Here is a 144,179-nt window from a genome sequence, read left to right as displayed (position 1 = left end):
CCAAGCTCCATGTAATGGAGAGCATAAAACATAAAGACCCAGCAGAAGAGACCAAGGTCATGTAGGAATAAGATGAGAGTATGTATCATCCCTGTCATCTTGTCTGTGGCTGCAGTTTTCCAAAAGATGTTTTCAGTAAGCCTGACAAAGACAAGCTTTTATCCCAATACTTTCATTCAGTTGCAAAAAAGTATTCCCCCCCCAACCTGATCAATATCTGTAGAATATGAACATAAGAAGAGAAAGATATTGACTTGTCCTAGGTCTTATAGTTTCCTAACTGATTATCAGTTTACCTGTGCCTTCAGAACTAGGAACTACTTGGTCCCTCCTCAGTGTGAATGTTCCCCTCTTTTTAAAAATACATGAGTAATTCTGATCCAGGAGCATCCCAGACCCTAGAACTTCCTGATATGCCCTAAATCATGGACCCAGGAATTCTAGACTACTGTAGGCTTTCACTTTCTTCTATGCTTTAAAGATCTTCATGCCCAAGGCTCCTTGAACATATTCCTTTCCTTCTAATTCCCAGTCTTCCTTTCAGGTATTAATCTCAGTCCCAATTAATTGTCAGATAGGTCAGTGAGCTAACAGTTTGAAAATATTAATAACAGTCCCATTTTGAGTGGGTTCATTGAATGCCATAGTTTGGAGGTATGGTTCCTAATCCCAGTGTAAAGGTCCTAATATTCTTCCCTTGTCTCTTCCTTCTGTTAGGGTGTCTCCAGTTAAGCCATGTGACCTACCTTTTTGAGCTTCCCTTGAACACAACAAATAAGAAGTCCTATTGTTTTCAGCAATGACTAATTTTTCTGATAGTTTTCTGAAGCTCCTTTTAGTCTCAGAAAAACACAACAAGAGTTGTTGGAAAGCATACTAAAAGAATCAAAAAGCATACTAAAAATCAAATCAATATGCAATTAAATTATTATTCAAAAATTGAAAGAAAAATCAATGGCCTCAAATAAAATTTGGAAAAAATAAAATATTTGACACCATGAAAAAGAGAATGAAACAGATTAAATTAAAAAAAAAACAATTATACAGGGGCAGCTAGGTGGCACAGTGGATAAAGCACCAGCCCTGGATTCAGGAGAACCTGAGTTCAAATCCAGACTCAGACACTTGACACTTACTAGCTGTGTGACCCTGGGCAAGTCTCTTAACCCCCATTGCCCCGCAAAAACAAAGCAAAACAAACAAAAACAAAAAACACAAAACAAAAAAAAAACCCAATTATACAACATGACTTATTATAGCAAAGGGGGTAGCAGAAAAATTAGAGGAACACATGAAATATCTATGGTCAAGTAACCTAGATAATATGGTTCAGAGAGAAAAATCTAAGAATCATTGGCCTTACAGAAATACATGAAGAAACAAAAGGCCTAAATGCCCTATTTTGGAAAATTGTTCCTTTTAATTGTAGGAAGTATTAGAACCAGAGGTCAAAATGCACATTTATACAATCCAAAGGAAGTTGGCAAAGAAGAACTCCATGATTAATTGACTCAGAAATATGTTTGCATAGCTCAATAGGCTCCAGATAAAACAAAATATATTACAAGCGGTTTGAGAAAAGTCATATACCAAGGAACTACAATCTGAATTTCCGCTAGCCACTAACCAAACTCACTAACAAGAAAATAAAAAGGAAAGGGGAAATGGTGTATGTAATACCAAAAAGCAAAGGGAAAAAAAAAAAAAACTTGTACCAAAGAATAATTTGATCTTTAAAGTTGAAAATTGTCCTAGAAAGGAAGAAATGAACTTTTTTTTTTTTTTAGTGAGGCAATTGGGGTTAAGTGACTTGCCCAGGGTCACACAGCTAGTAAGTGTTAAGTGTCTGAGGCCGGATTTGAACTCAGGTACTCCTGAATCCAGGGCCGGTGCTTTATCCACTGTGCCACCTAGCTGCCCCTGAAATGAACTTTTAAAAATACATTTTTATTGATATTTTTGATTCTTACATAGAAATAGACTTTTAAACAGAATTGATGACTTCACAATGGGCAGATCTGTTTTATGGAAACAGTGTATAAAATAAAATTAAGGGGGCAGCTAGGTGGCACAGTGGATAGAGCACTGGCCCTGGAGTCAGGAGTACCTGAGTTCAAATCCAACCTCAGACACTTAATACTAACTAGCTGTATGACCCTGGGCAAGTCACTTAACCCCAATTGCCTCACCAAAAAACAAAACAAAACAAAGGAAAATTAATGTGTTTAAATAACTCAGGAGGACTGGAACATAATGCAGTGCTTGCATACCTAAAGCAGGAAACAAAACTATTGAACCTTGGGAGCCCATCTTGTTTAAGGTTCACAAAGGAAGTAAAGAGAGAGAAACTATAGGCTTACTATTCAAAAAATAGAAAGGACAAGAAGGAAAGAAGTTAGGGGAGAAGAAGAAAGAGAATTAGCATTTTTTGGAATTGGGATACCACAGGAAAAGGTCATTTAAATGTAGGAGTAAAAAGAGCAAGGAAATTTAAACCTTGTTGTTGTTGTTTTCTGAACAGATAAGGTAAAATTAAAAATCTAAACTCACACACACAAAAGGAATGAGTCAAGACCAGTGTTTTGGGTTTGAGCTGATAAAGTAGAGGCAAGGGAAGAGCTTAAGATCACATTATTCCAGGTTAGTCTTTCCTTTGACTCTCCCTTCCCTCCCTCTCTACCTCTCTCCCTCCCTCCTTCCTTCCTTTCTTCCTTCCTTTTTTTCTTCTTCCCTCCCTTCCTAATTATTATGTTGATATTTTATGGAAGAAGAATTTAATCCAGTAATCATAAATTTGAATGTTGATAGATTGCAATCACCCATAAAATGGGAGAATGGCTAAATGGATTTGAAAATAAAATCCAACAATTTGTGTTATAGATGAAATATGCTTAAAAATAAAGATTAGTAGAATTAAAATGAGTCATTGAAACAAAATTTATTATACTTCAGATAAATTAACTAAGATAGGGAATGGAAAGCATAACCTCAAAAAAAGCAATAAAAATAGATATAATAAAGACAAACAGGGAAATTACATTATAATTAAACTAGATTTTTAAAAAAACTGACAAATTTAATATATGAACCAAATGACATAGCATCTAAGCATTTAAAGGAAAAGCTAACTGAATTGCAAAAAAACAACATAGAGAATAATTGTAGGTGACTTAACTATAGGCAAATCAAACATTAAAAAAACTCCAACAAGATAGAAATAAAGAATCTTAAGAGAATTTTAAGAAAACTTACTATGATAGACTTTTGGTAATTAATGAATAGGATCTTTGAGGATAACTATTTTGCCACAGTAGCAATAGCACCTTTACAAAAAATAATCACATGGTAGGTTATGAAGATCTTATAAATAAATATAGAATTATTAAACACTTATTTTATAGGAAATGATAGAATTAAAATTATAATAAAAAAGAAAATATGAACTGTGTTGTTTACAATCTAAATTGTGGGTTCTAATCTGCCCCCCCCCAGTCTTGGGGGGAAGCTGGCTAAAATCACTGATAAATTAAGCAAGAGTTTAGGCTTTTAAATATTTATTAAAATATATAAGTTAATGAAGAGAGAGAGATTGAGAACAGATTCCTTATAGCATGGAAATCCTAGCTCAGATCTAATTCAGTATAGCCAGAGAGAAAGAAAGCAATTTCCTTTCCTAGCAGCCCACATGAAATCTCTCACCACCAAGCTGGTGTCAGAACGACTAAGAGGGCCACTCCCCACCCCCCCACACCCCATTTTTCCATCTGCCGCCACACTGGTTCCTCCTCACCAAAAAGAGAATTCTTCTATGAGCAAGCGTCCACTTCCTCGTTCCTCTCTCCCTCCCCCAAAGGAGAGGTCCTTCAAGCTGGTTGGTTGAGAGTGGTCTCTTGCTGATGTCAGTAGTACACCAACATGTCACTCAGGGCTGGCCAGGTGTGGCCTCCATCCAATCATCCTTAAGTAGGTACTTAGTCAGTTTCTCATTCTCACCCAATTCAAACAATACTAAATCAATCAGGTGCCCCCCCCCCGCATCTGCCAAATTCCATTATTTTGTCACAGAACAAAACACATATTTAAATAGAAATTAAATAATGTTATCAATTATGAATCACAAAAACCCAAATAATTATCATAATAAACATATTAAATAAAATACAATGAAAAAACATACTAATCTTTGTGGAATATAGCTAAAGAAACCCTCAAAGAGAGCTGTATATTTCTGAATATTTGTATTAACAAAATAAAAAGAGAAAAAATCCCAATGAACTGAGAATTCAGCTTAAAAAACTAGAAAATCAGTAAATCAAGAGTTGCCAAGTAAGCACAAAAGTAGACATTTTGAAAATAAGGGAAAGATAATGAAAATATTTTTTAAAAATCTAATGAGTTGATAAACAAAACAAAGAAATATGGTTTGTTTTTATAAATAAATAAAATTAATAAAAAAAATTATTTTGACATTTAAAAAGAGGCAAGAAAACCACATTACCAAGATCAAAATGAAAAAGGGGAATTAACATGAATGAATAGACACCAAGTAAAGAAACTTATCAGAAACTACCCAATTATACTCTAATAAAACTGAAAAGTTAAATGAAATATATGCATATTTGCAAAAATATAAAATAAATTAGCATTCAGATCAGGCCTATGAACAGACACTGAATTTCCAGACTGGGTGACAGAGAAAGAGCCCAGTCTCCAACAAACAACAACCAAAAAGAATAATTCCTATACCACACAAACTGTTCACACACACACACACACACACAGAAGGCACCTTACCAGATTCCTTCTATGAGACAAAAATTACTCTGAAGCACAAGTCAAGGAGAGATATTACATAGCTGGACCATACCAATATTGAAATTGACATTAGTATCCAAATTACTCTACCAATTTCACGTTTTACTTTTCCGTTATGAAAAAAGGTACTTTAAAGAATTGAGAAATAAAACATCACTAATGGTAGGAGTTACACCAGTATTCCAAAGGACAAGTGCTCTATTTCTTGGGGTCAGATTATAGAGTATTTTCAATATCAAGTTAAATCATTTGGTCTTTAGTCTCTAAATAACGAGCAGTATTTGAAAGCCATTCTTTACAATGATTGATCTGTCCTTAGATGAGCAACCTATCAAATTAACCCAATAGTACATATGTCTTGGGCAGACAGAACAGATGGACAAAGATCTGGGCTCAGAATTGAATAAGGAGCAGATTGAATTGCATTTGGAAAATGGCAAAGCACTTTAAGTGATCCCAAGATGTTACTTGCCACCAACACACATTTTTGTCACGTTGGTATTCCTCCATTGATGCTATATGACTGCAAATCATGGAACTTCACAATCTCAAAACAATCAAAATTGAACATGTCTCGATTGGCAATGGAAAGATTTTGTTTGTTGTGAGTAGATTTCAATATATTACAAATAATATCTTGCATATAAGAAGGAACATAAAAAATATCTTCAATGACCTGTGAGGTAGGAAAAGTAGATGGACTGGCCAATTAGTGAGTATGAGGGATGACAGATGGACCACCAAAATGTTGCACTGGCTTCCACAAATTACTAAAAGGGTCAGAGGACAAAAAAGCTTTATATACACCAAAATATTTGTATCAACACATTTTGTTGTAGCAAAGTACTGGGTCGGCGGGGGGCGGGGGGGGTGATGTCCATTGATTAGGAAATGGCTAAATAAATTGTGGTACATGAATGCAATGGAATATTACTGTACTTTAAGAAATATTGATCATGATGAATAGAAAAGTATAGAAATACTTATGTGGGCTGATGCAAAAAGAAATAAGCAGATCTAGGAAAACAATAAACATGATAACTACAGTAAATATACACCGAAACAAACTCAAAACTGAATATTCTAAAATTATAATGATCAAGATTGGTCCCAAAGAGGAGACAGGAAAAGATGCAGCCTCAACTCCTTTACATAGATGGATGTCTATGCATGTGGAAAGCTGCAAATAACATCTTAGCTTTTTGATTAACTGTTGAGGGACTTTGCTGATTTTTGTCCTTTTTAAAGAACATTCTTAATTAAATATAACAATAAGGGGTGGTTCTCTGGAAGGGGAGAAGAGTAGGGATATGGAGGAAATGTAAGCAATGTAAAACAAATTTTTTAATAAAAATCTATTTTTAAGGGCTAGAGGAAGGTCTCTAGCTCATCAGTATGGAGAATTTGGGTGGGGGGTGAGGTGGTTGAGAGAGAGCCCTAGACAAGAATCACATAGGATGAGAAGGTTTTGATGGGATCGTGATTTACAACAATGAAAGGGATGCAGAATCTCTTAGATCAAAGTAATAATAATAACTACCATTTATCTAACACTTTAAGGTTTACAAAGCACTTTATATACTTAATCTAATATAATTTTTCTAAAAACCCTGTGAGATAGGTGCTACTTTTGTTCCTGACTACCTTGGCACCCACTGCCTAAAGGCCAGGTGTATTACATTTCACACCTTCCACAGGTCCTCTGGTACCTTAAGGACTTTTTAGGAAGTGTCCAGTCTCTCCTCATTGACATCAAACCCTACCAATTATATTCCCCTAATCTTAGGGGTCCCCTGCACTCTAGTTCCATTAAATCAGTTAACAATCAGATTAGTTGTCAGATTTTATATAGGAATATTTACTTTAAAAGTATATTAAGGGCAGCTAGGTGGCGCAGTGGATAGAGCACTGGCCCTGGAGTCAGGAGAACCTGAGTTCAAATCCGAGCTCAGACACTCAACACTTACTAGCTGTGTGACCCTGGGCAAGTCACTTAACCCCAATTGCCTCACCAAAAAAAAAAAAAAAAAAGTCTGGTTGCTATATAGCCAGGTCCCATCAAGTGCCAAGTTCACCCTGCACGCATGTGCACACACACACGCACACACACATATACACACACACACACTAAGGGCTTGAGTACCAGCACCTGGCTTCTCAGGGCTTCTCTGCTGCACTTTCAGCAATAGCCAACCTGGAATCCTGGGGGACACTGCTTCTATACCTCCAACTGAAAAGGACAAATAAAAAAGAACAAAACAAAGCCTCCAGCTCACTTCTCAGACCCACAAGGACTAAAAGGGGGAAAAGGTGAAGGTTTAGTTCTTGCCCTGCTCAATTCGTGGTATCTATGCTATGAGTGAAGAGGACATCTATTCTCCTGTGATGCAGCTAGAAAAAAAGAGAATGCATCCCTATCTGGTAGTGTTACAGACATAGCCTGTTCAGTTACATAGCCAATAGAAAGAGGTTATTTCCACCTCTGTGGTAGGAAAATCTACTAAAAATATCTTCTTGTAGAAGAAGCAGGCTCCTTGGGCCTCCTATTTGGGTACTTCCGTATTCGATAATCTAGGCATGCTCCAAAAACCCCCTTACAAATGAGAAAGCTGAAGCTCAGAGACCCCAACACTCTGCTAAAACTATTCTCTCTAAGGTTTCCAATTATCCTTGAGCTATTAAATCCCATAATTTTTTTCTGAGTCCTCCAACCACCTTTACTCCTTTGTAGATCTTGACACTGATGCAATCCTCTGAGATACCATCTCCTCCCTGAGTTTTTGTGACGTTGCATCATCCTTCCATGTTCCACACACTAGCTTGGGAACCCATCAAGCTTCTATCCTCATTCCCTCCTCCCTTTGTCTTCTGCGCTGTCTTCCTTGGTGATCTCTATAATTCCAGAGTTTTCGATTATCAGCAGATGACCTCTCCCAAAACTCTTATATCAAACTCCAAACCTCTCTTGAACTTCAGTCTCACATCTCCAACTGCCTACTGGTCACCTGCATCTGCATGTTCTGTATAATGGCCAGTATTTATATAGTGCTTTAAAGTTTGCAAAGCTCTTTACATGTGTTTTCTCATTTGATTTTCACAACAGCTCTCTAAGGTAGATGTCATTATTAAGCCTCTTTTGTAGATGAAAAAGCTGAGGCTGAGAAAAGTTAGGTGACTTGCCCAATGCCACAGTTAGAAAGCATCTTAAACGGGATTTGTATTCAGTTCGTCCTCACTCCAAGTTTAGGGGGCTATACAGTATACCACCGAGGATTCCAGTTTTGACATTTCTAAATAGCCCAGGCATTATGAAGCTAAAAAGCCAGGTTGATGGAGTGTTGACCTGGAAGTCAGGAAGACCTGAGTTAAAATCCTGCCTCAAGGGGGCGGCTAGGTGGCGCAGTGGATAAATCACTGGCCTTGGATTCAGGAGGACCCGAGTTCAAATCCAGCCTCAGACACTTGATACTTACTAGCTGTGTGACCTTGGGCAAGTCACTTAACCCTCATTGCTCTACAAAAAAAAAAAAAATCATGCCTCAAACACTTCCTAGCAGTGTGACACTGGGCAAGCCACTTAGGCTTCATTACAATAATTTCCTCATCTGTAAGATGAGGGGGTTGGACCTAATAGCCCCTAAGGTTTCTTCAAACTCTAATCTGTGATCTTACTTATAATGGCTAACATCTCTAAAATAGCTGTATATATAAGGTTGAATAGCTTTAATTTCATTGTTTTTTTAAGTTTAACATTTAAAAATTAATAATAAAGCTAAATCCAATGGATCTTTATTAGCATATCAGATGTCCAGATTGTTCTTCATCCAGTGAATTGGATTTACTTGAGGCAGAGTTGTGCAAAGTCATCAGCCTCACTCTCTCCTCCAGAGCCATCAGAGTCCAGTGGCAACACATAGGCAGGATGACTGGTGATGGCTCTGGATGCAGTAGGACACCTTGACCAATTCACCTGCAAGACATAACCTTTCTGATGTCATTGGTCCTCATCAAGAACAAAGGATGAGGGGGGCAGCTAGATGGCGCAGTGGATAGAGCACCGGGCCTGGATTCAGGAGTACCTGAGTTCAAATCCGGCCTCAGACACTTAACACTAACTAGCTGTGTGACTCTGGGCAAGTCACTTAACCCCAATTGCCCTGCAAAAAAAAAAAAACAAAAAAACAAAGGATGAGGGCAGCTAGGTGGCACAGTGGATAAAGCACTGGCTTTGGATTCAGGAGGACCTGAGTTCAAATCCAGCCTCAGACACTTGACGCTTACTAGCTGTGTGACCCTGGGCAAGTCACTTAACCCCCATTGCCCCACCAAAAAAAAAAAAAAGAACAAAGGATGAATAATGAGGAGATGCCCACTTTGCATACTTCCTAGTTTTCAGTGAGAGAGTTATAACCATATGTGTGGGGGCATGATGTGACCCCCCACTGGTATTACTAAATCTATGATTATATGCAACATTTATAATGAATATTAGGTATTTCCATTCTAAGAGAATGCACTGATTTCAGTAATTAAAGACAATATTTATTGAGTCTTCACTTTAATGACTGAATCACACTTCCAAGGTATCTATCCAACTGGTCCCTCAGAACAGGAAAGGTCAAAACTAGGCCTTACCATGCTCAAAAAACAAACAGATGCGACCCCTAAAAGAAGTGGAAACTTTTTTAAAATAAAGATTTAAGTTAAAAAGATTTTTTTTAATGTAAAAAAAATTAAGATCTCATTTAAGTGTATTACAATTTTGATGATCAAGATAAAAGTTAAAATTCATTTCCCTTCAGCTCTAAAAAATAAAGTATGCTTTTCATAGTAAATATACTGACTGGTGTATTGGTTGGCTTCATGTTTGTAAATTGCATTCTTTTTTTTTTTTAATTTCACTGTTGTGATGTGAGCCTTATTAGATTTCCAACTTACCATTAACCTGGAGGCCTCCAGGCCTTTCCCCTTTTTTACTCTGTGCCATACTCCTGACCTGATACAATCTGCCCATGGGGGCAATGGAGTGGTGCAGTTATCTCTTTCTAAATTAAAATTGTAACTCGTTTGGTATAGTTTACACAAAGCCTCGGCTTTGACACATGCAATTACTATGAACATAGGGGGAACATGATTGCTAAGCGCCGCCAGAAATAGAGTTTAATCAGAAAACATGGAGTTGTTCCAACCGATTTATAATTTCACTACTTGCCATTCCTTTATGTTCTTGTGTGTTCAGATAATTAGATACACTGGTTCTAGCTTCCCAAGAGGCCAAGAAAGGGCAAGATTCCCATTTTTTACATTAAAAAGATTAAATTATAATATAGACAATCTATAACTTTTGGTAGAAATGACAAATTCACACTACATTAATTTCAGTGCTTACAAAATGTTACAAATAATTTGTTTTGTAGTTGTATGTTCTCCCTTTCTTCTAGACACACATGAATTAATTACCTATCCAATTTTACTGAGTCTTTCAAGCCAGCTTTCCTCAGACAAGTCTGAAATTAACAGAAAATAAGGTTCGATTTCCATTTACTGAATATATTTATTTTGGATACTTAACCATTTAAGCTTTAGAACATGTACATAAATAAATAGATATTAACAGATGCGTTACTTATTCAAACATGATGTAGAACAGGAAAGCATATGAAACATGGTAATTATGAAATTAAAGTGGCAAATTTCAATCCTAGTGTGCTTTGCAATGGGATTCAATGCATCATATCCTATTAGAGAAGGTCTCATGCTATGCGTTGTTTTGAAATCTGAACAAGAAATTTAAGTGTTAATCTTGCAAGTGTCATGAAATGAGAGTTAGATCCCTGTGTAATCTAGGACACATACATTGTGAAAGATGAGTCAGGTCCCTGTCCCATCTTTGACAAATATCTGATCTGTATTTTCCTGGTTCTGCTCAAGAATATGGAAGAGGAGATTTCTCTAATAAAGATCATGCTAGGGATTCTGGCCTTTCCCAGTTTTCTCTTTTTTCTCAAGTGGGTTTTCATTCTTCCACTAGAACTAAGCACACACACACACACACACACACACACACACACACACACACATCAAGTTCACAACTAAATTTTTTCAAGTGCTGGAAAATTTCAGTCTACATCTACATATCACTGAAATATACCAGATATGCATCAAACTAGAAAATGTAGATAATATACATTTAGTCAATGTCCACAAAAGGAAATGTACAGAAATTTTTGTTGTTTGTCATCTCATTGTCATCATCTAACATGACTCTAATATTTTAGCACAGATAAAAAGCACTAAACAGTTCCTTTCTTGTACCCCTGTCACCACTCCCTATATAATCTACAGGCCTTATCTTCCTAGTCAAGTCCTACTTCCATCAGACTGTACCAGGACAAGATCCTGCAATTATCCTTCTTCTGTTTCCTAGAGGAGCATTTATTTTCTGACTTATGAAAGCCAAAATTTCCATCTCTGCAGTCCTGTTCTACACCGATGGGAACACCTTTGGAAGAAATCAGACTTGTGCTCATTGTCCCATGGAACAAGCAGCTCTAGTAGTCTGTTTTGCCAAAGTTATGAATTACAAAATAAAATCAGTGGCTTTCCATCCCATTTCCCAAGTTGGAGAGGGGAAGAAGTAGTAGGAAGGTTCAGAGGGAAGGAAAAGAACAAGCAAAAAGACTTGGGATCTTATCATCAATGTGCTATATTACAAATCATGCAGCCTCAGGCATCATGATCAGTGTATAAGGATAGGAGTTAAATATACACACACAGACACACAGACACACACACACACACACACTTAGTTTCTGATTGTCTCTGAGATCTTGAAAGGCCTCGGATGATATGATGCCTACTGTTGCCAGAGGGAAAACTAGAGGATTAGCCATTTCTTGCTATATTACTTCATTTTTTCCTTCTGTGATATCTTAGTAATTTCATCTAGCCAGTAAATGTCTAAGCAAAGATTTGAATTCAGGTCTTCCTGACTCCAGGTTCATCCCTCTATCCAGTGTGCCACCTAGTTGCCCTCTACATACAGGCATGTGATCTTTATCATGGTCCAAAGAATAAAATATTACATTCTCAGCCTATGAAGAGGACACTTCATGGAGAAAAGGCACCCTCTAAAATATCCAGTAATGTAGTCAGTAGCATAAACATCACTCAATCCATCCTTCATCATTTCCCTCCTGGCTGTTGTTTGCCAGCGGGACTTCCATGGCAAATTGTAGCTTCTTTTGTTCCCTGGTTCCCATTCTTCCTGTATCATCTATGAAAATGAACCACCTGGGTGTTAATGCCTTGTCTCCTTGGTGGAATGCTTTGGCATGAAATGTTCATCTATTCTGACCTTTTCAACATGCTGCTCCACTGACAGCCTGGTCATTTGGCTGTTCCCAAGCAGATTAATGAGGCTATGAGTAGGGAGCCAATCAAGGGAGAAAATATTGAAAAAACCCAAATGTCATATTTCTTTCACTGAATGCATACTTCAAAGCTCCGTGAGGGTTGAATTTTACTCATTTGCCCCAGGCCAGGGTATGGGGGAAGGGACGGGGAAGCATTTTAATGAGAAGGGCATTTGGCCCTTTGCACATCAAGACCTTTGGTGCTGTTAATTGTAATTAAAGTGGCATGAATCTGATCTATCCTATATCAACAGAGAAAAAAATCTTTCCCAGATAGCCCTGTTCAAGGGGTATTAATTGTGGGGAATCTAATAGCAGCTGATGCTCATGGAAACATTTGAGTTCTGGAGGTATACAATCAGAAGAATAATGGCATGAATCCTATGGGGTTGTTGTGAGGAGATGATAATGAGATAATATGTGTAAAATCATTTTGCAAGCCTTAAAGTTCTATTGAAATGATCAGGCCTCAGCTTAACATAATGCCATATATCTCTGGTCTCCTATTCAGAAGTGGTGTTCTCAGGTGACTTCTGCCTTTTTGCTTCCAGTTTTCAAAGTGTTGTTCTATATTCCCTAACCCCCACCCCCACCCCATTAATGTAGGGGAGCGCAGGGATTGTTTAACTCTTTGTACTTTTATCCCTAGTGTTTAGCACAGTGCACTGTACATAGCATGTGCTTAATAAATACCTGTTGATTGATTGGTTGGTTGATTGTACTAGGTCTCCAGCTGTTCATATATCAGGACAACTGGAGATGGCCCTGAATATTGAAGGCAATTGGGGTTAAGTGGCTTACCCAGGGTCACACAGCTAATCTGAAATTAGATTTGAACTCAGGTCCTCCCAACTTCAAGCCCAGTGTTCTATCCACTGTGCCACTGTGCTACCTAGAGAGCAATAGCATCCTTCTTGTCCCTCAGGCTCACAACTTAGGGGTCATCCTGGATTCCTCACTATCTCTCGCCCTTCATATCCAAGCTGCTATCAAGGCTTGTTGATTTCATCTACACAACATCTCTTTAATTCACCCCTTTCTTTGTTCTAACATTACTGTCCCTCTAGGAAATTTTACTTCTTTCAGAAGGTAATCAGTGGATTCTTTCCATTTCTATTTTTCCTTCTTCTAGAATATCAGGGCAATTTTCCCTGACAATCTCTTGGAAGATGATGTCTTAGCTCTTTTTTGAAGACGATGTCTTACCTCTTTTTTGATCGTGGCTGTAAGGTAGTCCAATAATCTTCAAATTATCTCTCCTGGATCTATTTTCCAGGTCAGCTGTTTTTCCAATGTTTTCACATTGCCCTCTATTTTTTTCATTCTTTTGATTTTGCTTTATTGTTCCTTGATTTCTCATAAAGTCACTAGCTTCCATTTGCTCAAGCAATTATTTTCTTCAGAGAGCTTTTGTATCTCCTTTTCCATTTGGCTTTTCAAGCGGTTAACTTTTTTTTCATGACTTTCCTGCATCACTCTCATTTCTCTTTCCATTTTTTCCCTCTACCTCTCTTACTTCATCTTCAAAGTCCTTTTTGAGTGCTTCTATGGCCTGAGACCAATTCATATTTTTCTTGGAAACTTTGGTTGTAGGAATCTTGATGTTGTTATCTTCCTCTGAGGGTGTATTTTGATCTTCCTTGTCACCATAGAAACTTTCTATGGTCTGCATTTTTTTCTGTCTGTTCATATTTATAGCTTATTTCTTGACTTTTAAGTCCTTCTTAAAGTGGAGTACTGTTTCTAGGATGCACTGTCCCAAGCTTCAAGGGGTCCAAGGTGGTACAATTTGAGGAGAGGCACATTCTGCATTTCCCTGGCCTATTCTCTGGTCTGTACGTTACCTCAGGCCTGCTTGCTCTTTAACTAAGAAACAGAAATCTAGTTCACTGTGGTTGCAAGCTTGGATGTGCCTGTGCCCCTCCCCAACCTGGGCCTTTGCCACTCAAGACTGCTTCCTGGTTCCAGGCACAGGGAACACAACAGAGTTTCACTTCAGTGCCAACAGAGACCTCTGATATCTCCCCACCCTGCCCCAACTCCCTCACCATTCTGTGAGCTGAGTTCTAGAAGTAGCCACCACTGCCTCTAACATGGCCTGTCTGGGGCTGGATCTGCCTGGCGCTGCCTCAGGCTGGGCTCTACTCTCACCCCAGTATAACAGACCTTTCCTGCCTACTTTCTAATCCGTCTTTGGCTGGAAAATGATCTCACCCCATCCTTTTGTGGATTCTGCTGCTCTAGGAATTGTCTATGGCATTATTTGGAGCTATTTAGAGGGATCATGTGGGGAGCTCCGTGAAGTTACTGCCTTTCCTCTGCCATCTTGGCTTCACCCCTGCTACCCCTCTAGGGAAGGTCCTCATTACCTCATGCCTGGGCCATTTTGATAGTCTGTTAGTGGGTCTGCCTACCTCAAGTCATTCCCCACTCCAATCCATCCTCCATTCAGCCACCAAAGTGATTTCCATAAAACATTGGTCCAACTGCATTTCCCACCTAAATCAATAAATTCCAGTAGCTCCCTATTGCTTCTGGGATCAAATACAAAATCCTCTGGCATTCAAAGCCCTTTATAACATAACTTCCTCCTACTTTTCCAGCCTTCTGCCACCCTACCCCCTAACACATACTCTTCAATCCAATGACACTGGCCATGAACAAAGCTCCCCAATTCTCAGCTCTGGGCATCTTCTCTGGCTATCCCCCATACTTGAATGTTCTCCCTCCTCTGTTCTGACTACTGATCTCCCTGGTTTCTTTTAAGTTCCAATTAAAATTCTACCTTCTACAGGAAGCCTTCCCCAACCCCTCTTAATTCCAGTGCCTTCTATCTGTTAATTATCTCCCATTTCCTGTATATAGTTTGCTAGTATATATTTATTTCCATGTTGCCTCCTCCATTAGGTTGTAAATTCCTTAGGTGCAGGGATTGTCTTTTTCCTCCTTTTGAATCCCCAACACTTAGCACAGTGCCTGGCGCATAGTAGGTGCTTAATAAATGTTTATCAATTAATTGAATGCAATATTATATGTACACTATATTTATATAACATTAACATTATAAATAATTGGCATTACAGATACACATATATGTGTGTATATATCTATATCTATGGAAAACATTCGTTAACCTTGAACTAATCACCGCTTTCAAATTGGAGCTCAGGTGGTTTGCATGACTGCCCTAAAACTCTGGATTAATCCCCTACTCTCACTCCCTCTCCCCCTTCCACTCATGCTTAAAAAAGGAGATGAGGAGAAGGGTGGGAGTGGTGACTAAGTTTGCTTAGGCCTGAGGAATTTCAGTGGAAGCCATTGGTTGTATTCCTTGAATTGAATGCCTTGTCACTAAAATGATGGACTGTGGTTACACTCAGGGATTGCCTACTCCAGCAATGATTGACTAAAAACCTGCACTTAGCTTTTCCACAGCAGATTTTGAAATTGCCTTTTGTCACCATCCAAACTGGGAAGGCTGTAAAAGATTCAGTATCCTATGTGTACTACAGGCCTTCAACTACTTTCCCAGTGTCCATTCTTGAATATTTAAGGAATTTAAAGGAAAAGCTAACTGTCCTAACCTACAATTTTTTTTAAAAGTTCTAATTGATGTGTTTTTCCCTTCCAATTTTATTTTATTTATTTTTTATCATACTATTATTTTCCAGTTACATGTAAAGATAGTTTTCAACATTTGTTTTCATAAGATTTTTAGTTCCAAATTTTTCTCCCTCCGTCCCTTTCCTCCCCCCTCCCCAAGATAGAAAACAATCTGATATAGATTATATACATACAATCACATGAAACATATTTCTGCCTTAGTCATGTTGTGAAAGAAGAATAAGAACACAAGGGGAAAAATCTCCAAAAAAGAAAAAAAAAACACCAAAAAGTAGAAACAGTACGGTTCAATCTGCATTCAGAATCCACAGTTCTTTTTTTCTGGATGTGGAGAACATTTTCCATATTGGTGCATTTTGTTGTTACATTACAAACATTTTCAGATTACACTCCCCCTCCTCCTATAAGAGGTCTCTTGGAACAAAGTAAAACAATTAAATAAAACTAATATTAAACTTTCCATACCTATAGCATCCTTCAAGTTCTCTCTCTCTCTCTCTCTCTCTCTCTCTCTCTCTCTCTCTCTCTCTCTCTCTCTCAAGGGTTCTATTATATTTCTCTCTCAACTACCCCTACCCCATGGACCCCTTTAGCAGTCCGACCAAACGTATGGACTCCTCAGAATAATGCTTTTAAATGCAGAAAATAAAATACATGAGATTATCAAGGAATCCAATTATACTGCAATAAAGATATAATATTGTTCTCATCCAAGTTCACAGACCCATGGGAATCTATCCATGGACTCCTTAGGGAGGGTAGGGGTCTGTGGATCCCAGGTTAAGAACCCCCGTTGTAGTGAAATCTATATCTATGGATGGTTTGGATGAGACAACCTTTGAGATACTTTCCAACCTTAAGATTTCATACACTACGATCAGCAGGAAAAAAATCTGGAGAGCAACAGATCAGAAATGAGGTAAGCACATAGAAACTAAAAGGAGAATAACTATATAGGACAGAACAAGGCAAGAATTCAAAAGTCTGTCTACACAGCCACTGACTATGAGAAAATCTTTAAGGCCTAGAAAAACAGGACAGGTCAGTGGTCAAAGTGCCAGACCAAACATTCATCAACCAGAAGACCTTTATTCATTCAATAAATATGTATTAAATACATTCTATGTGCAAATTACTAAGCCAAGAGTTGAGGATAGTTCTGACACAATCTCTGCTTTCAAAGACTTTACTTTTCCCTCAGTAATTTAAGGGGCATGAGTGAGGCCAGACAGGATGGGGTAACAGCTCCACGGCACAAAGTCACTGTCCTCATCTCAGTTGCCTTTATTTCTCTCTCACACTAGAAAGAACCAGTCCTAAGTGAACATGACCTATAAATGGTTAGAATACCATGTTAGAACCAAAAGGGACTTTTGTTTATTCATTCATAGGACCACTGACCTAGGACTGAAATGACCTTCGAAATCATCTAATCCTAAATTTCACATTTTACAGTTGAGGCCTGGAAAGGAGAAGTAAGTTGTCTAAGGTCACATAGATATAAGTGGCAGAGCCAAGATTTGAACTCATAGCCTCCAGACTTTATATGCAGTGTTCTTTCCACTGAGCCATGCTGCCTTTTCAAGGTGACATCTGGAGAGAATAAATAGAAGAAAAGGAAGAGAGAAAGAGAGAGAATTGATCATGCACATATATGAGGAGCTCCAAAACAGAGCAAAACAAATAACACACACACACATATATATATCTCTGATCTTGAGGTTCAAGCCCACTCTGATCAAGTTCTACCATCCTTCAGTTGCTCCACTTCTGTCAGCTTTGCCCCCACACCTGTGAAGGGACCTCTGGATCCCCAGGGCACCTTCCTGTCATAGGCAATCAGCAGTAATTGTCAGAATTTGGGATTTCTGGCAGTAGTCAAAAGAACACCTCTCCTTATCATTTAATTATGGGAAGGGAAATATTTCAAATGTTAGACAGAAAACATGATAATAGCAATTGGGGGGGGTGGATGAGGGTTAAGGGACTGGCTCAGGGTCACACACACAGCTAGTAAGTGTCAAGTGTCTGAGGCTGGATTTAAACTCAGGTCCTCATGAATCCAGGGCGGGTGCTTTATCCACTGTACTGCCTTGCTGCTTTGAATAATAGCAATTTTAAGGATATGTCTCTTTTGTCTAGTCAGGTGGGATTCTTGGTGGCTACTCTCTATATCTAAGGTCAGGCCAGGACAAGTACATCAAATATAAGTTATATTTCAGGGAATTCAGAGAAATGACCAAAATGATTCCACTCAGTGCTATTGTTCCGTTATAGTATTAGAATCATAGAAGAGGAAGGAATTTAGTCCAAACTTCTCTCTTTATAAATGAGAAAACTCCAGCATAAAGAAGTTAATTAACTTGTCAAAGGTCATATAGCAAGTTGAGAGCAGAGCCAATACTGGAGATTTGGGCCTGGTCCCCCATTCCCATCTATGGATACTCATTCCTTTCCTACAGTAGGGCCAGACTCCCCATGTACTTGATGGTCTCAAGGAAACCAGAGACTCATCCTATATTAATAAAGCCCCAGGAACTAAGGTCCAATATTATTGTTTGAAATGGGCAGAGGCAACAAAGTAGGGCTGTGGGTATAGTGTCCTTCCTTTCAGTCTGGAAGAGCTGAGGTCAAATCCTGCCTCAGGCATTGACTAGTTATATGACCCTGGACAAGTTTCTCAGCTTCCTCATCTGTAAAAGGAGGTCTTTTGACTCAGTGGTTTTGAAGCTTCTTTCTAGCTCTCAATCTATAATCCTATGAACTATGGCAAGACCAGGTCTCTCTGCTCCTATCTTGTCTAGAGTCCCTTGGCACTGAAGGGGTCTCAGCCAGGATGAAGGTTTGTGTAGAAAAAGATAGCAAGTACCCAACAGGAAAAAAAAAATGGTCCTGTCTAGTCAAGAGAATCCTGTGAAGTAGACAGGTGAGACTTAAGAGAAGGGAAAACTAAGGCAACAGGAAAGCATTCAGGCTGTACTGTGTGGGGATATTATTTGAATGCATGTCTGAACTGTCTAAGCCGGCAGGTTTCCAGCCTAGTTATATCTATCACAGTCAATCTGACAACAGAATTCTCCATAATAATTCATGTTCCTACAACACCAGCCGACAAGCTGCTCCTGATTTAGGAATTGCCATGGATATGTCTCAGACCCAAACTCTCCCTCATCCTCAGTTAACTGACAAGTCAAGTGACTGAGCCTCATATCAACCGGGAGCTGGGAGCTGGGAGCCAGCTGCCTTGGGTATCTTCTAGCAATGTTCTTCCTGTAGTCTGTGTGTAGAAAAATAAAGTGGCACCAGGTGGCACCCTTGCCCTTATTAAAGCTAGAACTGATTTTAAAAGACCATAAAACAGTTAAGGATATTAAGAACAAAGGAGCTGTCAGTGTGCCAGGAAAAAAAAATTATACAAAATCATTTACTAGGTACAATTTTTTTAATTAACTGTAGTATCTTAGACAAGTTATTAAATTACCCCTGAGCTTCAGTTTCCTGATCTGTAATGGGGAGGGAGGGAGAGAATCCTGAGGTTTCTTCCTGTTCTAGACCTCTGATTCTAAGACCTGGTGGCCCCTAGTGGCACTGCTATTCTCCAGGTCACCTAGGCTGGCCACTTCAGAGTCATCCTGAACTGTTTTCCTACTCCATTAATCAGTTGCCCACATCTCTAGTATCTAATCCTTTCTTTATTCCACACCCATTGCCTCACTTATCTGGAATACTGTGATAGTGTCCACACCGGCAAGCCTCCATTTTCTTCTTTCTCCAGTCCATCTTTCAGGACATTGTCAAAACAATCTTCTTAAAGCACAGGTCTAGCCACGCCATTTCTTTGCTTCAGTGGCTTTCCACTGCCCATAAGATAAAATACAACCTCCTCAGCCTCGCATTAAATGCCCCCCTTATTCTGGTTCCACTCTACCTTTTTAGCCTTATTTTATGTTACTCCCCTTTATTGACTCTGTTCCAAGCAGACTAGACCAGCTGTTCACTAGCATTCTCTTGCCATCTCTACATCAGTGCATAGTTCAGTCTTCCATTCCTGGAACTTACTTCCTCAACATCTCTGTTGACTAAAATTATTTTCCTTTGAGGTACAGCTTAGTTGCTCCCACCTTCATGATACCCTTCCTGATTCTCTCCAGTTAGAAATGATCTTTTCTTCCCTTGAATTTCCCTGTTTCACCTTTCTTGTACCCTTATCTCATTCTATCTTGTATAGACTTATCTAGGTGGTGCAGTGGATAGAGAGCCAGGCCTGGAACTGTAGGAATACCTGAGTTCAAATCTGAGCTCAGACATTTGTTAGATGTATGACCCTGGATGAGTCACTTAACCCCCTTTTTCCTCAGTTTCCTCAAATGTGAAATGGGGATAGCAGTAGCACCTACCTCTGAGGGTAATTGTAAAGCATTCAGCACAGTCCGTGGCACATAGTAAGCAATACAAAGGTGTTAGAGATAGTTATTGTTATTGCATATATATAATTTCTCTAATAGATTGCAAGTTCCTCGAAGTCAGGAAGTAGTGCCATTTTCATTTACCTTTGTTCCTACAGTGCCTCACACACACACACAAAAATGCTTTAAAAATATTTGTTTAGTGAACAAATAAATGAATGAAGGAGGCACAGTGGTAGGGGAAACTCTGTTCCATAACAAGCTAGTTTAGCATTTCACAATATGCTGGCATGGCCCAACCCATGTGAAGGAAATGACTGCAGATTTAAGCCAAGGCAAAAGAAGAAACTTGGTGGTACTGGAGTGAAAGTAGATCATTGACATACTGAGTATACTCTCTCTAACACCTTTTTTCTTCTGTGTGAAAAAAGAGAACAAAGAGAGTATAAAAGTAGTATAAAAGGAGAGGAGTAAGTGGATAGAGCACTAGCCCTGGATTCAGGAAGACCTGAGTTCAAATCCGACCTCAGACACTCAACACGTACTAGCTGTGTGACCCTGGGCAAGTCACTTAACCCCAATTGCCTCCAAAAAAAAAAAGAGAGAGAGAGAGAGAAGTAGTATAAAGTAGTATAAAAGGATAGGATACGAGGATATACAAAATCATTATCATGAACATAATTGGGATGAAATAAAAATGGAAAATGATCATAGAATAAATTAAAAAGCAGAATCCAACAATGTTATTTACAATAAACATACTTGAAACACAAAGATTCATGCAGAGTTCATTAAAATCAGGGGGTGGAAGGGAACTTATATTTCAGAGGAGCTAAAAAAAAGTAGAGGTTATCAACAATAATAACAGTCAAGGGGCAGCTAGGTTGCACAGTGGATAGAGCACCGGCTCTGGAGTAAGGAGTACCTGAGTTCAAATCTGGCCTCAGACACTTAACACACACTTACTAGCTGTGTGACCCTGGGCAAATCACTTAACCTCAATTGCCTCACTAAAAAAAAAAAATTAAAAAATAATAATAAAAGGCAAAGAAATAATAGAAGTAGATATGATTAAAGGTCATAAACCAGAAAATTACATTAGGATTAAAGGGACCATACATAATAAATTGATATCAATAATATGTGCATGTGTAATACATATATATATATATATATATGTATACACACACACACACTTAAAGGAAAAGTTTATAGGGAGAAATATTAGACATAGTAAAACTATAATAATTGGAAATCTTCATGTACCTGTGATAAAATAATGGAATTTGGCAGATACCTAGGGGGCCCCACCTGACTGATTTAGTATTGTTTGAATTGGGTGACAATGAGAAATTGACTAAGTACCTACTTGGGGATGATTAGATGAAGGCCACACCTGGCCAGCCCTAAGTGATGTGTTGGTGTACTACTGATGTCAGCAGGGGACCACTCTCAGCCAACCAGCTTGAAGGACCTCCCCTTTGGGGGAGGGAGAGAGAAAGTAGGAAGGGGAACACTTGCTCTGAGGAGCTCTCTCTTTTCCTTTTGGTAAGCTTCAGGAGCGTACAAGAGAGGGACTGCACAGCTGACTCTCATTGAAAAAACTATGGACCTCAGGTGGTGAGTGGAAGTGAGACCAGCTCTTTGAGCTAGCTGAGCTGGAAGGAAGTTTGCGGTTTGAGTCAGTCTTTGCTAGAGCCAGGAACCTTGTTCTTTTTTCTCTTCCCCTATTCCCTCGTCCTTGGCTTTATTAACTTCACGTTTGTTGTAAATTTTGTTCCCATTAATAAAACTTGGTTTGTTTGTGGAAAAGAGGCTGTTAATCTCCTTTCTTATTAACCTGGGAGAAATAACTAAAAAAGGCAGTTTGGAAGGGAGGAAACTTTGGACCTAGAGGTCTCTCATTATTTTCTGAACCCCAATATTATGGCGGGCCACCCAATTAACTCTCCCCATAATAAATTTGGCCCTTACATACCTCTTTCAAACTTAGGCAAACCTAACAAAAAAAGTGAACAATCTGAATAGAATTTTACCAAAATTTCATATATACATAAATATTAAAAAATCATATATTTACAAATGATAAATCTCTGGTGACTACTGAATTAGAATATAAATGAGTGTATATATTTCTTAGCTATGCATGGCACCTTACAAATCTGACCATGTATTAGGGCATAAAAATCCTGCAAATGAAGACAAACAAAAATATTAAATGCATCCTTTACTAAGCATAACATAATTAAAATTATATTTAACAAAGAGTCTGGAGAAAGATGAAAAATTAATCAGACTAAAAAATATAATCTTAAATAATTGTTGGGTATAAGAATGCATCATAGCAACAATAAATTAGTTCATCAAAGAAAATAACAATAAGACAACATACCAGAACTTTGGGGATGTAGCCAAAACAGACCTTAAAGGAAAATTTATATCACTAAATACCTTCATCAAAAAAAGAGAGAAAGAACAGATGGTTGAATTGGGAATGCAAGAACAACAAAAGATACAAAACTAGAAGAGCACCTCATAAAAACTCTAAACACCAAAACAAAAATTTTGAATATCAAACAAGAGATTAACAAAGTTGAATTGATCTATTTGACAAGAAGTTAAATTTCTAAAATAAACAGCAAATGTCATTTTGAAAAGGGAGGAAAACAAAATTGTCAGTGTTAAAAATAGAAAGGGAAATTCACATACACAAAAGATAAAATGAAGGAAATTATTTTCCTAATTGTGTGCAAATGAAACAGATAACATAAGAAATGGAATCTTTGTTATTGTTCAGTTGTTTTTCAGTTCTGTCCAACTCTCCATGACCCCATTTAGGGTTTTCTTGGAAGAGATACTGGAGTGATTTGCCATTTCCTTCTCCAGCTTACTTTATAGATGAAGAAACTGAGGCAAACAGGGTTAGCAAGTCTCTGAGGCCAGGTTTGAACTTAGGGAGATGAGTCTTCCTGACTACAGGTATTCCACCTAGCTGCTTACAAAAGTATAAAGTACCCAGAGAACAAGAAACAGAAAATTTAAATAGCCCTCCTGCAGCAAAAGAAATTGACAAAGTTGTAAATGAATTCCCAAAGAAAAAATTCCTGCTGCCAGATAGTTTTATAAGTGAGTTCTATCATACATTCAAAGATTCCAATGTTATATAAACTGTATGCAAAATCAGAAAAGAATGAATTTTACCAAACTCCTGCTGTGATACAAATAAAGTCTTGATACCAAAACAAGGGACAGCCAAGGCAGAGAACCAAACTATGGATGAGTATCCCTAATGAATATTTACGTCTTAGCTTTTTAGCTAGCATTGATATATTGTTTTAAGTTTTTTCAAAGTACTTTTACATAAATCCTCTTATTTTATGTGTGGTAGGTGCTACAATATTTTCACCTCCCTCCACAATGTTGTGGTGAGCATGACAGGTACATTAATGCACTGGTGATAGAGTTGTAAATTGGTCCATTTGTGGAGAGCAATTTGGTGTTATACCCCAACAGTCATTAAATTATGTACCTTTTTTTGATATTACAATGCCACTACTAAGCATAAAATTAAAATTAAAGAGGTCAAAGATGGAAGGGATCCATTTGTATAAAAATATCTACAGAAGCACTTTTGGGGTTGTAGAAAAGAATTGCAAATGAGAGGCAGTGGGGTGTGAAAGATAGCACTCTGGACTTTTAATCAGGAAGACTTTGATTTATTTCCCAACTTAGACATGATTAGCTATGTGACTCTTGGCAAGTTTCTTAATCTGTACCTCAGTTTCCTCATAAAAAAAAATCAGATGAATGCACTCAATGGTTTCAAAGGTCCCCCAGGTCTAAGTCTATAATACTGTGATCCTAAGTGTGGGCCCTTGAATTGGGAAATAACTGAAAAATTATGATAGATGACTATATGAATACTTTACTGTTGTCGTTCAGTTGTTTCAATCATGTCCCCCTTTGGGGTTTTCTTGGCAAAGATACTGGCATGGCTGGCCATTTCCTTCTCCAGCTCATTTTACAGAGAAGGAACTGAGGTTAAGTGGGGTTAAGTGACTTGCCCAGGTTCGTATGGCTAGTAGGAATCTGAGGCCAGATTTAAACTCATGAAGATGAAGATGAGTCTTCTTAATTCCAAGATCAGTGCTCTATCCACTGTACCACCTGGCTGCCCATATATGAAACACTGTTCCATAAGAAATGATAAAAGGGATGAAATCAGAGAAACTTGGGAAAATATTCACAAATTGATGGAGGCAGCTAGGTGGTGTGGTGGATAAAGCACTGACTTTGGATTCAGGAGGACCTGAGTTCAATTCCAGTCTCACATACTTGACACTTACTAGCTGTGTGATCCTGGGCAAGTCACTTAACCCTCATTGCCCTGCCCCCCCCCCAAAAATTGACACAATATAGTGAGTAAAACCAGGAGGATAATTTATACAATGACTAAAGTAATATAAAGGAAAACAATTTGGAGAAAATCAAGACTCAAGATCAATTCTTTGATGAATTATTAATCCAGAGACCAATGATGAAGCATGCTTGCCACCTGTTGGCAGAAAGGTGTTAGACTAGAGGTATAGAATGAGACAGATATTTTCAGATAAGGCCAATATGTAAATTGATTTTACTTAATTCTTTTTGTTATAAGACAGGGCTTTTCTTGAGGGGGAGAAGAACATATGGATAAGGATATGAAAAAGAATGAAACTTTTATTTATTTGTTTGTTTATTTTAAGGATTAAACTTTTAAAAAGAGAAAACAGAAAAATGCAGGAGGGGACACAATCAAGTAGGTCAGGGGACCATACACTGGAGCCAAAGTGGATTTGATTCTTAAGATCCCAGGTAGGGGTAAAATGAAATGATTTGGAACCTAAATTCCCCTATTGAGAAGTAGGGTAGGGGCAGCTAGGTGGCACAGTGGATAGAGCACCGGCCCTGGAGTCAGGAGTACCTGAGTTCAAATCCGGCCTCAGACACTTAACACTTACTAGCTGTGTGACCCTGGGCAAGTCACTTAACTCCAATTGCCTCACTTTAAAAAAGAGAGAGAGAGAGAGAGAGAGAGAGAGAGAGAGAGAGAGAGAGAGAGAGAGAGAGAGAGAGAGAGAGAAGTAGGGTAAAGTTAGACAAGCTGAAAGAGTAAGTAAAGAACAAGAATTCATTCTGGTTGTTAGCCTCTTGTGGCCTCAACAAAATCTACCTCTCTTGCTAGATAAGGTATTTAAGAGGCTGTCACATAAAATAGGGATTCAACTCCCCCCTACCCTCCTCTTCAAGAACAGAACTAAGAGAGGGCAGCTAGGTGGCACAGTGGATAAAGCACTGGCCCTGGATTCAGGAGGACCTGAGTTCAAATCCAGCCTCAGACACTTGATACTTACTAGCTGTGTGACCCTAGGCAAGTCACTTAACCCTTATTGCCTCACTTAAAAAAAAAAACAGAACTAAGAACAGTGAATGGAAGCCATAGGGACATATTTTAGCCTAACATAACAAAAAACTTTCTAAAAATTAGCCTTGTCCACACTATTTCACTAATAGGCTGCCCAGGAGTGAGGTGAAGTAGAGCAATTGCTAAAAGCCTCAAGCACAAAATTGGTTTGTCAGCTGTGCTATTTAAGGGGTTGTTGATTAGGTACAGGTTGCGCTGGATTGGTCTGAAGTTCCTTCCCTACTCAAACTCTGTAAGTTGGTATCCTTTGAGGAAAGGAGTAACTCAGGTATTCTCCTCTTTTCTGAATCACAAGAGAAAACAGAATTGAACCAGGTCTAATGAGTTGTATTCTTTGAACAACTGTCAAGTAGAAGAAGTTAAATAAAGCCAGTATTCAAGAAGACTTGGGTTTTTACCCAAGTTCTATTGCTAACTCCTTATATGAAGATGAAATAATCTTTAAATTCCCTTCTCTCAATTCAATTGATAAACATTTATTGACAAGAGCCAAGATGGTGCTCAGAACTCCTGACACAATTACTCCAAAAAAAACCCAAAAACCCAAAACAAAACTCCAAACACAGCCATAAGACAACTCCTGGAACAGCAGAACCCACAAAAAGATGGGCTGAGATTATTTTCCATCCAAAGATGGCTTAGAAGTTTTGCAGGAGGGGGCTGACAGGCCAGGGCTGGGAGTCGAGTCCAACCCCGAGATTGCTCCTACACAAATCCAGCCCCAGGCAGGCTGTGCCAGAGAAATTTACCCTCAAGGCTTTGAATCAGCTGTAATGTCTATGGTCTGGTGAGGAGGGTGAATGGCTAGCCGGGGGGTGGGGCGGTGGGAGAATACAGAGGTGTCTAGGAGGAATTCAGCTGTCCTACCCCAGCAGAGAACCAGGAAGAAACCTTGAGCTGTGGCCCAGGTAGGGAAGGGGCACAGGTTCCTCAGAACTAACAGCCACAGGAAACAAAATTTTGTTGCCTAGTTAATTAGCAAGTTGGCCTGGGGTTATTTACAGACCAGATCATAGGTCAAGTGAATGAAGAATCTGCCCCTCCTTAAATTGTACCACCTGGGACCCCCTGAAGCTTGGGACAGCATAACCTGGAAGCAGGGCCCCACTTTAAGAAGGAGTTAAAAAGTGTCCTGCCTTCAAAGAGCTTATCAACTGGGGAAAGGGGGCCCATGACAGAGTAAGTACACATTCTCTCCTGATCCCCATGGTATTTTTATCAAGATAAAATGAACTGAAAGATCGACTGGATATAAAAGTGACAAGAAATTATAAAGTTTTCAAAAGCAGTTTGGATATAGAACAAAAAAAAATCTATATTAAAGTCACTGAAATGGCATATATGCCTCTATATTTTCATTATTCTGAAGAGAATACAGCTGGTTCAAGGCCAAACAAAAAGTTTTGGACAGAACAGTGGCCACTAACTAACTCTATGACTTTTGTAGTCATTTAGCTACAATAAACTTCATGTTCAATCATCTTTATTACTATGCTATATTACAGAAATGGTTGTTTTATTCCATAAATGAATTTTTTAATTAAAAAATAAACTTCATTTCTTATTCAAAAATATAAAGAGGTTAGATTCGTTGTTCTCAAGTTTCCTTCTAGTCACAGAAATAAAATAAATGCAATTTCCAATATTATCCACCAGAGGGAGGCATTGGCTTTGCTAACTGGAGTAAAGAAATGGCTAAGTGGCCAATGGTTTTTACAGTATTTTAGTGGTCTCTCCATAGACAAACCTGTATATTCATTCCCCAAACCCTCCTAACTTTAAAAGTCACTCTGCCAAAAAAATACATTGCAGGCTTCAGACCTTCTCTAGGTTTAATAATCTCTTTCTTGTGTTAGGTTACATGCTTTTTCACTTTAAATATGTTTATTTCTCTCTTTTATTGTGTTAGAGTACAAGCTTCTAGAAAGTAGGTATTATTTAATTCTTTGTTTCTGTATCCCTAGTTTCAAATAAAGTGCATGTAACACAGTAGGTGATTAATAAATGCTTGCTGATTGAGGTATTATCATCAAAGAGACTCAATATGACTGCATTAATTCACATCAATGTGCAAGGACCTGTGGATGTCTAGAGCTTTATTTACACACTTTCTTATATTTCTGGAGAGGCAGCATGTCAAAGCAGTGGATAGAACTGGCCTTAAAGCCAGGTAGATCAGAGTTCAAATTCAGCTTCTAACAGGACTATCTATGTGACCATGGGTAACTCAACCTCTGACTGCTGTTTGAAACTCAAAGTTTTGGTAAAAGTGGGACATTTATGGTCAGGGGAGTTTGTCTGCCTAGGAATTCATTCCCCAAACCGGTGAAATCATGTATCTAGTTAGCTTTCTTATGCTTTCTATTTCTGATGGTTGTCAAGGATAGGACTTGGGAAACATGATTGTTTTCATACTCTTACATAGATTCTTTAAAAAGAAGCATAGTTAGATGTGTTTCTACCTGAAAGCAAGACAATGGATTAAATGGTCCCTCAAGGTCCTTTCCAACACTATATACAAGTTGTCTCTGCCCTTGTGGTCAAATGGGTGTCCCTGAATTTGGTTTCTCTTTCACACTTTCACATTAAGGATAATAAGGGAAAACGAACTCCTGATACTGCTACATAAGAAAGAAGGGGATTGGGGGCAGCTAGGTGGCACAGTAGATAAAGCACTGGCCCTGGATTCAGGAGGACCTGAGTTCAAATCCAGCCTCAGATACTTGACACTTACTAGCTGTGTGACCCTGGGCAAGTCACTTAACCCTCATGTCCTCCACCCCCCCAATAAATAAATAAACAAATAAACAAACAAATAAATAAATAAATAAATAAATAAATGAATGAATGAATGAATGAATAAATAAATAAGCAAATAAATAAATAAACAAACAAATAAACAAATGAATGAATGAATGAATAAATAAATAAATAAATGAATAAATGAATAAATAAATAAAAAGAAAAACAAGTTACCCAGAAAGAAGGGGATTAGCTTTATAATAAAAGTGTCACCTACCTATGTGGTGTGAGGGAAGGGGTTGGAATAGGCAAGCAAACAAAAGTATCTTCCCTACAATTGCCTGAAATACTTCTCAGATTCATCCCTTTGGGCTAATTACAGACCTCCCTAGATTTCTCTTCCTTTAAAATGCAAATATGTCTTGGATGAAGTGATCCAGTAAACCCCTAATCCCTTGGTAAAAATGAGTATATTTGAGGGATTTCATCCTAGAGATTAGAAATCTCAGCTCCTTGTCTGCTTCATCATTAGTCCTTTGGGTTTGTCTTAGATCGTTGTATTGCTGAGAATAGTTAATTCATTCACAGTTCTTCAGATCCTTGTCTGGAGAAGGAAGAAAGAGGACATGAAGAAGAATGCCAAAAGAACCTCTCTTCTTTCACAACTTTGAGGAAAGCCCAGGACATTGGGAAGACCATGTACTACAGAACCCTGGACAAGAAATTTCCAGAAAGGAACTGAAGTCATATGTAATATTCTCTTAATTTTTTTTAAAGTTGTGAGTTGATTGTCATGTCTTTAGACTATGAAGACTAAGCATATGTGGATCAAGCTCTGGGTTATAATCAAATAAAATCTGTAATACAGTTCATTCAATTCATTGAATGAGATGCAAAAAAAGTGTTATTAATATAAATAATCACTAGACATAAATTCAGGCCCTCAGTACCTCTTGCCTGAACTATTACAACAACCTCTGAATTGGTCTCCCTGCCTCCAACCTCTCCCCTCCCCAATCTGTCCTTCACACAGCCACAAAACTGATATTCCTAAAGCATAGTTCTGACCATGGCATTCCTTTACTCAAGCAATTCCAGTGTCTGATTCCTGTTCCCAGAATAAAATATCAATGTCTATTACACATTTAAAACCCTTTATAATCTGGCTGGATCCAGGTCATCTTTCTGGACTTGTACTCAGTATTACTGTGCCTCAGCACTCTGCTATTCATAGCAACAATAATGATAATCATACTCATAATATGAGGCATATTAAGGTTTACAAGGCACTTTTCCACTTGGATCCTCACAACAAGCCTGGGAGGTAGAAGCAATTATTTTAGTCAACCTGGACTACTTCCTGGTTCTATAGTTGCCATTCAATTTCCTGACTCTTGTGCCTTTGCCCAGCTCCTCCCCCATGGCTACAATTATCTCCCTCCTCTCCTTCAGCTCAAATACAATCTCCTACAAAGAGCTTTCCTGAGTCCCATAGTTGTTAGAGGTTTTGCGCTACTCATCCCTCCCCCCCATTATTTATATCTACTTTGTGTGTATATCTTTGTACTTATCTCTGCATGTGCTATCCCCCCACTGAACCCACACACACACCCAGTAGAATATTAGCTCTATTAGGACAGGAACTGTTTTACTTCTCTCTTTATATAACCACAATCTAGCACAGTCAGTTTCTGTCGTGTAGGAAGAAGACATAGCACATAGAGGCTCAAACCAATATTAGTAGGGAAGAGACACCCCCAATTCCCTCAGGGTACTCTAGAACTCTGAGGAGGCTACGTAGAAGTCTTTTTCTGGGAGAGTGAGCTAGAATATAATCTCTGTGCAATAAACTTTTATTAAATACCTACTATGTGCAAAGTTCTAAGTTAGATGCTAAAAAGCTAAATGACACAGAACCTGTTCTCAAAGAGCTTGCCATCTAATGAGGAGGGTGGGGGCGGGGTGCGGGTAGGGGTGGAGATGATAAATTCACAAATAACTGGAATACATTTTCATTTGATGTCCCCCATGCCTGGAATTCTCTCCCTCTTCATTTCCTGACTTTTCTGGTTTCCTCCAAGTCCCGGCTAAAATGCTCTGTTCTACAGGAAGCCTTTCCCAGTCCTCCTTAATGCTAGTGTCTGTCCTCTGTTGATTACCTCAAATTTATCATACACACAGAGTACATGTGTGCACGCATATGTGTACACACATAGACACACACATATATATACATACATATGTGTGTATGTGTATGTGTGTGAAGTAGTAATATGGATGGCAAAGTAATATTGAGGCTTCTCAAAAGAATTACAAGACTTAGTGACTCAGTTTCCTAAGTTTTCTTAAAATACTGTGTGGCCACAAGGAGACATGAAGGAGATAAGTATCTCAATTTGGGAGATGGAAATGGTTATATTTATGGTGAGAAAAAGTAGGTTACCTCCTCATTATCTTAATCTCCTACTTAAGGAGGTACAAGGGAGGTCTGTCTCATCCTAAGACAAACCCTGAGGCAGGTACCTCTTTCCTTGGAGGTGTGTTTTTGGAGTTTACACATCATAAGGTGAACCTAAGGACACATTTGGTCTTTCTGCACATCTTCATAAAGACATGCTTAAACTTGTCTCTGTGGTCTCTGCATTTTTGGTATCTCTTTCCTTAAGATCTAGTTTCTAAGGGGGCAGCTAGGTGGCACAGTGGATAAAGCATCAGCCCTGGATTCAGGAGTACCTGAGTTCAAAAGTGGCCTCAGACACTTACTAGCTGTGTGACCCTGGGCAAGTCACTTAACCCCGATTGCCCTGCTAAAATAAAAAAAAATATATATCTAGTTTCTAGGTGTCCTGTCATCTAGGAATATTAATGGCTATATTAATGGTTAATGGTCCCCGGTTTCTGTTGATAGTGAGGGTTGATAGGAACTCAGACCCTCCTGGTTACTGTACTAAGAACACAAACCTTAGTTTCTCTGTTAACCCTTTTAGGTGCTATTAATAAGGACTCAAGCCTCAGTTGATGTGTTAACCCCTTTTTGCCTCCTCGATCATGTTTATGTGTGTGTGTGTGTGTGTGTGTGTGTGTGTGGCACACACACACACATAGTTTGTACATAGTTGTTTATATACTGTCTCCCTTATTAGACTTTGAGCTTCTTGAGGACAGGGAGAGTCTTGCATTTCTTTGTAGCCCAGTGTTTAACAGTGCCTGACATATCATTGTTGTTCAGGTATATACAACTCTTGGCAAAGATACCAGAGTGCTTTGCCATTTCCTTCTCCAACATATTCCCACTTTACAGATGAGGGACTGAGGCAAATAGGAGTTAAGTGCCTTGCCCAGGGTCACATAGCTGCGAGTAAGTGTCTGAGACTGGATGTGAACTCACGTCCTCCTGGTGTCATCCTCCTGACACCAGGGCTGGTGCTCTACCCAATGGACCACCCAGATGCTTCCCTTTTTGCTTTCTTGATGAAAAGTCAACAGATGAGCCAATAAGTACTTATTAAGCACTTCCAGTGTATCTATCAGGCACTGTGCTACACTGTCCCTAATCCCACAGTGACTTTGGCTATAAAACAACCCCTGCTCACAGTGGCAGGCGCTTCTGGGAAGAGAAGTTTGGGGGAAACCTGTTGGTTGACTAACCCCAACTCAGTGTCTGCTTCCTTAACTTCTGCCAGAGAAGAGCCCTTTGATATTGCAGGCAAGGAGGCAGCTTTGACAGTGTCTTGAAGAGATACTGGAGCATGCACAGACATTTTGCAAATGGTCCCAATTAGCTAATCAAGGGTGAACAGGAGGGGAACATAAGGCTTTTAAGGTTATCCTCAAGCTTCCAGAGTCCAGGGTTACTGCAGAGGAGCAGGTCAGGCAGGGTGAGGGAAGGCCCAGATGAATAAATAATCCCTTCATGCAACTAGCAGATTCCAAATTTTACTTCTAATCAGCTCCTTTCCAGCTCTTAGGCCTCGCTCACTCGCTTGCATATGTCCAATAATTCTACTGTAGGAATGTCAACATTTCACTCCACCAACAATCAAATCCTTTTATAGCCTCGGAAACTTTCCTATTCCCCCACCCTATGATCACACCCCACTCCACCCCACCCCCCACTCTCCACCCCCGACTGCTTTAATTTTGGCTTTGGCATTCAGTATACTCTGAATCTTTGATGCATGTGAACACCCAACATTAACCAGAGCATTCACTGTTCCTACACTTGGCCCTTTGATGTGTGATCCAGCTGCTGTCTCTGGTGTTCCTATAAAGACTTCAATTCACTGTTTGCCCTGAAGACTCTAGGCTTCTGTTTAGACCAGTAAGCCCCCTTCCAACTCAGAGAATCAAAGATTATTTTTGTTACCTTTGCTTGGAAACTTTGCCGGGTATACTTTCTGAGGTCTTTGTCTCTGCCCCATATTCTTCCCAGGAGTGTGTTCTTTGGGGAGAAATGATAGCTGGACATAAATGCCATATTAGGTTAGACCCTACATGTCATCCAAAGTTTTGTCTGACAGTACCACCAAGAGATGTCGTGGAAGATTAAAACGGGGGATCAATTAAGTAAGCAGCAGAATATTTATAAAATGCCCACTGCCAGCTTCCCTGTTGCATAGAATGTCTGAGGTGGAAGAGAGTTCAGAGGTCATATAGTCCAACCTCTACCAACCAACATGAACAGATGAGGAATAAAGTCAAACAACCAATGATCTGTAAGTAGCTCCAAGAGAGCTTAGTTTCTCTTTTTGGAACTAAGTGAGCTGCAGATATTGTGTGTATGAGCTTTAAAAAAAGAAAAAGAAAAAAATTAAGATTCAGATTTTATGTAATGGAGAATGACCAAATGATCAAAATAATTCCTACCTTGATTCACACTCATTCCAACAAATTCCATTAGAAGTATATCCCACCTAGAGGTGACATTCATATTAGAGTTTATATGCTTTTACGAATAATCATACCACCTCCACTTGAAGAATTCCATTGATGGAGGATTCCTGGCCTGCTTCAGGCCATGCTTTCTGTACTTAGACCTCCTCTTTCCCTCCACCCCCCAAACCCAGAAACTAGGACTTTGCCTCCTGACTCTTCCAGGTCTGAGAGGGGAGCTTTTGCCTTACCTTACTAGGATTCAGGTTGTAATTGTATCTACTTCCCCTGAGCTGCCACTGCCTCAACTAATCTCTCTCTCTCTCTCTCTCTCTCTCTCTCTCTCTCTCTCCCTCTCTCCCTCTCCCTCCCTCTCTCTGTCTCTCTCATGTTTTCAAATTCTCCCTTATGTCTTTCCCCATTAGAACATATTTTTATAACATATTTTCCTTGAGGGCAGGGATTGTATTGCTTGCTTGTATTCCCAAAGTTTAGAACAGTGCCTAGCAATGCATAGTAAACACTTAATAAATATGCTTTATCTATCTATCTATCATCTATCTCATTCATTATCCATCATCTTACTTGAACCTCATCATGGTCATATACAAATACTGTTATTATCATATCTTAGAAATGAGTAAACTTAGGCAGAAAGAGGTTGAACAACTGGGCCAGGGTCACTTAGCCAATAAAGTTACAGAACTAGAATTTCCACCCAGATCTTCTGTTTCCACAGTCAATGTTCTTTCCATTACATCATGGCTACCTCCAAGCATAGTCTATTCTATTTTGCCAAACTCTATACCATTTTTCTTTACACCGAGTTAAAATCTACTTTTCTGCAATATTTATCGGTGGTTCCAGTTTTTGGGCCAAGAATTCCCCTTGGGCAATCCTTCAGGTACTCTTGAGCACCTCGCATTATCTTGACCAGATATTTTTACCATTCCCTAAGTCTGTTTCTCCTCTTCTTCAGGTTAAATACCCCCTATTCTTTTATCTGATCTTTGTATGTCATGGTTTCCAGCTCCCTGACCATCCCCATCATTTTTTTCTGGACATATTCTGGTTTATCTATGTCCTTCCTATAATGTGGTGCTCTTTCTTCTCTCCTTATCTGGTATCTCCAATATACCTTCTCCCACTATCTCCTCCTTCACCTCTGTCTCAAATGAAGAAGAGATGGTCCTTCTCTATGTCAAGGTAAATCCCTCTACATGCACAAGTGGCCCCATTCTCTCCCTTTGTCTCCAGTGGATTGCTTCCTCTATTATTCCTTCTTTCACTAACCTTCCATCTCTCCTATTCTATTGGCTGCTTCCCTCCTTCCTACAAACACAACTCTCTCTCCTCCATCCTCAAAAACTTCTCACTTGATCTGTCCATCTCCACCAGTTATCATACCATAGCTCTCCTTCATTTTATGGCTCTTTGAAAAGGCCATCCACAATCAGTGCCTCCACTGCTTTTCCTCTCACCCTCTTCTTAACTGCCTACAAACTCTTTTTGACCTCATCATTTGGAAACAGCTCTTATCATTGTTTCCTTAAATACTGAATTTAATGACTTTTTTTCCCTTCAATCCCCATTCTTCCCAACTTCTCTGCATTCTTTGATAAGGTCAATTTTTTTTTTAAAGCCATTGTTTATTTTCATTATCACAGCTCTTCCTGAAGGAGACAGGGAATGTAGAATGGGAAGAGGTGATTGAGGGTGAGTGTTCTGCCTACACTCCCAAGGAAAATCAGGTAGGGGGACAGAACTCAACCCCAAGTGAGCCCCATAACCTTAGCAGCAGCAGCCAAAGGGATTTCAAAGGGAGATTGGAGGATGGAGGATCAGGACAGGGGAGCTATTCTGGGGGATGAGATAGCATCCCCTCTACTTAATGCTGGACACAACTCTCTTCCCAGCTATATGGGATTCCCCCCAGAGGTCATGGAGGAGGAGAGGTATGGGTCCCAGACTGGGACAACAAGGATGTGAGAGTTCATAAGAGGGTCTAGATTAGGGTTGCTGTCAGCTGCTGCCCAGCCCAAGTCAGGTGTGAGAACCAAGAGAGCCAAGAAACCCAGGAGTCCAAGAAAGAGCCATAGTCCTGCCCTCTGCAGCAAGGACAAGAACCATTTTGGGGATCTTGTCCAGCTGTTAGATCACTGGGCTAACTGGCCCAGTGTGGGCCTCCAGTGGTACTTGTCAACATCAATCACTGTGGAGTCCCAGGGGCTGAGGGCCACCCATGTGGATTTTCCTTGACTTTCTTTTCCCTCCAGGTTTTCATGACACTGTTCTCTATTGGTTTTTGTCCTACCTGTCTGACAATCCCTTCTCAGTCTCCTTTGCTAACTCTTCATCCAGATTGTGCTCATTAAGTATGGGTATCCCCCAAGGCTCTGTTCTGCCTCTTCTTCTTCCTCTGTACTATTTTGGTTGGTGGTCTCATCAGCTCCCATGGATTCAATTATCATCTTTGCTAGTGATTCACAGATCTATTTACCTAAATCTAACATCTCTCTTAACCACCAATCTTGTATCTCTACCTATTAGACATCCTAAAGTGGATGTATTATAGATATCTTAAAATGGATACATTCAAAAGTGAAGTCCTTATACTTTCCCCCACGTCCTCCATTATTCTTAATATTCCTTTTATTGACAAGGGCATGACCATCAACCCAGTCACCTAAACTAACAACTTTGGTATCATCCTTGACTTCTCATTCTCTTTGACTGCCACCCCTCCATGGCCATCATTTGCCAAGTCCTGTTGTTTCTACCTTTGAAACATATCTTCACATACCTATCCCTCCCTTCTCTTTTTTTTTATGGGGGGGGGGCAATGAGGGTTAAGTGACTTGCCCAGGGTCACACAGCTAGTAAGTGTCAAGTGTCTGAGGCCAGATTTGAACTCAGGTCCTCCTGGATCCAGGGTCAGTGCGTTATCCAATGCGCCACCTAGCTGCCCCCTCCCTCCCTTCCTTTTATGACATTGCCACCAACCAGGTGGAGGTCCTTACCACGTCATGCTTGACCTGTTGCAATTGCCTCAAATCTCTCCACACTCTATTTCATCTTCCATTGATCTGTCAAATTAATCTGCCTTAAAGTACAGGTCTGACCATGTCACCCCTCCTCCCATTCAAGAAACTCCAGTGTCTCCCTAATACCTCTATGAATTAAGTATAAATATAAAACCCTTTGTCTGTTTTTTAAATCCTTTCATTGTTATTGTTTGTCCTTCATTCTCAAAGAGGACCATGACATCAGAGTGATGTCATAATTTGCAGTGAATTGGATTTAAGGGAGACAGGGCTGTGCAAAGTCACCAACCTTACTCTCTCCTCCAGAGCCATGTGCGTCCAGTGGCAAGATACATATCAGGATGACTGAAGATGGCCCTAGTGCTTTTAAGGCAACTGGGGTTAAGGTACTCATCTAGGGTCACACAACTAGTAAGTGTCTGAGGTGAAATTTGAATTTAGGTCCTCCCAACTTCAGAGCCAGTACTCTATCCACTGCACCGCCTAACTGTCCCAAAACCCTTTGTAATATGGCCTTTTCCTACCTTTCTAGTCTTGTCGTTGTTGTTTTGGGGGGGATTTTTGAAGGGCAATGAGAGTTAAGTGATTTGCCCAGGGTCACAGTTAGTAAGTGTCAAATGTCTGAGGTCGGATTTGAACACAGGTCCTCCTGGATCCATGGCCAGTGTTTTATCCACTGCACCACTTAGCTGCCCCCTTTCTAGTGTTCTAACACCTTATTCCCCTTCATATATTCTTTGGTCCAGTGACACTGATGTCCTTTCTGTTTTTTGCACATGAAAATCCACCTTCCAATTCTATAAACTTTCAATGGCTATCCTCCATGACTGGCATTCTCTCCCACTTCATTTCTACCTCCTTCCTTCTCTGACTTCTTTCATATCCCAGCTAATGTTCCCCCTTCTATGATACTTCTAACTCATAAGAACTTTCTCAGTATTAGGGTAGCTGAAAGGAATAATTTTTTTTTAAGTGAGGCAATTGGGGTCAAGTGACTTGCCCAGGGTCACACATCTAGTTAAGTGTTAAGTGTCTGAGGCCGGATTTGAACTCAGGTACTCCTGAATGCAGGGCCAGTGCTCTATCCACTGTGCCACCTAGCTGCCCAAAAGGAATAATTTTTGATAGAAGGCACAGGTGGGAATTGAATATGAAGAGATGGTATCTTTAAAGCATTTGTTATTTATTTATCATTTTTTGTGGGGCTGTCAGGGTTGGGGGGCATGCTTAAGGTCACACAGTTGGGGAGTGTCCTGTGTCTGAGGCCAGATTTGGGATCAGATCCTCCTGGGTCCAGGGCAGGTGCTTTGCCCACTGTGTCACCTAGCTGCCCTATGATGACATCTTTAAAAGAAAATTAAGGGGTGAGAGGATTGCACTAGGAAAAGGGAGAGGTAGAATGGGGCAAAGTATCTCACATGAAAGAAGCAAGAAAAAGCTTATGGAGTAGAGGGAAAGAAGGGGGAGGAGCAGGGGAGTGAATGAGCCTCACTCTCCTCAAAGAAGGAGTAACATACACAGTCAAATGTGTATAGTAATATACCTTGCCCTAAGGGGAAGTGAAAGAGGAAGGGGATAAGGGGGGAGGGGTGAAGGAAGGGAGGACAGATTGGGAGAGGGGCAGTCAGAAGCAAAACACTTTTGGGGGTGGATAGGGTAAAAGAAGATAAAAGATAGAGTAAATATAGGGAGCAAATAGGATGGAGGGAAACACAGCAATAGAAACTGGGAAAAAATTTGTAGAGGCAAGAACAATATAAGATGAGGATGAGGATGATGGTAAGAAGGAGGATGATAGTGATGATGATGGTACTTACTTTGGTAGGCAATTTTGAAGAAAATTCTTTGTATAAGGTACTATATAAATGTTAGCTATTATTGTTGTTGCAATGATCAACCTCATGTAGTTGACTAAAAAATAATGAGCAGAATGCTATCAGAAAAACCTGGAAAGACTTACATGAACTGATGATGCAAAGTGAAATGTACTGTATACAAAATAACAGCAATATTGTAAGATGATCTGCTGCGAATGACTTAGTTATTTTCAGCAATGCAATGATCCAAGACAACTCTGAAGAACTTATGAAAAATGCAATCCATCTACAGAGAAAGAACTGATGGTACGTGAATATAGACAGAAGTATATTTTGTTGTTTTTGTTGTTATTTCCTTTTTCTAAAGTTTTTTTCTCTGCTATGCTTTCCACGACCACACATGTATAATATATTGAATTGCTGGAATTCTTAAGGGGGGAATAGGGAGGAAGGATGAGAATTTGGAACACAAAGTTTTAAAAATTGATGTTATAATTTGTTTTTACATGTAAGGTGGGGAAAAATTCTAAATAAATAAATAAAATCCCCCCCTTCTGCAAGAAGTTTTCCTCAATCCCCCTTGATACTAATGCCTTCCCTCTAAGATTATCTCCAGTCTATCCTTTCTATATCATTTGTACATAGCTGTTTGTATGTCGTCTCTCTCATTGGACTGAAAGCTCCTTGAGAGTAGGGTCTGTCTTTTGCCTTTCCTTATATTTCAAAGACTTAACATAGTATCTGGTATATAGTAGGTATTTAATAAATGCTTGTTGACTTGATTCCATGCCCAAAATTTAACATGATGTTATACATGGCACACAGCATTATGATTCTCTACTGTGCTAAAACCCATTTTTTATATCTTTTGCTGTCATTCTTAAATTTTGTTTATAGGTTGCTCTCCAAATGCTTTGTTCAGGGTATAACAGGTTTTCTCTCTTTGGGGGCCTTTAAGCAATACTTGAGTGACCACTTCTAGGTATATTGTAGTGGGGGGTGTGTGTTAAATATGGGTTGGATTAAATGACCTCTGTGGTCTCTTCTACCAGTAGAGGGGTGTATCCAAAATGATGAAAAGTAGATACCGTAGAAATTACCCAATCCAGTCCTTAACCTTACAAATTAATGAACTGAAACTCAAAGAGGTTAAATAAATTGCCTCATATGATCAAAATTGTGAATGGAAGAGCCAAGTGTTGAAGCTGAGTATCCTGGTGTCAAGCCTGATTATCATTCTATTGCAGATATGCTACCACCTAATGTCATTAAATTATGTTGCTGTTGTTCAGTTGTTTCAGTGGTCTTTGATTCTCCATGATCCCATTTGCAGGTTTTCTTGGCAAGGATACTAGAGTAGTTTGCCATTTCCTTCTCTAGTTCATTTTTTTTTTTTTTTAGTGAGGCAATTGGGGTTAAGTGACTTGCCCAGGGTCACACAGCTAGTAAGTGTCAAGTGTCTAAGGCTGGATTTGAACTCAGGTACTCCTGAATCCAGGGCCGGTACTTTATCCACTGCGCCACCTAGCCGCCCCCCTTCTCTAGTTCATTTTACAGATGAGGAACTGAGGCAAACAGTATAGGGTCACACAGCCAGACTATTCCTGACATATATTCTGGGGGATCCCTGAGAGTCTCCAGGACTTATTAAGGGGACCCATAAAGTCAAGAATATTTTATACTACAAAGATGTTTCCATTTCTAATACAGCAACTATCAATAGCTAGAAGTACACAAATAAAAGCTCTTTGGGATTCTCAGTAATTTTTAAGAATGTGAAAGGGTTCAATGACCAAAAAGCCATTGCTACCCTAGAATGCAAACTAGAGTGTATCATCTACTTAGTTTACAATTTGATGCATTTCCATAGCAGATTCCCCTCCCCCAAGCCCCCTGCTAATGAAAATATATTTGGATAATTTTTTTAAGTAATAAACATTTTTATTTATACTTTTGAGTTCTAATTTTTATCTGTCCTTCCCTTCCTCCCCTCCCCCGCTCTGAGGCAGTAAGCAATCACATATGGGTTATAAACAAGCTGAGTAAATTATTTTTAAAATTTTACTCCTTTGGGAAAAATAGATGAGGAAATTGAGGCCCAGAAAGGCTAGGAAAAGGAAAGAGAGAAAAGAAGAAAAGAAAAAAGAAAAAAAGCAAAGATGCCCAGATTTAGTCAGAAGACTCTGCTACCAACTACCTATGTGACCTTGGGCAAGTGACTTAACCTCTCTAGGTCTCATTTTCCTTATTTACAAAAAGAGGGGCTTTTAAGTTCCTTCCAACAACATTCTAATATTCAATGATTGTGTTTGGATTACCAATGAGTCAGTGCTGAGGCAAAATTCTCCCTATAGGATGGCATCAATCCTTCTTGTGACCAGCAGCTAACTAGCCATTTACTCTCTTTGTAACATGTTCTGGCCCAAAGTGCATGCAATAGGAAGTGACCATGACTAACCACCATACAGGAACATGTGGTTTTGCTAATGGATGATGGCAAGGGGCTTTGAAAAGCATGATGCACAAAAATTGATTATTATTATTATAGTCTGTCTGGAGGTTGCCTGAGTGAATTGGATTTGCTGAGCAGGTAATTGCTGTTTGGGTTGCATTTCCCACCCTCTTTGGCATTCCTGCCGAGAAGTCTTAAAATGCTGATTGACTTTCCCCTTTCCTTATTCCCAGACTGGCTTATTCTCTCACTCTACTTCCTCTAGCATTTGGAAAAGCACTTTCAAGTGTTCCATTAAATTCTCCCTAGGATTTTCCTCCATTGTATCTGATTTTCAAAGAAGACTAATCTGACTGTTGCTTGTTTATATTTGGAACCACAAAGCATGGTGTTAACCTTCTAATTAAAACATTCTGTCCAGCCTGTTACCTTTCTCATGCCCCAATTAATTTTTATTTTTATTTTCTGAATGGTTCTCTAAATGTTAAGGAGTAGAGTTAATGCAATTTCTTTTGTAGGAATGTAGATGAATAGACAATTGATGCATTTAGCAATCAAGTGAATGCTAGGTGGAATTATTCTGAGGGTTTGTCCCATGGACACCTTGTAAAAGGAAAGCAAATTAATTGGCATGGGGGTTATTATTAACTTATACTTTGAGTTCATATGATTTCATTGATCTATGTGTTCCCACCATGGAAGCAGATTAGAACCTTTATGTCTAAGATAGGATGGTCCATAAATGGAAAGCAGCATGACACAATGGAAGGAGTAAGAGATCTGACATCAGTGGACCTGGGTTCAAATCCTATTTCTGTTGCTCTTTTGCTATATGATCTTGAGAAAATCATTTAGCCTCCCTCCATTTATCCTCGATTTCTTCACATGTAAAATGAGGGGGTTGGATTAGATGATCTTTGAAGTCCCTTCCTTCTCTAGATCTGTAATTGTATAATAAGTTGTTATGGATAAAAAGTAATAATCATCATCTCCAGATAGCCATGTCTGAGGACTGTGCTATAGTAAAAGACTTAGGTGAAGTAAAGATAGTGAAGTGAGCAGAACCAGGAGAACATTGTGCACAGTGACAGCAATATTGTTTGATGAAGAATTGTGAGTGACTTGACTATTCTCAGCAATACATTGATCCAAGACAATCCCAAAGGACTAATGATGAAACATACTATCCACCTCCAAAGAAAGAACTGATATTGATTGAACACAGACTGAATCAACATGCTATTTTTCACTTTTTTTTTCTTTTTTCTTTTGAGTTTTCTTATACAAAATAACTAATGGTAATGTTTTACATAATTGCATATGAATAATCTATATCAGACTGCTTACTGCCTCAGGGAGGGGGGAGGGAGGAAAAGAAAGAGGGATAGAATCTGGAACTCAAAGCTTTAAATTAAAGTGTTTATTAAAAAAAGATTGGGGCAGCTAGATAGCGCAGTGGTTAAAGCACTGGCCCTGGATTCAGGAGTACCTGAGTTCAAATCCGACTTCAGACACTTGACACTTGCTGGCTGTGTGACCATGGACAAGTCACTTAACCCCCATTGCCTGCAAAAAAAAAAAAAAAAAAAGATTGAGGGGGCAGCTAGGTGGCACAGTGGATAAAGCACCAGCCCTAGATTCAGGAGGACCTGAGTTCAAATCCAGTCTCAGACACCTGACACGAGCTGTGTGACCCTGGGCAAGTCACTTAACCCTCATTGCCCTGCAAAAAAAAAAAAAAGATTGAATCTGACCAATAAGCACATCTCATCAGTATCCTCTGTCCCTTTGATTGGCCCCTTGAACTAGAGGAAAGGGCTATGGAATCCAGGCCCTTTACTTAAAGAAGGAGATCCGCATAGTCTTCTCCCTATTTCCCATTACCTACACTGCTTTTGGATTTCATCACGTCCCCAAGCTAGTCACCTTCCCCTCTGCCTTCCCCTCACCCTTTCAGTTTTGGGTTCTTTCTTTTTATTGGCATGTTCTCTCCTGCCCCCCCCCATTGGAATGTAAGCTCCTTGAGAGCAGGAATTGCCTTTGTTTTCATTCATATTTGTCCATCAGCACTTAACACAGTGCCTGGCACATAGTAAGCACTTAATAGATGTTTATTGAACTACAGACTATAATTTTAGAGCAAAAGAATTGCTACTTCACAGACGAGATGGATGTCCCATCCCATGTTAGCTCCTTCAGCTCCTGTCCTTGATTCCTCTCGCTTTTCTTTCTTTTATTGGCAGGGCAATGGGGGTTAAGTGACTTGCCCAAGGTCACACAGCTAGTAAGTGTTAAGTATCTGAGGACAGATTTGAATTCAGATCCTCCTGAATCCAGGGACGGTGCTTTATCCACTTCGCCACCTAGCTGTCCCTCCTTGCACTTTTCAGCCATCACAACCTCCCTCTTCTCTTTTCCTCTATTCAAAGAGTCATCTTGACTATGCACTAAAGCTAATTCCTCTACCTTTGTCTGATCACATTATCTCCCTTCTTCACAGCCTTGCACCAAGTAGTCAACTCCTATTTCTCATCTTTAATCTTTGTCTTGGCAATGATAACTTTCTATCCACCTAAAATTTATTTAGGTCTCCCTAAACCTTAAAACCCAAACATCATAGTGGAGCAGTATATCCTCTGTGCCAGGTCTGGAGTCAAGAAGACTCATCTTCCTGAGTTCAAATCTGACCTCAAACATTTACTAGGTATGTGACCCTGGGCAAGTTACTTAACCCTGTTTGCCTCAGTTCCTCATCTGTAAAATAAGCCAGAAAAGGAAATGGCAAAACATTCCAGTATGCCTGCCCAAAAAAACCCAAATGGGGTCATGAAGAGTTGGATATGACTGAAATGATTGAGCAACAAAAAAACACTAAAAAATGAAAGTTTTCCATTAAACAAAGTCAGGTTAAGTGATTTGTCTAAGATCATTTAACCAGTAAGGGTCAGAGGAGGCAGAATCTAAACCTAGGACTGCCATGCTAAGGCCCATTGATTAAGAATCACAATAAATTAGAATAGTTATTGCACATAACACCAATATGAAGAACTCAGAGAACCATGGCAAAGTTTGCATGAACTGATGCAAAGTAAAGAAAGTAGAAACAGAAGACCAATGCATACACATACAACATATACATCATTGCAATAATGTGAATGAAGACTACAAGCACCAGGTGGCACTATTGGATCAGGCAGAACTGTCAATCATACCTTAAATTGAAGGGCATGACTTCACTCTGCCAGGGGAAAAGGTTAGGGAGACTTATTCCTTCCACCCTTCATGTAGGCATAGCTTTCATTTCCCAAAACTCACTCTTCCTTTCTGATGGGTATGAATTTTTTTTAAGCTCTGCAAGACCCATGCCTGCCAATAAGATGGGAAATGCCTACCCATTTCTACCCAGTCTAGAGTTTTTACCAGCTGACATCTAAGGGGAATTCTTGGGAGAGTTGTTTTCTCACCTGAGAAAAATTATTAAAATGAATACACTCTAGCTTTCTTAATGCCCATCTTCCTGAACCTCTGGTATCTTTCTTTGGAAATACATAAGAATGGTTTTACAAAGTTTTAATCTCCCAGGCTTTGCAAGGGTTAGGCAGAAAATTATGCCCTGTCCTCTTTCTAGGATATTTCCCTCTGCTCCCTTTCTCAATTCTACATTCAGAGATTGTGACTCAAAGCTTAGTGAATAACCATGGTTTAATGGCTTAGAAATGAAAGCACAATACTGTTGGGAACACAGTTTTGAAAATGGGGCTTAGCCTCCCAGAGAGGTGAAAACAAATCTCTTTTCTCCCAAGGAGTTGAGAAACAGGAAGTCACCGAGCAGGCAGGTTAACAGAAAGGGGTTTCCTCCCCTCTCCAGGTGGAAAAGGGAAGAATAGCACAGAGGGCTAGGGACTTAGCCCCTCCCCAGCAGACCTTCCTGATGCTTCAGCACAATTGAATCTAGCCTTCTTTGCTCACACTTGCTTCTTGTTTTTCACCACTCTAATCATGGCCCAACCACAGCCAGTCAATAAGCATTTATTAAGTACTTATCAAGCATAAGACACTTCGTCCTGGAAATAAAAATGGAAAGGAAAGATAGTCCCTAACCTCAATCTATGATAGAGAGTCCTGCCCCATATCCTATTCCCTGTCAGGTCGGCAAAAGAAGTCAGACCCAGGTGCTGATTCCCCCTTTTCCAGAAGAAGTCTTTCTCCTAAGTTCAGTCTCTCTCTCTCTCTCTCTCTCTCTCTCTCTCTCTCTCTCTCTCTCTCTCTCTCTCTCTCTCTCTGAGGGTGACTCTGTTACTCCTAAATCACAGAGAACTGGAAGAAGCTGGATGACAGTCCCTATGCTCTATTTCTCTCAGATGTAATTCTAACTAGTTTCTTGGACACTAAAAACAAAAACCTTCAATCCACATTAAATGCAGTAACCAATTCCGGTTCTAGAAGACAGTTGACAAAACCCAATTACCTTCCTCTCAGAGCCTCCAATTAAGGAGGATGCCCAGGGCAGTCACCTCTCATTTTCCAAGCAGCTCTCCAGAGTTCCTCTAGCACGACCACATACCTTTGTCTCTCCCCTTCCCACCTCAATAACTTCCTTTGGTGTATTTTCTTCTCCTGTTAAAATGTAAGCTCATTGAAGTTAGGGACTATCTTTTATTTGTATTTGCATTTCTAGGACTTAGTGTCTGACACTTAATAAGTACTTAATAAATTCTTATTGACTGACTGACATTGTGCTACCATCTGCCTCTCAGTCAGATATTTTTCAGATAAACTGCTTTATTTCCCTCATATTTGCAAAGCTGATTGATTCTTTTAACCCAAATGTAAAACTTTACATTTTGAGTTTTACTTTATTAAGTTTAGCCCAATGTACTAATGCATCAAGATGATGAAGCTAGAGCCTAGTGTGTAAGCTATCCCTCTCATTTTGGTGTCATCTACAAATTTGATGAGCTTGTTATCAATGTCATTATCCAAGTGATTGGTAGAAATGTTAAGTAGCACAGGGCCAAACATGGATCCCTAGGCCGTTCCACTGGGGACCTCCTGACAAGCAACTGACAGTGAATCATGAGTGACTGCCCTTTGAGGCTGGCCAATTACTCAACTCTGGGTCCAGCAGATTCATTTATCATCTAGGCCACAGCTCTCCATCTGATACTTCATCAAATGCTTTGCTAAATGCTAGGTAAACTCTCTCTATAGATAGATGATAGATAGGGATAGAGGGAGAGAGGGAGAGAGGGAGAGAGGGAAAGAGAGAGAGAGAGAGGGAGAGAGAGAGAGAGAGAGAGAGAGAGAGAGAGAGAGAGAGAGAGAGAGAGAGAGCATTTCCCAATCTACTAATCAAGTCCACTAATGTATCACAGGGGCACTTAGTGGTAGCACAGTGGATAGAGAACCAGGGCAAGTCACTTAACCATCTTTGCCTCTGTTTTCTCTTCTGTAAAATGAGCTGGAGAAGGAAATGGCAAACCACTCCACTATCTTTGCGAAGAAAACCTCAAATGGGGTCAGATGACTGAAGAACAACAATGTATCATAAGCTATCTGTTTTCCTTCTCTATCTGAAATTTAGTATGATTGTTCCTCTGCATTGGTGAATTCTTTTAGCACCTGATAATGTAGTTCATTTAGGCCAGGGAAACTTGAATTCATGAGCAACTAAATGCATCTCCTTACTTATCTAGGTATAAACTTCCTCTTAGCCATTTTTATTCCATTGCCTGGGTAGAAATCATTCTCCTTCTCACAGAAAACAAAATTATTTTTTCCTTTTATTTCCAACTTTTGTGTTATCTTGAACTCTTTCCTCTTCCTCTTCCTGTCCTGTTCATCATTAAACATGCCCCATGGATTCTATTTTTGTCATATCTCTCTCATGTATTCTTATTGCTATCTTGCCTGTATAGACCCTCTCTACCACCTGAATGGACTACAGTGTATGTGGGGTTGAGGTGGGGGGGGAAGGGGAGTAAGTGGAAGAACACAGAGGCGGCATGCAGCTGCTTCTCCAACGTCAGACTTTAATAGTTGAGATTGTGCCCAGGGATTGGAGCAGGCTCAGAGATGAATGGTGGATAGAGAATAGTTTACCCACTGGGCTTTACCCCACAGGTCTCTCTCTCTCCTGAGTTCAGGGAGTACGGAGGAAGGATCAATGTATAACCACTGGGTTGAGCATGTGATTGACAGTACTTGATCCTTATTACTGAATCAGGTCAAGCATTGGGTCAGCAGCATCCTTTGATGTCATACTGCTACTCCAATCATCTTCCTTATACATAGATCCATTCATACCCAGTAAAAAATCTTTACTGGCCCTCTGTTGACTAAGGAATTAAGTTCTAACTCCATTTTATGACATTCTAGGTCTTCTCTACCATCAGACATTATCCTACCATTACAAGCATATCTTGTATGGATCTCCTCCTTGAACTTTATACTGAATCTAAACTCATGTTCTCTGCCTCCTGAATTCCAACTGTGTTTTCATGCTTTTGATGACACTATTTGTCCCTATAGCTTCCCTCTCCTCCTTTACATGTTAAACTCCTACCTATCCTTTAATTTGTTGCTGTTGTTTAGTTGTTTCAGTTGCATCCAACTTTTCAGGATCCCATTTGGGGTTTTCTTGGTAAAGATACCGAAGTAGTTTTCCATTTCCTTTTCCAGCTCATTTTACAGATGAGGAAACTGAGGCAAACGGGGTTGAGTGACTTCTCCATGGTCACACAGTTAGTAAGTGTTTGAGGCCAGATTTCAACTCGGACCTTCCTGACTCCAGGCCTGGTGCTCTATCCACTGAGCCATTTAGCTGCCTTCATCCTTTAAGGCCCAACTTAAATATAACTCCTTCTAAGAAGTCTTCCCTGACACTCCAAATCAGCAATTACCTTTCCCTTCAGCCCTCACACAGTATTTTGGTTTTTTACTCTAATGCACTCACCATGTAATATTATATGATTAGGTCTCAGTGTTGACATTTTAGGTCCTTCCCTGTGCCCCACTTCCTCTAAACTTTAAGCTCTTCAAAGGCAAGGGCCTTTCTCATCTAAATTTTCTATCTCCCTCAGTACCTAGTCCAGTGCTCTGTGAACAGAAAGTGCTAATAAATGCTGTTTGTTGTCTTGCACACTGCCTCTTTGGTATTATGAAATCTGTTGTTGTCATTTGTGCTTAACCATTTAGGGATGGATGTCATGTAGATAGGAATTCCACCTCTGGGTAGCTGCCTGCTGGCCCATCTCCTCATCACAAATACCTCAATATATGAATTGCTGAATAAAGACCTTGAGCAAATGGGAAATTGGATTCAGTTAACTATAGAGAATATCCTTTATTAACTCACACTTGGACCTGTAAGTCTTGGTTCTTTTCCTTCTCTTTTTCTTAGTGTATCCTTTTGGACTTGTCAAAATGGATTTCCCACAGTCATCTCAAACTCAACAAGATAATTCATCCAAACCCTCTTAATAACTTCCTTTTTTTAACTTTCAAACATACTACTATCCTCCCAGTCACCCAGGCCTGCAACCTCAGAGTCATCCTCAACTCCTCTGTTGCACCCACACCACAATCCATCAAATCTTGTTATTTCTACCTTAACATTCTTTGGATGTGTTCCCTTCTCTCCTCTCCCAGAGCCACCACTCTAGTTCAAGCCATCACTTCTCACCTTGACTACTGCAATAATCTTCTTACAAGTATCCTTGCCCCAAGTCTGTCTGTTTGTCTGTCTGTCTGTCTCTCTCTCTCTCCTCTAACCCATCCTCCACTCATCTGCCAAGATAGTTTATTAAAGAGTACGTCTGACCATGGGGAGCTAGGTAGCATAGTGCATAGAGTACAGGGCCTAGAGTTAGCAATATTCATCCTCATTAGTTCAAATCTGTACTCAGACATTTACTAGCTATGTGACCCTAGACATGTCACTTAACCCTATTTTTCTCAGTTTCCTCATCTATAAAATGAGCTAGAGAAGGAAATGGAAAACCATTTTACTATCTTTGCTGAGAAAACCCCAGTGGGGTTACAAAGAGTCAGACAAGACTGAAAAATGACTAAACAACAACAAAGATCTGACCAGGTCATTCTCCCAATAAACTCCCTATTGTTTCCCTATCATGACTCTCTACTATCTCTAGGATCAAATAATAAAGCCTTCTGTTTGGCATTTCAAATTGTTTGTAACTTAATCTCTTACTCCCTTTTTAGTCTTATTATACTTCTTAAACCCTTCAGCCTCCTCTACAATCTAGCCACACTGGCTCCCTCCATATTCCTGATACCTAACATTCCATCTCCTGTGTCTCTGCTCTAGTTGTCTCCCATGCCTAGAAAGTGCTCCCTTCTTACCTCTGCTCCTTGGTTTCCCTCATTTTCTTCAAGACAGCTCAAATTTTGCCTTCTGCAAGTGAACTTTCTCAGTCCCCATCAATGCTGGTGCCTTCCATCTGGGATTATCTATAATTCATCCTATATATGTCTTATTTTTTACATAGTTGTTTGCATGTCTGTATCCCCATTAACCAGGAATTCCTTGAGGGTAGAAGTTGTCTTTTGCCTTTCTTGGATCCTCAATGCTTAACAAAGTGTCTGGCACACACTTAGTCACCAAATGTAGAAGTTTAAATAAGTTGGAGAAATTGATTCCATTTCCCCTTCATTTTAAAAATCCTATAATTCACACTGAAAGTTCTCATTCCAATTCAGGTATTGTGTGACCCTAATTCTAAGGGTCAAAAATCAAAGTGTCTTAGAACTTCTAAAGCTGGAAGGAACTTTAAAGATCATATAGGCCAACCCCTTCAATTCAGGGAAGAATAATAATAAACCAAGGCCCAGAAAAGTTTTGTGAGTTAAAGTCATGCAGCCAATCAGAAGCAGAACCAAGAGAAAGATACAGTTTGACCTTGCTCTTTTTTTTTTTTACTGCGCCCTAGTATCTTTAAAAACAAAGCAAAATAAAAACCATCACACCACCAACCTAGTGGCTTTTGATTCTCAAAGTCAAGTTGGTTACAAGTAGTCTTAAAACTATGGCATTTTACCTGTAATCATACTGCCCTGATATTGACAGTATCCTCATGAGACAGATGCCTTTAAAGAGAAGAGCTGCCTAACCCAACTGTGGCTTTTGCGACAATGACATCAGATTGTTCCTGCAGCACCCATCTACATGTTACATCGCTTTCCTTCTGTTCAACCACTGAGCAGAGGGTGGCATCTGGGAGTACTCCCCCAGCCCCAAGACACAGAGGGAAGTTGACCCCATGTAGCTATCAGAAATTGACATGAACTCAGAGTAACAGCAGGAAAGGAAGTAGTTTGGTACAAACCCAGCCGCTGTTCTATACAGAGGACACAGCCAGGAAAAGATGCCAGCTTCCGCTGTCTGAAATACTGCCAGGTCCAGGAAACAGGCAAAGAGCCAGGCCCACTGTCTGGGATTCTGCTGCCATTGGAACAATGGCTGACTACCACAAGATGGCACCATCAGCTGCTCACAGGAGGTCCAAAAAGAAGTGCACATTTTAGAGTTCTTTTATACAGAGATCATTGCTGAAAGATAGAAAATTGGGAGTGGTGGGGAAGAAATAAAGAAAAGATGTAGTAACAAAGGAACAATAAAAAGGGAAATTAATCAGTATATTATAAAGGATGGTTTAGACTCCTTTTTATCTTGAAGAAATAATTATTGCCAAATAAAAGGGCTGGATCTAGAGGCAAAGAACTTGGTGGAATCCCAGATTTTTCCTATGTGGTCTGTATGATCTTGGGGAAATCATTCACCCTTTCTGGGCTTCCTTTATTTCATCTGTGAAATGCAGAGATTGGACTAGATGACTTCTAAGGAAATGGAGGCCTGGAGGTCAAAGTGACCTGCACAATGGCACACTAGTTTGACAAGGCAACTTTCTCAGTCCATCTAAAACCAACTTCTCCCTATAACCATGGGTGTAGAAGCCTGAGGACAGCTATAGGCACTTTCTTCTGGTTCTGACTCCCTGACAGCCACAGCTGAGAAACAAATGGACAGCAGATCTGGGCCTTGGACAAGTGACTTACCCTATCTGCCTCTGGATCACTGAATCTTGACTTAGCCCACTCCAAACTTGGGGTGGGGGGTTACTAGAGCTCAAATTTAGTTAGAAAAAAAAGAATACCTTAAGAATACAACATACCAATTAATTCTCATTACCAATATGGAGTGAAAAAGGAATGGATTATGGTCCAGGGGGAGGTAAGAGAGCAGTGACATCTTCAAAGCTTCTACCACTAGGAAGAAAATTCAGCCTCTGAAGATAAGTTTCTCAACCTCTGAGGTGCAAGGTCTATATTGTTTAGGGAATAAAAAACTGAGTTTCCCTTTCTTCACTACAGATTATCCCAATAAGGAAAGTTGGGATAAAGACACAGTGAGTAGCTGAATGACAAATTGGATTAATTTCTAACTCAAGAACACTCTGTACTTACTTTTAAAGTGCTGACCAGTGAAAAGCCTCACTCAAAGGATTGTTATGCTTTGTCCTCTTAAGGTCATTCTGGGTTATTTATCATATCTTTTTGTTCTCCTAATCTAAAGAATTGTGGAATTTAAAAATCAGAAAACGAAAGGCTACATTCCAAACTGTCAAGCCTTTTTCATGGCCTAGGAGAGCAAAGGATGACCATGTATACAGTTCAAACAGGATGGTTAATAACTTTGACAGAGATTTTCTACCATCTGATTTCATTTCTTAGTCACTTTTAGTCATGTAAGACTCTTCATGACCCCTTTTGGGTTTTTCTTGGCAAAGATACTGAAGTAATTTGCCATTTACTTCTCCAGCTTATTTTACAGATGAGGAAACTGAGGCAAATAGAGTTAAGCGATGTGCCCATGGTCACACAGCTAGTGAGTGATTGAGACCAGATTAGAACTGAGGTCCTCCTGACTCTATGCCAATGTGCTACCTAGCTACCAACCCATCTGATTATAGAAGGGGTAATTTAGAATTACTGACATACTTTAAATTCCATTATTACTTACACTCTCTAGCTTATCACTATCATGGAAGGAACTCGTTTGTATCAAGGAAGATAAGTAGAAAGATTAACTAGAATCACTCCATGGATCAAGTACCTCCAGTTTTACTCATTGATTTTTATAGCAATAATCCTCTAAGAAAATCTGCTCTGATGCCATCTTGATGGCTTGGAGGTGCCCCAGGCTTCTCTAAGGCTGTTCCAGAGTAGCACAAGATATGACAGGTTGAACCATGTCAAGGAAGGCTTCAAATTCAGTTTCCAAATAGAATGGATCAGCCTGATTTCTGAGGACCAGCCTAGCTGAGCTCAGAGATGCAGGCTACTTGGTGATGAAGTCATTGGCAATGATATGATAAAGGAAAGGGGATTACAAAATGGCCACCATATCCATAAAACCCCCTTCTTCTTGGGCAGTAACAGCTACAGAGAAGTAGGAAATAGTAGAGAGGATGTAAAGAATCACACACTTTTTAGATTATCAGTAATCCTTAATTCATCTATTGGTACTCCAAATGTGAAATATTTGTTGAATTACCAATGAATGTCAATATGCTGGGTGAACCAAATTATATTGATCTTAGTATTCTCCCTTGCAACGAAACTAAAAAAAGAAGAAACGTATAGCTAAAGAGGAGGATAGCTCGGAGTTTCTCTTTGGTGGGGCAAACAAAGGAGTTGTGGAATGGGTTTCATCTAGAATCCAAAGACAAAAAAATCCCCCTAGAGAACATTTGGTCATTATCTATGACAGAACTCATGAAAAGCATTTGCAAAGAGATCATAATGAATATAATTGCAGCTTCTTATGTGCCAACATCTGTTGCAGAGGATAAAGTGGTTTAAAAAATTCTCTTATAGACAATCCAAATTAAATAAAAATAAACTTTGATTTTCAGTGACATCTATGCAAAGGTGGGCAAAGGCAAGGATGGAAAAATACATATTGGAAAATATGGATCAAAGGTAAGGAAGTTGACAGGCCCAATGCTTGTAGACTACAAAGAAGCTTCATGCCTATACATCATTGGTACTTTCTTCAAGAAAAGAAATGGAAGACATTGGATATGGTGAGAATTGAATGACATCTCCTAGCTGGAAGGACATTGGGGATTAATTTTTAAAGTATCTGAAGAAGAGGAAAGTATATAAGGTTTGGGAGGAAAAAACCTTGTTATTACCCAAAGAAGTCTACCATATATGCCTACTTCTCCTTCTACATAAATATTTATGAGATAATTTACATATTCATTAAAGTCATCCTTGAAAAGTAGATTAGGAGGGATCAGGAATCCTTTTACAGTAAGCCACATCTTCACTGTCATATAATTTGCTGAAAGATGTAGAGAAAACATGATCTCACTATTTTTATTATTTAACTACAAAAAAGCATTTGATTCAGTCAGCATAATACCACTTCAATTATTCTCTTCCAATAAAGTATCTCCCATGCTTTTGTTAAAGTGAAACAAGATTCATAGTTTTGTCTTTGGCAGCTTTATTTCTCCATTTATCTTTCAAGATTTCTTGAAAGATATAATAAAGATAACCTCGTTCAATGACCCTTTGATATCAGAAAGGCATGAAGGCATGAAGTAGAAAAATATATGTTCATTCAACTAAAAGTATTTGTCACAATTATAGAGATATAGCACAGTCCAAATTGAAAAGAGATTTCACGTAGATGATGGTATCCTCCAGTTGTTGGGTTGTTTTGCAGATGACGTGCTTATTTAATTGAGCTCCAGAAGTCTGAAGAACCTCCTAGATGAGACCCATAACCACCTAAAAGAGTTTGGCCTAACTATCCCTCCAAAGAAACCAAAGTGGATTTTTTCTGACAATGATATACAATTACTTACAGATTTCTAGAAGTTGCAAATACATACATATATCTTGTACAATCACTGAAAATGGACAGTGAATTGGACCCAGAATTGAGAGAGACAATAAGAAGAGGCTGGCTGGCTTTGGGGGAATGGCAAAGCTCTTTGAATGATCCCAAACTTCTCCTTGAAATAATGGCCTATCTTTTTAATACCAGCATATTCCCTATATCATTGAATGGCTGTGAGTCATGGAACACTATAACCTGTGAAGAATCAAAAATGTATGGAGGGGGCAGCTAGGTGGCACAGTGGATAAAGCACTGGCCCTGGATTCAGGAGGATCTGAGTTCAAATCTGGCCTCAGACACTTGACACTTACTAGCTGTGTGACCCTGGGCAAGTCACTTAACCCCCATTACCCTGCAAAAAAAAAATGTATGGAACTGGATGGGGAAGCATGATGGGGAGTACAGGTTAATGGAGGGAAAAAGAGAAGAAAATTTTTGCATTGGAGTATACTACAAACTGATCAGATGGAAAGAGAAAATGGATGAGGAGTTTAGGAAGATCACAAACTTGCTTCAGAACAATAAACCGAGAGGAATGGAAGACTTCAATTATCTAGTTATCTTCTCTATTTTTCTGTCAAAAGCAGAGCAGCTAATAACGTCTCTTTTTTTCCAGTCACAACAGTGGATATTTTATTTTTATTTTACTACAGTTCATAAACAAAGAAGTCCTGCAGTATTTTTGGTGGATCCTCTGTAGGAAATTTACTTGAGGATGTGGAAAAAACTCAAAGAGGATGAATCAGTCTGCATTGTTGGTGGGAGTATGAACATTACCTTACAGATACATTTTCACATTGAATAAAGTAATAAAAATGCAAGCTTTTCATTCAGTAAGGTTTTGTTCAAGCATTTTTCAGTCACATCCAACTATTTGTGACCCCATTTGTAGTTTTCTTGGCAAAGATACTGAAATGGTTTGCCATTTTCTTCTCCAGCTCATTTTGCAGATAAGGAAACTGAGGCAAATGTTGGTTAAGTGACTTGCCCAGGGTCTCACAGCTAGTAAGTATTTGAGGCCAAATTTGAACTCGGGAAGTTGATTCTTCCTGACTCCAGACCTTGTGCCTTATCCACTGCAACAACTAGAAGCCCCTTGGTATGTTGTAGTGAGGGAAAACACTGGATGAAGAGTGTAAAGACCTGTGTTCTTGTCCTGGCTTCGCTAATAGTTGGCTATGTGACTACAGACAGAGACCCTGCTCTAGGCTCCAGTTTTCTCACATTTAAAATAAAGTGCTCTCAAAAAATAAAATAAAGTGCTCTCTCCAGTTGATCCCTAAGGTCCTTCTTGTTCAGATCCCCGAATTCCATAAAACACCAGATTTTAGTCAGAAGTCCCAGAGGCAGGTGGTGATGCTGCCACTTGTTAACTCTGTGCTGGATCTCTTGATGGAATACAACAACAAACAAACAAAACTAGAAGATTTGAAGTCAGAGAACCTAGATTCAAAATCTAGCTCTACCACTTAGGACTTGTGTGACCTCAAGCCAATCATTTTTCTTCTCCAACCTGTTTCATCGTCTGTAAAATGAGGGGATCAGATGAAATCTTAAAGGTTCTAGCTCTGAGTACTCAGATCCTGGGCATGTCTCCAAACTGTTCTGAGCCTCATTTTTCTTCTATATGAAGTAGGGATAATAATTCTTACACTAACCACTTTACAGTGTTCTTGGGAAGAAATTGCTTTATAGTTCTTAAGGCACTATGGGTTTGGGAGTTATTTTGAAAGTGTCTAATATCTCTATCAGTACTAATATTCTTCATATCTTTGTGAGGTCAACACAAACACTCTGCTAGTATCAACCAGGAGAAATGAAAGCAGTTGCACAACTGTTCTTATTGTAATGTGTTTTTTTTTTATTGAACTCTTAGCTATTTGATATCCATTAGCACATCAAAAACATTTTTATAAATTTTTACAAATAAGCAAAGAGCAGAAGCAGCATAGTTTATCTTGTTACTAAGGGACACAAATGCCCTTTTTCACACAAACAGCTCCTAATAAAAATAGTAGTGATTCTTGAAATATGCCCTTTCAGTAAACACAAGAAAATCTACCAATACTTTTGTAAATGTTTAGGGACATTAGCTACAAGTCATTACAAGTTATTACATTAACTCAGAAATATGTATCATGTATCTACTTTAAAAGTTGTTTATTTTTCCCTGGGGAGAGGAGAATCCTGGAATCAAGATACATAAGAGAGTGAACCCACGAACCCAGTGTCTTCTCCATCTGCCCTTCTCAAACATTACTACATGGTGAGGAAATTTTTAAGAACGCTGAGGGAATATCTATACTGGCATTCATATGGAAGGGATAAACAAGCATTTATGAAGCGCCTATAAGGTGTCAGGCATTATGCTAAGCATTTCACAAATATTATCTTATTTGTTCCTCAAAACAACCCTGAGAGGTGGGAGCTATAATTATCACCATTTTACACTTGAGGAAACTGTATGATTACACTGAAGCAAACAGGGGTGAAGTGACTTGCCCAAGGTCACACAGCTAGTAGGTATATAAGGTTAGATTTGAACTAAGTCTTCCTGACTCCAAGCTCAGCACTCTATCCCTGTCTGTGTCTGGTTTAATGTTTTTATTAGACAAAGATGATTACTTTTATCTTTCACTCTGAAGCAGTATTGGTGAGTGAGAAGGAACTATAAAGGGAAGAGTAGATGAAAGGAAGGCTAGAATAATAACACCTTTGTATGTCTAGAAGGGCATCTAAAAGTTTGTTGCTGTTTCCTCTATGATGTTAATCAATCAATCATTAAGTCTAATGGTGTGGGCCAGGAGTGTCCCTTGAAATGACCACCCCCACAATATCACACAGTGTCTATGTCTATGTCTGTGTCTGTGTCTGTGTCTGTGTCTGTGTCTGTGTCTGTGTCTGTGTCTGTGTCTGTGTCTGTGTCTGTGTCTATGTCTATGTCTATGTCTGTCTATGTAGGTATCGGTATGGGTATAAACATACATGTATGTGTATATATACACATATATGCACACATACACTTATATGTGTGTGTGTGTGTATATATATATTGTGTGTGTATCCTCCTCTCAGGATGAATTGTCCACATACTTTCTGGGTTGGCTTACTCTCCAGTCATCTTCTTGGCAGGTATAAGTCCCCAGAGATATATAATATCAACACATACTTACACTCAAATTCTCTCATTGGACCCAGGCAAAATTCTGTTGAAAGGAACTAAACTAGTCTTCACCATTCTAGCACTTGAGCCCCATTTAATGTGTTCTCTTTTTCTTTTTTACTTAATAATATTTTTTTTACATTTTAAGTTCTGAAATGTCTTCCCACCCCATGCTAGAGAAGGCCACCATTACACACACATGCGCACACACACACACACACACACACACGCACATACATTTGTGTGTGTGTGTGTGTGTGTGTGTGTGTGTGTGTGTAAAACCATATTATGCATACTCCTATTTATCAGTCCTTTATCTGGAGGTGGATAGCACCCTCCTTCATAGTTCCTTTGTAGTTGATTTGAATATTTGTTTTTGTTTTTTTAATTAATAAAGTATTTTTTCCCGTTACATGTAAAGATAGTTCTCAACTTTTGTTTATACAAGCTTTCCAATTTCAGATTTTCTCCCTCCCTCCCCTCCCTCCCCCCTCCCCTAGACATAAAAACATTAAGATTTGAATATTTGTAAAAATCAGAATAGCTTACTCATTCAAAAGTAACTCTTTGAACAATATTGCTGTTACCATATCTAATATCCTCTTGGTTCTGCTCATATGACTCTTCATGTTTTCTCTCAGATCAATATGTTCATCATTTCTTACAGCACAGAAGTATTACATCACAATTTTGTATCACAACTTATTCAGCCTTTCTACAATTGATGGTTATCCCTCAATTTCTAGTTCTTTGTTGCCACAATGAGAGCTTCTACAGGGTGGCCCAAAAGTCACAAAGTCACAAAGGGGTTTCAGTTTTTAATAACTCCCTTATTTTTTGTTTTTAATTTATAATACCATAACATTGTATGCAGTGTATATGGGAAATAAATATGTATATATGTATATATATAGGAAATGAAGAAAAAATAATTTTCAAAAACATATCAAAACATCAGACCCCTTTGTGACTTTTAGCCCATCCTATATAAATATTTTAGAAAATAGAGGTTCTTTTCCTTTTTCCCTGGTCACTTTAGGAAATAGTAGTAATAATGATAGTGCTGGGCCAAAATGTATACACAGGTTTATAATTATCTGGGCATAATTTCAGATTATAAATCAACAGTGTATTAGTGTCCTAATTTTTCCACATCCTTTCCAACATCATAAGTCACTTACAAGGTAATATAACTACACAGGGTGTGATATTTATACAACCAGCTACTCATGACAATAAGGATATTAGATCTTAATAACAGGCATACTTAAGAAAATATAAAAGATCATGATGAAATATATATTAATATATCAAAATCAATGAAGAAATAATCAAATACATTGCAGCACACATATAAGTCTAGATCTCACTTTCCCATCAATTCACTCAATAACTATTTTGAAGAGTGGGCACTTACGCATAGGAGTGAGTGCTTCCTGGCAGGAAAGCCCTTGAGGAAGGAAGATAACTGTGCTTAAGGCAATTCGAAACTCTGAATTTCAGGATTTGATGTCATTAGTCAATTCAGAAATGTCTGCACCACACAAAACTGATCCTTTGCTCACCACTTGACTGTTGGTCCTCAACATCCTTCAGCTGGACAAATTCTGTATTGGAACAGAATTTACAAACTCTTTGAATTTTTCATCATCACTATTAAAAGGGCATTTGGACAGTGTTACCTTGTAATACGAACAACAGTTTTCTTAAATCCAAGGAACTGAAAAACTCATTAGACTGCTTATCTCTGGACTGTATGGATCATTCACCTAGATGCTGCATTTTCCAATCAGAATGGAGCTTGAAGTTGAATTTGGTTCATTAAGCTAGAAAGAAAATCTAGGGGCAGATAGGTGGCACAGTGGATAAAGCGCCAGCCCTGGATTCAGGAGTACCTGAGTTCAAATCCAGCCTTGGACACTTGACACTTACTAGCTGTGTGACCCTGGGCAAGTCACTTAACCCTCATTGCACCACCCAAAAAAAACCCAAAACAATCTAGCCAACTCACTAGGGTAGAAAACCACTGTTTTTTCCTCCTCAAGCCAGAGGTGGCAACAGAGAGAAACAAGTCTTTTTGAAAGCTTACTTTGCTCTAAGTCTAGTTGGCACCAAGAGAGACAGCAATAAGTGTTCCTGAAGCCCTTGACCAGTGAAGCCAACTCCTTCTCCCTCCAACCAGGAGTCATTCAGTGGAAGCCTTCTTGTCAGCTACTTCTATATGAAGCTGTTCTGATAGAGCAGCTTTTCAACCCTCTTGTTGCATTAGTTCTCATTAGTTCTCTCTACATTTGGTTCTTTTCTCAGTTACTATATCTAACTCCTATGGAATTCAGTAGCTCAAATGCTAACCTCATTCTTCAGTCATTTTTCACTTAAAAAGTCACAGTCTTCTGGGGGCACCTAAGTGGTACCCTGTATTCAGGAGGACCTGAGTTCAAATCCAGTCTCAGACACTTGACACTTACTAGCTGCATGACCCTGGGCAAGTCACTTAACCCTCATTGCCCTGCCCCCCAAAAGAAAACAAATAAAAGAGCTTTCTCTGTCTATTATTAAATTGTTTCCACACACATAAGCTATCATTCTACCTTGTCCACAGTAGGATTTGTCTTTATATTTATAGAATAGTTCATGTGTGTCCAAAATACCATGGTAAATCTTTATTTTGTTTTTTCATATATATTAGAAAGTTGGGTGGGGTTTTTTATGATTTTTTTCAACTAACAATCATTTATTTTCTCTCCCTCACACTTCTCCAGCTGCTGCTGAAAAAGAAAAATAATACCCTTGTAACAAATGTTCATAGTCAAGCAAAACAAATTCCCACATTGACCATTTTTGAAAATCTGTCTCATTGTGCATCATGAGTCCATAACTCTTTGTCAGCAGATGGATAGCATGGTTCTTTATGGGGTCCTTTGGAATTGTGACTGCTCAAGGCATTGATCAATTCTTAAGCCTTTCAAAGTTATTTGCCTATTAACAGTGTTGTAACTATTGCACAAATTGTTCTGGTTCTGCTCACTTCTCTTTTCATCGTTTCATACACATCTTCCCAGGTTTCTCTGAAATTATCCCTTCCATCATTTCTTATGGCACAATAGTAGTCCAGTACCTGAATATATCATAATTTGTTTAATCAATCCCTAATTGATGGTCATTCCCCCTCCCCCATCCCCAAGCTTAGTTTCTTTTTCTTTGCAACTACAAAATTTGCTGCTATAAATATTTTGTATTTTCTCTTTCTTTGATCTTTCTGGGAAAGGACTGCTATACCAGTTGTGTCAGGGCTGGATCAAAGGGTATCTATAATTTAGTAACATTTGGGGCTTAATTCTAAATTACCTTTCAGAATTCCTGAACCAGTTGTCAACTCCATCCACGGTATATAATGTGCCTGTTTTCCATAACCTTCTCAACATTTGTCATTTTTATTTATTTTTTGTTTGTCAATTTGATAAGTATTATGTGGAGTCTGGTATTAGCATTTTAATTAAAACATGATTATATTTCTACTCTTTCATGGATCAAAATGTTCATCTGTAACAGTGGCAATACTTTGTATTTTAATTAAAACATGGTTACATTTCTACTTTTTATTTATTAAAATATTCATCTATAACAGTGGCAATTCCTTACATTATTTGACAGCTGATATAAATCGTTCCAGTTACACAAAAAATACTTTGCCTGCCTTTTTCAACATTAACTGTACTAGGAGCTGGGATACAAATATAAACAATCATATAACCCCTGCTTTTGAGGATATTGTTTTAGAATTGGATGTTTCCCCTGGTTAAAAAAAAAAAGTAGATGACTCATAGGTGAATCCTTCAATTTCAAAAGGATGCCATTAGTGGCCCTGGGCCATGCAGCTGACTGGTTGGAACAGTTGAAAGAGTACTGGCTTTAGAGGCAGATGATGTGAGTTCAAATCCTACTTCTAAAACTTACTAGCCCTTGTTAGCTTGGGTAAATCATTTATGGGCCTTTCCGACATCATCTGCAAAATGAAGAGGCTTTGAGATGTCTTCCTGCTCAAGATGTATGATCCTATAAAGATTACCTAGACTTCAGCGCCACATGGCAACTCTGAAGCCTTCAGAATTATTAGAGCTATGTCCATGAGTATATGTCAAAAACAGCTTAGGTCCTATATTGGAAAGCATGTGTCTTTCTAAAAATCCACTGGAAGAGGTCTGATGTTCTATTTGAGTACCATTTTGAATTTGGCAGGGATTCGAGGGAGACGATGTGATCTAGGGCTAGTTTAATGATTCCTAATCTTTCTTTTTAAATATAGGGGGCAGCTAGGTGGTACAGTGCATAAAGTACCAGCCCTGGATTCAGGAGAACCTGAGTTCAAATCCGACCTCAGACACTTGACACTTACTACTAGCTGTGTGACCCTGGGCTTAACCCTCATTGCCCCACAAAATGAATAAATAAAATAAAAATATAAAGACCTTTAACATAAAAAGATCTCCAACTCCCCATTGACAGTAATTGTACAATTAATACACTTTGTTTCATAAAATATAAAGGCTACCATGAATTCCATGATTTATATTTATATTTTGAATTTGTATTATTTTATTCTGGAGCTAAAAATCCTTTGTAATTTAATATTTTATTTTTCCTCAATTATAAGTAAAAACAATTTTAACATTTGTTTCTTCAAATTTTGAGTTCTAAATTCTCTCCTTGTCTCTTCTCCACCCCCCACCCCCCGCCCATTGAGAAGGCAAGCAATTTGACTTAGGTTATTTATTATACATCATAAATTTTTAAAATCAAGATATTGCTTCAGCCTACAGAAAGCATGATTGCTTCCTTATTATACTGAGTTATTTCAATATTTTTTGGAGTGAAATAAAGACCAAAATGACAGTGCTTGGTACACATATATTTGTTTACAGTTGCAGGACTTCCTGCAATAAGTCTAAATGTTTTTGTCCCTGCCCTCTCTATATAACACCCATGGTTGGAAATTACTGATCTAGACCTTTGGGAAATCTTACAGAGGGAAGGAGAATGAGCTGGTATCAATCTCCAAACCTAAAACATATGCTGCCGTGGTTTGTGAAGTTGTCCAGAACTTTGAGATTAGTCCAGGCTGAAGAAAAACTCCCCAGGAAAGCTATCATCTAGATTGGTTCAGCTGGGCCTATGTTAACTTTTGCCTATACTTACAAGGAAGTTCAGAATCCTTCCACCTACCCTGGGCTACTTCAGAGCTCAGGACAGAACCATCTCCTGCTATCTCAGCCCTTGAGTCATGGGTCTTCCTTGAACACAGACTTAAAATTCATTTCAGTCCACTGTCACCTCTAACCAGAGATTTAGGTCCCTCTGAAGAACACCAAACATGTAATAGTCCAAATGGATGGTATAATATTGTCATCATTTGGTTTGGGGTGGGGTGTGGTAGGGAGGCATATCTTTTTTCCCCCTTCAAGGTAGTCAGCATAATTTTAGGACAAATGGGCAAAAAAAATGGTTTGGCAACTTTGACTGAATCTGGCATTTTGTCTATATTTTTCACTCAACTCTTATTGCCAAATGATTGTACTTTTTAAAAATCTCCAAAAAAAAATTTTGCAAAATAATTTTCTATTAATACTACTACTACTAATAATAATAGCAAACACATAGTATGTGCCATGTACTGTACTAAACACTTTATAGTAATTATTATTTTTGATTCTTACAACAACCCTGGAAAGTAGGCACTCTTATTATCCTTATTTTTCAGATGAGGAAACTGAGGCAGAGGTTAAATGATTTGCCCAGTGTCATAAAGCAAATAGGTGCCTGAGGCCAAATTTGAACTCAAGTCTTCCTGACTCCATGTGCATTGTACCACCTCGTTGTTCCTTAAATAGAGTTAGGAATTCTATTTCTAGTCTAACCTGATTCCTTTCAGAAATTCCAAGAAATAAAAATTCACCAAAGGAAATAGAGCAGGAAGGGTCCATAGGAGCAAAATTTGGCTCTCCAGTCAGAGGACCTGGGTTCAAATTTCACTTCTAGTGTTTACTGTCTGTGTGAACTTGGGCAAGTCATTGAATATCTCTGGGCCTCAGTTTTCTAAACATAAATAAAATGAGTTGGACAAAATGGCTTCTAAAGTTCTATCTCTCCCAGTCTAGAGTTCATCTCTTACATGGTAGTCATTAGGAAAGTATTTTTAAAGCTTTAAGTAAATATCTAAATGTGAGCTTTTAACAACCAGTCTTCCCCATCTCCCCTGCCATTGTAAGAAAAGTGAAGCCACTCACCTAAAGTCACATAGGTGACACATAGTAAGGAGCACAACAAAGATGTGAAGACAAGATCTCTGCCAAATCCAGTTTCTTTCCCACTGTACTACCTGTGCCTTAACCAGGGGTGCGCTGGATGGCAGTCAGAATGTTAGATCTGGAGCACTTAGATTTCAGAAGGTCTGAGTTCCAGTCCATATTCCTGGACTTTTTAACTCTGTGACCTTGGGTAAGTCACTTTACCTAGTGAGCCCTGTTTAATCAGCTGCAAAATAGGATTGTTGTGCCAAAGGTGCTTTGTAAACTATTAAGTGCTATTGAAATGTTAGTTTAGACTGAGATTCCTAGTAGGCCATCCCAGCATTCCATAGGTAAGCAGCAAAGATCTCTTTAGTGTAAAGCACTGAGACATGTGACTTTTTTCATTAATAATTTTTTTCATAACCATCATCATTAACCATGAACCATTCTTTCATCAATAACCAAAAAAGGACTAGCAACTAGAGTCCTGTGACCTGTTTTTTTTTAAATTGAATAATTCCAAGAGAATTTGGAACAGTTTTTAAAAACTGATGTCAAAATTTGTATTTTACATGTAATTTAGGAAAAAATAAAATTCCAAATAAATAAATATTTAAAATTTGAATAATTATAACCAGTAGCTGGAATCGGAATTCCAACCCCAGCTCCCTAGCAACATTTTGCAAAAGAAGTCCCCCATCCCCCCAGCCCAATTGCCATCTCTCACAGAAATATCTTCACTGTATATCCAAAGGACCCTTCCCTCTCTGGACTCTCAAGCAGAGCAGATTCTGTTGCTCAGGTTGTCATCTGAGGCCTGAAATGCATAATCAATATAATGGGTATTTGTAGCAAGCACAAACACATTACACCCTTGCTCAGCTGTATTTTTCCAGGTGCAGAAGCAGCTAAACCTCTCCTGTACGTATGGCATATTTTTTAATATATTTACCAGGGCCCTTCCTACCTTTACAAACTCTATACCCTGCTAAACAGGAAAGTAATCAGTGAGAGTGATCTAAATATAAGCTAGAAGCACAAAGGTTTCAATAAACCACTTCTCTACAGGACACCAGACTGAAATCCATAACTCCTCATGGCCGCCTCTCCAGTGGCCCAGTCAGAAGAGAAATGGGAAAAAGAGAGAATACAGAGGCGGGCCCATTTCTGCCTTACTCTTTCCACCCACCCCACACTATTCAATCTGCCTAATGTTGGACCAAGAATTCTCTAAGGCCTTGGCATAGCTCCTTAGCCTCCAATTCAGTCCACTGAAAAAGGATGCAAAAGGCCCAGGTAAACAATTTCCAGCCAAACCAGGGACTCTGTCCCATACTCTACAGTGCCTCATGCATAGCACATACTTAATCAATACTAAAACATCTTAACAGTAAAAAGTTGACTGAGGTCCTGGCTTCTTCCAGGATTTTTGTCATCGGTTTTATAGTCCTCACTTGTGCCTTACCAGGCAGCACTCTACCTGATTAATTGTTGCCAGGGGAGTATATTTGCAGGAAACAGAAGCTGTATCCATGCACATATGTGACATGTTGATAGAAAATAGTCTGTTCTATTGAGATTTCACCAAGCCATCAATCAAATCCACCGAGGCCTTTGGAATCAGCTTAGGCCACTTCACAGCTGACAAATTTTCTGCAACCATTTGGAGTTTCCTTCACATTCCTACACACAGAGGTCTCTTTTCAGGACTTAAGTTCCTGCTTTGGGCTTTATCAGGGAATACAACTTCCAGAATTCCCAGGATAGCACTACAGGCAAGATTGATGCATGAAAGTGAAGAGTAAGGACCATCTCATCATCTTTCCCCCTCCCCCGCACCATGGCTTTTCCATCCAGCCTCTGCATTCTTTTCTCTCTGCGAATCCTCAGGAATACCTTGGCAATTATATACTGCTCTCTACCAATTCCTCCTCTGCACCCTCTCAGGAGAGCCTCACAAAACACAGTGAAACTGTCACTACCCCAAGTGTCTCCACAGAAGGATTATGGAGTTGAGAGGATGAGGAGGAAGAAAGGGCCTGCACTGTGGCTATTCAGAAGAAATGACACAGTTCAACAATTAATAAAGACCAATTCTCTCTTATGTGAAAAAAGCCAGTGGACTTTTTCCTATGTTTAGAATCAGCTGTCCCACTAATGGGCATTTACACCAAGGAGGTCAAAAGACAGAAGATTTCCCATCTGTATTTTTTATAAACTGCAGCAGCACTTTCTGTGCTAGCATAAAAACAAAACAAAACCAGGAAAGAAAGTGTGTTCTCATTGCTTGGGAAATGTCTGAAACAATTATTGAACATGAATTTAAGGAACTATTATTGTGTCATAGGAAAGGAATAATATGAGGAATTTAGGGTGAAAAGGCTTCAATGACCTGATGCAAAACCTTGAAATACCCATTATGACCACAATAACGCGACTGAAAACAACACCAAAAAGCAGCTAGAGTCAGACTATATGCAATGCCCCAGACTGGTTTCCAGAAGACGGATGATAAAACCAACTCTTCTCTCAACAGAAGGGATGAGAAATTACAGTTGCCAAATGTTGCATATATACTGACAGAGGAGCTCATTTGTATCCATTTGCTTAATTGTTTTTCTTTGTTACAAGGGAGGATTCTCTGAGTGAAGGAGGTGGGAGGGGACAGTGTGAAAAACAAAAAGCATCAATAAAACTTTGAAAAAATCTTTTCTGTTTCAGCACTGGGTGGGGGGGAGGAGAATTGTCTAACTGGTACTGCACTAATAAAGGTAGCAGGGGAGCAAATTCCTTTAAACTCTGAATGCCTAATAAATGTTAAATAATAATCACCATTCCCATGGAGATCACACCATGAATTGTTACCATGGAGAGTATTATTTTTTTAATCACACTCTACTTGAAATGTGGTCCATGCACATTCAACTAATCTTGTGGTCTTGAGAAAGATGGAAGTTGGAAGAGGCAGTTAACAGTCGTTGCTCTTTGTATGTTATAATCCAATGTAAATAAACAAGGCAGGGAAAATTACATCTTAGATGTAAGCTTGGTTAAGTTAAACATTTACTGCTTATTGCTTTCTGCCATTTAGTTAAGCATTTATTGAGCATTTATAATCCTCTCAGTATTACGGGGACACAAAGGAAGGAAAAGACAGGCTTTCAGCTCTTGGAGAATGCTCATTCTAGAAATAACATATACAGATACAGGATGATCTGAGAACACTTAAAAAACAACCTAATAGCAAGTACAAAATGACCTGGTACAAAGTAAATACTGTGCCCAAAGCTCATGATGGGAAGCTTCACGGAGAGTGTGGTTTTGGGTCTTAAAGGTAAAGATGCCCTGCATTCTTAATTCATTCATATCCATCTTTAAGTTATTAAAACTACCCCCTTGGGGTGGCTAGGTGGCACAGTGGATAAAGCACTAGCCCTGGATTCAGGAGGATCTGAGTTCAAATCCAGCCTCAGACACTTGACACTTAAATAGCTGAATGACCCTGGGCAAGTCACTTAACCATCATTGCCCCCTCCCCCAAAATCATTAAGATTGTAGGGCAAGCTGTTTCACGTGGTAGTGGCAGGGTTATAGGTATGGAGGTGTAGTAGTGGAGTGAATGGCATGCACAACGGAAGAGAGGTGGCATAAGATGATAGATTTTCAAAGATAAATGCTAGTGATAAAAAGCAGATTGGCTAGACTAAAGCAAAGGGCCAAAATTGCAAAGTAATGAGAGATGAAGTCAGAGATCTGGGCGAGTGACTAGAGCTGGGGCTCATCTCATGACTGAGAATGAAGGCCTTGAATTCAAGGCTAAGGAGCCAAATCATAAAAACCTTGGCATAGCGATTAATCAAACACTCATCTATTAAGCATCTACCACATGCAGGTACTGTGCCAGGTAATGAGGATATGAAGATAAAAATTAAACAGTCCCTGGTCCCATGGAGCTTATAATCTATTGTGAGAAGACAACAGGCACCCATTAATAGGTGTGTGTGTGTGTGTGTGTGTGTGTGTGTGTGTGTGTGTGTGAGAGAGAGAGAGAGAGAGAGAGAGAGAGAGAGAGAGAGAGAGAGAGAGAGAGAGAGAGAGAGAGAGAATTGACAGGGCCACAGGACTTGGTCCATCCATTTGTCAATCACTGAAAGCTGCCATTCTGGTTCCTTCCAGATCACCAGTAGTCCTCCAAAGCCTTTGATGCCTTACATGTCTATTCTGGCCTCTTACTAGTACAAACACATAAATCAGGTCATTTCAGCTCCTTTCCTGTACAAATGCTAATGTGCAGTGTTATTTGTCCTTAATTTTCAAAGAGGACCAATGAGATCACAGGGTAATATCTTGACTCCTGCATGAATTGGATTCAAGTGAGGCAGAGTTTGACAAAGTCATCTGCCTCATTATTTCTTCCAGAGTAACCAAAGCCTAAGCAGTCTATAAAGTGCATGTTTCAGCTGCATTCATGGCCATTGGAACAAATTTTCTTATCCACCCATTACACTAGGAGAAATCTTAACATGCTTGAGGAACACATCCCCCTAACTCACTGGTGGGTTTGAGGTCTGTCAGTTACCCTCAAACTGCTTTAGCCCGTCTGCTGAGATGGTTTGCCAGAATGTGGACATTGTGTATATGCTACACCTTCTTGGAGCCACAAGTGAGAGTTGGGTGTAGATGGTGAATGAGCAGTCCTAAAAAGGGTTTGGCAAGCCCTCACACAAGCACCAACAATAAACTCAATTACTTTTGTTTTGTCTCTCCTTACAAGGGAGGATTCCCTCCCTCCCCTTCCTTCTCCCTGAGGCAGTAGGCAATCAGATAAGGGTTATATCAGTTACTTTTTTGGGGGGGGGGTGAGGCAATTGGGGTTAAGTGACTTGCCCAGGGTCACACAGCTAGTAAGTGTTAAGTGTCTGAGGCCGGATTTGAACTCAGGTCCTCCTGACTGCAGGGCTGGTGCTCTATCCACTGCACCACCTAGCTGCCCCCTCAGTTACTTTTTAATGATAATGAGACCCATAGTCCATAGACACTTGTTTCAAAAAATATACCAGACAGCATACAATTTGATCCAATAACACTACTTCTAGGTCTATATCCCAAAGAGATTTAAAAGTAGAGGTTGGGAGAGAACCTATTTGTACAAAAATATTTATAACGGCTTTTTGTGGTGGCAAAGAATTAGAAACTGAGGGCATGCCCATCAATTGGGCAATGGCTGAACAGGTTGTGGTATATGATTGTGATAGAATATTATTGTATTATAAGAAATGACAAGCAGGGTGATTTCAGAAAAACCTGGAGAGACTTACATGAATTGATGCAAAGTGAAGTGAGAAGAACCAGGAGAGTGTTGAACATCCTAATAGCAATATTGTATAATGAAGAACCAAGAATGACTTAGTTATTCTCAGCAGCAGATCAAAGACAATTCCAAAGGACTCATGATGAAATATGCTATCTGCCTCCAGAGAAAGAACTGATATTATCTGAATGTAGACTGAAGCATGCTATTTTTCACTTTCTTTCATTCTTTTTTGGGGGGGGGATTGGATCAAGTCTTCTTGTACAAAATGACTAATATGGAAATGTTTTACATGATTGAATACGTATAATCTATATCAAATTACTCTCTGGGGTGGGTGGGAAAGGAGGAATAGAATTTGGAACTAAAAACTTAAAAAGAAGCCCAAATGTTAAAAAATTTTTTAACATGTAAGTAAGGGAAAATAAAATATTATTTAAAAAAAAATAAGGGGGCAGCTAGGTAGTGCAGTGGATAGAGCACCGGCCCTGGAGTCAGGAGGACCTGAGTTCAAATCCGGCCTCAGACACTTAACACTTACTAGCTGTGTGACCCTGGGCAAGTCATTTAACCCCAATTGCCTCACCAAAAAAAAAAGAAATAGAAATAGAAATAAAACAAGGGGAAACTCCTCCAGCACTCAGGGAACATTGTGTTTAAGAAAACTTTCCATGCTTTGTTTTCAAATTCTTTGGATTCCCATTCTCTGTACAGCAGATCCTGAAATTTTCTTTGAAGTAAATAGAATCGAGATGACTGTTGTTTTTTTGTTGTTGTTAATGTTGTTGTTTGTCCTTCTTTCTCAAAGAGGACCATGTTATTGGCATGATATGACTTGGACTGAATTGAATTTAAGCGAGGGAGGGCTTTGCAATGACACCAACCTCACTCTCTCCTCCAGAGCCATTTTGGGTCCTGTGGTAAGATATACATCAGGATAATTAGAGATGGCCCCAGATATCTACATAGTTAAAGAAGGCAGAGGAGGACATGAAACTTATTTTTCCTAGTTGTTCCTTATTTTCTTCCAAATACCATTTAACAAATTGCTTCCTTGCTGAGGCAGAAACAACAATAGTGATTCCCACTTATAAAGCACTTTAGTGGAGTAGGCAGCATAAATATCATCAGCCCTACTTTCACCTGTTAGTAAACTGAAGCTCAGAGAAAGGCAGAGATTTGTGCAGTTGCACAGCTGGTTAAGGACCGATGATGGGACTAGGACCCCAGCTATCATTATTACAAGACTAATTCTCTTTACATAGCCCTACCCAAAGGACATGAAGTCATTTGTGCTTCTGCTCATTACCCCTAGAGAAAAGATGATTCATGTCCTTTTCTATTGCCCTTCTTTTTCCTCTTCCTACCCTTCCATACCCCAACCCCCATAACAATTTAGAATCCTTTAAGAAATCTAAAAGCTAAGGAGTAAGCATTAAACTCCCCTTCCTAATATTAAATTGTCACTAAAGCCCATACACCTCAGTGTCACATGTGAACTGCTTAATTTTTCAAGATATGTTCTCCACGTAATGGCTAAATTTTCCAAACCAAAAAGCCAACGTTAAGTTACTATAGTAACCTGCAGCACCAGGCTTGGCTGCAGCAGCTGGAATAGCTCAGAACATCCATCACCCAGTTAAATGAGGCCAAAATGTGTTTTCTTTCACTATTGAAAACTCATCCTATTAGTTGAATCATCTACTCATTGTTAAAGATTCTTCTTTAAAGAAGCTTGTGTTTTCCTGTTTTGATTTTTCATAGGCCAGCACTTTCATGCATTTTGGTTGCTACAGACAACTGATTTATTTTGCTGGATTTTCATGAAATGTCTCTTGATAGAAACTCAAAGTCACATTTTCTTATCTTAGATATGGACATATACATATGCACATATCTATATGCATGTATATCATATATGTGTGCATATATATCAATAAATAAAAATACATCAAAATAAATATCAATCAATAAGCTGGAAAGATCACTTCTAATTTTGGTAAAAAAATTACTTTCGAAATGTATTAGCATACAGTGCTTTTCCCCAAAGAGATCATAAAAAAGGGAAAAGGACCCACATGTACAAAAATATTTATAGCTGCTCTTTTTGTGGTGTCAAGGGATTGGAAATTGAGGGGCTGTCCATCAATTGGGGAATGGCTGAACAAGATGTGGTATATGAATGTAATGGAATACTATTGTGCTTAAGAAATGATGAGCAGGCAGATTTCAGAGAAACCTGGAAGGACTTGCATGAACTGAAGATGAGTGAGATGAGCAGAACCAGGAGGACATTGTACACAATATCAACAACATTGTGTGTTGATGAACTGTGATAGACTCAATTCTTCTCAGCAATACAATGGTCCAAGATAGTTGCAAAGGACTCATGATGAAAAATGCTCTCCAAATCCAGGAAAAAAAAGAACTGTTGAATCTGGATTCAGATCGAACCATACTATTTCTATTGTTATTGTTTTTGTTGTTGTTTTTCTTTTTGAGGTTTTCCCTTTTTGCTCTGATTCTTATCTCATTACATGACTAATGCAGAAATATGTTTAATGTGATTGTACATACATAACCTATATGAGATTACTTGCTGTCTTGGGGAGGGGGGGAGGGAGAGGAGGGAGGGAGAAAAAATTGAAACAAGAAATCTTATAAAAACAAATGTTGAAAACTATTTCTACATGTAACTGGAAAATAATAAAATATTTATATGGGAAACAAAAAATAACTCTGAGTGAACAAGTCATTTTGACTATAATAAATACCTAAATTAACCACCAAAGACACGTGAAGGAAGATACTATCCGCATTCAGAGAAAGAAGTGATAAATAAAAGTATGTATAGAGTGCTTTTACATATATATATATATATATATATATATGCATATATACACACACATTTGGTGCCTAATGGTAGTGAAAAAAGGGAGAAAAAAAGAAAGTTACATAACTTTAGTATTTATTTAAAAGGAACAGCAAGCTGTACATAATAGATTTGCAGTTTCATGTACAATCATCTTTTTTCCTATTCTATTATGTTATGGAAAAGCTTGTTTTATTTCTTAAGTTCAAGATAAAATAAATAATTTTTTAAAGTTGAGCTAAATGTGTGGAACACCGTGCTAGACTCTTGGAGAGAAACAACATTTGAGATGTGATTCCCTGCCCTCAAGACACTTTTTCCCTATTCAATGCTCTTTTTCTCCACCGTACTGACCTCTCCACGGGCCTTGTACCTAAAAGAAGGTTGTAATAGATCTATGTCTCATGAACTACCATGACTGAAAAATCTACCACCTGGAGGCCAAATTTCTGGTGGTAAATCTTTGCACTCCTAACTCTACTGGTCTTCAGAATACAAACATCTAATTCATCAGTGGGCCCATACTCAAAGCCTTTCCAACTTGGTAGGACTGGATGCAGCTTGTATTCTGTTGCCATAGCCCTCAGGTACATAGAATTTGAAAACTCTGTTCTATAATGGGTAAAACTTTAGTTACAGAAAGGCAAACTTAATGATATATCTAATCATGACAATGCAGGCATGGTAACTAGGCACAAATAACAAATCATTCATACAAATTACTATAATTCAATAATTATTTTTACATAACTAAACCACAGTTTTTCTCTTCTCATTTTGTCGGTTCTCTGGGATCTAAAATTGGAGTAAATGTGGGGTTTTTCCTGATAATATGACATCATTTATTCATAAATGTCATTGTCACATAAATAACTTTGTCACACATTTCATGTATATACACCCTTAAAAATTAAAAAAAAAACCCACAAAGGTATTTTATCTTATTTTCCAACAACTAGGGTTCTTTTTGCCTTCAGGAATCAATCAATTAATCAATCAATAAGCATTTTAAATGCAAATCTGTGTCAAACACCGTACTAGGTTCTAGATATAGAATTTTTTTGAAAAACTGACAGTTTTTGCCATTCATAAGCTTGCTTTCTGCTCAGGGAAAAAATGAATAACGAATAGCTAAAACAGTGTTGGAGATGGGAAGGGAAACAACAGCTAAGGAATCAGGAAAGGCTTCTTGAAGGAGGTGGGACTTGAGCTGAACTTTGAAGGGAGGTATGGGCCATAAAACGTCTAGTTGTAGATAGAGTTCTAGGCATGGGGAACAGGCTGTTCAATAGCGTGGAGATGGGAAATAGATATTGTGTCTGCAGAACAGGAAGGCACCAGTTGGACTGGAAAGTCAAATCAGTGGAGCAGCTAGGTGGCACAATGGATTAGAGCGCCAGCCCTGGATTCAGGAGAACCTGAATTCAAATCCAGCCTCAGACATTTGACACTTACTAGCTGTGTGGAGAACCTGAATTCAAATCCAGCCTCAGACATTTGACACTTACTAGCTGTGTGACCTTGGGCAAGTCACTTAACCCCAACTGCCTCATCAAAAACAAAAAAGAAAATAAAATCAGTAAAGGGGAATCATAGGCAAGCAGCCTGGGAAGACAGGCTGGAGCCAGATTATGAAGGATTTGTTTTTAATGCCAAAACAAAGGAGTTTGTGTTTTAACCCTTATTTTTAAAATAAATAAATAAACGAAGGTAGTCACTGAAACTTCTTGAACAGAAGAGTGATATGATCACATCTGCACTTCAGGAAGCTCAAAGGCATAACAGAATTACTTCAAATAGATTTTATAATAAACTATTTTTGATACTCATTTTCAAGACTTTAAAATAGTACAGAGTGTCTCAAAGGTCTTAGTTCAGGTTTAAGCTTTAATAACTTCTGAAATATAAAGCCACAAACATTTTTTAATTGAAAGATTGTTTTTAAATTTAAAATATGGCTACATTACTTATTAAAATTCAATGTAGCTTTTCTTTTCCTGATCTTCCTGCGAGCGGTTGTAGGTGATGCTGAGCTGCTTCTGCCAAAAAACTCGGAATTTGCTGCTGCTAGAACCTCGGTTGTTCTATTTTCCAGCTGCCCTGCTGAGATTTCACCATGTCTTCCCACAAGACCTTCAGAATCAAGAGATTTCTTGCAAAGAAGCAGAAGCAAAATCGCCCAATTCCTCAGTGGATTCGCATGAATCCACTGGCAATAAGATCAGGTACAACTCCAAGAGGAGACACTGGAGAAGAACCAAGCTGGGCTTATGAAGAACTGCCACCATGGTAGGTTAGATTTAATCTTTACCAAGTCCAAAACACCTTACGATGCCAGCCTGATTTTGGAAATTCCAAAAGTGCAGATATAAAAAATCTTATTCAGAGAAAAAAAATTCAATGTAACTGCTACCTGGTGCTATATACATTTTACTTATCTGTTTTTGAACATTGTAAAATTTTTATCAGCTCTCATTCAGTGACCAAAAGGATTTCATATATAATCTAAAGAATGAGCTTTTAATGCATACATGATACTCTTGAGGTGACCCCACCAGAAAAAGTTTACTAGAGAGAGATTAAGAGATCAAAGTGTCCAAGCAAGAGAAACACCAATACTGATTCATAGGTGTGAAAAAGTATCAAGAAACTCTCGGGGCAGCTAGGTGGTGCAGTGGATAAAGCACCAGCCCTGGATTCAGGAGTACCTGAGTTCAAATCCGGCCTCAGACACTTGACACTTACCAGCTGTGTGACCCTGGGCAAGTCACTTAACCCCCATTGCCCCGCCAAAAAAAAAAAAGAAAGAAAGAAAAGAAACTCTCATATACACAATGCATAAAGACAAAATACCATATATTGCTAAAATTAAAATTAAAATTTTATTATTAAAAATTCTCCAAACCAAATAAGGGTAGAAGACATTTAAATAATTCAGCTTTCAATTTTTTTTGTGTGTGTTAATAGCATTCATACTTCTGAAGTTACTAAAGCTTAAAGCCACATTAAGACCTTTGGTATACCTTCTTATATTAATAGCCATCAAATTTGCATAAGATATATTTTACAGGTATTGTCAACCCCCATTCATAGATAAAATCCAAAAATTAAATTGTGAAATCTAGGCATTTACTTTTTTTAAAAAAAAGCTTCCAAACTCTTCAATATACCAGGTGGTACACAGAAAAAATAACATCATTTTTTACTATTTAAAAAATATATCCCTGTGATTCTCTCAGTGAAGGCAACTCCCTCAGACATGTAGCAACTGATCTGTCATTTAGAATCTTATAGAATTGTCTGGAGGCAATAAGAGCTTCGTTTGTATGTGTGAGAGGTAGAGCTTGATCTAAGGTCTTTCTGACTCCAAGGCTTTCCCCTCTCCCTGGTCCCATAGGTCAATCTGCCTATTGCTCTTGACTCTTAATTTGCATAAATCATTAGGTATTTACTCTGGTTTGTGGTTCTATCTGAGGATGGATTAAGTAGATTTACCTTAAACTATCTGAAATAATGGTAAAACTGAACCATTCAGATCAATGATTCATTCTTATTTGAAATACAAAGGATGACAGTGCTCATTTAATATGCTGTTCCTTTTTATATTCACTAATAAACCATAACATAAAATGACTCAAACTGGCAGGGCTGATAGCTAACATCATTTGTGTAGCAAGTCACATTGTATGCTATTGCCACTTCCTAAATTTCTGCCAAAAAAAAGAGAAAAAATTAGGTCACAGTTTTAAGGCTTCAATCCTAAGCTTACAAACAGGAAAGAAAAGAGGAGAGGCAAGGGGGAAAGAGGTCAGGAAGTGGTGAGATAATACCTTGGAGAGTACCCCTCACCATCAAAAGATTATTGAGATATACTCATCTAATGTCTAGGAGACATTTCCCATAATTTCATAATTTCCCATAATACAGCTTTAGAACTCCATATTTATACCTTGGATTTGCATTTTTATTTCTGCCAACACATCTATGATAAGCACTAAAAGCTTTCTTTTTAAAAATTTAATATTTTTTTCCTCAATTACATGTAAAAACAATTTTAACTTTCTTTTTTCACATTTTGAGTTCCAAATTCTCTCCTTCCCTCCCTTCATTTAGAGGGCAAGCAATTTCACATGGATTACACATTTGTAGTGATGCAAAACACATTTCCATGTAAGTTATTCTTTGAAGGAAAATAGATGGGGCAGCTAAGTGGTGCAGTGGATAAAGCACTGGCCCTGGATTCAGGAGGACCTGAGTTCAAATTCAGCCAAAGATACTAGACACTTACTAGCTGTGTGACCTTGAGCAAGTTAATTAACCCTCATTGCCCGAAGAAGGAGGAGAGGGAGAGGGAGAGGGAGAGGGAGAGGGAGAGGGAGAGGGAGAGGGAGAGGGAGAGGGAGAGGGAGAGGGAGAGGGAGAAGGAGAAAGAGAAGGAGAGGGAGAAGGAGAAGGAGGAGGAGAAGGAGAAGAAGACAGAACCAAAAAAACTCCAAGAAAAGTAAAGAAAATAAAGAAAAAAATTATCTTTGATCTACATTCAGTTTCCACCAGTTATTTCTCTGGAGGTGGACAACATATTTCATCATAAGTTCTTCCAAATTACCGTATTTATGAGAATAGCTAAGTTATTCATTGTTGATCATCACACAATATTGCTGTTACTGTGTACAATGTTTTCCTGGTTCTGCTCATTTCACTTTGCATCAGTTCATGTAAGTCTTTTCCGGTTTTTCTGAGAGCATTCTGCTCATTATTTGTTATAGCCCAATAGTATTCTGTCACAATCATATACAACAACTTGCTCCACCATACTTCAATTGATATATATCCCCCTCAATTTCTAATTCTTTGTCACCACTAAGAGGGCTGCTATAAATATTGTTCCTTTTGACTTTTTATCTCTTTCTGATATAAACCTAGTAGTGGTATTGCTTGGTCAAAGGATATGCATGGTTTTATAGTCTTTTGGGTATAGTTCCAAATTGTTCTCCAGAATGGTTGAATCAGTATACAAAATAGTGCATCAGTGTTTTGATTTTCCCACATTTTCTTCAACATTTGTCATTTTCCTTTTCTGTCATATTAGTCAATCTACATGTGGTGGTAAATCAGAGGTGTTTTAATTTTCATTTCTCTATAATCAATAATGATTTAGAGCATTTTTTCATATGACTATAGATAGCTTTGATTACTTTGTATAAATATTGTCTATACATATCCTTTGATCATTTATCAATTAAGGAATAACTCTTCTATAAATGCTACTCAATTTTCTATATATTTGAGAAATGAATCCTTTATCAAAGAAACTTGCTATAAACTTTTTTCACAATGATTACAACTATGTATTTCCTTCCATCCTATTTTCTCCCTGTTTATCTGACTCTCTCCTTTTACCCTCCCATTCTCAAAAGTTTGCTACTGACTTTTGCCTGCCCTAATCTGCCCTCCCTTCTGTCAGCCCCAACCCCACTTCTCTTATCTTCTTCCCCTCCTACTTTCCTATATAGTAAAATAGATTTCTCTTTTTTTCAGTTTATGTTTATTTTTACATACACACATACATGACATATATAATGTAAATTTTCTACAGTATTACATTTAGATATACCTAGATATATTCTAATATATCTAAATTAGTATTTTAGATCTTTAAATAACTGTTTTATAAATAACATATATATATATATCAATTTATATAAATAATATATATGACAAATTTGTTCAAATATAATTACTATAATAAGACCTAAATAACTCATATGTGTAACATACATATTTATGTGTGTATATAAATACATGTGTACTACCTGAACCCTTCCCAATACACCCCTTCCCATCCTATTAAATTTTTTTTCCAGATTAAACATTTTTATTTAGATTTTTCTGTTTTAATCTCTATTCCTCTTTCCCTCCCTGCCCTCCCCCTCCCCAAGGTGGAAAACAGTCCAATATGGGTTATACATACATGATCATGCAAAACATCATATTTGTCACTTAATGAAAGAATGTGAAAAATAGCATGTTTCAATCTGATCCATTAATATCAGTTCTTTCTTTGGAGGTGGATAATATGTTTCATCAATATTCTTTTGGGATTGTCTTGGATTGATGTATTGTTAAGAATAGTAAAGTCATTCACAGTTCTTCATCTAACAATATTGTTGTCTCTGTGTACAGTGTTCTCTTGGTTCTGCTCACTTCCCAATACATAATTTCATACATGTCTTTCCAGGTTTTTTTGAAGTCATCCTGTTTGCCATTTCTTACTGCATAGTAATATTCCATCATCATCATATGCCACAGCTTGTTTAGCCATTCCCCAATTGATGGGCATTCCTGTGATTTCCAATTTTTAGCCACCACAAAAAGAGCTGCTATAAAGATTTTTGTACAAATAGGTCTTTGTCTCTTTGGGGGGATGTCTTTGGGATATAAACCAAGTAATGGTATTGCTGGATCAAAGGTATGCACAATTCTATAACCCTTTGGGCATAGTTCCAAATTGCTTTCCAGAATGGTTGGATCTTTTCACAACTCCACCAACAGTAAGATAGCTTTCTACACCCAACTGAGTGTGTATGTTATTCTTTCTTTGAGTCAATTCTGATGAGAATAAGGTTCATGTGCCCCCACCCCATCCATCTTCCCTTCCACTGTAAAATCTTCTGGACCTCTTTTATGTCAGATAATTTATCTCATTCTATCTCTCCCTTTCCCCTTCTCTCAGTGCATTCTTCTTTCTCACCTCTTCATTTTATTTTTTTAGATAATCATCCCATCATATTCAACTCACATCTGTGTTCTCTGTCTTTGTATACTCCTTCTAACTGTTCTAAAAATGAGAAAATTTTTAGGAGTTACAAGTATCATTTTCCCATGTAGGAGTGTAAACAATTGAATCTTTTAATCCCTTATTATTTATCTTTCCTCTTTACCTTTTTATGTTTCTTTTGAGTCTTGTATTTGAAAGTCAAATTTTCTATTCCGCTCTGGTGTCTTTTCATGAGAAATGTTTGAAAGTTCTCTATTTCATTGAATGTCTGTTTTTTCCCCTGAAGTATACTCAGCTTTGCTGAATAGATGAGCCTTGGTTGTAATCCTAGCTCCTTTTCCCTCCAGAATACTATATTTCAAGTCCTTTGATTCTTTAATGTAGAAACTACTAAATCTTGTGTTATCTTGACTGTGGCTCCATGATAATTTATTTTTTTCTTTTTGGCTGCTTGCAATATTTTCTCATTGACCCAAGAGCTCTGGAATTTGGCTATAATATTCCTGGGAGTTTTAATTTTAGATAAGAACTTTTTTTAAGCCATCTAGAAAAAGGAACTAATTTCCTAAGGTAGAAAAACTTAGGTACAAAGAGGATTAATATCTACCTCACTGTAGAGCAGAGATGAGGAACCTGGTCTTCAGTAAACCATCATAGACCTTATTAGAGTACAGTCTGTGTATTGAAGGCTAATGACAGAGGGAAAGTTAGTTAATGCTTTAAGGGTCTACTTCAGTATTTCAAGGACCCATGGTTTCCTTAATGTGGCCACTCCCTCCTCCCTCCACAAAAATGGATAGCAGGTTCTTTCACATCTTTGTAGGTGATCTGCATGAATTTATATGGCTAAAACCAGTTTCCCCTGAGGACCCTCCTGTATCTTGATCCTGTGGAATTCTGGGTTAGTCACTTAAAGAATGAATGAAATGAGGAAAAAAATTAAGCATTCTGTGTTGGGAATTCTGTTAAATGTTAGGAACAGAAATGAAAAAAACTAGACAGTATCTGACTTCATAGAGCTTACATTTTTTTCATTTATTTAGAATTTTATTTTTCCCAAATTACATGTAAAAGCAATTTTAATGTCCATTTTAAAAACTTTGTGCTCCAAATTCTTTCTCCCTCCCCACCCCTTAAGAATGCAAGAAATTCAATATAATTTATATATGTGTAGTCATGCAAAACATTTCCATATTAGTCAGGGTGGAAAGAAAACAGACAAAAACCCTGAAGAAAAATAAATTAAAAAATAATATGCTTCAATCTGTATTCAGACACCATCAATTCTTTTTCTGGTGATGGATCAGATTTTTTGTCATAGGTCCCTCAGAGTTGTCTTGGATCACTGTATTGCTGAAAATAGCTAGAGCTTACATTTTTTAAAGGGTAGAGAGAATAGACATAAGGGACTGGTGGCCAGGCAAGGGATTCTTTACTTGGGAAGTTCCAAGATTGGTGAGTTTACCCACAGGGCAGCTGATTGGTGTTCACTTTCCCAAAGCAATGGCAATATTGATTTGAGTAGTGAGCCCAGAACAGTAGTGGGGAGGGGATGGATACACATATGCTTAGTGAGGGCAGCTGGAAAAATACCCAGAGGGAAAATCTTATGGGATATTAGGTGCCATATTATCTAGGGTCACTTAGATGTATTGGGCTAGGTAATATTACCCTTATTCACCAATCAAGAAAATTCAGTCCCAAGTCAGGAGTGTCAAAACTGAGTAGAATAACCCCCTCAGGTACTGGAAGAATGATTTCTGGATGTCTATTCTGAAAGGGGCAGGTACAGATAGAATTTAAACCACTTGGGTCTCAATTTCCTCATCTATAAAATGGCAGATTGCCTGAGAGGTCTATCTCAGCTCTACATTGTATCAATGGTCCTATATCATCCTATGTATCTCAGTTTTTGACACTATCGATTACTCTTTCCTCTTTGATATAGGTGTTCAGGACACCAGACGCTCCTGGATTTTTCCTCCTACCTATCTGACCATTTTTTCTCTCTCTTTCCTTTTCTGGATCCTTCTCCAGATTCTATCCTCTAACCATAAGTACCTATCAGGGTCCTGTCCTGGGCCCTCTTCTCTTCTCACTTTATATTACTTTCCTTGGTGATCTCATCAGTTTCCATGGGTTTAATGACCATCTCTAGGCTGATGATTCTCAAATCTACCTATCTTGCCCCAGCATCTCTGCTGACCTCTAGTAGTTTCACATCTGCAACTGCCTTTCAGACATCTTGAACTAACCACCTCCTGAAAGAGATCCCAAAAGGCAAACTCCCAGGAATATTATAGCCAAATTCCAAAGCTCCCAGGTCAAGAAGAAAATATTGCAAACTGCCAAAAAGAAAAAAATCATGTACTGTGGAGCCACAGTCAGGATAGCACAAGATATAGCAGCTTCTACATTAAAGGATTGGAGGGCATGGAATATGATATTTCAGAGGGCAAAGGAATTAGGATTACAAACAAGAATCACCTATCCAACAAAGCTGAGTTTCAGGGGGGAAAATGGGACTTCAATAAAAAAGAGGACTTTCAGGTATTTGTGATGAAAAGACCTGAACTGAATGGAAAATTTGATTTTCAAATACAAGACCCTAGAGAAGCATAAAAAGGTAAACAGAAAAAAGAAATTAAGAGGGATGTTAAAAGGTTAAACTGTTTATATTCCTACATGGGAAGATGATACGTCTAACTCATAAGAACATTGTCAGACATCTTGAACTAGATGTCCAGTAGACATCTTAAAATCAAAATGTCTGAAACAGAAATCATTACCTTCTCCCTAAACCTTCGACCTCTCCCACTTTCTGTATTACTATAGAGGCTATCACCATTCTTCTAGTCCCTCAGTTTTACAATCTGGGAGAGTTCCTGGATTTCTCACTATCTTTCACCTCCCATAACCAAGGCCTGTGAATTTCACCTTTACAACATCTTTCTAATATGCCCCCTTCTCTCCTCCAACACTGCCCCCACTCTAGTGCAGGCCCTCATCACTGCACACCCTTAACTATTACAATAACCTGCTGGTGGGTAAGCCTGCCTCAATTGTCTCCCCACTCCAGTCCATTCTCTATTAAGCCACTAATGTGATTTTCCTTAAATACAAATGCAGGGGAAGCTAGGTGGCACAGTGCATAGAGCACTGGTCCTGGAGTCAGGAGGACCTGAGTTCAAATATGACCTCAGACACTTAACACTTACCAGCTGGGTGACCCTGGGCAAGTCACTTAACTCCAATTGCCTTAATAATAATCATAATCATAATAATACAAATGCAAACATGTCTCCACTCTTCCAGCTCCTCCTCTCAATAAATTCCAGTGACTTCCTATTGCCTCCAGGAGCAAATAAGAAAATTCTTTGTCATTCAAAATCTTTCCCAACCTAGCCCCATCCTATTTTATCAGTCTTCTTACATCTTACTCTTCACACCTATTTTTCAATCCAGCTTGCCTCCTGCCTGATGAAAGAACAAGAAATTCCATGTCTTAGCTCTGGACATTTTCTCTGATTGTCCCCATTCCTGGATTGATCTCCCTCCTTAACTCCAACTGCTCACCTCCCTGGCATCCTTAAGTCCCAACTAAAATTCCACCTTCTTAATTATAGTATCTTTCCTCTGTTAATAGTTTCCTATTTCTCCTGCGTATAGCTTACTTTGTATAGTTTTATTTACATGTTTTCTTTCCCATTAGACTGTAAGCTCCTTCAGGGCAGGGACTGTCTTTTTGACTCTTTTTGAATCCCCAGTGTTTAGCACTGGGCCTGGTACAGAACAGGTGTTTAATAAATATTGATTGATTAATTGATTGATATCTATAAATGATGTTTTATTTGAAACCATTTTAAAAAAATAGTATAGAGGATCTCTGCAGATCCTGGCCATCTGCATTGCAAAGTTATCTATCCCATTTAGAAGACTGTAAAGAGGTAAAGTAAGAGCTATAAGACAGAGATGGAAAAAAAAAAAACCTGGCAAAGGAATGTCACTGGAAAGGTAGAAGATAAATATTCACAGGGAAAAGATGGATGGGAGGAACCTCCATGGATCCTTTAGTGAGTCATTGTGTGTGTCAAGGGGTCGCAGGTGGGGGAAGGAGGACAGTCAGGGAAAACTAAGAAAGCTGTGAAATGCCAGGAAGAAATCAGGGCAAGTACAGGAAACTGAAGATGTCATCAGGCAGGGTAGATGCCTTCCTTGATAGGAGCTGTGCCTCCTCTTCTGACAGTATGCTTCCTAACTTGTGACTTTTATACTACTTATGTGTAAATTATCACTGACAAAATGCTGCAGCCTGCTTTTACATACCATAAATCTCTATTGGCTTTGGGGTAATTCCCTTTGCTTCTTCAGAGGCGATAGGAACCTATGACTCAGTTAGGAGCCTAGCTCGACCTCTGACTCTACTAATCATACTAACAGGGAAGATGCAACTCAGACCCAAGACTAACAAAGAAGCAGCATTTGAAATGATGTTTACTTTTGTGATTAAAATCTATGCCCATTTATTAATAACCAAAGTTTTACACAGCTCAATTAAGCATTTTTGCTAATTCCCTTAAGAAACTGTAAGCTAATTTGTCATCTGTTGTCTGTCAGCACACAGCTGCTTCTCTGATTTACCTTTAATCTCCCAAATTCCTCATAGACTCTGGGCAGGGCAGAGAAATTATACCCAATGCAAATACTGAGAACTCTGGAAGGGCAGCTGCATGGACTGGACACCTTGATGAGGATCAAATGAGATGATTCTAAAGCACTTAGCATGGTAACTGGCACAGAATAATAAGCTCTGTATAAATGTTAGCTTTCTTTCTTGGTGGGGCATTGAGGGTTAAGTGATTTGCCCAGGGTCACACAGCTAGTAATTGTCAAGTGTCTGAGGCTGGATTTGAACTCAGGTCTTCCTGAATCCAGGGCCAGTGCTTTATCCACTGAGCCACCTAGCTGCCCCAATGTTAGCTTATTATTATTAATTCCCCTTAAAGCTCTTAGCACAGAGGAAGTGCTATATAAATGTTAGCTGCTATTATTACTACAATAGTAGTAATAATTATTAATTAATTATTAATCAATTCCCCTAACCATCTTTACCTCCTCTTTCACCCAAAAGGTAAAGAATTCTCTCTCCTAGGATTTTCCGACCTTCTTTTTCCTCCTCCCCCCATACACACACTCACATGTAAACTTTACATGGAAGAAGAATCCACATTCTAGTTGGTCGGAGTCAAATACCATTGCCATCATAACCTGAGACATCAAGATCAAACATTTCATCCCAATTAAAATATGTGGCCACACAGTCCAAATTATAATACACAAAAAATAGCATGCATACTCTACAGATGATTTTCATTAACAAAGCAAATACTTAAAATTCAAACTTGAGAAATCTGAATCTCAACTCTGCCTATAAAACAGCAACAACATAGTAACCATAATTAGCACTTTGTATTTACAAACAGGAGTGTTTGGCCTTGGAGGAAATCAGTTTTATAATACTATAACTAACAAGAAACAAAACATCAAAAAGACTACTTTGTATCATTCTGTTCTATCTGACTTTTCAGTAAACAACCAATAAATGGATTCATGCAGTTCTCACATTAAAACAATTATTTTTCTAGAACTAAGCAATTAAGAGGGGGGTAAATATGGTAAAGTACTCTAGGAATAATCAAGAGGAAAAAAAAACAAAAGAGAGAAAAGTAACTCAGAACTGAGAATCCACAACAGAACTTCTCTAAAATAGAAAAAAAAAAGCTTCTCTAAAATGAAATTACCTAAAGTTGGACTGAATTCACCATCATGTCTTTTTTTTATTTAAAAAATAATTAAATGAGAATTTCCATATACAATTTAGAGCAAGTAATGAGTACTACAGATGAAATCATGAACATTATTACATACCGCTCACCTTTTTACTTTTCAAAATGCAAGCTGTATCAAAAGCCTTTTTAAAAAAATCAATATTAATTATATTGTGAAAGAAAACACAGACTAAAAAGAAAAAACATGAAAAAAACCCACAATATGCTTTGATCTACATTCAGACTCCAGCGCTTTCTCTGGAGGTGAATAGAATTTTTTATTATAAGTCCTTTGATGTCTTTGACCATTGTATTGCCAAAAATAGCTAAGTCATTTACAATTGATCATCATACAATATTGCTATTACTATGTACAATGTTCTGGTTCTGCTCACTTCACTTTGCATCAGTCCATGTAAGTTTTCCCAGGTTTTTCTAAAAACATCTCACTCATCATTTTTGTTTTTGTTTTTTGTGGGACAATGAGGGTTAAGTGACTTGCCCAGGGTCATATAGCTAGTAAGTGTCAAGTGTCTGAGGCTAGATTTGAAATCAGATATTCCTGAATCCAGGGCCAGTGTTTTATCCACTGTACCACCTAGCTGCCCCTCACTCATCATTTTAATAGCACCATAGTATTCCATTACAATCATACACCACAACTTGTTCAGCCATTCCCCAATTGATGGACATCCCCTCAATTTCCAATTCTTTGTCATCACAAAAAGAGCTTTTATAAACATTCTTGTACAAATAGATACTTTAAAAAAAATCTCTTTGGGATATAAACCCAGTAGTGGGATTTCTGGTTCATCGTTCCAAATTTCTCTCTAGAATGGTTGAATCAGTTCACAACTCCACCAGCAGTGTATTAGAGTCCCAATTTTCCCATGTCCCCTATGTAGTAAAAGTTATTGGAGTTTAACTGACTCATTTGGGAGGGGCCACACCTGGCCCACCCTGAAGTTACATATGCTATTGAGGTCAGAAGGAGAAACCTCTCCATAGGCAGTTTTTGAAGGACCTCCTCTTTTGGGGGAGGAAGATTGAACACTCACTGAGGGGAGGCTGAGGCGCTTCCTGAATGCTAGCTGTCTCTCCTCTGCCTTTCCGGGGGCCAAGCAACTGCAGATATCCCAGGTGTGGTGAGTGAACACAAATTCCTTTGAATTAGCTTAATTGGAAATGAGCTGGGGATTGTATAGACTTAGGTTAGAGAGAGAATTTATCTGTATTTCTTTTTCCCTACTTCCTTAACTTTGATTTTTATTAATTTCATCTTTGTTGTTTAATTAATTCCCAAGTAATAAAATCTGATCCTTTTGTAGGAAAGAAGCTGTAAGGCTCCTTTCTTATTGGCCTGGGAGAAATATCTAAAGGGGCAGTTTGGAGGGGAGGGAGCTTTGAAGCTAGAGGTCCATCATTATTTCTGGGACCCCAATATTTTGGTGAGTCACCCAATTAACTTTCCATATATTAGATTTGGCCCTCACACCTCCAACCTTTATCATTTTCCCTTTCTGTCATATTATATAATCTGATAGGTGTGAAGTGCCACTTCAGAGTTGTTTCAATTTGCATTTCTCTAATCAATAGTGATTTAGAGCATTTTTTCATGTGACTATAGCTTTGATTTCTTCATCTGAAAACTGTTCATATCTTTTGACCATTTATCAATTTAGACATGACTTGTATTCTAATAATTTTGACTCAATTCTCTATATATTTGAGAAATGAGACCTTTATCAGAAACACTGTAACTTTTTTTTTCTTTCTGCTTTCCCTCTAATCTTGGTTGCATTGGTTTTGTTTATTTAAATCCCTTTTAATTTTTAAAAACCCTTTTAATTAATACTCAAAATTATCCATTTTACATCTTGTGATGTTCTCTACCTCTTGTTTCTTCATAAATTTTTCCCTTATCCATAAATATTACAGATAAGCTATTCCATGCTCCCTTAATTTGCCCATGGTATCACCCTTTATGTTTAAATCATGTACCCATTTTGACCTTATTATAATAAATGGTATGAGATATTGGTCTATAATCTAGTTTCTGCCAAAAAGCTTTTCAATTTGTCCCAAAAGTCTTAGTGCTTTAATAGCTTAAAACTGCATTAAGACTTTTTAGACATCTTGTATAATAAATTCAATATGTTACTTTCAAAGTTTCCCTGCTCATTTGTGTTTCCTTATGATCATCTTTGCTTGGGAACAATTTTGAAATAATTCAGTGACCCACTTTTCTTTCTTCTTTTCCTTCTTCCATCTTCTCCTTCTCCTTTGCAAATCATGTACCGAGGTGGAATTTATCCATTTGGATGTTGGTCTATGCAAACTTTTCCAGGGTGCTTTCCAGTTTTCCAAGCAGTTTCTCTAAGAGAGTCCTTACCCCAGTTAGAGTCTTGGGACTTACTGAATGCTTTGTGGCAATATTCATTTGCTTCTGTATGTTCCATACCTAATCTGTTCCATTAATTTATTTTTCTATTTTTTAAACCAGTAATAAAGAGTTTTAATGCTTATCGCTTTGTATTATATTTTGAGATGTGATATTTTAGATCTTCCTTCATACCTTTAAAAATTATTTCCCTTGATATTATTTTGTACTTCTAGGTGAAATATGTTATTGTTCCTTCTAGATCTATAAAGTAATCCTTTGGTAGTTTAGTATAACACAGAATATGTAAATTAACTTAGGTAGTATTATCATTTTTATTATATTAGCATGACCTAACTATGAATACTTAATACTTTTCTAATGATTTAGGTTTCTCTTTATTTCTATACACAGTGTTGTATAGTTTATACAAAGCATGAATTCACATAGTCCCTGTATGTGTCTCGGTAGGTGAACTCTCAGATATTTTATACATTTTATAGGTGTTTTGAATTTTCCTTCTGATTTTTGTTGGTAGTATCCAGGGGGAAAATGATAATTTATATGGGTTTGTTTTATATTCTTCTACTTTTCTACTGTTATTAGATGTTGCAATCAATTTTTGTTGAATTTTTAGGATATTATCTGCAAAAGCAGTGAATTTGTATTTTCTTTAACTGCTTTCTTTGTCTTGTTGCTATAGCTAACATTTCTAGCACTAGATCAAATAATAGCAATGATAATGGATATCTTTGTTTTATGCTTTGTGGGGACCAATTTTTAATTGGGGAATGTTAGCTAAGTGGCTCGCTGCAATATTGGAACAAGGAAGGAGACTGGCAGCCTCCCTCAAAACAGAATAGGATTTATTTTAACAAGAACGAACTTAAAAAAACACACACACACAAACAGGATCAGTAGGATCAAGGGAAAGGAAGTAAAATGGATAAAGGGAAATTATACAACCTGAAGAAATACCACCGCCCAGGAGTCAGCTGAGAATACACAGCAGAGCTCCTGTTGCCTTCCAGCATCCAGCTAGAATGGCAAATTCTCCTCCCCCAATCCCAGGAACCCCACATCCCCCAGCCAATTGGATGGCTGCTCTGACAGTCACAGGACTGCCCTCACTAGGCTTCCAATCATTATAATTTTGCCAGGCCCATGTAGGCGTTGGCAAGTGGTGATGATGTGAGGTGCCAGCGCCGTGGCAATGGCTACAACCAGTGGGAGGAGCTCCATGCGATTTGCGGAGCCTCAGGCCAGTGGGCACTGAGGCATAAAAACCTCAAATAACAATTAATTCTTTACAGCTTGATCTTATTAGTAAGACCTCTATTATTTCTCCCTTAGGTATAATGTTGGCCCTTAGAGTCTTCTATCATTTCCTATCACTTCCACTCTCCCTTTACAAAGAAGATGGCAATGGAAGAGAAGGAGCGTAGTCAATACAATTAAACAATTTATTTCTACTCTGCTACACCAAGTCATTTCTTGCATCTTAGCTTAAACTTGCAGAGTCTTTTCCCCACTCATGAATTGGGCCATACTAACATGATGTGAAATGCTAATTGGTGACACGGAAGAATGGGTTTTCCCTACCACTGTGTTTCCTCATTCATTCATTTATTCATTCATCAAATACTTGTTAGTCATTGCTTTTTTGCAAGGCACTAGGTGACAAAGATGAAAAGTTACACAGTCCCTACTCTCAAAATGCTTAAAAGCTACTAGGGAGATGACATGTCCACATATAAGTCCATAAAATAGAATAAGATGAGCTCACAGGTCAAAGAGAAAAATGTGGGAAATTGAAGAAGGAAAAGATCATTTCTACCTGGGAGAATCAGAGAAAGCATCATATATAAGGAGGCAGCCGAATTGGACCTAGAAGAAAAAGAAGCATTTCAGTTGGCAGAGATACCGGGGAAATAAGTTCAAGGAATGGTAGACTGCAAAAATGCATAGAGGTAGAAAGGACAAGACAAGATGAAAGAATAGATGGCCCAGTTTGGCTGGAATATAAAATAAAGAGAAGTAGCATGAAATAAATCTAGAAAGATAAATTGGAGACAGAATATGGAGAACATTTTAATGCCAGACTAAGGTGCTGGTATTTTATCTTATGGGCAACAGGAAACTATTGAAAGTTTTTGAGCAGATGAGTGACATAGGAAGATTGTTTTGGGAACATTTGGAAAGATGGACTGAAAAGGGAAGAGAATGGAGACATGATAAGCAGTGAGGAGGTTATTATACTTTGCCAGATAAATGATAATGAGGTCATGTACTAGGGCGGAAGCAATGGAAATGGAATAAAGAGGGAAATAAGTATTACAAATATCATCAACTGATTAATGGAGTGAAAAAAATGGTCAAAGATGACTCTGAGGTTGTCATCCTGGGTGATTGAGAGAATGCTGGTACCATGACAGATCACAAGATCTTAGGGTCAGAGGTAGAGAGCTGGAAAAGACCTCAGAATCCATCTTGGCCACCCCACCTCCTTTATTTTACAAAAAAGGAAAGCAAAGCCCAGAGAGGTTAAATGACTTACTCTAGTTATCTGAAGCAGTGACCATCAGATGTGGGATTTGATCTCCTGCTAAGGAAGGAGGCAAAGGTCTTGGAGATGGTGTTGAAGTTGACTGGTTCAGTTTTAGACTTATAAAGTTTAGGATATGAGCAAGACATCCTCATAGAGGTGCCCAGATGTCAGGTGAAACTAGAGTTAAGAGAAGATGGACTTGTATAATAGATTAGTAGGTAGTAGATAGTGATTAATAAGCCAATTTTTAGGTTATCAATAAGCTTTCTTAATAGCAAGAAGAATTTTAAGAATTCAGAATAAAAGGGAAAAATAAAGCACTGTTGTTATTACTTTGTTAAATATCATCATTTGTAAGCGCAACTAATGGTGTCCTTCCATTTGTCTCTTTGAGAGGTATCTTTTTCCATATTTTATGGCCATTGGTACCAAATATCAAAATAAACTGAATGTAGAATCAAATCAATGAATCACTATACCACAAAGAATTAAATCAAGATTTTTTAAAATGGAAATATTTTTAAATAACTTAAAAATTAAAGTTTTTAAAAAATAAATTCAATCACATTGTTCTCACTTAAAATTATCAGTTAATTATTAGTAGTAGTTATTATTGAGATATTTTTTAAATGTCATTTATTGGGGCAGCTAGGTGGCGCAGTGGATAGAGCACCGGCCCTGGAGTCAGGAGGACCTGAGTTCAAATCCGGCCTCAGACACTTAACACTTACTAGCTGTGTGACCCTGGGCAAGTCACTTAACCCCAATTGCCTCACTAAAAAAAAAATGTCATTTATTTCATTATAGGTCATCATTTTAAAAGTCCATTTTATATGTTTTATGATATATCTTTATTTTAATTTAAATTTATGGAATAAAACAAGTATTTCCATAACAGTACAATAAAAAGATGATTGCACATGAAACTGCAAATCTACTATACACAACTTTTTATTGCTTTCAAAAATACAACACAATTATTATGGAAATTTCTTTTTTTTTCCTCCCCTCCTCACTCCCCCACCTTAGAGATGGCTACTAGACACCAATAGGTAGGATCTCAAACCTATAAATAAAAATGTTTATTATTCAAAAAATAAGTGTTTGGTGAATGAAGTAATAATTAGCCATGGGGGTGGGGGGAAACAACCCATGAAGAATTGCTAGTGGTTGGCTTTTTTTTTTTTTTTGCCATAATTAAAATCTCTCCTAGGAGGGGTCCTGCTGTAACCATAAAGCCAACTTCCTGCAATATTAGCCATTCCAGGCAGATTTTGTTGATGTAGCAGGTAGAAGGACACTGGTCATGTTTGTATTGCTATAGTCTTTCTACAGCAAGATGGCACAGTGGACAAAACACCAGATCTGGAGTCAGAAGGACCTGAGTTCAAATCTTGCCTCATCTACTTTCTAGCTGTGTGACCCTGGACAAGTCACTTAACCCTATTTACCTCAGTTTCCTCATCTGTAAAATGAGCCGGAGAAGGAAATGGCAAACCACTCTGGTATCCTTGCCAAGAAAAGCCCAAACACAGTCATAAAGAGTAAGAAATGATTGAAACAATTTAACAAGTCTTACAACATATCTAGTGAATATCTTTGTACTATAGAGTTCAATTCCTACCTAGTCTCTGAATTCAAATATTTCATCTGTGATTTCAATGAACAACATGATTTGGTCCTGACACAGCAAAAGCCAAATGGGAGTAGCCTCCTTCATTGTTAATAGCTGTTAATTTGGTACTGGCCTGTTCTTTTTTTTTTTTTTTTTCTATATGGAACCTTAAAGGAGGAATTTCCTTCTACAAATGCAGATCAGCAAGCCTTAGAGAGTTGTCTGGGGCATAGAAGTTAGGTGACTTGCCCAGTATAACATGGCCTAAAGTGCATTAACTTGGTCTTCTCAATTCTATGGATATTTCTCTATCCATTATGCCACATTTCCTAAGTGTAGTTGATAAGTCAGCAAAATTGCTCTTCTGTAGCATCTATGTTTTTGAACATTTTCCCACTTGTTGTTCTGTGATAAAATAATGGAATTTGGAAGATGCCCAGGGACCCCACCTGATTGATTTAGTATTGTTTGAATTGGGTGAGAATGAGAAACTAAGTACATATTTAAGGATGATTGGATGGATGCCACACCTGGCCAGCCCTGAGGGACATGTTGGTGTACTACTGATGTCAGCAAGAGACCACTCTCAACCAACCAGCATAAAGAACCTCCCCTTTGGGGGAGGGAGAGAGGAACTAGGAAGTGGACAATCACTCATAGAAGAACTTTCGTTTTGATGAGGAGGAACCAGTGTGGCAGCAGATGGAGAACAGGAGGGGCCCCTCTTAGTCATTCAGACACTGGCTTGGTGGTGAGAGATTTCACGTGGGCTGCTAGGAAAGGAAATTGCTTTCTTTCTCTCTGGCTATACCGAATTAGATCTGAGCTAGTATTTCCCATGCTGTAAGGAATCTATTCTCAATCTCTCTCTCTTCACTAACTTATAATATATATTTTAATATTTTTGTTTTTTTACAGGGCAATGAGGGTTAAGTGACTTGCCCAAGGTCACACAGCTAGTAAGTGTCTAGTGTCTGAGACTGGATTTGAACTCAGGTCCTCCTGAATCCAGTGCCAGTCCTTTATCCATTGCACCACCTAGCTGCCTCTTAATAAATCTTTAAAAGCCTAAACTCTTGCTGAATTTATCAGTGATTTTAGCCAGCTTCCCCCCAAGACTGGTGGGGTACAGATTAGAACCCATAATTTATATTTTAAACAACACAGTTCCAAGGCAATACTTTTTACTTGTGGCATTTCTTTTGTAAAATCCTTTAGAAAACATAGTTGTGAGAGTTCACTAAACCTGAAATGTTTATTAAGACACAAGCAGAGTTCATACAGGTGTTTTCTGATAACAGTGGAAGTAAGTTGTTTATGATAAAGCCTAAGCTAATCATTCCCTTGGCAACAAGAGGCATGATCTATTTTTATCATGTTCTATGGTTTGCTTTTTTTTTTCTCTGTCCCTAACCTATGATTTCATTAGTATAAGGAATTTTCTGGCTAGGAAACTGTCCACTAGTACAAATGGACAACCACTCTGTAATTTCTCATCTTAGTTCCTTGGAGCCCTGAAAGGTTATCTATCACTTGCCCAAAGGGACAAAGTATGTTAAAAGCACAATTTGAACCCAACTCTTCCTGATTCCAACACTGATCCTCTAACCATGTACATCTCCTTTGCAATATTAAACCCCAAATTCCTTTTTAATGATAATACTTTATAGCACATGCACCTCTATCATTTCACATCTAAACCATAATCACAGAATGTGACATCTGGAAGAGATTATAAAGGCCATCTAATCCATCCCTACTCCCAACCCCAACTCTATTCTACAGCCAAGGAATGAGACCCACAGAGAAGTGACTTATACAAGATGGAACTTTCCTATACCACTAAAATTTAGATTTATTTTAAAGTTTATTCATTTGAGTGTTAGTAAAGACAATCCTAAAAATTGAGCTTCTAGACTTAACTCTCTTACCATTTCTTACTATGGAACAGATCTCTTTTCTCATTGTTTAATTCATTTCAAGGGCCAATATCAAAGACTGGAGACACATACCAACACATTCTAAACTCTCAATTTCTGTACACTCTCCATGAGGCAAACATTTGAGCCAGGATGTCATTTTCTTGCTTTATTCCATTTGTTTGCACACCATCCAAACGAATGGAGTGAGGACGGGAGTGCTTGGTTACTCTGGGGAGAGAAGGAGGAAATGTTTGAGTCAGCGGCAATCTGTAGCTTTGCCCAATTCCATATGGCCTCCTGACTGTTAGCAGCTGCTGCGTAGACAGGCTTCTCACACTCAATTGACCAATGAGGAAACAGGGTAAAGACACACTACAATGATGTAGTTCAGCTGTCTTTATTAGATACCAGTCAGCTTTGTGACTGGAAACCTCCCTCTACCAGCAGATTACACACCAGTTCAAACAGCACACTTTGCTTAAAAAGTTCAAAAGTTCAGCCTGGAGGGGAATTAGTCTATTCTTCTCCAAAATAAGGTGTGTTTCTCTATTGTGAAGACAAAACAAATATTGGGAATATTTAAGATATACACATATGTGTATAGATACATACATAGATATATACATATATATATATACACATATATACTTATACATCCACATACATGCATATGTGTATTTTTTTTTCAAAGATTATTTGGAAAATTTCCAATATGGAAACTCCCTCCTTGCTAATGCAGTTCAGTAACTCATCTCTAACTAAAGAGACTTGGGTAGTTGCCCAGGGGCATTTAGAGTTTTTGAGACTTGCTTATGGTCACACAGCCATTATGTGTCACAGATAGGGATTGTACCCAGGTCCTCATGACTCCAAAGCTTGTATTCTATCCAGTAGGTCATGCTAAATGAGAGAATGTATAAATTATCAACTTAAATCCTATCTTCCTCATGACATGATTATTAAGCATTTCACCGAGACATTCTTCCAAGTTGCACCTCACAGCAAATCTCAGGCCTAATTGGGTGACCACACCCCAGAACACCTCATTTCTTACAAGAAGTCCGGTTTAGAACAGTAGTGACTCAGCACAAGGTGTCCATTCAGATTTTCCCGGCATTTGTTCTTTGCTGTCAATTATTTAGCAACATAAGCTTCCGACATACAATACATATTCAAGTGACAGAAAATCCCTCCTTATTTTTTCTCTCCCCATATGATCTGAGATTTAAAAATATTTTTCTTTCTATTCTTCACCTTATCTTGTTTTCCTCTATCATCTTTTTCTTTTGCCATCCCCAAGAGCAAAAAACATGTGTATATATGGGAAAATAACAGCTAGGTAAAAAGACCCTTTCTTGCTGTTGGTCTACATTTCTGCCTTTCTTCCCAACCCCTTCCCCTCAAGCTACACTTGGTTTCAGTGGAGAGACTACTTAAGAAAATACAATGATCTGGTGCAGTAGGGAGAATGTTATCAGAATGGGCTCAAATCCCAGCTCTCTTATGGCCTACCTTTATGGCCTAGAACAATTCACTTGACCTCTGTGGGACTCAGTTTCCTCATTTCTGAATCTTGTTTTTGTGTAGACCAGTGATATCTAACTCAATTAGAAAAAGAAGTCTGCTGACTGCATACTGACTTTTAAAAAAGCACAAATTCCAACACAAATGTTGTTGTTTTTTATTCTGTTAAACATTTTCCAATTGCATTTTAATCTGATTCAGGCCTACATTCAGGAGTTTTGCTGTGGCATGACCCAAGAATTTGACACCTCAGATATAGAGAACTTTTTGATCTTATTGATCTTTGTCATTATTTAATACATGAAAAAGCAGAATTCTCTGAGGGGTTCCTGGTTGACAGCTATTGCTATCTCTGGATTGAGAGAGAGAAACAGAGGGGAAAAGACAAATGTGACATCTGTTTTGTCATAATAAGGAACTTGGCTTTGAGCCAGTTGGACAAAGCAGAATCCCTTTCTATTTTCAGATCTGAGAAGTTTCACTATTCTTTGGCTTAAGTGAATTGCTTATCCCCAAACAAGTGCAATATTGATATACTTTTTGCTAAAATAGCATCATATTTTCTCAACATCCTATTTTGGGAACTGTGAGCTAAAAGAGCTTGTTTTGCTTCATCAACTGAAGAACAAAAGAAGAGCAGTTTTGCCCAATAGGAGAGCTGTAGGACCAAAAGGGGAACAGCTAACAGAGAAATGATACATTGGTAGGAGAATGTGACCCAGGTTTATGGGTGGACTGTGGTATTTTGATTATTTCTACTTTTGCCCTTTAATGTATAAATATTATGATCATTCTTTCTTTTGTGTGTGTGTGTGTGAGGCAATTGGGGTTAAGTGACTTGCCCAGGGTCACAGCGCTAGTAAGTGTTAAGTGTCTGAGGGTGGATTTGAACTCAGGTACTCCTGACTCCAGGGCTGGGCTCTATCCACTGCGCCACCTAGCTGCCCCAAATGAAAGGCATTTTTTTGTTGTTTTTGTTGTTGTTGTTTTTTTAGTGAGGCAATTGGGGTTAAGTGACTTGCCCAGGGTCACACAGCTAGTAAGTGTTAAGTGTCTGAGGCCAGATTTGAACTCAGGTACTCCTGACTCCAGGGCCAGTGCTTTATCCACTGCACCACCTAGCTGCCATGATCATTCTTTCTTTTGAATTTTTTGCTAAGTAAATGTATTGCTTAAGAGTCAAGGTTGTGATGGTTTCTGGTTATGTATAAATAGGAGGCCCACTGATGGGAGTTCAGTAGCTACAATGGCAGACTGTAGAAAGGTGGCCCACTAACACCAGGCTTACTTATAGGATTCTGAGAGTAGAAAGAGTTTTGAGTTGTAGTCATGTCATATTTTCTGATTCTTGGGAATTCCAAAACTATCCACTCGAGTTCAGGTTGGGATGAATGATTCAGCACAAAAAGCAAGATTGGGGTTTCATGCCATGCTATAGCTATTTCATTTTCTGATTGTTACCTCTCATTGAAACTGAAATGAGGATAAATGTTATGCTGACATCCTGCAACAATTCAACAACATAGAAGGAATTATAGGTCCTAGTTCTTGCATTCACTGAACCATTTGACAGCCCTCTGGGTAAAGGCATATATGGTATATGGAAATAGGACAATAAAATAAATTTAAATTAAACAGCTAATAACTATAACTCCCTAGAGAAGAATACAAGGAATGCTAAATTAAAGTTGTAAGTGGTAAGGTCCAACACCAAGGCCCCAAGGGTTGAAGATTTATCTCAACACTCAAGATAATCTAACAAATTCAAAAGGAAATATATTAAGTTCTTCTTAAAAAGTTCAAGTACCCTTGTACAATATTATAATTATAAATACATGCAGATTGAATGTAGATTATAATATTCTGTTAGTCAGCGTGAGCATAAATTAATTTTTGACTGCACTGCCAGGTTTTTCGTTTGCCCTGATCTGTCATCATGGGTCTCTTGGGGCTCATTGTCAAGCTCAGTCCCTCCCTATACCAGGTCAACTCATAGCACTGTACTGTTATAGTAAATGCTGACAGAGGTGGATTGGTTGGCTACAGGTCCATGAGTACTCAAGACCCAAGGTCTTGAGTACTTCACCATTCAAGAAGTACTAATCTTGTGTCAAGTTTCTGCCTAAAGGAAAAAGGAGGTCTAAAGTCAGTGCTTATGACAGAGATTCCCCAGTTCCCAGTTCATGAAAACCCCAACTATAATTGTTCTTTCAAAATGTCTGTTTATTATTTAATGGAACTAAGATATGATCTGCAGAAAAAAAGCTACAGAAATCTGCACAAAACATTTAGTATTCATGTACAGCAGGAAATTTTTAATTAGAAAATACCTTAGACTGCACTTTTTGCTTCACTTTTAAATGCTGAGAGATAATATAATTATAGACTAAATGTAGAGCTAAGGTATTCTCAGATTTCACCTTGAAAAATAATGTATTTTTGCAAGTAACTAATTTTTGTTTTTAACAAATCAACAAGATTATTGGTCCCCATATTTTTATGGTACGGACTTCCCTATTTCTTCTTTTAAATGTGTAAAAAGAAAGGATTTTAGATTATTCATAAATGTTAATATTTTCTATCATTATCACAATGAATTTTTAAAGTAGCAATCTTCATCCATATCTCTCAAGATCAAATATTAGCCAGTGAATTCTTCACATAAACTCTAGCATGTCGATAAAACAGACCCCCTACCCCCACCCACGAACATCCAAGATGGTAACTTCCAGGTTCCCTGCTGTTCATATCTGTGGCTGGTTCGCCCAGGTGGTTAGAAGAGCAAAATATTAATGAAGCCTAGGCCAAAGGTTCCATCTGTGCATCTGTTCCACAGTCACAGGGTGCTCCCTTCTCCCCAAGCCTAGTCAGACATCAAGCAGATGTGTCCCTTGGGTCACCAATGGTTAGATCAGAGCAAATGCATGATGGCAACAGAAAAAGCTTCTCACTGTTCCCATCTCTTTCTTTATGCACTTTCTAATTAAGAAGCTTTTCTAATCAAGATTTTTTTCACAATGGTCTTTGACAAGGGGGCAGCTAGGTGGTACAGTGGATAAAGCACTGGCCCTGTATTCAGAAGGACCTGAGTTCAAATCCAGCCTCAGACACTTGAAACTTACTAGCTGTGTGACCCTGGGCAAGTCATTTAACCCTCATTGCCCTTCCAAAAACAAAACAAAACAATGGTCTTTGAAATGAAATCTTCTACCTCAACCTATTAATGTCACTGATCCTTTATATGTTTCTTATTGGGGAAGCATTGCCTATCCTTATCATTTACCTTTGGAACTGTCTTCTGAGTCACTGGTGACCTACTGTCCAACTTTGATCACTTCTGCTGATTCCTTTAGCTTTTCAAGATGAGGATAATCAGTGGATAAAGCACCAGCCCTGGATTCAGTAACACCTGAGTTCAATCCAGCCTTAGACATTTACTAGCTGTTGGACTTTGGGCAAGTCACTTAACCCTGATTATCTCAAACAACAAAAAAACATAAGGATACTCATTTTTAGTTCATAGAATGAAAGGCTCATGCTTTGTTAACTTCTCTGGGTTTTGACGATAGTGCTCTCACGTAATTCTTTTCTTATTAGCCCTCATTCTCCTTTGCTTAATCACTTAATTGTAGGTCTACCCCAAGGTTGATGATTCTTCCTCCTCCTCCTCCTTTCTCTGTCTCTTATCTTGATGTTAGCAGCTCACTTTAGTATAATTATTGTCACCATGCAGATTTTGATATCAAGCCATTGCATCTCTGTCAATTTCCGGTTCTAAAGCACAAACTTCTGCTTGAACCTTTGAAACTGAATGTCCCTTTGTTATCTCAAACCTGTCCAATATAGAACTCATCATCTCTTCCTCAAAACCAACCCTTCTTTCAAACTTCCCTGTTTCTATTAGCAGTACCCCTATATTCCCAGTCATCCAGGTTCATGAGCTCAGTCACCCACATCAGTCCATATATACAATCAGTCACCAAATTTTGCTGATTTTCCCTCCACATCTCTCACATCCACCTCCTCTACTCACATAGTTGCTACTCTAATTCAGACCTTCATAACCTCTTATTTTCTCCTTCCTTCTTGAAGAGGACCATGACACCAGGGTGATATCATGACTTGCACTGAATTAGATTTTTAATTGAGGAAGGGTTGTGCAAGGTCACCAACCTCATTCTCCTCCATAGCCATCTGGGTCCAGTGGCAAAATATATATCAGGAGAACTGGGGATGGTCCTAGATGTTTAAGGCAATTGGGGTTAAGTGACTTGCCCAAGGTTACACAGCTAGTAAGTGTCTGAGGTAAAATTTTAACTCTTGACTCTAGGGACAGTGCTGTAACCACTGTGCCACCTAGTTGCCCTGCTTCCTCTTACCTAGATTATTACCATAACTTCCTAATTAGCCTCTCTACCTCAAGTTTCTCCTCTATCCCAATACAGCCTCTCTACAGTTGCCAGAGTAGTTTTCCGAAAACACATCTGACCATATCAATTCCCTGCTCAGTAAACTCCAATAGCTTCCTCTTATCTCTAAGATCAAATTTATTTTTCTCTGTTTTATATTTAAAGGTGTTAAATTGAACTCCAACCTACTTTTCAGCATTATTATTTACTGCCCCCTTTCATGAACTCTATGGTCCAGCCAAATTGGCCTTTTATTTTTGACAGGATAGTCCATTTCCCTTCTCCATACCTTTCCACCTCTACTTCATGGAATCCCTAGTGTTTTCAAAGCTCAGTAAAAGATCACTACAAGAGGTCTTTTTTGATCACTCAAATTATTAGTTCCTTCACCCTAAAAATGATCTCATATTTATTTTATATGTATTCTGCATAACCTTATATAAATGGCTATTGTTATATATATGATGTATATGTATATGTATGTGCATGTGCATTGTGTGTGCATGTGTGTATATATATGTATATGTAATATATATACACTTCTATGTATATACATGTATATGTGTTTGCACATATTTGTGTGTGCATGTGTATATACACATATATGTATATAGGTGTGTTTGCATATATATGTGGTATATGCATATTGGGGGGGGTCAGCTAGATGGCACAATGGGTAGAGTACTGGGCCAGGAGTCATAAAGACTCATCTTCCTGAATTCAAATCTACCTCAGATACTTACCAACTTTGTGACCCTGGGCAAGTCACTTAACTTCTGTTTGGAATGGGAAACCATTCCAGTATCTTTGCCAAGAAAACCCCAAGTGATGTCATGACTAAACAACAACACATATATTTTATATTTTTATTAGCTTATGTAGGTACCTGTTTTCTCTTCTGACAGAATGTCATTTCCTTGAGAGAAGGGAGTTTCATTTAAAATGTGAATCCCCTGTCCTAACACAGTGCCTGGCATCTAGTCATGCTTAACAAATGCTTGTCTTCAGTGTCACTATGTGATTTTGCCTAATGAACAACTGTCCTTTTGGAGGTACTCATATTCAAACTGAAATATGCTCTATAATGTACTGTGGAAAATACTTTTAAAAGTATTTTCAGCATTATATGACAATCTTTTCTCTAATTATATTTTTCACACAACTATTGGTGACAAAAATATGACCTGAAATAGTCATGATACCTTCCTGTTGTCCTGACAGAATTGTTCATTGCTTTCATCCATTTTCCCTTTGTATTTATACTTGACCCAACTCATGAAACAGTCCTCAGAAAAATAAAGCCAGAAAAAGCAACACAGAAATATATTGACAAAGCTAATACTTTTAAAATCTAATTTTTCTTCCCTGGCATTGTTTGCTTATTTGTTTCTCATAATAAAATCTTCTTTATACTCTATTTCCTGCCATACTCCTTTGTCCAACAACAGTATCATTCATCACCTTCCCCATGATGGCCTTTCCCAGGCTGAGATGTTAACCTTTCCTCTGCTAGAAAGTGAGATCACAAAAATGTTGGAATTGGACATTCAGGCGCAAGGTCAGAGATATAGTCACAGGGTGGCCCACAAAGGCCTCGCCTAAAACCTATTTACCAGATTTGAAGCAAGAGTGAAAAAAACTTTATTTCCAATGCTGCTATAAATAAGAACCTCAGAAACCACTATTATATGGGCCTCTTTAAAGAAGCATCTCGCTTTCAGAAAAACATTGAATTTTCCATCACAAAAGCTCATGTCTTCTCACGCCTAAGAAATTAGTTAAATACTTTAGTCATTATTTTTCAGGCATGTCCAACTCTTTGTGATCCCTTTTGGAGTTTTCTAGGCAAAGATGCTGGAATGGTTTGGCATTTCTTTTTCCAGCCCCTTTTACAGATGAAAAAACTGATGCAGAGGAGTGGCTTGCCTGGGGTCACACAGCTAGTATGTGTCTGAGGTCATATTTGAAATCAGGTTTTCCTCCAGGCCCAGCACTCTATCCACTGCACCACCTAGCTGTCCTGTAGAATACTTGGTGAAACCCATTTTCCACTTTATGAATTATTTGAACATAAAGTAGGCTTTTCATGACTTAACATTATCCAGGACCAGGGGTTCTCAAACTCATTCATCTTTTACCCCATGAAGACTCTTTTATTTTATATTTTCCCTTCCTACCTTTTTCTCCCTTGCCTGCCCCCTTGCAAAAGACAGGTTGAAAAATGTTTATCAGGTTTCCTCCTCTTTTGAGGATGAAAGAGACAGGATTCTTTTTGTCCTTTTTAAAGAGGTAGCTTAGTAGGATGGAATGGAAGAAAGCACTTGGCCCCAGAGTCAGGAGACCTAAGCTTTACTGCTCACTCCAAGTGACTTTGAGTAAATTGCCTCATTTTGTTGGGCCTCATTTGGATCCTTCCAGCTCTAAAATTCATATTTCCTTGGAGAGGAAATATTAACATTTAGAAAAGTCTCAGGAAAGTGATTTTATGTATTTAATATTTTGTCTTTTCCCCAATTATATGTAAAAACATTTTGACACCCATTTTTAACATTTTGAATTCCAAATTCTCTTCTTTGCTTCCCCCCCACCCCATTGAGAAGGCAAGTAATTGGATATAGGTTATATGTATGCAATCATGCAAAACATATTTCCACATTATGATGTGAAAGTAAACACAGACACCCACCCCCCCCAAAAAAAACCCAGAAAAATAAAGTTTAAAAAAAAGTATGCTTCAATCTACATTCAGACTCCATCAGTTCTTTCTCTGGAAATGGATAAAATCATCATCTTAAGTCCTTCCAAATTGTCTTAGATCCAATCCCAAGGGACTAATGATGAAGGATACTATCCACTCCCATAGAAAGAACTGATAAAAAAAAGAGCACTTGTGAGTTGTACATATATAACCTTTAGCAGATTGGTTGTTGTCTTGTGGACTGGGGAGGAAAGGGATGGAGGGAGAAAAATTTGGAACTCTAAATCTTAGGAAAATCAATGTTGAAAACTACCCTTACATGTAACTGTAAAAAATAAAATTTAAAAAATTTTCTTAGATCATCATATTGCTGAGAATAGCCAAGTCATTCACAGTTGATCATCATACAATATTGCTGTTATTATGTACAATGGTCTGGTTCTGCTCGTTTCACTTTGCATCAGTTCATATCAGTAGCTTTTAAGTCTTTCCAGGTTCTTCTGAAAACATCATTTCTTATAGCACAAAAGTATTGCATCCCAATCATATACCACAACTTGTTCAGCCATTCTCCAAGAAGGTGATTTTAAACCAATAATAAAGGATCAATAAATATGGGTCATGTACTATTGGAGGAAGCAATGAAGGAGGAAGGAAATTTTCTCAAGATTTTCTAAAGAGCTATTGTTACTAAATAGCTAATACTAATACTCTTCTTAGTTTTTCTTTTGGTCTCAAATTCTGAGGAACTCTAATTCATACATTTCTTAAGTCTTGAATGCACATTTACAAATTCACTTATGAAGTTAACTTATTTGGAGAAAGTCATTTTTAACACTAAAAATGGCATCCACTACTCATAGGGTTATATTTGGAATCTCAAACCACCCCTGATATTGATGAGACTGTCTCATACAGTGTGGGCATCAAAGATATAATCCTCTGTGGTCTCAGGAAGGCTTTATAATTATAGTCTCAACTAAGACCAGGAAGCTGACCATAAACCTAAAGGATGAATCAAACCTAGCCAAAGCATATGAGATGGGAGAAGGAACACAAGTAAACAGTGTTCTCCTAGACTAGTAATCAAATGAATCAATAAGCATTTATTAAGCTTTTACTAAATACAAATACCATCTGGTTTGTCAAACCACTTTGAGATATATAAGGTTTATTTACAATCAGCTGTTCCTTCTCTAGATTTGTCCTCTAACTGTTCCTGCCTATCTTACCCTTTGGTGGGAACTTCCAGCTCCATGCTGTAATAAACTAGCCTACCTATCAAATCCCTTGCATACCCCTGCTTGTGACATCATAGATGGGAAACCAACCTGAGGTGTATAATTAAGATCCTGCCCTTCCTCTATAAAAAGCTCCTTTGCCTGCATCAGCGAGCACCCCTGTTGAGAAGGAACGAATGAATCCCCATACCCAATTAGGAGGAATAACATCAAGCTGGATATGTGAAGTCCAAAGGGCAGCTCCTCCTTGGATCAGCAATCTACTTCTCTTGCTATGGCCTAAAAAAGAATCCACTGGAAACCCCACTATATGGACTGAGACCCAGTTGGATTCCCCAGTCTCTCTCTTTCTCTGAGAACCAGATGTACTCTTTGCCCAGAATTCCTCTTCCCTTGTCCCTTCCTTATGTAAATCAAAACACATCCCAAATAAAGGATGATTGCATCATCATCCATTCGACATTATTTAGGAAATCCTCCTGAAATCAGGTATATTGGACTGGGAAACCTTGCCACCTTCCCAAAGAACAGCATACAGGAAAAATATAAAGAAGAAAGTCCATTTCAGGGAAAACTCCTGGGAATTTTGATAATGCCAACACATCCTTATCAACTACATCCTCCTTGAACTCTACAGACTCACTGAAATTGAAACAAAGCTCCACATGCTTGCTACTTGTACGACATGTAGAAAATCATTTATCGTCCCTGACCTCAGTTTCTTTATTTGTCAAACGAGGGAGTTGGAACTAGATGTTCTATAAAGACCCTTCCAGCTCTAGGTCTATGAGCTATACAATAGTACTCAGTCTTTTGCTACCAGAGTTAAGATCTATTTTTCTTCCACTCTAAATGCCTCCCATTAATCCTCCCCCAACCCACCCCAAACCATTTCCATAATGGTAATCCAAGGAAACTCAGTGGCTAGCCCTAATGGCTAGGTAACATAATGAATCCCCTGAACTGTATCCCCCAACAAATGGTTATTTTCCCTTTTCTTGAAAGCATTTAGCAAGAGAGAATTCACTGTCAGGTCTTTCCACAAAATCACAGGATAAGAGGGGCAGCTGGGTGGCACAGTGGATAGAGCACTGACCCTGGAGTCAGAAGGACCCGAGTTCAAATCTGACCTCAGACACTTTACACTTTCTAGCTATGTGACCCTGGGTAAATCACTCAACCCCAATCGCCTCACCAAAACAATAAAATTAAAAAAATTTTTAAATCACAGGATAAGAGTAGAAAGGGACCTCAATGACCACTACAATCTATATAGCAAGTAGCCATCCATCTCTGCTTGAAGACCCCCAAGAAGGGAGAACCCCAAACTTTTCAAGACAGCCCATTCCATTTTTGGACATTTTAATCATTACGAAGGTTTTCTGTTTGTTTGGTTTTTGGTTTGGGTGGTTTTTTTTGGGGGGGTGGCAATGAGAGTTAAATAACTTGCCCAGGGTCACACAGCTAGTAAGTGTCAAGTGTCTGAGGCCAGATTTGAACTCAGGTCCTCCTGAATCCAGGGCTGGTACTTTATCCACTGTGCCACCTAGCTGCCCCCTAGGAAGTTTTTTCTTGATGTCAAACCTAAATTTTCTCTTTGGAACTTCCAACCACTGTTCCTGGATCTGCACAGTGTTAGATATTTCCTCCTTTTTTCTGGACACTATGCTGCTATTCATGAAGCCTAAGATTTCAATAGGATTGGGGGGGTGGGGTGAGGTGGGGATGGAACAGCCCTCATTACATGGTTAGCTTAGCTTGCAGTCAGATCCATCCTTTCTTTCTTCTTCCCCCAAGCTTCTATTTCAAGACAATTCTAATCAACCAACTACAGGCAAATCCTTATGGATAGTTAGCATCAGATCAGAGTACAGAGCCTATTCTTTGAGAAAATCTTTATTCTTTGTCACTGAAAAATACTGTAATCGTTTTGGAAAAGTACATTCGGGGTCTAATCAGCTTCATCACTTACCAGCCTGGAAAAGGTTATTAGAGAGGTAATGCAAAAAGCACCTTGTGTGCAATTAAGTTCTTCTGGTATCTGTAACCTCTTTCAGTCTGTCTTCCAGCATTCAGCAGTGTCTTATTATTGAAATTTTATTCCCAGTGTGTCTTGGGAATAAAATTTTCATTGGTGATTCTGTCCCTTTTAAAAAATAATATTTTCAACAGGATACCAGCCAATCCTATTTAATTGTGTTTGTTTGGAAAATTCTGAAATAAACACTAGATGACCCCCTAATTGCTCTCAGCTCTTAAGTAGCCTTGAAAAGGAAGAAACAATGGATCTAAAGCACCCCTTAAAAGCCAAAGGGTACATACCAGTTTTCTTGCTGAAAAAAATGGAAAAAATTATTCTACTTTTTAAAAAACCTAAATGTTTTTCTGCCTCTCAGTGTCTTGAATAATTTAATCACTTCTAGAGGAAAAAAAAAAGATTATTATTCTCCAACATGCAGATTTAGGTGATACCGATCAAGTTTACTACTCTTCAAAAACTTAAAAGGCATCAAACCTTCCAAGAAGGAAGGGAATATAAAGATTTTTCTGCACTTACTGTCAGTGTGTTTCCCACTGCCATTTTCCAGTAATGTTCTGCCCAGAGAGGTAAGTTCTTCTAAATATATTTCTATAGAAGCCAAGAAACACTTCTCTCTACAAGGACAACTTAACTTTAGATGTCTACCAGATTCAAACATTTATTGACCATCCATTAGGCTAAATTACTTTTTCTGTATCAGCATTTCAGAGAAAGGGTTCTCATGCAGGGTGTTCTATTGAATGGAAAGAATAAAGACTATAAAAATCTGAAAAGATGTTATTCCATGTTTGTTTGTGGTTTGGTTTGGTTCTGGAAACAGAGGTCAACTTATATTTATAAAATTAAAAATAATTTAGTAAATAATATCATTTCAAACAACATATTCTTATGTGGCATTTTAATATACTACTGTCTCTGAACTATGTTCCCCCCATTCCCTCACCACCTCAACACTCACAGGTTTGCAGTTTGGGTCTCCAGTTATGTGATTATTACCTACAGTTCAAAGTTATTCTATCCACCATGGGTCTAGTGACCGACTATTTTCCTAAATTCACTGGTAGGGGCTTATCAGCTATATTTTTAGGAAAATAGTAAGCCAGTGGACATAATTAGCTCAAAAATATATTTATTAACATGTCCTAGTAAGAGCAATAGCTACAAATTTCACCCAGACCCCCACGTCTAGGGCATATTCTCCTGAAAATAGACACAGTGTCAGTGAGGAGTATGAAGTATACTAGTAGTGAGGTATATGTGAAAGAAATGCATGTGGTTATAAATGGCCCTGATAGAGTTTTTCTTCTCTTGGAGTTTCCATGCTGCTTTCTCCTCTGGCTCCCCATCCTGCCAGTCCCATTACAAAGATTATAATTTTTTCTCAACTGCTACTTTATGCAAAGCCTAGCTCTCTCTCTCTCTCTCTCTCTCTCTCTCACACACACACACACACACACACACACACACACACACACACACACACACATTTCCTACAAAGATTCCAGTTCCCAGGATATCTATTTCTGAAGTAGAGTTCAACAGAAATCCAGATCACACTTTAATCATGGAGTGAACGTGGCTAAAGAACTATTAGCTTAACTTATACTTCTTTCAAAAGAGCTTGAGGAATGGGGTATCATGGGCTGATGATGAAAATGACTATTAAAATGGCTTCATTCTTTTCCTGGTCCAGGGTTTACACCATCACACCCATTGTTTGGCTTCTTAGCAGGATCACCTGGAGCAAGAGTTCCAGGGCCATCTCTGAGAGTTTTAGGCTTTGAACCAAATTACATCATGAAATCCTCTCACTCCTCTTTTGCCAAGAACTCAAGAAAGGACCAGCATTGGATCTGTCTCACAAGTAGGGACTAGAAAAGAGAGGCAGAGATTTCTATGTCTCTTAATTAGGCATACTGACAGCAAGCATTTCCTGGCTTAGTCTCCAATAATCTTTGAAACAATCTCTAATTCACAAGGACCAAGACACCAAGTCCATTAGATTGTGAGCTCCTTGAGAAGAAAGAATGTTTTTTGCTTTCTTTGTAGCCCCAGCACCTAACATAATGCCTGGTAAATATGGTATGCCTAATCAATTGTTGTTGACTGACAGTAGCAGTTGTTCATGCATGCCCTTTAGCACTAGGCCAGAGCACCTGTCCATGCGGAATGCTCCAATTCAACCCTGGCCACAAATGCATAACTAGATCAGTAGGTAACATAATATAACATAATATCAAAGAGCATTTGCTAAATGCCATATGAATGAGCTAGACAATGAGTGATACAAGCTTTCAGAGAAAAAAGCAAACACTACACAATGGGACATTTAGAGAAATATTTGTAAGAAATGGGATTCGAGTTGATTCTTGAAGGAAAAATAAAACTTAAATTAGTGGAAAGGGAACAGCACTTTAGGTTAAGGAATTAAGTGAATAAAGGCTCTGAGTACAAATCAAGTATACATCATGCTGTAAGAAGATCTGATTGCAAAGGGTCAGATATAAATAAAAGACTAATGAGAAATAAGGTTAAATAGATTAATGTGTAACAAGAATGTGGAAGACTCTGACTGCCAAGATGAGAAGTTTTCAGTTAAACCAATAATAGTCAGGAATGACTGTAGGTACTGGTTTAGGGAAGAGACATAACAAAATAGATGTTTTAGGAAGATTTATCCAGCAGAATTATTCAGATAGAGTGGAGGAGAGAGAGCATAGAATCAGGGAGACATGCTAAGACGATAATACAAAGATGTAAGGGGATGCCATAATTTAGAGAATAAGTGAATCAGAGAAATATACTGAAGCAAAAATACCTAAAAAGTCTTGGTAACTGATTACTTCAAATGATAAATAATCTAAGAATTGTAGGTAGACATAAAAAGTGATACAAAGTAAGGAAAACAGAACAATTTAAAAATAACTCTAGTTATCTAACAGTAACAAAATCCAGAAAAATACAGATAAGAAAGAATTTAGGAGGAGGCAATCAGGAATAAGTAGCTCTCCCAGGGTCATACAGCTGAGTGTCTGAGGCCAAATTTGAACTCAGTTCTTCCTTACTCCAGAGCCAGTATGTTCTCCACTATGATACCAAATTGCCCTTCAAAAGATTCTTTCAAAGTCACAGCTATCCTCCCAGTGACTCAGGCTCATAAGTTCGCTATCAACTTTGATTCCTCACTCACACACATCCATTCCGTTGCTGTCATTATTTATACCTTCAAAATGTTTCTCCTCTATGTCCCTTTCTCTCCACTTGACACAGCTGACACTTTTTCTGATCCTTGTCATTTGTTGCCTGTATTATAGCAATAGTCTTCAAAGTGGTCTTCCTGCTTGAGTTCTCTTTGCAATTGAACCCATCCTCCACTCAGCTAATAAGGTGATTTTTCTGAATAGTGAGTTTCACTCACTATTTGTGAGTGTAAGCTCCTGCTCACTAAATGTCATTGGCTCCCTATTACTCCCAGGATTAAATAACTAAGTACTGTGTTTGCTAATCTAGTCTTTTTACACTTTACTCCCCTTTAAAAACTACAACCCAGCTATACCAGCCTACTTTGTATCCCTCACGTGGTATTCCATCTCATGTCTCTATGTCTTTGAATTGGCTATCCCTCATACCTGGAATGCTTTCCCTTCTTACCTTTGCCATGTAGTTTCTCTGCTTCTTCAAGACTAAGTTCAAGGGGGCAGCTAGGTAGCGTGCACTGGCCCTGGATTCAGGAGGACCTGAGTTCAAATCTGGCCTCAGACACTTTACACTTACTAGTTGTATGACCCTGAGCAAGTCACTTAACCCTCATTGCCCCACAAAACAAAAACAAAAAACAAAACAAAAAGACTAAGATACAATTCCACCTTCCACAATAAGCTTTTCCCTGTTCCCCTCACTGGTAGTGCTTCCCTCTGAGCTTACCTCCTAGATACACTGTATATGTCATATATAGACATTCTAGCATTTAACTTTTACAACTTCAAGCACTTGCATGATTTTACTAATAACCTCATTTTCACTTTTGCATTGGCAACTTCATGCCTTCATGGCAATGCAAAATAGAAAAAAAAAATAAAAGGCATGTGTGGAGTGGCTGGCATCCTTTGAGGTACTTCACTGGTCTTGTTCATCCTACCTTTGTAAAGAGGTCTCCATGCATTCAGAATATTGGAGGTGATGGTGAAATCTCTCCAGTCTGGATGTCTTTTGACAGCAATGACTAAAGTCCCAGCAATCTTTCTCTTGGATTTTAGAGATCAGCCAAGGTAAAGAGGTTAATAGCAGAACAGCATTGTCTGAAACCAGTGTTTTGTTTTATTCTTCATTGAAATATTAGCACAAAGAGTCATAGAATTCTAGGGAATGACTAGCAAGAAAAATGTTTTTCATGTTACCAATTTTATTTTGTGTACTGCAATTTATGGGTTCATGGTTACTGTGTTAGAAAACACACATATCAGAAATAATGTTTTGTTATAAAGAATTGTATGCAGAAAAGGATATTTTCAGCAATCTCTAGCAAATGACTAGTTTTTGATGATCATGGAAACCTAACTCCTTATTTCCTATAGGTTCAATGTGATGTGGGCTGAATTTAGGGTGATCAAATTGATCATGAGGTGTCCCAAAAGAATTACAAGGCTCAGTGACTCAGTTTCCCAAGTTTTATTGAAAGACTATTGACCACAGTGAGAGAACCAAAAGAAATATAGAAAGGTATCTCTTCAATAAGGAAAGATAGAAAGTTATATTTGTAGTATGGATAAATTGATTATCAGTCCCATTATAATAATCTCCACCTTAGGGAGGAACAGGGGAGGACCTATCCTAATTTGGAGTTCCTGGGATCCTAAGGCAACCCACAAGGCAGGTATCTTTTGCCATGGAGGTGTGCTTTTGGGGTTTATGAATCATAACATGAATCTGGGGACAATTTGGCCTTCTCTGCACATCTCTTTCTGGTTCCCATGCTTAGTTTCAAAACATCTTCATTTTTCTTTTATTTCTAGTCTAAATTTCTATAGCCTGTCATTTTTTCATTGTTACAGTCTCAGGTCTCCATGGCCTGGCTCCCTCTGTTCCTGTTATGGGTACTGATTACTGTGGGTAAGAGAACTTTAGCATCCTGACTTGTAAGTTATCCATTAACTGGGATCTGAATCCCTCTTAGAGCTCATCTGAATTAGAGCTTGGGTCTTAGGTTTTTCTTTTAACCCTTTTTTTGCCTCCTACATCAAATGTATCAACATTGATGGGTTGTTTTTTTCACTTTTGTACCATTTTCTAGTAATGTTACCTCTACAAAAGTATAGGATTGACTGTACCTAGTTTTTTGTATGTTCTCCTCTAAGACAAGGTGTCTTTGCCTTTTTTGTACCCCTACTGCTTAGCACAGTGCCTAGAACATTTAAGTGCTTAATAGACATTTGCTGACTGACAGACTACTTACAGATCAAGAAATTCAGGTTTCAAGAGGTTAAGTGACTTTTGGTCCAGTGTGTTTCCTACTACAGACTGCCTTAGTGTGGTTGTTGGGGGTTTGGTTTGGTTTGGTTTTGGGGGTGTGGGGATGGACTGGACCTGTGATTTCACTGGTATAGGGACACCTCATGAGAAAACTTTAAGGAATTCAGATAGAATAAGATCTATAAAGCATTGTACCGACCTGAAAGCACTATATAAATTCTAGCCATCAGGTTAGCATCTACTCTCCAATTTATAATCTTCAGAGGTTCTAGGGACAGTGAGAGATTAAATGACTTGGACCAGATCACTCAGCTAGTATGTGTCAAAGGTGAGACTCAAACCCAAGTCTTCCTGGATCCAAGGCCAACTTGCCATCTACAATGCCAGGCTACTTTTATGCATCTAGGGAATGAAACAGATGGAATAGTTACAGATAGCTTTTAGATCCTGTATCTGGGTGAATATAAAAATGTTCATATCACTGACATAAAAGGGGAAATTGGAAAGGAAAATTACATGAGAGAAAGATGTTGAAGTTTACTGTGAACATATTGAGTTTGAAGTAACAATATAGTATTCAAGTGGTAATGTTTTGAAGATAGTTAGAAACACAGAACTGGAATCTACATTATAGGTCAAACCTTGAGACTGTCAGTATAAGGGTGATCTTTAAAATCATGAAAGTGGATTAGCTCATCAAACAAAATAATAGTGAGAATTTAAGAGTGAGCTATGAGGAAGTCTAGAGTTCTATGGTAAGGAGGTTAGTATCCAGTGAAGGAGACAAAAAGTGGGAGATGATTGGAAAGGGAGGAAGAGGTGTGGAAATTTATTTTGATTTGGGGACCCTACCTTTAGGCTGAGATTAGAAAGCCTTAGGCCCTCAGGGTCTCTTCTGTGTGGGAGGTACTGGTGCCCCTCCCCCTCAGCTTCAGCTAAGCCAAAAAGCCCCGTGGGCTGTACAAGACGCCAGGTCAGACAGTTGGGGGAAAAAAGCCCCCAACTCCCTCCGACCTGAGCAGAGCTATCTGAAAGATCCTGGACAGCCTGTGCTGAGGCACAGGATGCTCAAGTACCCCACCCCCAGCCCTAGCCGCAGCCCTGGCTGGCGGATTAGCTTGGTCTGTGGGGGCGCAGGAAGCCCCGAGATTTGAGTGGAGAGAAGAAAAGGTATATATAGAACTGGGAGTTAGATTAGAAGGTGGTGGGGCGGGGGGGATGAGACGAACAGTAACGCAGGACTAGGAACAAGGAGGAAAGGCCAGCGGACAAGATTAAGAGAGGCAGACAAGATTAGAGGGGCGGTGGCAAAGGCAGCAGAGGGCAGACTGACAGAGCAGACAGACAGACTGACCAGGAGGCATCAGAGAGCACAGAAGTGGTCAGCACAGGGTACAGGTTGGAGAAAGTGAAGATTAAGAGGAGTTAGAAGAAAGTAGCTGAGTAGGGAAAGTGTAAAATACCCTGAGGTGAGAGGTGGCTAAGGCCCTTATTGTATTAAAAAAAAGTTCCAGGCCCAGCAGGTGGGAAAGAGATGCAGTGGAAAGAGACCTACCGCAATGCAGTCAGGTTGTACATTTTATTTCCCTGTATTATTAATTTTAAATAGTATCTCATAAATAAACTCTTCTTTGATTATTTAATTAAGAGGCTTCTTAATCTTTTGCTTATCAATTTTGGGAGTGGAGCAGTGTGGTGGAACTTTATAAATGGCCCGTATTAAATTAACAGCAGTCAGATAGCCAAATAGTCTAAAGTCCCCAGATTAGTCCTCCAGTCAACTTTAGCCCCACAAATTAGCCCTAGTCATTAAAAATATTCTTTCAGAGGGAACCTACATTACAGTAGTTTCACAAAAGGTAAAGAAAGCTTCAAAAAGGGAAGGAAGGGAGAGTACAAATGTTGGAGTAGAGGTACAATGAACCCACGTCCCCCCACCTCAAAAAAATTCTCCAAATAGACCCAGAAAACACACTAGATGGAATCTTGATAGGGACATCTAAGAAAAAGAAAAAGTGACTCATTTATCCTCCTAGGCAGGCACAGAGAGACAGATTGTATGGTTTGCAGATACCGAGTCTGTCTAGGAATGGCCATGGGAAGCACTTCAGGCTAAGGGAGAGGTTGTGTATCAGGACAAGAAGAGAGCTAAGATCCATAGTGGTGGACCAATAAAGGAATAGTTAGCATCTGGCAGTTTTGTAACTCACTGCCCAGTTCCAGGTCACAGATCCAGGGTAGATAAGACCTACACCTGGAGTTGGATTCTTGCTCAGGGATAAGGTCTAGTCACAGGTCCTGGGTAGCATATGGAGAGAAGAACAGCTTCAGAAGCACTGTATGGTTTGGACTCCCAGGAACAGAGAAGAATATCAGTTCCAGCTTCTGGAAGAGTCTGAAGTCTTCAAAGGAATAACCAGGGCAGTAATACTAGATCAAAACATTTCTGTCACTGAACCCAAAGAGCTTTCCAGCCAGATGAGAGAGGCTGAGTCCTGACCCAGGTCAGGAACTAGCAGTACTCAGACTGGGATGGGTGGGTGGAATTAATCAGATTTGTCCCAGATTTTGCATTTTTAGAGCATTGAAAGCTTGCAGGTCCCCAGCCTGAGCTACCTCTGGGATCTTGGAATAACATAACAATCAATAGCCCTAAGAAATCAGCAAAAGGACCAGCTCAGGCTTTTTCTCCAAAGGTGCACAAAGGCACTAACTTCAAATCCAAAGTCAGGAAATTGGCCAGAAGAGTGAGCAAACAAAATAAGAATGCCATAATAAAAAAGCTATTTTGTGAAAGGGATGCACATTTTACAAACCTAGAAGAAGAAAATTATTCAAAAATATCAACAAGCAAAGTCTAAAGACAAAACAAAATACAATTGGGCACAAACTCAATTTAAATTCTTGGAAGAGAAGAAGCAAGAGCTTATTTTTAAAAGTTTAAAATATTTTTGTCAAGGAAATGAGAACACTAGAAAGAAAAAATGGAGAAGAAATAATGAGTTATGGAAGAAAGACAGGAAATCCATTAGAATGGACCAAATAGAAACCAATAACCCCATGAGAAAACAAGAAATGTTGAAATAGAGTCAAAAGGCTGAAAAAAATGAAAGAAAATGAAAGGCATCCCTTAGCAAAAATAGTTAATCTAAAAAAACAGATCAAGGAGGAAAAAATTTAATCATTGAACTACCTGAATTCTAGGACAAAAAAAGAAAATATTATAGCTTTAATATTGCAAGAAATCTTAAAAGAAAACTGCCCTGATCTCTTGGAACCTGAGGGCAAAGTGAAAACAGAAAGAATTGGCTGGTCACTTTCTTAAAGAAATTCTAAAATGAAAACTCCTAGAAATACTATAGTCAAAATCCAGAAGTTCCAGGTTAAGGAAAAAAACAAACTACAATCAAAAAGAAAGAATTCAAATACCAAAGAGCCAACTCAGAATAACAAACAATAAAAAGAAGCAGAGACCTTAGAATATGATATTCCAGAAAGTAAAAAAAAAAATCTAGGCTTACAGATTTTAAAAAATTACCCAGAAAAAAAAATAGTATAATCCTACAGGGGAAAATTTGCTCTTTAATGAAATAGAGGATTTCCAAGAATTCCTGATGAAAAGACCAGAGGAATTGAAGTTCAAAGACAGGAGTTGAGAGAAACATAAAAAGGTAAGCACAAATGAATAATCATAAGGGACCAAACAAGGATAAACTGCTTATATTCAATATGGAAAGGTGATACATGTCCCCTTTGAACTTAATTACAATCAGAGGTTATAATAAACAAGGTCTGGGAGTGTTCTGTTATGTCTTGATGTTCTTAAAAGAAGAATGGAGATGGGAAGAGGAGCTTGCTGAGGGAGAAGGGAAAGGGAGGTTAGAGGAAAATGTCACATGATCAGGGTATGTAGATATCTCTACAAACAAGGAGGAGGGAGTCCAAAGGAGTATCTGATACTTGAATCTTATTCTCATTTAGACTGATCAAAGGAGAGAAGAATACATACACAAACATACCCAGATTGGGTACAGAAATACAGTTTATTCAACCAGGAAAAAGGAGGGAAGGGAGGGGAGGGAAATTAGAAGGGAAAAGGGGAATTAGAGGGGAAATAGATTAAGGCATAAATCAATCCTAAGTAAGGTAAATTCTAAGGTTGTAGAAAATACTGATTTCTCTTTTTAAGGGGGCAAATAATAAGAACATGAGGGGGTGTCCGTATTTGGAAAGTGATTAAACAAATTATGGTACATAAATGTAATTGAATATTATTTTGCTATAAAAATAAGGGCATGGTTTTAGAGAAATTTGGGGAAACTTATATGAACTGATGCAGAATGAAGTAAACAGAATCAGGAAAATAATTTGTATAATGACAAATATATGGTAAACACAAACAGCTTCGACAGAATTGGAAACTTTGATCAGCATAATGATGAACCAAGATTCAAGAGGACTAATGACAAAACATGCTGCCTGCCTCCTGATGGACAAGTACTTAGAGTGCAGAATATGACATATATGTATCTGTATATCTGTATATGTATGTATGCATGCATATTTGGATAGGGCCAATTTGGACACTTATTTTGTTTGATGATACATGTTTGTAACAGGTGTTTTTTTTCTTTAATTCTTAGTGAAAGGGATGGTGGGGAGTGGGAGGGAGAGGGAAGAAGATTTTTGTTGGTATATATATATATATGTATATATACACATACATATATACATATATGCACACACACAAATGTACACACATATCTATATCAGCAAAGATATATGTGTGTATATATACATATGTATGTAATTTTTAAGAGGAAAAAAAGCAACAAATGGCCAATATTGCCAAATGAGGCAGAGAAGTTGAAGAGTGATATAGAAAAAAATTTCCATAGGTTTTAGGGGAAATAAGTTATTAATATCCTTGGATTGAGCTGTTTCTATAAAGGAGTATGAGTGGAAATATGGCAAAAGTTTAAGAAATGAATGTGGTAAAAAAAAATGGAGGAAATGAAAGCGACTTACTAAGTAGTTTCAAAAGATTATCATCTAATGTTAAATAGATAAATAAGATTATAACCAAAAGAAACAACCGTTAGTGAAGTGTTTTGGTTTTGCCTATAAGACAGGTAAACATGCTTATTTGAAACCTAAAGATATTCAACTGGGCATATGTGTGTTACTAAGAATTGGAAATGGATAGGATATATAGTAGAAGAGTACCTTGGACAGGAATAGGGACAAAATAGACTATCAAAATCTCATGATACAGGGGCAGGTAGGTGGAACAGTGGATAAAGCACTGGCCCTGGATTCAGGAGGAGTTCAAATCTAGCCTCAGACACTTGACACTTACTAGCTGTGTGACCCTGGACAAGTCACTTAACCCTCATTGTCCCGCAAACAAACAAATAAAATCTCATGATACTATACCATTTGGCAAAATTTCTAGGGAATCAGTTTGACAAACATTTATTAAGCATGTATTATAAGCATGACGCCATGGTAGTCTAGAGATACAAAAGCAAAAATGTGACACTGCCTACCCTCCAGGAGTATACACTTCTACTAAGCAATAAAATATGTAATCTAGTGCTCAACCTGACATTTGCATGGTTCTTGTTTGTGCAAAAAAACTATGACTTGTGAATAGCAAATACAGCCATATATCTAAGAAAATGGAAAATAGAAATTGAGCTTATATAGAATAGAATATATCAGATCATACACCAAGTGAATGAGATCTCCCATATGGTGAGAAATATCACAATTGAGAGAAAACGAGTCACTGATCTTACCCAAGGGGAAATTCCCTGAGTTCTTTGGTATATCAAGCTGGGAAGAGGGACAGACCATGGCTCCTCTACAGGTTGACTTCTTCCTGGAGTCTTTCTATCCCTCTAGAAGTCTATCTCTGAAGGGACCTTGGAACTCTAGACATCCTCTATTGAAAAGGGACTTCAGAAGAAAAGAATGCCTCATCTCCTAAGCTTTCAAAAACTCTATCCATTGCCAAAGGACAGAACTTCAAGTAAATAATTTTTCTTTTCACCAATGAGGATAATATTTTCTAAATACCAGGCTTGAGCCTCTGTTACAAATATATACATTGTTAAAACACACAAGCACACACAAAACAAACAAAAAGGCAATTTGTAAAGGAAAACCCAGCTAACATCAAGGAAGGCTTCCCAGAGGAAGTGGCACTTGAACTTCCAGTCTCTCTTCTCTGGGGAAGTAAGCCTAAAATAGAATGGGGAGGGAACTGTGAGCAGACTGATGACCAAATTGCTCAATCAGAATGAGACCCAAGAGGGATAGAGAAGTCTGGGATGGGTGAGGACAGGATCTTAATGGGACTTACAATGGTGAAATGTCTTCACTATTCCCTGTCTCTTAAGTCCTGGTTTTACCCATGTTCCCATGTTCTACTCTAGTGACCTGTGCTTTTTGAAGAAATCCAGAAATGGTAGCTGCCACAGACACTAAGTACCCTCAAAAATATGGGGTGGTAGTCATAAAGAGCCATAAGTTTTGGACTTCTGAGTACCAGTTTTAATTTTGCCCTAAAATAATGAACACAAAATGATATTATATATAATTTGTTTTCAAATCCGATTATCTTAAGGCTATGTCATGAAAACCACTTGAAATCATTTCCCAAGGGATGGGTTCTCTAGGAAAACTTTAAGATGGAATTATCTACTGTACCCCCACCTCAACAATCTTCAGAGGAAGCTAAAAATGAGTTATCAATCCATATATTGATTTAATCAAATGTAAATATTTCATTCAAGCATCAAAAAATCTGTGTTCAGGTATGTTTAATAGGGCATTTTTGTCATGAAGTGGTTTATTAACATCAGAAAATAAGTGCTATTTTATTAGTTCATCTTTAAAAGTCATGGCAAAGAAAGAGATTTTTGCTTTATAGGTTTAAAGTTTAATCAAAAGGACCAAAGAGCACTATTTAATTAAATGGCCTAGTTTGGCCCAAGAGAAAACATCAGAAAATGTATCTTTCTCTCTTCTTTGCAGAGGTAAGTAAAACATTGCATATACTCTCAGACTTCTTTAAGATTTAGTTTTGTTCAATATTTTTTCTTTTTCTTTTTTTATTCTTTCTTAGAAGTGATAGTTTACTGCAAGGAGAGTGGGGAAGGATATATTTAGAAATGATGATGATGTAAAAACAAAAGAAAGCAATAAAAATGTATAATGGCCAAAATAAAGTTTCCTTAGAAAAAGATTTAAGAGACATAGCATGATTAAAATTTTAAGACAAAGCTAAATGAATTCTTATAATTATTGTGCATGCTTATTTCATACACTAATAAAGCGGCAGCTATGTGGCACAGTGGATAGAGTATTGGGCCTGGAGTCAGAAAGACTTTTGTTCAAATCTGGCCTCAGACACTTACTAGCAGAGTAACTCTGGGCAAGTCACTAACCCTGTTTACCTCAGTTTCCTCATCTATAAAATGAACTGGAGGAGGAAATGGCAAATCATTACAGTATCTTTGCCAAGAAAAATGGGGTCATGAAAAGTCAGACACAACTGAACAACAATAAAAATATAGTTAAGGGGTAGTTTAACACAGGGAAAAAATACTTCAGGGAGTAATACTATGTCCTTCTTTCAATGCCTTGCACATATTAGTAAATGTTTGCTAAATTGATTTGAATTTTTTTTTTGCAAAATGGTTAATATGTTTTGCACCATTTCAAATGCATAGTTGATATTACACTTCTGGTTTTCTCAATGGATAGGGGAGGGACAATAGGAAGTGAGAAAATCTGGGACTCATTTTTTAATGAATTAAAAATAAATAATAAAATTTTAAAACTGATTAAATCAAATAAAATTATAATATCTTCAGTACTCCACCAATACATACATATATATATACATATATATACATATACATATATACATATATACATATATATATATATATATATATATATATATATATATATATATTCCCTCAGACAAGGCTACCTCAGGCATTCTTTGGGTCCACATTCACTCAAAGCCTTAGCTCCAGAGTCTCTACCTCTTCTAGTTACTTAGAGAACATAATCATTTGAATTAAAAAAAAAACATTTAATGAAATAGTAAAGCAAGAAAATCAATAATGAAACGTGTCCCTATAAATCCAGAGTACTCTATCTCACGAAAACACATACCATCAGTGTGAAGAGTGGACTAGGGAATAAGATAGAGTCACATATATAGGTGGGGTGGGTAGGAGGGGAAAGGGGAAAGAAGAAAAATAATAAATTTACATGATAACTTTGTTGTATGTTTGAAAGGAATAGAAAGTTGTGCATAGGAGATCTGCAGTTTCATGTGCAATCATCTTTTTTATTGTACTTTGATGGAAATGATTGTTTTATTCCATAAATTAAAAATAAAATTGAAAAAAGTCACAAATGCAAGGAATACATTCCATAAGGGCACGCACAAAAGGAACATATATGAGTAAGTCAATTCCTGTCGACAGTGCTACACGGCTACCAATATCCTCCAGTGATGCGACCGTGCTGCCTCCCTTGCACCTGTTTCTCATCCGGTTCATATTGAGTGTAGTTTCTGCCAGTCTTGATCCTGCTAGTCTCCCGAGATTACTTCTCAGTTGCTCCACTGATCCTTGGGTCACTGCCAGCTGCTGCCAAACACAGTAACTGGATATTTGGTAATATAATACCTCTCTACTTTTCTTGTTTTCCTTTTGATATTGGGTACCCCTTTGGGTTTCCCTTTGATATTGGGCTGAAAATGCAGTGGACATGGTCCCACTACTGGAGCCCAGTGTAGAAGTTCATTTGCTCTGTTTTTCTCATCTGGGATGGTTTGCACCTCTTTAGGCAGCCTCGTGGTTCTCTACTCCTGGACTTAGTACTTGTGAGGGCTCACTACATTGGTAACAGCCTTAGTGTGGACACTCAGTCCTCTTTAACCTTACAGCAGCTCAGAACTCCCAGACTCAATGGTCCACCAGATTCAGTCACCTGAACAGCAGATGTGAACCACCAGGCCTGGATAGTTCCTCTATTTATAGCCATTAGCTTCAGTTAAGTGCCTAATTGGGGCATCCGGAAAAATAATCACTTATCACTGATGTGGAAATTTCCTATTCAAATCTTGATCCAAGAGCAATATCTAACACCTCTATTTCCAAGAGATGCTGATCTTGGGTCATATCACCCTCTGCCTCCTTCTTCCTGGGAGTACATGTAGCCTACTGAGAAGCAAGCCTCAATTAGTCAGATTAGGAGGGAAATTCAGAGAATGATAAGGCTCAGACTCAGGCTAGGTTGGTTTGCCTACTATTTGAAACTGGCTGCCTAAACTGAGCAGCTGCCTAAGTTAATGACCTCATATGGAGAAGTCTAGAGTCCATAATAGCACTGTGTCAGATGTCATCTGCAGGGTGTACCAGTTGTGCCCAGTCATACCCTACTGTCTCAAAAAGAAAAGTGACTTTATATTTTAATTTAATTATATGACATGCTCATTTGGTTTGCATTATTGTGTTACACCTAAGCTTACCACCCCTCATAAAGCCAGAAACAAGGGGAAAGCAAAAATGGAAAGACATGCCAGGAAACTTACATCCAAACTGCCAGTCCTGTTATAAAGGGAATATATTTCTGAAAAAAAAAAATGATGCATCTTGAAACCATGTAATGAAGAGATTAAATCTATAGAAACCCATTACTGGATTTGATAACCTTGTTTCATATAATAATGACACCTGAATACAAAATTCCATAATGGCATTACCTTTATTTAAAAAAAAAACTTTGCTAACAAATTGGAGCATGAAAATTATAAATTAATAAATCCTCTTATACCTACAAGCCACAAAACTAATCATTCCTCTAATGGAAGGGACCTCGAAGGCCATTGAGTTCAACTCATACATGCAAATGAATTTCTTTTACAATGTATCTGAAAAAATTATTTTCTAGCCTTTGTTTGAAGACTTCCAGTGAATCCTGAAGCAATCCATTACCCTTTGTGCAGTTCCATTTACCAGGATGTCTAAGCTGGCTTTTTCTACCCACTGCACCTAGCTCTATCCTTTGTGGCCAAGCAGTCCAAATCCAGTGCCCCCTCCCTTCCAGGCCCCTACTTCTGCCCAAAGGAGGTATCCCTGCCAGAGAATACCGACAGGGAGAAAGCTGTCAGGGATCATCCCAGGTACAAGGGACTGGCTAGACAGGCAGGGCTGGGAAGTTAGAAAAGGAATGTTATAACTTTCAGAGCAGTAGAAACCCCCTGGCAACTGAAACAACCAGCTCTCTCCCATAGACTTCTCTCCAATTATATTACTACAAGTTTCAAAAAGCTCTGCTGCATAAAGCCTTCAGTCTCTGATGCTGCCTTGGAAACCCCTGCAGGTCCCACCTCTTGGCCTTCTGGGGATAAGAACTAGATGTGGAATAGATAAAGTTCAGAAGCACAGCCTTATGTTATTCAATAAGTTTGACCCAGCTCCTGACATTTCTCAGGCTTTTCAAGGTTTTTCTGTAAACTGATCCTTTGGGTCATTGTCCTTTCTTGTTGTCTTAATTTTTCCTCCTTTAGGATCGAGCTACCATATTTTTTCTTTCCTTTGTTAACCAGAGAATCGGGAGCCTTTTCTATGTAGCCTCCAGGTGAAACCCTCTACTCCAGGTCAAAACTGTGCTCTGCTGGTCCCTGAAGAGAACTCAGTGGTGTTTCCTTGACTTTATAAACAGAAATACTCTGCCTTTCCGGTCTTTAGTCCTGGGGACATTGATTTGGGGCTTTTGTTCAATGAATCTATCTGATTATCCTTATCTTTCCTTGTGGTTTTGCTTTGTTTTATTTTTTGCTTTCCAAGAGGATAGGGATGCTATTTACTACTGTTGGACATCACTTAATAACTCTGGGCCTGTTTCCTCACCTGTAAATTTAGCTAGAATCTAAATTCTATTATCTTCATGGTCTGAGTGCCCCAACTGCTCTAATGTCCCTCTTGTATCCTAAAATTTCTCCAGAATGGAATGGAATTCTCTGGTCTCTTATTCTCTAAAAGCCCCAAGTAACCATTTTTACTTCCTGGAGTCACCAGGATGGCCAAAGCGTACACACTCCTTTTTGGAACATTTGCCTAACCAGGCCTTCATAGCCCAGCCAATATCTCTTCTCAAACAACCTTAGCCTAGGACAACAGCAAACTTACAATTTAATTATACTTAATTTACCCAGGTTCCACCTAGCTCGAATGCTGTTAATCTCTAATTATTTAGCTCTACAGAATGGAGCAAGACATGAGCAGAGGACATGGATGGACCCTGCCAAGTATTTGCTAGTCAAGGAGGTTGTGGTAGGGAGAGGGAGTGGGATTGGTTCTGTAATTTCAATGGCATAGGGAACTCTTAGATGAGGAAACACCCTCTGCCAGTGCAGATTGGCATCTTCTCTGCAACTTAAGAGTCTTAGAGAGTTGGTTGGCTAGGGTGCAGAGGATTGAAGGTACTGGCCCAGGGTCACACAGTAGTGTGTCAGAGGTGAAGCTATGATTCCCTGGCTTCTAAACTGGCTCTCTATTCAGTATTCTAGGCGACCTCTCTTGTAAGAGATAGTGACAAATAAGACCAAATAGTAGGAGTGGGGGGTCAGTTTTTGGAAAAATTTGAATACTAGGTACAGTACTTGAGGGACCAATTAAATAGTGGTCATATGATATCATATATCCTGTGGGGCAGATTCTGTTCTTATGGGGAAAAAAAGGAAGGAAGTTATGAAGGAAGAAAGGAAGTTAGGGAGGTAGGAAGGAAGGAAGGAAGGAAGGAAGGAAGGAAGGAAGGAAGGAAGGAAGGAAGGAAGGAAGGAAGGAAGGAAGGAAGGAAGGAAAGAAGGAAGGAAGGAAGGAAGGAAGGAAGAAAGGAAGGAAGGAAGGAAGGAAGGAAGGAAGGAAGGAAGGAATGCCTGGTGCTCTACCCATTGCATCACCTCTGTGAGAATATTATCTACAGGGCCTCCTGCTGAGAAAGCATGAGGTAACCTTTCTGAGGCCAAATTGGCATCCCGGAAGTTACCTCACAATTCATGGACCAACTTTAAGTCATGTCAATCAATGGACTTGAATGGTCGAACTGAGTCAGGCTCTTTCTTTTTGGAAGCGTGATCTGCTAGGTGGAGGCGTTTTTGCTTTTGTTTTTCTCTCTCTCTTTTCCATGGAGATCTTAGCAAGGTTTTTTCTATTCTTTCAGAGACACCTGTTCTCTCTTTATTAACCTCTTTACTCTTTAATAAATGCTTAATGCCTAAACTGTTGCTGAAGCTCCTAATTTATAAGTAAATTCTAGCTAGTTTCCACACACACACACTGGGAGGCAGGTAAGGTGATTTAGTTTTGATGTAGGCTGAAATTAAGGGTCAAACTGATCATGAGTCGTCCCAAAAGAATTACAAGACTCAGTGACTCAGTTTCCCAAGTTTTATTGCAATACTGTGAGTGACCACAGGGAGAGAACCAGAATAGTGGAAAGGTATCTCTCAAATAGTGAAAGAAAAGACAGTTATATTTATAGTATGGATAAATTGATTATCAGTCTCATTATAATAATCTCCACTTTAGGGAGGTACAGGGGAGGGCCTATCCTAATTTAGAGTTCATGGGGTCCTAAACTAACCCCCCGAGGCAGGTACCTTTTTCTGTGGAGGTGTGTTTTTAGGGTTTACATGTCATAAGGTGAATCTGGGGACAAATTTGGCCTTTTCTGTGTGTCTCTTTCTGATTCCTATGCTTAGTTTCAAAACATCTTCATTTATCATTTATTTCTAGTCTAAATTTCTATAGCCTGTCTTTATCATTGTTATATGACCTGCCCCTTTTATGTTCCCATTATGGACACTGATTACTGTGGGTAAGAGAATTTAGCATCCTGACTTGTAAGTTATCCATTAACTAGGGTCTAAATCCCTCTTAGAGCTCATATCTGAATTAGAGCTTGGGCCTTAGGTTTTTCTATTAACCCCTTTTTTCCTCCTACATCAGTTTTACTCATCATACCTCTTTGGGAATGATAGAAAATACACTGATCTTCCTAGCCATCAAATGATAGGTATCTTAATTTTTTTAATTAAATTCTATTTCTACCTTTTGATTTTACATCACCCGTATTCCCCCAATAGGTCCTTCTCTCCTCCATCTACATTTATACACTATCCCTTATAACAAAGACTAAAAAAGAAACAGGAAAAAATTAGTTCAGCTAAACTAATGAACACAGCTGACAATATATGCAGTGCTTCACATTCATAGGTCCTCCCATGAGTACCTAGCCCCACTTCTACTTCAAAGAAAGGAGGGAGGTGGCACTGTGGGTAGAGTATTGGCCCTCATCAGGAGGACCTAAGTTCATATCTAACCTCAGACACTTATTAGCTGTATTACCCTGGGCAAGTCACTTAACCCTGATTGACAGGAGGAAGGTACATTTTCATATCCCTTTTGGAGAAGAGTCAAGCTTGGCCTTTAGAATTGTAGTGTTCACAGTATCATCAACATTGAGTGTTGATCTACTGTGATGGACTATATTCTTCTCACCAATGCAATGGTACAGAAGAGTTCCAGGGAACTCATGATAGAAGAGGATCTCCAAATCCAAGAAAAAAAAAGAACTATGCAGTACAGATGCTGAATGAACCATACTATTTCTTTTGTTTTTGGTACTGATGTTTTTCTATTTTGAGGTTTTTCGTCATTGCTCTGATTTTTCTCTTATAACATGACTAATGCAGAAATATGTTTAATGTTATTGTGTGTATATATGTGTGTGTGTATATATATATATATATAACCTATATCAGATTACCTGCTGTTTAGGGGAGGGGGGAGGGAGAGGAGGGAGGGAGAAAAATCTGAAATTGGAAAGCTTGTATAAACAAAAGTTGAGAACTATCTTTACATGTAATGGGAAAAAAATACTTTATTAATTAAAAAAAAGAATTGTAGTGTTCAGTTTTGTGTTGTTTTAGTCATTGTATATATAGACATATAGATATAATGTTCTCCTGGTTCAGCCTACTACAGTTTGCATCTTCCCATGTTTCCCTTTATTTTTTGTATTCATTTCTTACAGATCAATAATGATCCATCAATTTGAAGTTCCACAATGTGTTTAGCCTTTCCTCAATCAACGGACATTTACCTTGTTTCTAATTCTTTGCAATTATAAAGTATGCTGCTATAAATATTTTCATGTATACCCCTTTTTTTCTATCTTTCACTTCCTTGGAGTATATGACTAGCAGTAAGTTACTTAATTTCTTTAAGCCTCAGTTTCCTTGATTACAAAATGGGGAGACTACTTAGTGCCTACAATGCTCACAGGGCTGTTTTAAGGAAAGCGTACCGTAAATGTAACTACATTACTACTAGAACAAATTGAAGGAAAAAAAAGAGACACTTCTAAAACCATATTCTAAATTATTGTCTGGGGCCTAAAACAGCATTTTACTGACCTGAGTTGTTCAGATTAATCTTATAGGAAATCCACAGACTTTGCAAATGAGTGAAAGGCTAGGAAAGAAAGAGCTTTAGTGTCAGAGTGACCAGTCCTAACCTAGAAAGAATGGTCATCATGATGAAACAGACAAACCATGTGTAAAGACCAGGGAGTTGAATATCTATGGCCGACATGCGTGACTTACTCATTAGCAGTTCGACAGAGGCACTTTTCAACCTGTCTGTTCTGTTCTGATTGAGTGGCCCTGCAGGTTCAGAGAAAAGCAGAATGTGGCTTTCTTAATAGGTTTCTCTGGGAAAACAGATTTACCCATCCATGCCTGTGAGATAAGGAATAGAAATTTCTTCCTTCCTGAGCCAGGGATATTGAGCTTCCATTTCTTCACGGGGTTAAACCTGAACACCTGAGCCTTAAGCATCAAGCCACCTCCCCCTGCACCTTCCCGTTAATGAAGAGTGACAAACAGCTGAAAGGGGGTGTTGGGAGAGCTGATACAGATGGCTTCCAGGAAAGGAAAACTAAGGGAAGCGATTCTGTTGTTTATAAGAAAATACATGAGCCTAGACGCCAGCACAACTCAAGCCAACGTGTTTATAGTAATCAGTCACTAGAACTCAAATCAGACAGTCAGTTTCTTCCCTATAAAGTAAACATGCTCTTCCCTACTCCAAATCTAAAGAAAGAAATGAAATTTTTTATGGGAAGGTAAGAGGAGTAGCTGCTTTGGGGGACTGGCAGGTTCTTTGAAATTTTAATAACAATAATAGCTAACATTTATACAGTGCTTTAGGGTCCTTTCAGCAACCCTGGGAGGTAGGTGTTGCTATGACTCCCATTTTACAGATGAGAGAGAACTAAGGAAGACAAAGGGTAACTAACTTATCCAGGGTCTAATGCCAGGTTTGAACTAAGATCTTTTTAATTCAAGGCCTAGCACTCTACCTACTGAGCCACCTAGCCAGATTATCAGTACCTAACAGATAGCCTATGTGTGTTATACAATGTAAAGAGAACCTGAGGGATGAGACCTGTAGGGAAGGGGTGGGGGGATCCCTGAATTTATAGGGAAGATAGGAACATAAACCATAATGTAGGCAAGCAAGGATGGGTAGCAACCTACATTACTGAAAGATTTCTCCCCTTCCAAGAGGTTACTGATCCCTTCAATTATTATCTAGGAAAAGTGAAGCAAGATGGTTAAGTAGACCCTCTAAATAATTGTATCAATGAGAAGAGAGGAATTCTTTTCTTTAAAAATATCAGAGTGATAAAGCAGTACTCATAAAAACTATTTGAGGGGGCAGCTAGATGGTACAGTGGATAAAGCACTGACCCTGGATTCAGGAGGACCTGAGTTCAAATTTGACCTCAAAAACTTGACACTTACTAGCTGTGTGACCCTGGGCAAGTCACTTAACCCTCATTGCCCCACAAAAAAAAACAAAAACAAAAACAAAACTATTTGAAACTGGATAAAAAAATAAGTTGGTCAGTGGAGCATAACAGGTAAACAATAACAATCAAATCTGAGAGGTTAGTGAGAATGAAGATGTCATTGTTTTCCCATTCAGGTTCATAAACCCTCTGAAATCTACCTAGAATTAAGAACCTATGATCTAGACCAACTGCTTTATTTAAAAGATTAAGAAACTGAAGCCTAGGGGGCAGCTAGGTGGCAGTAGATAAAGCACCAGCCCTAGATTCAAGAGGACCTGAGTTCAAATGTGACCTCAGACACTTGACACATACTAGCTGTGTGACCTTGGGCAAGTCATTTAACCCTCATTACCCCAAAGAAAGAAAGAAAGAAAGAGAAAAAGAAGAGAAACTGAAGCCTAGAAAGGTTAAGTAACTGACCCAAAGTTATATGGATAGTAGTAGGCCAAGGTTCAATTTGAAACCAGTTTTTCTAACTCTATGTTAGAGAACTGAGAGAATTGGATTTTTCAGATTTCAGTCTTTCCAGTGGACTATATTGCCTCTAAAAGAGAAACCTTTAAATACTAGACAGCTATCATGTCCCACCCATAAGCTCTCTATTCTAGGCTAATCATCCCCAATTTCTTCAAAACAAAACTTGCATGGCATCATGACCTCATAACACTTCTCTTTCCTCTAGATCAAAAGTTCTTAATCTCAGGTCTGTGAACTTTTTTTATTTAAATATTTTGATAACTATTTCAGTATCATTAATTTCCTTTGCAATCTCTGTATTTTATGCATTTAAAAACATTATTAAAAACAAATTGTGGTATATGATTGTGATGGAATACTACTATGCTATAAGAAATGAGGAGCTCAATGATCTTAGAAAAACATGGAAAGATTTAAATGAAATAATGAAGAGCAAAATGAGCAGAACCAAGAGAATGTTGTACATAGTAACAGCAATATTGTGTTAAGAACAACTCTGAGGGGGCAGCTAGGTGGTGCAGTGGATAAAGCACCAGCCCTGGATTCAGGAGGACCCGAGTTCAAATACGGTCTCAGACACTTGACACTTACTAGCTGTGTGACCCTGGACAAGTTTAACCCTCATTGTCCTGCCCCCCCCCCAAAAAAAGAACAATGGTGAGCAAATAAGTCATTTTGACTTATAAATATGCAAATTAAGTACAAAGCATTTATGAAAGAAGATGCTATCTGCATGTAGTGAAAAACTGATAAAGGTAGATATGGAAGGATTTTACATATAAACACATATTTGTGTCTAATGGTGTCCATCTGGGGACTGAGGAGGGAAAAAAGAAAAAAAAAGAAATTTACATAATTTTTATTATGTGAAAAAATAATTATTAACTGTGAATTTCTTAGGGGGACCCAGAGATCAATTTCAATCCCTTCTTCCACAAAGTCCAATTCTTGAGGAACTTCAGCAAATCTTGTCTGGGACAGCCCAAGAAAACAATAGAAATGGAGATTAATTCTTTTGTTTAGCTAAGTGAAGAATCATACCTAGGTACTGGAATTTGCTCTTCTTTAGCTTACTCTTTGAGTTCATTTTTAATTTAGACCACCCTCATGTCATGTCAATCAATGGAACTGAACATGAATTAGCTTAGATCAATGTGCAATGACCCACCTCTATAGATAGAGGATAAAACCCTTGTCCACACTATGGTCAGTCTCTCTCTCTCTCTCTTTTTTTTTTTTGCAGGGAAATTGGGGTTAAGTGACTTGCCCAGGGTCACACAGCTAGTAAGTGTTAAGTATCTGAGGCCGGATTTGAACTCAGGTCTTCCTAAATCCAGAGTTGGGGCTTTAACCACTGCACCACCTAGCTGCCCCGGTCAGTCTCTCTTTAAGCCTTCTCTTGCCCCTCTCTCTGGCCTCTTATGAAGTCCTGAGACTATGAAAAGTTAAGTAGACATGTGGTTGGTACTTTACTAATATCCAATATAAATTAATAACAAGTATTTACTACCAAAAGTGGTGTAATAGCAATCAACATATAAATGGCAATTAATTTATAAAGTACAATATTAGCAATAATTTTAGAAAACAATTATATGTTTAAAAGGAATAGCAAATTTGTACATAATAGATTTGCAGTTTCATGTGCAATCATTTTTTAAAAATTATACTGTTATGGAACTGCTTGTTTTATTCCATAGATTAAAAATTAAATAAAGAATCCCAAAATTATTCTGAGAGGGAAGCCCATGGGTTTCACCAGACCACCAAAGTCTGTAGTATAAAGACCTTTAAAGACCTTCACTACAGGGATTGTTGTTTTTTTTCCCTCTACCTCTGTGATGCTGGAGAATTCAGATAAAGAGTGGCAGCGCCACACAGGGATAGGAAACAAAAAACTTTATTACTATTCATAATAGGAAGAGAACAGATGCCAATGGGGAATAGTCTCAGTATGTGGCACACAGTGGGGTGACTTCCAGACTTGGAACCATGCAGCAGTTTTCACACTCCAGTGAAAGGCCCCAGGGCCCCTCAGGGTTCAAACTTGAAAAGAGTTTTAGACAAGGAGCCAGCTGGCACCAACAGGAAACTGTCCCATCATCCATAGGTGAAGAGAGTAATATAGTTGGAACCAGAGATGTGAAAGTATTTCCTAAATTGCTTAATAAGGATAGAAGAACATTGTACGCAGTAACATCAAATATTGTTAGATGAAGAACTGTGAATGACTTAGCTATTCTCAGCAATACAATGATCCAAGACAATCCTAAAGGATTAATGATGAAGCACACTATCCCCCTCCAGAGAAAGAACTGATATTGATTGAACACAGATTGAAGCATGCTATTTTTCACTTTCATTTTTTTCCTTTTGTCTTCTTATACAAAATGACTAATGTGGAAATGTTTTATGTAATTGCACATGTATAACCTATATCTGATTGCTTACCACCTCAGAAAGAGGCAAAAGGAGGGAGGGAAAGAGGGATAGAATTTGGAACTCAAAACTTTAAATAAAAAATACGGATAAAGGAATGAGGGATGAGGATGGGAATTACAACTCTTACTGTGCTATCCAGCCATCCAGCAAGGGAAGTGGTTATGCCCAGTCCTCTGGACATATAGTACCCTAGGAAAGTAGGATCACACCAGTCAAACTTGTTTTCACTAGTTCACACCCTCAGACTTTTGGATGAAATTCTAAAAGCTACCAGTAGATAATGACTTGGGTTTTAGGGAAAAGTTTCAGTAATTAACCTCACATTCTCCCCGCTTACTTTTAGAGGAAGATCCTATGCTATATAAATTGATTTTTTAAAAAAACATGGGTGTTCTACAAGTATAATACAAAATCATTTCAAAAGAAGTATAAATATCTAAGCATTACGGTACCTTCTCATACTCAACTCAATGACTCATAATCACTGTTTAATCTTAAGAATCCAAAAAGTCAACTTTCCTTTATCTTCTCAAGAAAAATCATTACTTCATCACACCTACAGTGATTTTGGCATCTTCACAGTTTTTCTTTCTCTCCACTGACTTTCAAATAGCTTTGGCATGTAATGCCTTGCTCTGACAGCTTCAGCCTAGCATGACAGCTTGCTGTCATGGCTAATTACTTACTTACCCTGATTATCCTGGCTAAAACCTTCATCAGCTTGTGTCCTGCTAGTCTTAGAGACCTGAAGTTCTGGAACTGACTTTGTTGAGGAGGAGCTCTCTTGGCAAGATAGCACTACTAGGTGCCCTTGGGTCCTAGGTATCCTCTCTGTGGTAGAGAAAGCAATTTGGGGGTCGGAGTGGAGAAAAAGAAGAACCCAAAATATTGAGGCAAGATGACAGCTGTCAATAATCCCTGCGTTCTGATTTTCTTCTAACTAGGAAAAAAATTATTTAAGCCACCTCAGCAGCATCATTTCTATAGTTTCTTTATTCCATGCCTGTAGATCCCCTCTGGGATTCTCCCTCTTTTCCAATCAAAGGTTAGTCAGCATTGAGTCATTCTTTAGTAATGCTATCTATTTCACGCCCTTAGCTCTCAGATAAAGCCATTTTCTTTTCCAATTTAAAGTGGCCATGCCTTTTTCTTTCTCTACATTAAAAACATATAATTGAAATACAATAAAAACAAAACAAAAGAAATACAATAGAGGGCAGCTAGGTGGCACAGTGGATAAAGCACTGGCCCTGGATTCAGGAGGACCTGAGTTCAAATGGGACCTCAGATACTTGACATTTATTAGCTGTGTGACCCTGGGCAAGTCACTTAACCCTCATTGCCCCACAAAAAAAGAAATATAATAGAGCATTTAGAAAGTTATGAAATGGTTTCCCACATATCAGAATGTACCTAACTGATATAATACCTCCCAGACTTTGGTTTTAACATTTATAAAATGAGAGCGTTATACCAGATGACCTCTAAGGTCAGCTTTCAATTGATGATCTGTAGAGAACTGTAGAGAATTGTAGAGACTGTAGAGAACATGTAGCATTTGGTGGCCAGGGGATGGATTAGGGAGGAAGTTTTCCTTCACCCACCTAGACTTTAGTAATCTTGATGGACTGTTATTGTTTAGTCAATTAGTCTGACTCTTTGGCCCAGTTTGGGGTTTTCTTGGCAAAACAAAAACAAAACACTGGAGTGGTTTGCCATTTCCTTTTCCAGCTCATTTTACAGATGAGGAAACTGAGGCAAACAGGGTGACATGACTTGCCCAGGGTCACACAGCTAGTAAGTTTCTGAAGTCACATTCGAACTCAGGTCCTCCTGACTTCAGGGCCAGCACTTTATCCACTGTGCTTCCTACCTAGCTGTCCCTTTCTTGGTGGGGAGGTAGTCTAACCTATCTGCCTATGTGAGTCAAAACTCTGGTGACTCAAAGCTCAGCAGGCCCCAGAGGGAAAGGAGCCAGGATAGAAGGTAGGACAGAAAGAACACGGGCATGTCTTGCCTCCTTCCCAGTGGCACGATGCCCTGAGGATTCAAAGGTTTCTATGTCTCCCATGCCGCCAGGACTGCAGCAAACAGTGCTGCATGACTGAGGTTTAAAGCCCGGTGTTGAAACAGGGAGAGAGCCCTTCAAAGAACCAGCTTAGAGGAAGTGAGATGTGAGGCAGCCAAGTGGAACAGCAGTGCTGAAAGGCTGATTCAGATGTAAGACACTATAATTGCCTCCTTTGTGCCCCAGCATAATTTCAAAGTCTGCGCATGTGGGAGAAGACTACCTACTATGTAGCTTCCCAGTCGGAAAATGAATAAGATTTCCTGGCTCTCTCTTTCATTGTGTGCCTGTGGATGAAATCTGTGGGAATAAGGGGAAGCCATCCGTCTTCAGAAGCAAGTTACAAAGGCTACCAAGAAGGGCTCCCTCTGCTAAACTGTATTTCTGTCACTGTTAAAGGATTTGGGAATCACACTCCCAACATATTTACAATAAGATTTATAGATTTTAAACTGGAATGGACCTTAGAGCCTATCTAATCCAGCCCTCTCATTTGACAAACAGTCAATTGACAGGTATGAACTAAGTCCAGCCCTTAGCTCACTGCCTGGAGCATAGGAATGACTAAATAAATGTTTGTTGACTGACTGAGTGCCTTCTATGTATACAACACTGTGCTAGGCACTGGGAATACAAATGTTAAAAATTATATAGTCCCTTTCAAGCATCTAAGGAAACTGAAGCCCAGAAAAGTTAATTGGCTCATCCAGATTTACACTGGTAGCAAATGGTAGACCTCATATTTGAACCCAGGTCCCCTGACTCCAAATCATTGCAGCTTGTATCATGGCGGTGTTCAGGAATTTTAGACTAATGTGACCCTGCCAATCTGTTATGGGACACAGAAATATTTGTAATATTTGGGGGGATTGGGGGAGGTGGGCATAATTAACTCTCAAATGCTCCAGAGCTGTCATCACCTCAATTGGGACCCTTGTATTCATTTAAAATGGCTTTGTGTGGTGGAGCCTTCTCTTACCCCTCCTAACACTCAGTGGAATTTTCCAACCTTTCTCTTTGTATCTAGTCCCACTTCCTAAGTCAGGTTTGTAACAATGAGTTATAATTTATTAAATGAATTGGGAACAGCTAGGAGGCACAGTGGATAAAGAACCAGCCCTGGATTCGGGAGGACCTGAGTTCAAATCTGACCTCAGACACTTGACACTTACTAGCTGTGTGACCCTGGGCAAGTCACTTAACCCCAATTGCCTCACAAAAAAAATAAAATAAAATGAATTGATGGTTAGAAAAAGTATAGATTTTGGTCTCTATTTACTTTTTGTAATGACCATTTCAGTAAAGCTTTGGCACTCTCAAATGAGCCTATTTCCTCCAGGCTTGGTCATCTTACCATTGGAGAAAGAGACTTTTGGAAGCAGCTATAACAGAATCCTGTCACCAAATACCATTTCATAAATATGTCACTTTCCCATGCCAAGCCTATTGACCAGTAGGAGAGTTTGTGTTTTGAGTTATTTTTCTTCATGTGGTGATATCTATCCACACTCTTTTTGCCTGGTCCCCTTTGGTCAGCAACAAGCATTTGCAAAATCGCTGGCTGAGGTTAAGGAGCACTGAACTGAGCAGAGATAACTGGCCCACAGGGGCTCCTCCACAGACTTTTCCTAAGCTCAATGGCAGAAGTTATAGTGAGAAATGACTTTAGCGAGTGATAAACAATCCAAAACATTAAACCAAGTATCATTTTGCCTGACCTAAGACCTCAAGTGGGTATTACAAATTCTTCCTTAAATGGCCCCTTAGTGAGTCATTCCCAATAAGAAAAAGATAAGTTTGAAATAAGGGGAAAAGAAATTTTCTTTCTGAAAAAACAACTTGAATACAAACTCAGAGTGAAAGCTAACTAGGAAGTAATTTCAGATAGTTCACTTGCTATCAGCCTATAGTCAGTTGCTTGGCAACCAAAAAAAAGAGAAGTTAAACAAGAATTTTAGAGTTTACATGGAGGAAAATGTTTGAGTTCTAGTCTCAGCTCTGTCACTAACTTTTTCTGTAACTATGAATAAATGATTTTACCTCTTCTCTCATCTGAGGGTTTTAGAGTGATATAATTTTCTTTTTGTAATTATTTTTTCAATTATTAAACATTTATTTTCTTTCCTTTCTTAAAAAAACCCCAAACCCTTGTAAATATGTATGTATAAGGGGCAGCTGGGTGGTGCAGTGGACAGAGCACTGACTCTGGATTCAGGAGGACCTAAGTTCAAATCTAGCCTCAGACACTTGACACTTATTAGCTATGTGACCCTGGACAAGTCACTTAACCCCAATTGCCTCACACACACACACAAAATTTTAATTAAAAAAAAATATATATATATGCATAAGGAGCAGAACCAGCAGAATAATGTCTTTATACTACAACAATGATATTAAGTGATAAATTTTTTGAAGCTCAATCTCACATAGAATAAGTTTCATAGGAATGCCAGCATATGCTTTATATACATTTCATGGAATCATACCCCAGAAAGGGATGTTAAAAAGTTATCTAGGGAACAGCTAGGTGGCACAGTGGCACTGGGCCTTGAATCAGGAGAAACTGAGTTCAACTCCAACCTCAGACACTTACTAGCTGTGTGGCCTTGGTCAAGTCACTTAACCCCCATTGCCTCAAAAAACCAAAACAAAACAAAAAAACAACAACATTATCTAATCCAGCCTCTTCTCTGCACAGAAAAACAAAAATCAGAGGCCTATGGAGTTAAAGTGACTTGTCCAAAATCAGTGATTTTAAAGCAGAACTAAGGCTAGAATCCTAGTCTTCTCACTTTATTTCAAATTCACCAGAGAAAGAAAAAAGGGACACAGGAAAGTCACTTCAGGGAAATTAAACATTTGAATTAATATTCTGTATGATTCTACCTACCCCCAAATCCCATTTTGTTTGGATTATTTAAAATTCTACCACAATTTTAGGCTAAAGTTGGACAATTACCTGCATAATTATGAAATACGAATTCCACAGATAATTGACATGGTCCTTGTCTTCCTTTAAGGCTCATTTCAGGTGGTCCCTGTACTGTGAAGTCTTCCCTGAGCACTCCAGATGCTAGGCTCTCTCTCCTCAAAATATCTTGTGTTTACCTATTTGTGTACCGGTTCTATCCCATCCATTTGTTCCTCCATCAATTGCAAATTTCTTGAGTCAGGATTTTCTATCCCTAGTACCTAGAAGTGTTTTACCCACAGTTCATTTTTAATAAATGTTTACAGAATCAATTTTTTTCCCCTCTGAAGACCAATCTAGCATGGACTTTTATGAAAGCCTCATTTTAACACTACCCATGGAATTAATGTCATGGAATGCAGATACAAGTGTTTGCTGCATTATGTTTTACCACATATGAAGGCCTCTGTCAATAATTCTGATAACAAACCTCACTTTGATAGAGTCAAATAAAAATCTAGTTTATGTTAAATTCATTGATTACATTGAACGGTGGTAAAAAATGAATTTTGGATGATACAGTAATCCCTTGGTTCCCATGCCAGAAGTGGTTAAGGCTGAGTTAAAGCTCTTCAGATATAGGGGGGAAGGAGGGATAGAGATTGGAACAGAAAAATCTAAATAAAAATGTTTAATATGGAAAAAAATTTTTTTAAAGAAGATGGGGAGGGGTGTACTGGGAAGGGTTCAGGAGGTATATATGTATTTATATACATAAATATATATGTTGCACATATATGAGTTATTTAGGTCTTATATAGTAATTATATTTAAACAAATTTGCCATATATGTTATTTTTATAAATTGATAGGTATATATTATTTATAAAAGTTATTTAAAGATTTAAAATACTGTTATATATATTAGAACATATCTAGGTATATCTAAATTTAATAATGTAAAAAATTTACATTGTATATGTCATATATGTGTGTATGTATATATTATATCTATGTTTGATATATGTATAAAATATAATTTTAGAAAGCTCCTCAGAGACAGTTGAATAATGAACCAGGAAAAACAACCCCTTCTCCCCAACTTGGTTACCCTTAAAAGGATTGACTCCACCCCTCCGGCAAGTTATTTTCCCAGTTCTTTCCTGGACTTGGTGGTACCAGGGATAGAGATATGGGGCTGGAGTCAGGAAGAACTGAGTCTGAGACATCAAGTTTCAGGTATTTTTTTTTTTTGGTGAGGCAATTGGGGCTAAGTGACTTGCCCAGGGACACACAGCTAGTAAGTATCAAGTGTCTGAGGCTGGATTTGAACTCAGATCCTCCTGAATCCAAGGCCAGTGCTTTATCCACTTCGCCACCTAGCTGCCCCTCTCAGTTTCAGATATTTACTAGCCATCTGACTTTGGAAAAGTCACTTAAACTGTTTGCCTCAGTTTCCTCAACTATAAGATAGGGATAATAGTAACATCTACTCTGTAGGGTTGTTGTGAGGATTAAATGAGTTAATATTTGTAAAGCACTCAGAGTTGGCACTATATAAATGTTAGTTATTATAATTATTATTTCCTGTGTAAAACAGATACCCTTCCCCACTTCTAGCAGTGATGGAGACTTTGAATATACATGTTGTCCAAGTAAACCTAATGCTGAGACTGTGGCCTCTTGCAGCATCATCTTCTATGAACTCCCTTCTGTCCACTCCTGCTTCTGAGCAGGAGCCTAAACAGCAATCCTGAAAGATGGAATTTTTTAAGGTATCTACTTAGTATAGTAGCCTCTCAGTCCCTCAGCAAGTGCCAGTGTCACTGCAGGAGAAAAGAACCTTCTGCAAGTACTACAGCATTTCCAGGAAAAGACAACCAACCTCAAGAAGAACCCTATCCTTGGCCTGGTTGACCAGAGACAGAATAATAGTACTTATCTCATAGGGTTGTTAAGAGAATCAAATCAGATAATCTATGTAAAGTGCTTTGCACTTTATGTGATTGTTATAAATAATGGTTTTACATAATTTTACATAATTGTGTTTGAGGAAAAATATGCATTCAGGTCTTCCTAACCTTGAGAAAGCTATTGGTACAGTGCAATGATGAGATAAAGGTGAATGCCAGTTCAGCAGACTGAAGAAAATATCTAGTGTTTTGATGTTTTAAGTATTAGCCTCCCAAGAGAGTAGGATTGAAGTTATAAATTACTAATTCATGTTTAAATCTTGGTCATTGCATCCCTGTGAGTCTTTAGCATTTTAAGCATTTCCTTTGTATTAGTGAAAATAAATAGTTGTCCTATATTTCATCTACATTGTATATTAAATAACTTTCTGCTCCCTTTTGGAGACATCCTAGACATAACACTCCAGTCTTTATGTGATTATCTCTCAAAACCTGGAGTGTTCAAGAAAAAAATCCTGGCTCCTCTCTTTAGAGAATAGTTTCTTCAAGGACTGAATCAAGGCCTCTCACATACGTCCAGAGCTTTGGAAACTGCTAGAGAGGGAGAATGATTATCCTCGCCATTCTGGACCCAAGTAGTTTTATGTTGCTACTTGGAGGACTGTGCTGCCAGACTCTTATCTTAATCTTCAATTACCTGTCCTTTCTTCTTTCTGTTATACAAATCTTGAGAAAATCTAAATTCATTGTTAAGTTCCCTGGGCATCCATATCAGTCTCTTCAGATAACTCCTGTTTTCCCTTCACCATCAGAATTGTTTATGTTTGTAACTTCAGAATTTTATAATTGATTTCCCCACCCCTCTTGTCTCAGGACCTCTGATATACCATATGACATTATACCCAAAGAGTTATTAAAATGCCTATATCCTATCACCCAGCAATACCATACTAGGTCTATTTCTGCATGGTTAGGGGAAAAGGAAAAGAACCTATTATTCTAAAATATCTATAGCAATTCTCTTTGGGATAACAAAGAATTGGAAATTGCAGGGATACCCATCAATTGGGAAATGACTGAACAAGTTGTGGTATATGATTGTGATGGAATACTACTGTGCTATAAGAAATGATGAGCTCAATGATCTTAGAAAAACATGGAAGGATTTGCATGAAATAATGAAGAGTGAAATGAGTAGAACCAAGAGAACATTGTATACAGTAACAGCAACATTGTTTTAAGAATGACTGAGCAAGGGGCAGCTAGATGGCACAGTGGATAGAGCACTGGCCCTGGAGTCAGGAGTACCTGAGTTCAAATCCGACCTCAGAAACTTAACACTTACTAGCTGTGTGACCCTGGGCAAGTCACTTAACCCCAATTGCCTCACTAAAAAAAAGAAAAACAGAATGACTGAGCAAATAAGTCATTTTGACTATTATAAATACCCAAATTAACTATAAAGGACATATGAAGAAAGATACTATCTGTATCCAGAGAAAGAACTTATAAATAGAAGTATGTATAGAATAATTTTACACAAATATATCCACTATTTGTGTCTAATCTCTAGGGCTACCCCTGGCGGGGGGGGGGGGAGAATGTAGGAGGGAAAGAAAAAGACAAAAAGACAAAAAGAAATTTACATGATAACTTTATTATATATTTGCACATAATAGATTTGCAGTTTCATGTGCAATCATTTAAAAAATATGTTAAGGAAATGCTTGTTTTAGTCCATAAATAAAATAAATAAATAAATGTGGAAAAAATGAAAAAAAAAAAAACCATGAAGCCCTAGGGTACAGGAAAAGCTGGAGAAAAAGACAACAAAAGACAGATCAGGTCTTTGTTCAAGTTGAGATGACATTCTGTGATGATCAGTGATATAGAATCATAAGCCTGAAAGGGACATTCAGTGAATTTAATCCAAAGCTCTAAGCAGGACCAGGCAGTTCAGATAAATGAGGGTAAATTAATCCCAGATCCCCGAAAGAGTTTTTTTTTTTTTTTTAGTGAGGCAATTGGGGTTAAGTGACTTGCCCAGGGTCACACAGCTAGTAAGTGTTAAGTGTCTGAGGCCTGATTTGAACCCAGGTACTCCTGACTCCAGGGCCGGTGCTCTATCCACTGCACCACCTAGCTGCCCCCCGAAAGAGTTCTAAAAGTTGTATCTACCCTCAATCACTTCATCATTCTCACCCACTTTTACTAGTTTTGTAGCAATCACACAAGAGAAAGAACAATAATTAACAATTATATATACCTTTAAGGTTTGCAAAACACTTTACATAAATGATCTCATTTGATTCTCTCAACACTCCTATGAAATAAATATTATTATTCTGTCTATCTTATTTATGAGGAAAGTGAGGTCCAGAAAACTTCAGTGACCATACTGCTAGTGTTTTAGGCAGTATCTGCATTCAGGTCTTCCTGCAGGGCAGCTAGGTGGCACAGGAAAGAGTGCCAAGTCTGAAGTCAGGAAGACATTTTCCTGAGTTCAAATCTGGCCTCAAACACTAACTAGCTTTGTGACCCTGGACAAGTTGCTTAACTCTGTTGGCCTCAATTTCCTCATCTGTAAAATGAGTTGGAGAAAGAAATGGCAAACCTCACCAATATGTTTTCCAAGAAAACAAAGAGTAGAACATAATTGAAATGACTAAACAACAATTGCATGTCCAGAAGTTTATCCACTATGCTACTTCATAGACCTAGATATTTCTACCTTCTCTTGGACATTAGTGTATGGCAATGGTAAGTCAAATACTTTGCTACTGTTTCCTTTCTTAGATTTTGTTTTCTTCTGTGAACATCTAGGTGCCTTTTTAGACAGTGGTAAGTCTCATAACTTCTCTGGTCCTCACTGGCCTCATCGATTAAATGAGAAGTGCCATGGCTGTCTGAAGGCTAGGGACAAAAATCATCTTGAGGTGCTTTCCAAGTTCTAAGATCTATAATTCATTCTAGAGCCTAAAGAAGCATTCAGTGACTTAAAACATTTATAACATGTGCATCTTTTATAGTATGCCTTAAAAAAGGTCCTGAGGACAGTTACAGAGTATAGAAAACTAGATGCTAAAGCCTTATTTAGATGATTATTGTTATTATTAATAATAACAATGATAATAACTCCCATTGCTATAGTCAGTTTCCTTGATGGTCCAGGTTTATAAGTGGGTTGTAGGGAAGATTTTAAAGAATTATTCCCTTTTTTTGGGGTGGGGCAAACATTAACTCCAGGATTCTGAATTAATAATCAATTTGTGAAATTATGAAACGGGGGCAGACATGCTGAGTTCTCTGGCTACTCCCCAGGAAAGACCACAAATGGCAGCAGGAAATGACACAGCAATCACATTTAACTAAACTAAAGAGGGTATGGGGGCAAAAAAAAATCTATAAAGGCAGAGATGGTCAGTGAAAAGTGGCACAGAGGCAGATAGTGGTATGGTGACAGAGAATGGGATGTGGTGAAGGAAGGCAGTGTGGAAAAGAGGACAAGGAGGCAGAGAGGCAGAGAGGCAGAGAGTATCAGATAAAACCATGGATTAAAGTTGGGAGCATTTGGCAACGTGAACTCAATGGAGATGGAAGAGAACTGGGGGGAGGGGAGTTTGAGGTCTCACTTTTATAGAGTTTTTGGAGGGAAACAGACCAACTCCTTGCTATACCACCTTGGGGTTAGTTCATTAACGTATCCAAATCATTTCAAAGCTATGGGTAAAACTTCAAAGTTGTCATCTCAAAGTTATCGCACCTTTTTGACGTTCTGCTAGTTTGGAGCTGTGGAAGTATGGATTTCGTCTGGAAAGGCATGCAGGAACCACAATCCAAAAATGCTTTAAGTGTCAAGAAGAGCTTCTATTTAATCCTAGAAACACTGTGGGACCACTGAAGATTTTTGGGAAGGAGGATGGCATTGTCATACCTGCTTTAGAATAATTCAATTAGGGATAATAAATGCTCATGATTGGGACCTGTTAATATAACAAAAGTGGTACTACTACCTAAATTAATTTATAGATTATAAACCATGCCAATCAAATTACTAAAAGATTACTTTACAGAACTACAAAAATTAGCAACAAAATTTATCTGGAGAAACAAAAAGTAAATTATTTCAAGTGGGAAAATGGAGAAAAATGGTGAAAGAAAGAAGACCTAGTGGTACTAGATCTCAAGCTATATTAAAAAGCCATTCAAACTACTTAATACTATTTAAAATAGAAGATATGAAATGTGGACAAAATTAGGCATACAACACAGAAATAATAAACTATGGTGTTCAATAAACCCCCAAATAGCAACTATTGGGATAAGAACTTAATATATTACAAACATTGCTGGAGAGAAGAGAAATCTTCTGGTGAAAATTAAGTGTAGACTAACAGCTTACATGATATATCACAATAAGCAACAAATGGAGATTTAATCTATATATAAAAGGTCAAAGGAATAGGTACTGGACCTGTGATTTTATTGATGCTATAAACAATTCCCAGAAAAGGAAAGTCCTTCTACCAATGCAGGGAAGCACCAACTCTTCAACTTACAGTCTTATATGCACTAAAAAGTAAAATGACTTGCCTAGAATCACATAGTTAGCATTGCCTGGGGCAGGATTTGAACTCAGGTCTTACTAGTTCTAAGACCATCTCTATCCTCTATGTCATGCTGCCTCATAGTAATAGGTAAATTACAAGAGCTGTGAAATACCTTTCACAACAATGGTTAGAGAATAATTTGTGACCAGACAAAGGGTAAATAGTATCTGAGAGGATAAAAAGGACATTTTTGATCACATAAAATTGTGTGCAAGGGCAGCTAGGTGGCACAGTGTGTGACCCTGGGCAAGTCACTTAACCCTCACTGCCCCGCCCCCCCCCAAAAAATTGCATGCAAAATCAAAATAGTTACAAACAGAAAACAGATAGTTAGCTGGGAAGATATTTGCAGCAAATTTCTCTGATAAAGGACTAATTTCTAGATTATATTTGAAGCTATAGAGATAAGAACTATTGCTCAACAAATGGCCAAAGGATATGTATGAACAAGCAGTTTTCTAAAGAAGAAAGGAAAGCTATTAACAACCATAAGATAAAATTCTCCACATTGCTATCCACAAGAGAAACTCAAATTATAATCATTTCAAGATTCCAAATTGTTCCAGATTGGCAAAAATAACAAAAATGGGAAAATGTCGATTGTTGGAGGCAATACACTGTTGATGAGCTGGGATTTGATCTAACCACTATGGAAAACAATTGGAATTTATACCCCTAAAATTTAGGAACAGAAGCTCTTTGAGGGCAGGGACTTTTTGCCTATTTTTTTCTTTTAATTTATTTTATTTTTCATTTATGGAATAAAACAAGCATTTACATAACATAGCACACTAAAAAAAGATGATTGCACATGAAACTATAAATCAGTAGATTTATATGCATAACTTGCTATTCCTTTCAAATATATAATAAAATTATCATCCTAAATGTCTTTTTTTCCTTTCCCCCTAGCCCTAGAGATATCTACAATTAGACACAAATATATATCGTTAATATAAATGTATGGATTTGATGAAGGTGCCTTATTATCCAAGGGAAACTGGATTAATAGGAACAAAATGTCCTTCAACTGAACTCCAAACTGAACCCAGATAGCTAGCAGATAAAAGACCCTACCTGGTTACTTCTTTTACCTAAGGATAGCAAGTCCCTATCTTATGGGGACATCTGGGCGTCCTCATCCTTGCCAAATCCTTTTTTGGAATCCTGTAATTTTATCATGATGTTTCTGTATTTCCTCCATACTTGTTATAACTGAAATTGTTAAACTGCTTTTGCTTCTGGGTTGAATTTATCATACTATTGAAAGTGATAACACTCTGTAACCCGTGGACAAAAAAACAAAACAAAACAACTTTATATACCCTCAGAAAGAGGGAGTCCCCTGGATCTCCACTTGATCATGTTATTTCTTCTTGGGACAAAATAAATTAGTATTGTTTTTCCTGTCTGTCTCTGATCTGGGTTATCCTGTAGGAATCATTATGTTGTCTAATCTAGGTTTTGTTCTGTGGGAGACATGTCTGTTTATTCTTATTAATTTTTGTAGGAGATATTATAAAATTAATTGATCTGTTTATTAATTTTTAGGAGACAGGCAGATCAAACTATATTTAATTTTCAACTATATATACATAACATATATACATATAAAACTATTCTATATATACTTCTATTTATCAATTCTTTCTCTAGATGCAGATGGCATCTTTTCTTCATATGTCCTTTAGTTGCCTCTTTTTTTTTTTTTAAATCCCCTGTACTTATCATACTTCCTAGCACATAACAGGCACTTAATAAATGTTTGTTGGCTGATTGATTTGATGGAAAGAAATAAAAGAAAGGAGGTAGAGGATCTTTCTATATATAAATATATAGATATCTATCTATATAGAGAGAAAATACTTTTTGTTGTAAGCAAAAAATATTCTAAAAGTGGGTATCTATCAATTGGACAATGGCTGAACAAATTGTAACGTATTAATATAATGGAATATTATTACTCTGCAAGAAATGCTGAAAAAATAAAAGATGAATTCAGAAAAACCAGAAGGGACATATACAAACTGAAGCAGTAATATAAGCAGAACCAAAACAATTTATACAGTTGCTATACTATAAACGAAAACAATTTTAAAAGACCTAAGATTTATGATTAGTGCATAAATCCAGAAGACTGATATTATAGTATGCTTTGGCATCTTGGTAGATAGCTGATGGACTAGAGGTACAGAATGAGATAAACATTCTCAGACCGGATCAACATATAGATTTGTTTTGATTGATTGTACTCAATGGTTATGTTAGTCAATTAGTCAGACAATAAACATATATTAAATGCCTACTCTGACAGGCACTGTGCTAAGTGCTAAGGACACAAAACAAAAGGCAAAACAGAGTCCCTGTTCTCAATAAGAGCTCACAATGCAAGAGAATACAACAACACATAAAAAGAACCTGAAAATCAGATGATGGGGAGGATGCCCAGTATGAGGGGAGGTGTGTCGTGAAGTTGACAGGAGTACAGCCAAGTGGGAAATGAGATGACTGCCCTTCAATGAAAGATCTAGGAGTTCTCTATTCCAATTCTCCACCCAAAATAACAGAAGGATGCCAAGGGAGGGTGTCCAGATGAGGTGTGAGTTTCAGAGCTGATGTGATCTTGCAGGAAGATGGGATTCCAAAGAACGTTAATTAAGTCAGGAGAGTACAACCAAGTAGAAATGATGGCCTGTATTTTTGGTGGGGAGGCATGGATTTAAGAGAGGGGGAGGAGTAATGATAGTGACAACAAAAAAATGAAGTAAAGAACCACAATGAAACATTTTTTTTTAAATACACAGAATGGGGGGCAGCTAGGTGGCGCAGCGGATAAAGCACCAGCCCTGGATTCAGGAGGACCTGAGTACAAATCTGACCTCAGACACTTGACACTTACTAGCTGTGGGACCCTAGGTAAGTCACTTAACCCTCATTGCCTCACCAAAAAAACAAATAAACAAACAAAAAATACACAGAATGGGGGCAGCTAGATGATGCAGTGGATAAAGCGCTGGCCCTGGAATTCAGGAGGACCTGAGTTCAAATCCAACTCAGACACTCGACACTTACTAGCTGTGGGACCCTAGGTAAGTCACTTAACCCTCATTACCCCACAGAAAAAAATTAATTAATTAATTAATTAAATTTAAAAAAATAAAAATACACAGAACACAGCAGACAAGTTAATAAAGGAATACAGACAAGCAGGATAGTATTGGAACTAACATGTTGAATGAAATAAACATTAAAAAATCATGCCATGGGGCAGCTAGGTGGCGCACCAGCCCTGGAGTCAGGAGTACCTGAGTTCAAATGTGGCCTCAGACACTTGATACTTACTAGCTGTATGACCCTGGGCAAGTCACTTAACCCCAATTGCCTCACCAAAAAAAAAAAAAAATCATGCCATGTGCCATAGAAATTCTGTTCTTTGCATGGGGAAATGTTAACATTTGTTGAACTTTTCCAACCTCATAATAATAAAGGGAGGGGGGGGGGGATCAAGACTTTACCAATTAATTCTTCCAATAAGCATTTATTGTGTTGTCAGGCATTTAATCAATCAAATAATATTTATTCCTTTTTTTTTTTTTTGGTGGGGCAATGAGGGTTAAGTGACTTGCCCAGGGTCACACAGCTAGTAAGTGTCAAGTGTCTGAGGCTGGATTTGAACTCAGGTCTTCCTGACTCCAGGGCCAGTGCTCTATCCACTGCACCACCTAGCTGCCCTCAAAAAAAAATTATTAAGTGTCCACCATATACTGCCAAATATAGTCCTTGGCTATTACCTCCCTTCTTCTGGATGCCTTTAATTTAACCTAAGCTTATATTTGCTTTTTTTTTTTTTGGTACAAAGCCATACTTTTTTTTTTGTCCTTCATTCTTTTTTTAAAATAATTAATTAATTAATTAATTTTTCCGTTACATGTAAAGATAGTTCTCAACCTTTGTTTATACAAGCCTTCCAATTTCAGATTTTTCTCCCTCCCCCCTCCTCTAGACAGCAGGTAATCTGATATAGGTTACTTATATATATATATATATATACACACACACACATAATAACATTAATCCTATTTCTGCATTAGTCATGTTATAAGAGAAAAATCAGAGCAATGATGAAAAAC

The 144,179-nt window shown here is 38.3% G+C and overlaps 1 pseudogene; it reads left to right on the top strand.

Moving 5' to 3' along the window:
* Positions 1–73,334: 73,334 nt before the first annotated feature.
* Positions 73,335–73,492, top strand: LOC122737316 (annotated as a pseudogene).
* The last annotated feature ends 70,687 nt before the right edge of the window (positions 73,493–144,179 follow it).

This window comes from Dromiciops gliroides, chromosome 1 (genome assembly GCF_019393635.1).
Source record: "Dromiciops gliroides isolate mDroGli1 chromosome 1, mDroGli1.pri, whole genome shotgun sequence".
Lineage (NCBI taxonomy): Eukaryota > Metazoa > Chordata > Mammalia > Microbiotheria > Microbiotheriidae > Dromiciops > Dromiciops gliroides.
This window is presented reverse-complemented; position numbering and strand designations above follow the sequence as displayed.